We start from the raw sequence: 140,867 nt of genomic DNA, 5'->3' as shown, positions 1-140,867 counted from the left end.
TTGAGGCTGCAGTGAGCCATGACTGTGCTACTGTACTCCAGCCTGGGCCACAGACTGAGACCCTGTCTCAAACACAACAAAACAAAAAACAAAAAGAAAAGTTTTTAAGATGCCAACAGTGTACACTTTTGAGATTGTTCATAAAATACGTTTTTGTTTTTTTTTCTCGGGTCTGGGCCCTCATTTCAACACGGAAAAGTTTCCCTAAAGCCAAATAGTCGCTATTTCCTTTAGGCAGGGTCTATTCTCTTAAGTGCTAGAGTCAGTCCTTAACTTATTACACCCAATTTGCCTGGCCCTGGAGAACCTTGTTATATTTTATTTTATTTTAAAATTATTATTAGTTTTTTGAGATGGAGTCTCACTCTGTCACCCAGGCTGGAGTGCAGTGGACTGATCTCGTCTCACTGCAACCTCTGCCTCCCGGTTCAAGTGATTCTCGTGCCTCAGCCTCCCGAGTAGCTGGGATTACAGGCATGCGCCAGTACGCCCGGCTAATTTTTGTATTTTTAGTAGAGACGGGGTTTCACTATGTTGCCGGGCTGGTCTTGAACTCCTGACCTCAGGTGATCCGTCCCTCTCAGCCTACCAAAGCAGTGGGATTACAAGTGTGAGCCACTGCTCCCAGCCCCCCTTGTTATATTTTAGATGAGAGAAAGACACTCTGGAGTCAGTTGGGAGTGTTTGGGTTGGGCCCATCTCATTGTCCTTCTTCAAAGGGACTAATTCATGCATTGTGGGTAGCTGGCCCAGGCTGGATGAGATAGACATAATCTATTATTCTATAAATGCTTACTATAATGTGTTTGCACTCTCCTATCAATCCTGTGAAGTGGATTGGATGGTTACTCCCATTTTACAGGTGAGGAAACTGAGGCTCAGAGAGGTTAAGCAGCTTGCCCAGGTGGAGCATCTAGCAGGTGGTAATGTTGTGAGGGGCCCTAAGTCGTTTTGACTTAAGAAGCCACACTGGATGCTCCCTTGTCCCAGCAGAGTCACTTATTATTACTTTCCTTGCACAAAGAGGTCTTTCCCAGTTTCCCCCATCTAAATTGACATCCTGCACTCTGTTATATCACTCTGTTTATTTTCTCCACAGCTCTTCCATGGTCAGAAATTACCTTGTGGCTGGGCGCAGTGGCTCACGCCTGCAATCCCAGCACTTTGGGAGGCTGAGGCGGGCAGATCACTTGAGGTCAGGAGTTCGAGACCAGCCTGGCCAACATGGCGAAACCCTGTCTCTACTAAAAATACAAAAATTAGCCGGGCATGGTGGCGCATGCCTGTAAGTCCAGCTACTCAGGAGGCTGAGGCAGGAGAATCGCTTGAACCTGGGAGGCGGAGGTTGCAGTGAGCCAAGGTCGCGCCATTGCACTACAGCCTGGGCAACAAGAACAAGACTCTGCCTCAAAAAAAAAAAAAAGAAATTACCTTAGTTTGTTTTGTACTGTATGTTTCTTTTTTATCCTTTCCCCTCCCCAGCACTAGGCTGGCTATAAGCAGCTTCTCTGTTTAGTTCATTGCTGGACCCCAGTCGTTAGCACAGTTCTTGACACATGCAAGTGTTCATAGTACATGTTTGTTGAATGAATGCATTTAACCCGGTGTCTGCATTGCAGGACACAGAGGTAAGAAGGCAAAGACAGGGAAGGTGCTTCTTCGTCCAGTGGCCACTAAAAGGACATAAGTCCCTCAGGTCAGCAGCTTCCACTGCTTTCAAGTTCTTCCACCTCACTCTCCTGAGCACACGGTTGGGTACACAGTGGGTCTCAAATACTGGGTGCACTGTCTTGGCATGCCGACGTCTGGACATCAGCAAGACAATGTCTTCTGTGTCCCCATCTCCTTATGGACACGATTCATGTTACTGCACCTTCTGTGTGCATCGCTCATGCCTCCAGTCTCTCTCGCGGTCCTTGCAGGAGCTATGTGACCTGAGCAGGGCTGGTACCACCCTCAGACAGGGTGACTGGCCCCACATCATCCAGCTGGCAGGGCCTGGTCTGTCTGACTCTGAAGCTGAAGCTCCTCCTGCTCCCATGGCCCCCCAGCCTCTTGGGGTGGAGCCAAGTCAAGGCTTGTGCTTCCCACAGGGTCAGGAGGTGAAGGCACAGCCTGGCCTTGGAACCCTGCGGAATGGGAAGGTTTTGTGAAACAAACAGAGAGACCACCAGGAGGGTGCCCTCCCCTCCCACCCCGGAAGCTTCTCAGAGATTCCCACAGCCCAGCCAGCTGCCTCTGCCTCCCACCTTCCCACTTCCCCTCCACGGGGAGTCACTGGTGCTGAAGTTGAGCTGGAGTTTGATGACCTAACTCTGAGCCTGGGGGTGGGAGAAAGGCTCTGAGAGAGAGAGAGGAGAGAGAGAGAGGGAGAGAGAGAGAAGCCATGAATAAGAATCAGAACTGGCCGGGTGCGGTGGCTCATGCCTATAATCCCAGCACTTTGGGAGGCCAAGGCAGGCGGATCACCTGAGATCAGGAGTTCAAGACCAGCCTGACTAACATGTTGAAACCCCTCCTTTACAAACAATACAAAAATTAGCTGGGCCTAGTGGCACACGCTTGTAATCCCAGCTGCTAGGGAGGCTGAGGCAGGAGAATCGCTTGAACCTGGGAAGCGGAGGTTGCAGTGAGCCGAGATTGTGCCACTGCACTCCAGCCTGGGCAACAAGAGCGAAACTCCTCTCAATAATAATAATAATAATAATAATAATAATATAAAAATAAAAATAAGCTGGGCGCAGTGGCTCACGCCTGTAATCCTAGCACTTTGGGAGGCTGAGGTGGGTGGATCATGAGGTCAGGAGATCGAGACCATCCTGGCTGACACGATGCAACCCCGTCTCTACTAAAAATACAAAAATTAGCTGGGCGTGGTGGCCGGTGCCTGTAGTCCCAGCTACTCAGGAGGCTGAGGCAGGAGAATCGCGTGAACCCAGAAGGCGGAGCTTGCAGTGAGCTGAGATTGCGCCACTGCACTCCAGCCTGGGCGACAGAGCGAGACTCCGTCTCAAAAAAAAAAAAAAAAAATCAGAACTAAGGGCCGCGCACAGTGGCTCACGCCTGTAATCCCAGCACTCTGGGAGGCTGAGGCAGGCAGATCATCTGAGATCAGGAGTTCAAGACCAGCCCGGCCAAGGGGGTGAAACCCCATCTGTACAAAAAATACAAAAATTAGCCAGGCATGATGGTGGGTGCCTGTAATTCCAGCTACTCAGGAGGCTGAGGCAGAAGAATTGCTTGAACCCAGGAGGCAGAGATTGCAGTGAGCCAAGACTGTGCCATTGCACTCCAGCCTGGGCAACATAGTGAGACTATGTCTCAAGAAGAAACGAGGCTGGGCACGGTGGCTCACGCCTCTAATCCCAGCACTTTGGGAGGCTGAGGCGGGTGGATCACCTGGGGTCAGGAGTTTGAGACCAACCTGGCCAACATGGTGAAACCTTGTCTATACTAAAAATATAAAAATTAGCTGGGCATGATGGCAGGCACCTGTAATCCCAGCTACTCTGAAGGCTGAGTCAGGAGAATCGCTTGAACCTGGGAGGCAGTGGTTGCAGTGAGCCGAGGTCACTCCAGCCTAGGCGACAGAGAGAGATTCTGTCTCAAAAAAAAAAAAAGGCCGGGTGTGGTGGCTCATGCCTGTAATCCCAACACTTTGGGAGGCTGAAGCGGGCGGATCATGAGGTCAGGAGATCGAGACCATCTTGGCTAACACGGTGAAACCCCATCTCCACTAAAAACACAAAAAAATTAGCCGGGTGTGGTGGCGGGCGCCTATAGTCCCAGCTACTCGGGAGGCTGAGGCAGGAGAATGGCATGAACCCAGGAGGCAGAGCTTGCAGTGAGCCAAGATCCCGCCACTGCACTCCAGCCTGGGAGACAGAGCAAGACTCCGTCTCAAAAAAAAAAAAAAAAAAAAAAGAATCAGAACTAAGAATAAACACTGAACAAACTAAGAATAACACTACGCACTTAGAGAGTGCTTACTGTGTGCCGGGCACTGACTGTGCCAAAGAAATTTATATGTGCAGTTAGCTCAGTGTCTCCCAAAATTGCTTGATGACAGTAATCACTAGGAGCAATTATTAATAATAAAAAGAGCTCTAAAAGTCCTAGTGCACTATTTTAGTCATATTTCATCTTTAATAACTTCAAAATTATAAATGATAGAAATTTACAAAACCAGCTTCTGATAATTTATTGAAATTTCTTTTATACTTGTTTGGTTTTGTGATCTTTGAGTAATATATTTTAAATGTTATTGTTTTGTTTCCGTCAACATGTGCTATCTTCAAAAAGCATTTATATTAAAAACATATTATTCAAAATTCAAAACCATCCAAAAGACCATGGATAATTCAAGTTCAAAGCTGAATAGATAACGACCAGGCATGGTGGCTGTGATCTCAGTGCTTTGGGAGGCCAAGGCAGGAGGATCACTTGAGCCCAAGAGTTCAAGCCTGCAGTGAAATATGATTGCGCCACTGTACTCCAGCCTGGGTGACAGAGTGAGATCCTGTCTCTTAAAAAAAAAAAAAAGTGAATGAGTAAACAAATTGTGGTATATCCATATATTGAAATACTATCTGACAATAAAAAGGAATGAGCTATTGATACACATGAAGGGGATGAATCTCAAAACAATGATACAACAATGATGTTGTGTGAAAGAAGCCCAACAAAAAGTAGTATGTGCTGGATGATTCCATTTCTATAAAATTCTAGAAATTGCAGACTAATGTATAGTGACAGAAAGCAGATCAATGGGTTGCCTAGGGATGGGGGAGAGGGAGGGACAACAAAGGGCAGAAGGAAAGTTTTGGGAGTGATAAATATGTTCATTTCCTTTTCTTTTTTTGAGACAGAGTCTCACTGTGTCACCCAGGCTGGAGTGCAGTGGTGCAATCTCTGTTCACTGCAAACTCCACCTCTGGGGTTCAAGCGATTCTTGTGCCTTAACCTCTGGAGTAGCTGAGGTCACAGGCGTGCGCCACCATGACTGGGTAATTTTTGTATTTTTAGTAGAGACGGGTTTTCCCATGTTGGGCAGGCTGGTCTCAAACTCCTGACCTCAGGTGATCTGCCCGCCTTGGCCTCCCAAAGTGCTGGGATTACAGGCATGAGCCACTGTGCCTGGCCTATTCATTTTCTTAATTGTGGTGATGGTTGTATATATATCAAAGCTTATCAAAATGCACACTTTCAATATTTGCAGTTGTAGCCTAGTCAACATGGTGAAACCCCGTCTCTGCAAAAAATATAAAAATTAGTCAGGCATGGTGGTGCATGCCTGTAGTCCCAGCAACTCCAGGGGCTGAGGCAGAAGGATCGCTTGAGCCTAGGAGGTAGAGGTTGCAGTGAGCTGAGATCATGTCACTGCACTCCAGCCTGGGTGACAGAGTGAGACCCTGCCTCAAAAAAAGAAAAAAAAAAGAAAATATTCACAGTTGTGTGTCGATTATACCTTACTAAAGCTGTAAAAATGAAATTAAATGTAATAAACTTTAGAACTATAAAACTTGGCTAGGCACAGTGGCTCATGCCTGTAATCCCAGCACTTTGGGAGGGTGAGGCAGGAGAATTGCTTGAGCCCAGGACTTCGAGACCAGCCTGGGCAACATGGTGATACTGCGTCTCCACAAAAACTACAAAAATTAGCCAAGTGTGGAGGCAAGCACCTGTAGTTTCAGCTACTCAGGAGGCTGAAGTGGGAGGATAGCTTGGACCCAAGAGATTAAGGCTACAATGAGCCGTGATTGTGCCATTGCACTCCAGCCTGGGTGACAGAGTGAGACTTTGTCTCAAAAAAATTATATATATCTATAGATATCTTATTTGAAATTCATAAAACTAATGTGTAAAAAATTTAAATAAACTTTGATGTTCTTTGTAAGTTTGTAGCATTTATACTTCTGAAATAGAAGTATACTTAATAGTACATACCTCTATTAGAGCTTAAAAGTGCTCTAAAACTTTTAAGGATATCATTCTTGTAGGTCTATAGCCTCAGGGGCCCTGGGGTGGGACCCGGGAATCCCTGCTCTTTCAAAGAGTCTTAGGTAAGATGGGAAACAGAGCATAATCTCTTCTCTCTCTTCGTCTCTCTCTCTCTGTCTTTCTCTCTCCCTCTCTTTAGCTCTCTGGCTTTTCACAAACCCATGAGATAGGTATTTCTAAAGATGAGGGATCGGAGGCTCAGAGAGGCTCCGTGACTTGCCCCAGGTCACACAGCTCATTAACAGTGGTGCTGGAATTGGAGCCCAGGCCGTCTGACTCCAAAGCCCACACAGGCAGGGGTTGGGGGCACTTACATCATCTCAAACTCCCCAGTCCCTGTTCCTTGTTGGCCACTGACCGCAGAGCTCTCAAGAGCCCCAGGCTGGTGCATTCCCCACTAACATCAAAGGGCCCCAGGCTTCAAAGGCAGGTGAGGAAGATGCACATACCCCATACCTGGCTGGGTATGCAGGGAAGCCTGGGAGAGCTAATACGATTAAGCAGAGACCCAGTGGGGCCGGAAGTAGCTTCCCTGAGTAGATCATTCACTGGAAGTGGCTTGCATACATTCTCACCCACCAACCACCCTCAGAGTCTTTCATTCTAGGGCTACTAGCAAAACCTCTGGACACTTGGGAATTAGGACAGCAGTGGGGGCTGTGCCAAGTGTGTGTCCATGTCATAGATGGACAAACTTGTTTGAAGCCAATTGTTACCAAATTTGTGCCAGGCATGGTGCTGAGTGCTTCAGACTTGTCTCATTTTTATTCTGAAATTAGGTACAGGGTAACTATGTTAAATGCACGACTCCAAGGAGCTCCTTTGATGTTGCATTCTGTAGGTATAATTATTCCCATTTTACTGATGAGAAAATGAAGGCTTGGAATACCTGCCCAAGGTCAAGTTGGTACTAAGTGGTTAGAATTGGAACTCAGGACTATTTTGATTCTAACCTCCATTCCCTGCCTTGGCCATCAGGAGGGACAAACAGCTAAGACACCAGCATGTTCTCCTGGCCCTTTCCCTTCACTCTGGGTGTCAGGAGTGTCAGGTGTGGCCGGAGTGATTTGTGCCTGTTTGCCTACAGATCACCCTACATATCTTTAGAGAATGGGAAATGGGCCATCTAAAGCTGAGATCATCTCCTCATGATTCGAGATGTTACAAAACTACAAGGCCTCCCCGACCTTCTCCCATTGCTCCCACGTTCATGCCCCCATCCCCCAATCATTCTCCCACCAAACTGCGCTGCAAACACTCCCTGACCAAGGCTCCTATTTCAGAGCCAGAAAGCGCTGGGGTTATGAGGAGTTGGGGAGGCTCCAAGCGCAGGGCCACTTCCCCCCAGCTCCTATCTTGGCCACACCAGCCTCCCTCCCAAGGAAGCTTCCAGCCCAACCTTCCCAGCCTATTCTTGCCTACTCCTGCCCTCCCACCCCACCCCTCAGCTCCGTTTTTCTGTCCTCTCTGTCCCTGTCCAACCTTTCCTTCCCCACTGGAAGATCTAAGGTCACATACCCTTTCTCTGCCTGTACCTGCCTCAGGTCCTGAGCTGCCCCAGCAGGGATGGTGGGGTCAGTAACAAAAATTTGGAGGGATCCGCCCTGCTGGGAAAATCGTCCTTGCTGGGAAAGTGCAGCCAAGGAAACTCCCTGAGGGCAGAGGTGGGGGAGTGGGAGGGTTGTTTAAATCAGTACCAGTTAGGCTGAGGTATGGGGGGCAGCACACCTAGGTCCTGCTCCCAGCTCAACCCTGACCAGCACATGACCTTATTGAGCCTCAGTTTCCACATCTAGGACGATTCCTAGCCCTGTCTGCGCACTTGATTGTCCTGTGCTTGGTGGAGCTCTGAGACCAGCGGGTGGAAGTGTCTCCTAACATTCAGGGCCTGCACAGTTTCTTCTCCCTCTCCTCTACCCAATCTTTGATGAAATGCAGCCGATTCCCACACCCCCCCCACCCCCCTTCCCCGCTTGCTTAGTTCTTATGTATTGTGCTATTGTGCTTTTTTTGTTTTGTTTTGTTTTGAGATGGAGTTTCACTCTTGTTGCCCAGGCTGGAGTGCGATGACGCGGTCTCGGCTCACTGCAAACTCCACTTTCTGAGTTCAATCGATTCTCCTGCCTCAGCCTCCCAAGTAGCTGGGATTACAGGCGCCTGCCACCACACCCGGCTAATTTTTGTATTTTTAGTAGAGACAGGGTTTTACCATGTCGGCCAGGCTGGTCTGGTCTCGAACTCCTGATCTCAGGTGATCCACCTGCCTTGGCCTCCCAAACTGCTGGGATTATAGGTGTGAGCCACCACACCTGGCCATATTGTGCTTGTTTTTTTTTTTTTTTTGAGACAGAGTTTCGCTCTTGTTGCCCAGGCTGGAGTGCAATGGCATGATCTCTGCTCACTGCAACCTCCGCCAGTTTCAAGTGATTCTCCTGCCTCATTGAGTAGCCGGGATTACAGGCATGTGCCACCATGCCCGGCTGATTTTCGTATTTTTAGTAGAGATGGGGTTTCACCATGTTGGTCAGGCTGGTCTTGAACTCCTGATCTCAGGTGATCCACCCGCCTCGGCCTCCCAAAGTGCTGGGATTACAGGTGTGAGCCACCGTGCCCATCCCGTATTGCGCTTTTTAAACACAAAATGAATGCCTATTCGCTGTAGAAAATTTGCAGACTATATAACGGTATATACAGGAAGAGAAAAATCCCCTGTAACCCCATGATCTAGACATAACCATGGTTAATATTTTGGGGGTATATTCTTCCTGCCCCCGCACTTAGGTATTTATGTGCACATGCATTTATGTGCACTTAGAAGAATCACACCATGTGAACTGTTCTGTAAACTTCTTTTATGAAACCGGAACATCTTTCCAGGCCATAAAGCATCGTCTCCACTACCATTTAAAAATAAACGTTGGCTGGGTGTGGTGGCTCATGACTGTAATCCCAGCACTTTGGGAGGCCAAGGCAGGCAGATCGTTTGAGCCCAGGAGTTCGAGTCCAGCCTGGACAACATGGTGAAACCTCATCTCTACTAACAATACAGTAATTAGCCAAGTGTGGTAGCAGACGCCTGTAATCCCAGCTACTCAGAAGACTGAGGCAGGAGAATCGCTTGAACCCGGGAGGCAGAGGTTGCAGTGAGCCGAGATCTCGCCACTGCTCTCCAGCGTGGGCGACAGAGGGAGACTCCGTCTAAAAAAAAAAAAAAAGTTGCTTAATTCTTTAGGCCTCCTCCTCCAGGACGCCAGCCTGGAGGATTTCTCCAGCCCAGTCAGCCTCTCTCAGGGTCCTTACACCATGTTCCCTGTTATCCACCTTCTCTTAGACTGTGAGCTTCCAGGGGACAGAAGCCCCCTCTGGACCCTTTCACTCAGTGCCCGGTGTACGTAATAGGTGCTTAATAAATGAGGCTGGAAAGGGTACTTTTCTTGATTGCTGTCAGCAGGAGGAGGCTGAGGCAGAGGAAAAGAGCACTGGACTTGGAGTCGGCGTGCCTGCCTGCCTCCAGCTTCGCATTCTTGTTTGCAGCGAAGGGGCATAGTGGTCTGTGCGGCGCGGTGCCCAGCCCCTCCCGCCCCGCCGCGCCTGGCCGGGCGCCTGGCACAGCCCAGGCGCTCAGCGGAGGCCCCAGGCATGGCAGGACCTACGGAGCCCGGTGAGGTGAGCGCGCCAGGCCGGCCCACTGGGCTGGAGGCAGAGGCCCAGGCGCCCGCCCCCGTGGAAAAGCGCGCGGAGGGCGACCCGGGTGAGTCAGCCGAAGAGCAGACGGGCTGCGGCGCAAGAGGACCGAGGCTGGAGGCGGCAGTGAGTGTTCCCGCCGGGCGGGTGGCGTTGTCGCCGCCAAGGGGGACCCGCCCCTCTCCCCTGTTCCCCGCACTGCGGGTCCCGCCGCCGGGGCCGGGACAAGAGCCTAGCGAGACAGAGACGCTCCGGCGCGAGCTCCTGCCCGGGCCTGTGGTCGGGCGGGGTGGGGGTTACCCAGGGCTCTGCCCTCAGCGGGATGTGTCCCCTCCCATCTGTCCCGTCCCCTCTCTGCGCTTCTGTCCAGTGGCCTCATTCTCTTGCTGCTGGTGGGAAGGGTGGGATGTGCCTGCTTGGTAAATTGTGGGGCGCCACCAAACGCGGGGGGCCCCCATTTGGTGCCAGGCGAGGCCTGGTGAGTGGGCAGGAGAAGCAGGATGGGCCCCGCACACCATCACCGCCTTACCACGGTGCTGCACTGCTAAACCAAGGGATTACTGCTGTTCCTGGGCTCAGGGAGAGGGCGGTTCCCCTACCTTTATCCCCCGCTATCCGCCTACCCACTGCTTCACCCTTCCCCCATCCCACCCCACCCCACTCCAAGCTCCAGGGAGCCCAGTTTATAAGAGCCACTGCCACCGTTTGTCCAACGCTCACTGGGACGCTGCTTTGTGATAAACATTTTGCACAGTTACCTCAGTTAGCCCTCCCGCTGGCACTATACTGACGGCTCCCTTTTCAGATGAGGAACCGGGGCTCGGAGAGGTGAAGTCACTTCTTCAAGGTCACTGCAGTCAGAGGCGGAGCTGCCCTGAGGCTAATTGAAGCTTAAGTTTCAGACCCTTGCAAGGCCCGGACCTAATTTTTGCATTTGTATTTTTGAGTTCTTTTCCTTTAAAAGCCCCCTCCCCCGACAGTAGGAGGGTCAAGCCCCTTCAAAATCGATCTCTCTGGCCGTGCCTGGTCTGTCTGCTGTCCTCTGTGGCACTGCCTCGGATGGGTGGGAATGGGGGGTTGCTGGGGCTGGGCAGTGCCAACCTGGCATGGAGGGAAGGACGTCCAGATTTAGTCAAGGGGCCCACATGACCTTTGCATGAGTCTTGGCAGACTCCAAACAGCCTGCTGTGCGCGGAGCCAGCTTAGGCAGAGCCCCCCCTTGTGACGTTGGGATCTTCTCTGGGACTCAGCTGTCCTCATCTGAGTCAGGGGTGGTTATTATGGGGTAACTGCAGACACGAGGTGAAAGTGGAAGGAACAGAGGCTGGAAAGCTCGGAGCCCTGCCTGTCCTCCGTTCCCCCACGTACTCCCCCTCAGCCATCCCATAGGTGAACGCCACTTTGCCCTGTGCCCTCATCTTCACAGCCAGCCCTCTCCCCTCCAGCTGCCGCGCCTTCTCCACAGCAGTTGTCCGTGGTGCAGTCTCCCTACACTCCCCACTTCACGGTCATCCTTCACCCCGTTCCATTGTGTGCCTCCACCCACCATGGCGTCTGCCCTGGCTTGGGTTGTATAGGAGAGACTCCGTGTTACCAAATTGGCTCCAGCCCTGCCTGGCCGCACAGCGGCCTTTTACACAGTTGAAATGCTCCCCACCTCTTAGCTTTTGTGCGGCTAAGCTTCCCTTCGCCGTCTGGGCCCCTGCTCAGTTCTCTTTGTCTTCTGAGCCTCTTCCCCCTGCCCCAGGCCTCCCCTCCCCTCGGCCCGCCCTCCAAGGCTGTGCTTCGGCTTCTCTTCTCCCCTACCGTTACCTGCCTCTCCTGGAGGGTCTCACCCATCCTGGGGCTTAAAAGCCACCAATGCCCATGGTGCCCGGCCTTTGCCTACCCCAGACCAGTCCTCAGAGATCTGGACCCCTGCACCCACCGGTCCACCCGTGCGACTCCCGTGGGCTGCCTCACAGTCATCTCCAGCTCCACTCATCAAGACTGAACTCCTCTGCGCCTTCTCCAGCGTTCTGTCTGCAGCCAAGCCCCTGATTCCTGATTCCTTCCTCCCTGAACACCACAACATCCAACCTCATACCAGCCCTGTGGATCCCGCTTCCAAAATGGCTCTCTAGAATCCACCTGCTCCTCCCCATCTCCTCTGTCACCACCTGGTCCCAGCCACCATCATCTCTCTCCTGGACAACTGCGGGGGCCTCCCTGCCTCCACCCTGGCCCCCCAGAATCCACTCCTCTCAGGAGCTACTGTGCTAGATGGGATGGCGTCACTCCCCTCACTGAAACCCTTCAGTGCCTCCCATTGCCTTGCCTGTAGGATAAAATGCAAGCTCCAGGCCGGGCCAGGTGGCTCACGCCTGTAATCCCAGCACTTTGGGAGGCTGAGGCGGGCAGATCACCTGAGGTCAGGAGTTCAAGACCAGCCTAGCCAACATGGAGAATCCCATCTCTCCTAAAAATATAAAAATTAGCCGGGCGTGATGGCGTGCGCCTGTAATCCCAGCTACTGGGGAGGCTGAGGCAGGAGAATCGCTTGAACCCAGGAGGCAGAGGTTGCGGTGAGCTGAGATTGCGCCATTGCACTCCAGCCTGAGCAACAAGAGCAAAACTTTGTCTCAAAAAAAAAAGAAAAGAAAATACAAGCTCCAGAACCCCAGCCTGCGGGCCTCAGCCCTCTGGCTCATTGCTGTGCAGCTGCAGCAGCCTTCTTTCCGCTTCTGGAGTGTGATGTGAGTGTTCCCATTGCAGGGCCTTTCCCCCTGCTGTCCCCTCTGGCTGGAAGGCCCTTTCTCCCACTCTTTGCCTGGCATACAACTAATTAGCCTTCAAGTCTTAGCTTAAGGATGACCTCCTTGGAGAGGTCTTCCCCACGACCCCCTGTCACATTCCCTAAGAGTACCCCGAGTACTTACTGTCAGCTGGAATTATGTCTTTATTTCTGGGGCTATGGGTTAATGTCTGCCACCCCCACCAGACTGCAAGCTCCACGGGGCTGTCTGGTTTACTGTCTGTGTTGCTCTGCCTCTCCCCTGCCTAGCATGGTGCCAGGTACACAGTGGGCACCCAGGAAACACGTGTGAAGGAGAGGCGTGGAGGCCCAGCTGCCAAGGTTGTCCTGCTGCCATCTGTCCAGCAGGTGGCCTCCCAGACCAGAGCTTCACCTCTGTAAATGGGTACCCATAGCAGTCCTCAGATTCTGGAACAGCTCCTATGCAAATCCCGGGGCCCCCACTTGAGATCCACATGGCAGATGCGGGAGCCAGGCCATGCCCTCTTTTGTCTTCAGTCCCAGAAAGCCCTTGGCACTTGCTTTTTTGAGATTTACGACTTGGCATTGTGATTTTTTTGTTTTTTGTTTTTATTTTTGAGGCAAGGTCTTGCTCTGTCACCCAGGCTGGAGTGCAATGGCACAATCATGACTAATTGCAGCCTCAACCTCCCTGGCTCAAGCCATCCTCCCACCTCAGCCTCCTGAGTAGCTGGGACTACAGGCATGTGCCATCACGCCCGGCATATTTTTGTATTATTTGTAGAGATGGAGTTTCACCATGTTGCCCAGGCTGGTCTTGAACTCCTGACCTTGAGCGATCTGCCCACCTCAGCTTCCCATAGTGCTGGGACTACAGGTGTGAGCCACCACCCTCGGCTTGGCATCATGATTATCTACCTGCATGTCCTGCAAGGGGACTAGGGGCAACTCAAGCCAGAGACCTGATTTAACTTGTCTCTTTTTCCTTGCTTGTGTAGAGTTCAGAAAACAAATGACTAGTAGGGAAACTGAGTGACTCAGTCAGTGGAGAGACTGCTCCTGGAAGTTAACATTAAGGCTTTGGAGCCCCATTCCTGGGTTCTAATCCCAGCTCTGGGGTTTCCTAGTTGTGAGGCTTAGGCGAGTTACTTAACTAATCTATGCCTCCCCTGTAAAGTGGGAATACTACGCGCCTCATAGGATTGTTGTGAGACTTGAATGAGGAAATACATGAAAAGTCTTTTTTTTCTGGTGCCTGGCATGTAATCAATGCTCAGTAAATGGGAGCGTTTATCATTGAACAATTCTTTACCCCCTACTGGAAGTCCAGTCTCAGCTGGGGAGAGGCTGCCTACTGTTGCACTGGGCACAATTGTGCATGCTTGTGCAGGGCATGCACACACATATGCAGGAACAACACACAATTCTCCCAGCTGCGGCGTGAGCTGGCCAAGGTGCCTCCCTTGCCAGAACAGGGGAGCCTGGCAGATGCCTTGTGCCCCCCTGGCACTGTGCCTCCTGTGCCCAGTGCCATTGGCTTGGCAAGACAGGTTGCCATGGCGGCAGGTGATTGGGCCTGCAGGCAGGGACAGTGGGTAGCCTTAGCTGAGCTCTCTGGCTTTTTAGAAGGGGGTGGCTTGCTGCCAAGGCACAGGCTTTCCTGTTACTTGGCTGCATCCATGGCCACACCCAGGAGCCCCTGTGGGCTCCCAGCCCTGGGAACTGGGAGACTGAGCCAGCCACTCACTCTGGGCATTCCCCCAGGCCTGGGGACATGCCCCATTGTCCATCACTCACATTCCACTGGAAAGATCTGGCGTGGGTCTTTTTCCTCTACCCCGTGGTGAACTCCTGGAGAGTTCAGATTGCACCCAGCACATCGTAGGTCTCTCTCGAATGTTTGTGAGGTGAATCAAAAAACAAAAAATGCACCAGGCACAGTGGCTCATGCCTGTAATCCCAGCACTTTGGGAGGCCAAGGCGGGTGGATCACAAGGTCAGGAGATCAAGACCATCCTGGCTAACACGGTGAGAACCCATCTCTACTAAAAATATAAAAAATTAGCCGGGCATGGTGGCAGGCGCCTGTAGTCCCAGCTACCAGCTACGGGGAGGCTGAGGCAGGAGAATAGCGTGAACCTGGGAGGCAGGAGCCAAGATCGTGCCACTGCACTCTAGCCTGGGCGACAGAGTGAGACTCCGTCTCAAAAAAAAAAAAAAAGAAAAAGAAAAAAGAACAGGTAAAGCAGGTAGAATTAATTATGACTTTACTCTCCTCTCACCACCTAGAGGAGAAAAGGTGGTGAGAGGAGCGTAAAGTCTCCAGACATAATTCTACCTGCTCTAGAGATTAATATCTAATTAATAATATTACTTTAGTACCCACTGTGTGCCAGACATTGCTCTAGGTGAAGCCAAGATTTGAACCCAGATGGATACATTCCTGCTGTCATGGAGCTAATATCCTAGTGGAGGGAGACAGACAATAAACAAACAGGCAAACAAAACCAGGAAAACATCAGATAAGGACTACAGGTGCTATGCTGAGAATTACAATACGGGGATGCAGTAGGGAGGAACTGAGTGGCCACTTCAGATGTGGGGACAGGGAAGGCCTCTCCAAGGAGGCAACATTTAAGCAAAGACCTGACTGGAAGAAAGGAAGATCTGGATGAGGAGCCTTCTAGGAATATGGACAAGCTAGTTCAGAGGACCTGAGGACAGACCACACTTGACCAGTGTGGAAAGAAGTGAGGTTGAGCTTAGTAGGTGAAGGGGATGACGAAGATACACATACAGTAAAATGTACTAATCCTAAAGTTACAACTTGATGAGTTTTCACACATGCATTTGTCCGTGTAACCCCTATCCAGATCAAACTATAGCACCCCAGAAAGTTCCCTGGGGCCCCTCCCAGTCAGTGTTGCCCCTCACCATGGGCTGCTCTTCTGGCCTTGATGATTGTCATAGGCTAATTTTGCCTGTCCCTGGACTTCATGTAAGTGATGAGATCTTATTCTGTATTCTTGTTTGTATCTGGCTTTTTTTTTTTTTTTGAGACAGAGTTTCACTCTTGTTGCCTAGGCTGGAGTACAGTGGCACAATCTTGGCTCACTGCAACCTCTACCTCCCGGGTTCAAGCAATTCTTCCACCTCAGCCTCCTGAGTAGCTGGGATTACAGGCATGTGCCACCATGCCCAGCTAATTTTTTTGTATTTTTAGTTGAGATGGGGTTTCACCATGTTGGCCAGGCTGGTCTCGAACTCCTGACCTCAGGTGATCCATCCACTTCGGCCTCCCAAAGTACTGGGATTACAAGCGTGAGCCACCGCACCCGGCCTGGCTTCTTTCACTCATCATTAGGTCTGTGATGTTCATCCATGATGTTGTTTTGTATGGATAGTTCACTCATTTCAGTTGCTGGGGTATTCCAGGCTAAAACTGTACCTCTTTTTTTTTTTTTTTGAGATGGAGTCTTGCTCTGTCGCCCAGGCTGGATTGCAGTGGTGCAGTCTCTGCTCATTGCAGTCTCTGCCTCCCAGGTTCAAGCTATTCTCCTGCTTCAGCCTCCTGAGCAGCTGGGATTACAGGCACATACCACCACGCCCGGCTAATTTTTTTGTAATTTTAGTAGAGATGGGGTTTCACCATGTTGGCCAGGCTGGTCTCGAACTCCTGGCCTCAGGAGATCCACCCATTTTGGCCTTCCAAAGTGCTGGGATTACAGGAGTGAGCCGCCATGCCTGGCCTCTACATACACTTTTATTTATTTATTTATTTATTTATGTTTGAGATGGAGTCTCGCTCTGTTGCCCAGGCTGGAGTGCAGTGGCGTGATCTCGGCTCACTGCAAGCTCCACCTCCCGGGTTCACGCCATTCTCCTGCCTCAGCCTCCCGAGTAGCTAGGACTATAGACGCCCACCACCATGCCCAGCTAATTTTTTGTATTTTTAGTAGAGGCAGGGTTTCACCATGTTAGCCAGGATGGTCTCAATCTCCTGACCTCATGATCCGCCCGCCTCTGCCTCCCAAAGTGTTGGGATTACAGGCGTGAGCCACCGCGCCCGGCCTCTACATACACTTTTAAGTAGCTTATATATGCTGGTGAAAGGTCCCCTGGTTCTCTTCCATTTTACAGGTGGGGAAACTGAGGCTCAGAGAAGGGAATAGACTTATCCCTGGTTACTCAGGCAGTTAGTGGCTGACAGTGGTACTGTTGACTCTGTAGAAGGCAGAGGCCCTGGCTTCCAGGGAGGGAGGAGGAGAGAATGAGTATTTACTGAGCACCTACTATATATCAGGTCCTCCATAGGTATTATGTCATTTGCCGTCATCCTCAAAATAACCCTGCCAATTAGGCGTGATTATGTTAGTTTTACAGGTGAGGGGCCTGAGTCTAAGAAACATATTTACAGAGTGGAGTCAGGACTCAGGCGGGCCAATCTGACTCCAAAGCCTGACACCCTCCAAGACATCACGCTGCCACTCAGGGAGGGGTGAAGCCTCCATACGCCAAGGCTGCACAGGCTGAATGCAGAACTCACAGGTGAATGAAGAGCTTGAGAGGGCTTGTTGGATTAGGCTGGTCCCTCCTCAGGATGGAGGACAGCAGGGAGAAAGGTCCTGGTCTTCTGCTTTGAACCCCTGCCAGGGTCCCACAGACATTTACCCTCTGACATTTGTGGTAAACGTCTGTGGTAAATGTCCCACAGACATTTACCCTCGTGGTTAACTTGCTGTTAACCTTGGGCCAGGTACTCCCTCTCTGGCTCCTTTTAGCTCTGCTCTTCTGAGTGGGGTTTGGACTGGGAGTCTCTTGGCCTTCACTGTTCTGATCCTGCCTCATGCCCCAGGGCTGTCACCGGGGAGGCTGGAGGGGGAGAGGGGCTTTGGGACCTCCAGGGTCTCTACCTCCTCCACATGCTGGTCTTCCTGATTCAGAGCTGGACCTCATGCCCCCTTGGGACTTTGTGGGGAGGCCTTTTGTTGGAGGAGGGCAATTATTTTCTCACATTCAGTGGGTTGTCTTTTAAAAAAAATTGTGGTAAAATATACATAACATAAAGTTTGCCATTTTAACCTTTTTTTTGTCTTTTTGAGACAGAGTCTCACTCTGTCGCTCAGGCTGGAGTGTAGTGGTGCGATCTCGGCTCACTGCAACCTCTGCCTCCTGGGTCCAAGCGATTCTCCTTTCTCAGGCTCTGAGTAGTTGGGACTATAGGTGCCCGCCACCATGCCTGGCTAATTTTTGTCTTTTTAGTAGAGAAGGGGTTTCATCATGTTGGCTAGGCTGGTCTCGAACTCCTGACTTCGTGATCTGCCCACCTTGGCTTCCCAAAGTGTCAGGATTACAGGTGTGAGCCACCGTGCCCAGCCATTTTAATGATTTTTAATTAAACACTACAGTGGCATTAAGTACATTCTTGTAACTGTGCAACCATCAGCACCATCTGTCTCCAGAAGCTTTGCATCTTCTCAGGCTGGAACTCCTTACCCATTAAACAATCACTGAGGCTTTTAAAATAGTGGTTTTTGGAGATGGCAGGCAGCCCTCCTTGAGAAGCATGGGGGAAGTTGTAAGAGAACGTGAGAGAACGTGGAACACTCTAGGGAGAAGGGGCAGGAATTTGAGGGGAGAAAGCAAGGGCCCCGGGGCAGGCAGGCTTAGCAAGCTTACCTCCGGGATGCTGCCAGGGCTCCGAGAGTCCCCTGCATGGGCTCTTTCCTTCCTTCCACAGCCACCCCAGCCCCACCATCCTGGCCTCACCCTCTCTCCCTGTAAGGAAACGGTGGGCATTTTAATGATTTCACTGCCTCCTGCCAGCAGCAGCCCACTCCTGCACCCTCTTCAGAGACTTGAAGTGGGTAACAATTCCTGACGGGCGGGCCTCGGGGTGCAGAAAGGGACTTGTCCACGGGTCTCTAAGTGTCAAATGTCAGGTAGGTGTGAAGTCAGAGCCAGGAGACCAGCTTCTGGGGGGTATGGGAGGTGTTGAGTGTTGAGAGAAAGCAGGGTTTCATTCTCTTCTTGACCCCCTTGGGAAAGAGGCCCCCTGGGGAGCTGGAGGTAGAATCACAGTTAAGGCCTCTTCTGGTCCTAGAGGTTCCCACCAGCCTTTGAAAGTCCTGGAATGTTTAGCTGGAGAAGCCTGGGGGTGGGGGTATGAGATGGTGTTTCTCAAATATTTGAGAGGCAGCCCCCTGGGAGGAGGTACCTGTGCTCTGGTGGTCCCAGTAGTGGAGGTGGGGGGTGGGAGGTGAGGGGAAGTAAAAGAATAGCTGGAGAGTGAGGGGAGCCACTGAGAAGTGGATGTCGGGTTCATGTGTGGAGAAGGGTGAAGGATGTCCTAACACCCTGCACAGTTCGCGGGGAAGCGAATGGCCTCTGAAGGAGTGAAATCCCCGTCCCTGGGAGGATTCAAGTCAGGCAGCAGTTTAGTAGCCGAATACAAGAGCTCTGGAGTCAGAGAGGGCTGGGGGACATTGGGCAAGTTCCTCAATTGCTGTGTGCCTCAATTTCTTCATTTGTAAAATGAGGATAGCAATGGAACCTGCTCTAAGGGTTTTGTGAGGAGTGAGATCATGATTCTGACACAGTAGCCGGCACTTAGAACACACCCAGGATAGGACAGGAGTGCATGGAGGGGATTCTTGGATGAGGTGGGGAGTTAGATTAACTCCTCACTACGAGCCCCCCAGCCCTGATTTTCACGGAAGGAGTGCCCTGGGGCTTAGTGTGACAATGCCCCTGAGTTATCTGAAGTTTGCCACCTGCCACCAAATGGGCAGTTTACCCACTCACCCCCCACCGATGGGTCTGAGGACAGTACCTTGTGATTACGCACAAGGCAGGGGTTATTTATCCCATTTTACAGATGAAGAGACTGAGGCTGAGAGGCTCCTTGGCTTTCCCAGTGCAGACATTGGAAGGCAGGAATGAGATGAGGATTCAGGTTTCCAGAAGCCTGGTCAGGTGCCTTGACCTGTTGTGATGGCCCTTATGGAGCCTGGCCCCTGGGCTTCCCTCTGTCAGAGTAGTTACCTGTCTTACTGGGAAGAAGGCAGGTGTGGTCCACCAGGTAAGGTTTTTTTTTGAGATGTAGTTTTGCTCTTGTCGCCCAGGCTGGAGTGCAGTGGCGCAATCTCGGTTCACTGCAACCTTCACCTCCCGGGTTCAAGCGATTCTCCTGCCTCAGCTTCCTGGGTAGCTGAGATTATAGGTGCCCGCCACCATGCCCAGCTAATTTTTGTATTTTTAGTAGAGACGAGGTTTCACCACATTGGCCAGGCTGGTCTTGAACTCCTGACCTCAGGTGATCCACCCAGCTCGGCCTCCCAAAGTGCTGGGATTACAGGCTTGAGCTACTGTGCCTGGTCACCAGGCAAGGTTTTTAAGGAAACTTTCTTTCCCTAGAGCCCAAATGTGGAGCCCCCCTTCCCTGCCTTTGCCCACAAGGAACCCCTGCCCAGGACTTCTTATGGATGGGGAGTAGTGGGCAGAGCACAGCAGCCTCACCCTAGCCCATGAGGCAGGACTCTGTGTGTGTGTGTGTGTGTGTGTGTGTGTGTGTGTGTGTGTGTTTTGAGATGGAGTCTTGCTCTGTTGCCCAGGCTGGAGTGCAGTGGTGTGATCTTGGCTCACAGCAACCTCTGCCCCCCAGGTTCAAGCGATTCTCCTGAGGCAGGACTCTTATTATGGTCCTATAGTAGATGAAGAGACTGAGACTCGGGGCACACAGCTGGTAAGGGACAGAGCTGGGATTTAAATCTGGCAGCCTGGCTTTAAAGCTTGCCTTTATCTACCCACAGTGGAGGGGGCACGGAACCGTCTCTGAATCCATTATCTCTAGCTGCGGAAGGCACCTTGGATTTAGAGGCTGCATGTGTTCCTTCTGAGCCTTGGCCAGCACACTCTTAAGAGGAGCTGGCATTGCTGGGGCCTCTGCCAGCTGGAGTTGGGAACATCTCACCCCAGGCTGGCAGGCGGCTAAGGGTCAGATTGGCCTATCAGCCAGAGGAATACCTCGGAGTCCCTTGGAACATGGATTCCCAAATGTGAAACATTCCACCGTGGCCTTAAACCCTCCTAGGGGGCTTTCCCAAACTCAGCCCTGGAGATTCTGGCTGAGGAGGGCTGGGCGGAGCCTGGGAGTCTGTCGTGTAACCCCTCCACCAGTGATTCAAATGCACACACAGGCAGGCTGGGGAACAACTGTTTACTCCTAACTGCTGGACCGTGAATGCTTGTCTCAGATTGTCTGGGGGTGTCTGGAGGGGCTTTCCAAGCCAGCGGAGCTCCAGCGGCTGCTAGTTGAAGTGAATGTGCGTTGAATGCATTATGCTTCTGAGTTTGCTGTAGAGGTGAGCGGGCTGATAAGCTGGGGTGGGTTCCCCTGGGCCACCCCTGTCTGCTGCTTGGTGCCTACACGATGCAAAGGGTGAGTGGGCTGGCTGGTGTCTGTGCCTTCTGAGAAGCCTAGACCTCAGCTAGCACCACAAGAAAGGAGACTGAGTCAGGTCATGAGTTCCTCATTGCCAGGAATAGTCAAGCAGAGGCAAGGGGGTTTAGTATAGGGCTGCTCCAGGTCTGGCAGGGTGCACTGACTGGCTTCTCAGACTCTGTTTCTTTTTTCTTTTTTTTGAGATGGAGTCTCGCTCTGTTGCCCAGGCTAGAGTGCAGTGGCGCAATCTCAGCTCACTGCAACCTCTGCCTCCTGGGTTCAAGTGATTCTCCTGCCTCAGCCTCCCGAGTAGCTGGGACTACAGGCGCCCACCACCACGCCTGGTTAATTTTTGTATTTTTAGTAGGAACAGGGTTTCACCGTGTTGGCCAGGCTGGTCTCAAACTCCTGACCTCAGGTGATCTGCCCGCCTCAGCACCCCAAGGGGATTGCAGGCATGAACCACCATGCCCGGCCCTGACTCTGTTTCTTTAAATTGCATTTATTATGTCCGTCGTATTCTGATGGTGGGAGGGGTGAATGGTGTGATATTTGGGGGCTGCTTTAAAACACTCCAACAAGGAAAATGAAAACAGTAGATGAAGCAAGTGTGGCAAAATCTTGATAACTGTCATATCTGGACAATGGGTGTATAGAATCGATTATACTATTCTCTACATTTGTGCATATGTAAGAACGTTCCAAATTAAAATGACAAATGACTTAATTATTAGAATGTCAGAAATGCATGGTGTAAAAAACTCAGTAGGATAGTGGGAGATCAGTCTGCTCCCCTCTCCCAGACCCCAGTCCCCTCTTAGGACTAAGTCTTCTTTCAAGCCTCTTCTACAGCCTTCCAGAGGTTGACTGTGTGTATACAAGCCTATGAGTATAAGTGTGATTTATTATTTTATTTTATTTTTTGACACAGGATCTTACTCTGTCACCCAGGCTGGAGTGCAGTGGCGTGATCTTGGCTCACTGCAACTTCTGCCTCCTGGGTTCAAGCGATTCTCTTGCCTCAGCCTCCCAAGTAGCTGGAACTACAGGCACGCACCACCACGCCCAGGACATTTTTGTATTTTTATTTTTATTTTATTTATGTATTTATTTTTTGAGATGGAGTTTCACTCTTATTGCCCAGGCTGGAGTGCAATGACAAGATCTCAGCTCACCGCAACCTCTGCCTCCCGGGTTCAAGTGATTCTCCTGCCTCAGCGCCCTGAGTGGCTGGGATTACAGGCATGCGCCACCACACCTGACTAATTTAGTTTTTTGTTTGTTTGTTTGTTTGTTTTTTGGTACTTTTAGTAGAGATGGGGTTTCACCGTGTTGGCCAGGCTGGCTTCAAACTCCTGACCTCCCTCATGATCTGTCCGCCTCGGCCTCCCAAAGTGTTGGGATTACAGGTGTGAGCCACCGCGTCCGGCCTGAATTTTTGTATTTTTAGTAGAGACGAGGTTTCTCCATGTTAGCCAGGCTGGCCTTGAACTCCTGACCTCAGGTGATCCATTGGCCTTGGCCTCCCAAAGTGCTTGGATTATAGGCATGAGCCAACGCACTCAGCCTCGACAGTATTATACATTTATTACTCTTATCCCTGGATACTGGGTTTCCAAGCTCGCTACACATTTCTGTGTGTGCATCTGGGTGGGTGTAACTGTCGGACAGGATTCTGTGGTTGGAATCCATGTGACTTATTCATCACCTTAGAAACAGATACTGAGGCTGCCTCTGGCATCCCACTGTCATGGTCAACACCACTGTGGTCACCCTTGTCCACCTCTGAACCTTGCCTCTTACTCTAGCAAGCATTTTTTCTCAGCCCACATACATACATCTGCCTTGGGTTTTAAAATAGCTGCATGGTGTTCCTAGTTTTGGATGTTCCATAGTTTAGCCAATCACCTCTCTATTGACAGACCTTTCAATTTTCTCTTTCATCATCTCACTCAAACTATGAATAGCCTTGTTCAGTTATCAATTTGCACACATGCAAGCACATTTCTAGGCGAAAGTCCTAGTGATGGAATTGCTGAGGCAAAGGGTCTGTGCCTTTGTCATTTGCATGGATACTGCCAGAAGAGTGTGAGAATGTCTGTTCCCCACCGAACAGCAAAGCTGTCTTCTAGCACTCAGGTTCTTTGAGGCTCAGAGAGTGGTGGCCTGGCTGGGATAACACAGCCAGTGAGGGTTGGCACTGAACCTGGCATGCAGGAAACTGAACCCTGGCCAGTGACCTTCCCAAGGCACTGCTTCGGCTTCTTCGTGCCTGAAGCTTCACAGAGTCTGGGACCTTCCTAGCAAGTCTGGGGGCCTCAGCCTTTGGAATGCGCCTGGTAAGCAACCCCTCCAAGTGCCCACTAGCCCAGAGCAGTGTCAGCCTTGGAGCTTGTCACATGAAAGCCCCTGGGAGGTTGTGTCAGGCCTGGCCTCTGTAGATCCCTGACCCCTTCCCCGCCCCCACCTCCCTGCAGCATCTTCATAAACGGCCCTGTCGGAGTGAGACATCCTTGGGAGCCTGGAGTGGTGTTGCCTGGAGACAACTGGGCAACAGATCTGAGTTATTTATTTATTTATTTATTGAGACGGAGTTTTGCTCTTGTTGCCTGGGCTGGAGTGCAATGACGCGATCTTGGCTCACTGCAACCTCCACCTCCCAGGTTCAAGCGATTCTCCTGCCTCAGCCTCCCCAGTAGCTGGGATTATAGGTGCCTGCCACCATGCCTGGCTAATTTTTGTATTTTTAGTAGAGATGGGGTTTCAGCACGTTGGCCGGGTTGGTCTCAAACTCCTGACCTCAGGTGATTTGCCTGCCTCAGCCTCCCAAAGTGCTGGGATTACAGGTGTGAGCCACTGCACCTGGCCAGATCTGAGTTATTTAAAGGAGGGAGAGGGTGGGATGGAAGGGGTGACAGCCTGTTTATTCAGGAGTGGATGGTCCTGCTGCTGCAGGGTTTGGCAGCCCCCTCCCACCCCTCATCTTTCCCAGTGTCCAGAGCCTGGGACTCTGCAGCGAGACCCAGTAGAAGGCCACTTGGAGCACCTTTCTGATGGCAATAGTAGTAGGGGACTCTCTGCATGCCCCAGGGGGCTCTGTACAAGTGCTGGCTCGGGGAGCGAGGAGGTGTGGGCAGAAGGACCGAGCATTGGAGAGGAATCTTCTGATGTTGATAACCACAACACCTATTATGAGCTCCCTCTCAGACAGCTAATTGCTAAGAATTTTAATTTATTAGTTCATTTGATCTCAAAACTCATCAAGGTAGGTATGACTATCCCCATTTTACATATGTGGAAACTGAGGCTCAGAGACATTAAGTGACTTGCCTGAGGTCACACAGCTAAGTGGCAGAAACCAAATGAAAACTCAGGTCTTGTCTGATGCAGAAGCCAGAACAAACCTCCATACATTGCTAGAGATGGCAGGGCCCTTGAATGCACCCACGTCTCCCCACCCCCAGCTGACCTGGAAGGTCCTGCATCCTGCCCTGCTGGGTGCCACCAATTGTGCTTCCCCAGCACCCTGGCCCCACCCCGACCCTGCAGGAAACACAGGGCTCTGAAATGATCCGTGACTTGTCTGCCTCTCCCACAGGTCTGTGAGCACCTCGAGGGCAGGGCAGGGTCTTATTCATCTCTGTGTCCTGAGCCCAGAGTCAGGCACATAGTGGGCACTTAAAGAGCATTTCCACATGGAGCTTGGATGCTTGAGCAGCTCTCCCTCAGACAGGGGCCAGCTGTCTATCTATGGACCCTCACTCTCTCCCCGACAGCCCCGCAGGGACCAGAAGAAATGATCCTTCTTTTTTTGTTGTGTACTTGTTTACTGTCCTCCCAGCCCACTAAAATGTCAGTTCCATGAAGGCAGGAACGTGTCTGCCTCATTCACTTCTCAGGGGATAGAACAGTCTTGGAATACAGAAGGGGCTCCATAAATGTTTGTTGACAGACTGACTAATTTTTTTTTTTTTTTTTAATTGAGATGGAGTCTGTTGCCCAGGCTGGAGTGCAGTGGTGTGATCTCAGCTCACTGCAACCTCTGCCTCCCAGTTTCAAGCGATGCTCGTGCCTCAGCCTCCCAAGTAGCTGGGATTACAGGCGCACGCCACTATGCCTGGCTAATTTTTTTGTATTTTTAGTAGAGACGGGGTTTCGCCATGTTGGCCAGGCTGGTCTTGAACTCCTGACCTCAGGTGATCCACGCCCATCAGCCTCCCAAAGTGTTGGGATGACTGGTGTAAGCCACAGTACCCGGCCTGACTGACTAAATAAATGAATGAAATATTTGTGGAATGAATGAGCCAGGATTCCTCCCTGCTTTTCTCTTCTGATCTGATGGAGCATCTCCCTGTAGAACCTGAAGAATGTTCTGGAGCTAGAATCATGCTCCTGCCACATGTCCTGGGTGCTCTTCAGTCAGGCCCTTAAGGGGTCCTGTGGGGAGGGACAGAAGCAAGATCTGGTCCCTGCTCTTAGGAACCTCATTGTTCTGTGCAGCATGTTCAAACTGCAGGTCACGGGCAAAATCAGTGTAGTGCCCTGCAGTCAGCAATAACAAAAAGAAATAGGATAAGATAGATTAGAGGGCCGGGCGTGGTGGCTCACACCTGTAATCCCAGCACTTTGGGCGGCCGAGGCAGGTGGATCACCTGAGGTCAGGAGTTTGAGACTAGCCTGGCCAACATGGTGAAACTCTGTCTCTACTAAAAATACAAAAATTAGCTGGGCGTGGTGGTGGGCGCCTGTAATTCTAGCTACTCGGGAGTCTGAGGCAGGAGAATTGCTTGAATCCAGGAGGTGGAGGCAGCAGTGAGCCGAGATTGTGTCGCCGCCACTGAACTCCAGCCTGAGACTCTGTCCAAGGAAGGAAGGAAGGAAGCAGGATGCATCCAATGCAGTAAGGCTAAGCATTTTTTTGTGAATAACACACATTCACATATCTGTGTAGCTGGCCCAGGTGCAAAATGTATTTCTTACTTTGGGTCTTGATAAAAAAAGGTTTGAACCTTGTGTGTGAATTTGGGAGTCGGGGGATGTAATCCTTAGGCTTAGACCCAAAGAAGGATATAACCAATAAAATGAATAATCCTGCCCATAATATGATGCTGATAACTGAACACGTATCCTGTGCCAGATGGGGATGCTCGGGTCCCAGGGCCTGGCAGGGAAGGGAGGGGAAGGATTCCAGAGTGGACCGAGATCCCACGGGCAGATAGGGGAGGAGTCTAAGGCAAATTGCCTGGAGGAGGAACCTGAACTCAGCCTCTGAACACCCCTCTGCCCTGGCAGGTTCAGGGCTAGGTCATGGTGTGAGCTTGGGTGGCAACAGTAATGACAGGAACAGCTGTCTGTCATCAGTAAGTACTGGCTGAGTGCCAAGCACCTTTTATCCTCCAGACTTTCCCAGGAAGCAAGAACTGCTCCTCACATCATTTTACAAATGAGGAGACTTGGAGCAATGTGGCAACTTGTAGCGTAGGGGTCACATGGTGGTAAATTTGCTGTGGCTAGATCCAAGCACAGGTCTGCCCTGCTTAAAGCCCTTGTCTTTAGGATTGCACACAGAAGGGGGCTGAGAAAGTGGGAGTGCTGGATGCTGGAGATGGGGCAGTGGGCCTGGAAGGGCTGATGGCCAGGGCAGACAGGGGATCCATCTGTGTTGGGATTCAGGCGTCAGGGATGAGTTTGCCTGAGGCTCAGAGACCACTGGGCTCAGGGCGAAATGGCAGGCCCCAAGACTCCCACCCTGAAGGGTGCACATGATCCCTGTTCTTGGCAGTAAGGTGGTCACAAGGAGCAAGGCCAGGCCAGCCCGTGTCCTGATGTTGTCCACTCCTCAGTTCCAGTGTCCCTCAGCTGTGGCAGATGTCAGGGGAGTGGGGAGTAGAGAAGAGTGGCCAGGGCCTGTTTCCTGTCTTTGATCAAGATTCATCTTTGCTGGTTTGAACCCAGCTCCTCTGCTTTCCAGCGAGTCATTTGTGCCTGTCAGGAAATCATTTTTGGCTTGAGTGTTCCCTCGAGGGAATCTGGGGTTCCCACAGCTCATGTTTCTGCCCAGGGACTGAACTTGGGAGCTCTCTCCCAAGAGCACCAGCACCTTGCTTGGGCTGATGGGGCAGTGGATGGCCACAGGCGAGTCTGTCAGGGCGTGAGTAACAGTTACTCATATTCTTTGCAGCAGCAGCTTGTCTGGTTTTGGACTGTGGCAGGTGCTTTGTGTGTGTGCTACATGTACACACACATACATACATGCTCACTCATAAAGCATGTAGTGGGAGCACACTTGCTCCCACTAGACACTTGCACAAACATGGATCCCTGCAAATATGAGTTCACGCATGAGCAATACAAGCATGATAATATGGTGTCTTGGACGCTTGTGTATGGGGGATGTGGGTGCTGGCAGTGCCGGTTGAGTGCTGGGTGAGTGGGGGTCAGTCCCGACCTCTCTCCTTCCTGAGATCCTGTTCTGGGACCCATGAATCTTTTCTCAGGGGATTTTGGGCTTCTGCTCTGAGCTTCCAGATTTCTCAGGAATCTTCTGCTGCAGTTTGAGAGGCTCAAATGGGCTCAACTGAGAGCTGGCTCGACTGATTCTTTTGTTCTGCCTGGGGCTAGGGAGAGAGCAGGATGCCTTCTCTTGGGTGTACCCAGGGCTGCTCTGTGGCCTTCTCTCCTTCAACATTCAGTCCTTGTTCCCCTCCCAGGCCCAGGGCGGGGCAGATCTGACTGTGAATCTTTCTTGTGGTTGGTACTCTCCCAGCCCCATGGCCAGCAGACAGCCAGGGCTGCAGGACTTGCTATTCTGAGTAGGGACTTGGCAGGCCCTCTGGGGGGCTGGTGGTGGGCTGGTGAGGCTGGGCACTGTGGTTTGGATGCAGTCTGTGGCCTGACCCTGAGGAACCTCCAAGCCCTCAGCCCCCTACCTACCAGCTGAACCCTGAGGCTGATCGTTAGAGCCAGAAGGGTTGTGACTGCAGGCTCTCCTGAGAACATCTTTGTCCTGGGCTTTTCTGCTTGGTTCAACAAGAACACTTACTGTGTGTGGTGAGTACAAATGAACGTATGGAGACGTGCCAGGCACTGTGCTGTGGACCAAAAGACAGGTCAGGCACAGGTAGGACATAGCTTTTGTTCTCTGGGAGCTACAGAGGCACACAGCCATGGATCCCAGCATCTGCTGGGCAGGGAGGGTGATGGGGAGCAAAGTGTGTGTATTTGTATGTGTGTATGTGCATATCTGTATGTGCTATGTTTATGTATGTATATATGTGCGCATGCATACCTATAGGTATGCATGTTTATGTATGTATATATTTGTATACATATATGTGCATGTATGTGTATACATGTGTGCATACGCATGCACATGTATGTAAATGTGTATTTTGCACCTGCTCACACACATGCTGCCCCTACCTGAGTCCTGGCCTAGAGGAGGGCATTATCCTGGAATGCATCCTCAGGATGGCAGGCTTCAGTTGGTGAGTCTGACAGCTGGTGGGATGGGATATGGGGCTGTGGCAAGAGGAAGAAGGAAGGAAACTGTGGCCCAGGATGGAGTCCTACAGTGTGCCACACACGATGCCTGGACATTACTTGCCCAGCTCACTGGCTTCTCAAACACCTCTTTGAAGGAGGATGAAGCCATCTTATGGATGTAGAAGTTGGAAATCTGAGAACTTAAGTCACTGTTCCCAGACCACACAGCCAGTAAATTGTGAGCCACTTTGAGCCTAGCTCTGCTGAACTCTGAAGGTCAGGTCTGTTTCCCAAGGCCACTATGGGATTTTCTCTGCTGCTGTCCTTTTCACACACCTTGGGTGGCGCAGGAGCAGGTATGGAGCTGAGGACAAGTCTTCCCTGGGCCTGTTTCCTCATTTGTTAAAATAGGGATCAGAAAAGTATTGACCTTATAACATCCCGAAGCACTTAAGAGCTAGGTGCTAGGGTCATGGTGAGACCACTACAATGAGTCATTTCTCTTGTCTTCAGTTATTCTTAGGGGTCATGGGGAATGCGTTCCCTCTCCCAGCCCAGCACTCTCCAGCCTGACAGAGGTGGGGCCTACACTGCCTGCATCCTGGGGCAACACCAGCTCGCCCAAATCCCGCTCCAGTCCTGAATGGGGGGTAAGGCAGGTGGTAACAGGTGAGAAAAAAGGATTTCCCGAGTGTGGAGCAGCGAGAGGGAGAAAGTGACTCACCAACCACAACAAAGCCCATCTCTCCGCGAGGAAGCGCCAGCGAGGAGTGAACGCACGCACGTGGGTACGTTCACCCACATGCTCGCCGGGGCGTGCGGGGCCGTCGGAGAGGGCTGGCCTAGTGGGCTGGCTGCCGCCTAGTGCTAGTCTGCGCGTGTAGGGTGAGGGGTGGTGGTGGGGGGCAGGCCTATGGTGCGGGTCACTGCCAGGAGTCACATGATGGGTGGGGGCGGAGGGACCCCTCTCCATCCAAAGCTCTGCTCTGCCGTTCCCCTCTCGCCTCTGGGGGCCGAGGGGCGCGTTTCCTTAGGACCCCGGGGCGTGGGAGAAGCCCCTGCTTGGGGGGACAGTTTGCTGTTTAGGGGTTCCCCTTCGACACGTGGGAGGCAAAAGTGCAGAGCGCACGATCGTCCAGCTCCGGCTGCACTGCACAGCGAGGCCGGCCCGGATCCCGGATGCTGGGCTCGGTCCCGCCAAGGCTCGGCCTGGCTGTAAAACAGAGAGGGGCGAGGGAAGCCGGGCCAGCGGGTGTCGCGGGTAGCCGGCGTCCGGGACGGGGTGTGGCGCCCAGAGCGCTGCTGCCTCTCCCAGCCAGGAGGCTGGATGTCGGGTTTGGGTGTCTTCCAGAAGGAACCGTACTAGCGACGAAGGAAGAGGAACTGGCTTCCCGGGCAGTCTCCCCCGCCCCAAACTTTTCCTCCTCGCGGAGGGTGGGCGGGCGGGCGGAGGGAGGAAGCGCGGCCGGGGAACGTGGGGCCCGCGTTCCGCCCGCCCGGGGGCCGCGGCTGGGGTGAGTGTGTCTTTAAATCTGAGCCCCCCGCCCCTCGCGGTGGGGCTGGGGCTCGCGGTCCGGGATGGGGCGGGCGCGGTGATTGGCGGCCGGGCCGGGTCCGCCCCTCGGCGTTGGGGACGCGGGGCGCGGGGGAGCAGCGCGGCGCTCACGGGCCGGGGCGCGCAGCTGCGGTCGCCGGTGAGCGCGGGCTCCCTCTCGCGTGGCCTCGCCGGGTGCGCCTGGCCTGCCCACCTCCGGAGCCGCCTCTGCCCCCGTATGGGCTGGGGAAGTTGGGAGGAGGGAGCCGGAGCCGGAGCCCGAGCCCGCGCCGGGCGCGCTCGGTCGCTGCCTGACTCGGCGCCCGCAGTTCGGGCGCAGCGCGCCAGCCGCAGGAGCACGGATGTCCCCCGGAGCCGCGGGCTGGCAGGTACCGAAGTGTCCTGCCCTGGGGCTGGTGAGGGGAGGGCAAATCTGGAATCCCCCGGGCACCCCCCAGCCCGAGGCTGCTCCAGACACCAACTCCCCATCCTTTGGAGAGGTGAGGTCCTGGGCCTTTACCCCACACCCGCTCAGGATTGGTCGCTGGAAGGCAGGAGGGACTCACAGGGAGCAGTTGCTGGGTGGTTGCCTGTGTTGGACCCTGGGCTACTCCCTCTCCCGAGTTCCTTGGGTTTGGTGTAGGCATGAGCTGGCGACAGTTCCACTTTTCATTGCCAGACCTGGGAGCACGGCCAGGAGCTAGGGTTCCCCGCGAAGTTAGGGGGAGATTGGGGAGAGGGAAGCCGCTTCATGACCGAGATGGGGTCCTGGGACTCATCTCTAGGGGGCGTGAGGCCCGCAGACCCAGGACGAGTCCAGAAGTCTCAGCGGGCACAGGCTTTGATTCTTGTCCCAGTCTGGCCCTCTTCCTCTGTAGGCCCAGGTCTCCGAGGAGAGTACATTTTTCAGTTTCAGAGGGTTTTCCTGAAGGGGCAGTAACCTGTCAGAGAGAGAGTGGCCTATGGGAGACCGGGCTCCTGAAGGTGGCCGGGATGGTTGGAGCCCTTTCATGTCTCTTGGGTTGTCAGAGATGGGAGTAAAGCTTCATGGCCCAGGGAATCTTCTGGGCATCTCTGCTCTCCCAGCCAGAGGCCCAGGAACCAACTCCTTGGCTTCTGGGTAGAGTAACCTGAACCCAGTGGCTGAGCACCTCTTAAATGCCAGGGAGGGCACTGGGCCGTGCCCCTGGAATGTGTGGGTGGGGGAGGATTTGGAGGATTCTGTCCTCAGGAGGCTTAGCCCCTGGGGGCAAGACAGGACATAAACACACAAAGTTCCCTGATACAGGGTTTCAATACCAGTCCTGGACTGGTGATATTGGAAAGCCAAGAGGCTAAACACCATTAATTGCTACGTGAGTAATACAGGCTGCGAGACTGCCAGGGCAGCAGAGATCCAGTTCCAAGCAAGCAAGCAAATGTGCTGAAATGTTCCAGCTCCATGCCCGCCCTTCCTTATTACCCTGCTCCAAGGGCAGGGAGCAGCAGGGGCGCTGAGGAGGTTCTCCTGCATTCATCCCCACCCACTCCCAGGTTTGTTTGCTTCTTGCTGGTGGATTTCTCAAGTAACCCATTTGCTTTCTTGGCTTGGGCTGAGCACAGGACTCTCCTAGTTGCCCTGTGGCTCCTGGGGTTTGGGGTCTAGAGCCAGCCTTGTAGGAGGTTCAGAGGCAAGCAGGAGGAAGTCCTCACTTCCTTTCTGAAGAACCTCCATCGCTGGGGGTTGGGGGTAGGTTGGGAGGCTGGCAGGCACTGGGCCAGTTTCCTATGAGTGCAGACAGACCCCAGGTGGTGCATGCATCCCCCTCCCTTCCCTGGCCAGTGGTGGGGGTGGGCACAGTAGGGCCCAGGTGGCTTGAGGTGGGTGGTTCCTGGCACAGCTCTGACCTCACTTCTGTGAGGCTCTGCTGTATCTGGGGCCCTGCCCCCTCCCTCATTGTCCCTGGCAGGTTTCTGTTTTTCTGGAACACTTTGCGGAGGTGGCAGTGTGCTCATGCTTGTGGCCTTGGGTGCAGTTCTGGTAGTGGGAGTTGCTGAGCTCACCCTGAAGCCCTTGGCTGGCACTGTGAGAACTTGTGTGAGCACACTTGCCTGCCTCCAAACAGGTGGTGCACAGACCTGGGTTACCCAGGCACCTGTGGGGGGATGCCCGTGTGGGCAGAGACGTGAGTACATGTGTGTGCTCAGGTTTACAGCTGTGTGGGCAGAGACATAGAGGAACTGGATACATACGTACATGAGGACAGACACAGGAGGATGGTGGGGGTTAGCAGACAACCCGGGGACACAGACGTGCGGGGACAGACATACATGAACGCATCAGCGTGGGCCACGTATGGGCTGCAGACACGTACATAGAAATACACCATCGCTGGGATCTGAATCTCCCCACATGGGAGGCAGACATGTAAGTGGACAGACATATAGGTAGACCCACCAGAGCACAGACGGGGATGGGAACCGACATTCCCAGACACAAGACTCAGAGCCACAGGGAAGCTGCTCAAGTACCTGGGCAAAATGGAGTTGGCTGTGAGCTCCTGGGGGGCACAGACACATATGCTTGCCAGAGCCAGCTGACAGCAGAGGCCAGGAACCAGACACAGATGGGTTCTGAGAGGTAGGCTGAGGCGCGCATTGCCAGGTTATCAGTTTCCCTGCATGGCATAGTGCCCGGAAGTTGTCCTGTTTGGGGTGGTGATGGTACAGGTGCTCTGTGGTGGAGCTTATTTCTAGACTCTCACTTTGGGGTTTGAGGACCCCAAAAAGCTCAGTCTCCTGTGTTTTACTCTGAGAGTCATTTGGCCTCTCCACCTCTGCATTACAAGGCTGTGTTTGTGCCTTAAGTGCCAGCAGGTGCTCTTTGAATTTTGATTCTCATCTTCCCTGGGTCTCCAGAGGCTTCCTGAAGTGAGGCTGTGTGGCCTGGGTGGGGTGCTCCAACTGTTCTTTTCCTACCAGAATAGGGGAGGAACTGCCTGGGGATTCTCCTTCTGAACCCAAGCCTGCGGGTCTTTGTCAGGGATGGGGTGATCCCCCAGGGGAGAGAGCGAGCACACATGTAGCTTCGTCTGTGATGAGAGCCACTGCCCTCTGGGGCGGGCTCCTTCTCTGCTAAGCCCCGGGCTTGCACAGGGAAGCGGTCCCCCACCTGGCTATGCTCAGGTCTCCTCTGCCTAACCTGGCACCTGAGAGACAGGCCAGATTCTAGATATGCTTTGATACTAGTGCACCATGCAACCTCCAGCAAGTCAATTAATGTATTGGTTTCCTCATCTTTAGAGTGGGGTCAGTAACCTCTACCTCCTTGTGGGTTCAGTGGGAGAAAATCAGTGCAAAGCATGTGGCCCAGTGCATGGCATGGAGTGAGTGCTCAGTTGATGTGGGGGTGGGGGCCTTTGATGATGAGCCGTCCCCTGTGGCCAGGACTCTGCAGGGCTTCCTCAGCAGCCAGGTGCATGGCCCTGGGCCTCTGGGTGAGGCCTGGAGCAGGCTGGGTGGGCAAGGCACCTCTCATGTGAAAGCTGGAGGGCTTTGTCCTCAGTCTGTGCCCACTAGTCCCTCCTTAGCCCTGTGGGACCTCCATACACGGAGTCAGGAAATGGCAGGCTGGGCGGGCGTATGGAAGCTTGGGCCTGCCGCCTGCTGGGCCTCTCTCTGGGAGGGGAGCCAGTGGTTTGCTAAGAATAGTCCCAAATCATGGCTCTCGCCTCCCAGAGGGCAGCCCAGCCGTGTGCCGCCCCTGTCTCGGGCCAAGGCACTTGCAGATGGGCTTTTTATGTTTCCTGTAACTGGTGCTCAGCACAGGATTGAGCCTGGGAGCAGCAGGCTTAGTCTGGGAGGAGGCTCTGTTTGCCTTCCAAGGCCTTTGGCTGAGACCCGGGGAAAGAGAAGGTCTGGAAGCACTGGCCTTTATAATCCCTGAGTTCCTTTTCCACTCAGGGCTTTTCCTGACACATCTGCCTTGATCATCTTCCTACCTGCAAATAGACCTGTTGTGATTAAGAACACTGGCTCTGGAAAGAAACCACCAGGGTCTGAATTTCTGCTCCCTCCCTCATTAGCCGTGTGACCCAGGGCAAGAAACTTAACCTCTCTATGCCTCAAGTCCCTTGTGTAACAGGGTTAAGGATAGCAACTCCCTTATGAGAATGTCACAAGGATGACAGGAGGTAATCGCAGAGAGCCTCCGAGGCTGTCTGGCTCCTAGGAAGTACTCAGTAAACATTAGGTGCTTATGTTATTACCATGATGTTATTCTCTCAGCAGAGGCCAGGATGCTTGCACAGGACCAGATGTTGGGAAGGGACCAGAGTGGCATCTTGATGTGGGATCCTGAGGTTTCTTGGCCCTGGGTTCAGTATGAGGTGCAGGGGCTCCGAAGGTAGATTAAACTCTGTCCCCGCCAGTAGGTGAGTGAGGTACATGCAGACACCATGTCTGGTTCTGTGATGGGGTCTGTGCTAGTTATGGTTGGAGCTGGAGGGAGGGAATGGCTGGCCTGGGGTGTGTGTGATACTTCATGTGGGCTTTGAGGGATGGCCAGGAGTTTGCAAAGGAGGAGGGCAAGGCTTCCCCAGCAGAAAGAGCTGCATGGCAGAGGTGTGACAGCCCTTGGGAAGTGTTTTGTATATTTCCCATAACTGGCATGTGGGCTGACTTTGGCTTTAAGGGGTGCCCCTGCCTGGACTGAAGCTGGGGCACTGATGAGAGAGGCAGGTGGGGTGTCTGGGTCATCTGCACACCCATGGAAGGCAGTAGGGAACATCTTTGGGAACTGAGTGTGTCACTGCCAATGCTTTGGGCTCCCAGGGAGCTGGGGCTTTCAGAAATTCCCCAAGGAGGGAGGATGTGGTGCTTCGAGGGCTGTGGGTACCCTGGGAAACGGCCAACAGGCCGGGCTGGGGCCCATGGGAGGGGAGAGGGGTGGGTGCCCTGAGATGACCTGGGACCCTGCCAGCTTCTGCATCCTGCTGAGCCCCAGGCCCTTCCTGTCTGTGGGCTGTGCCGGCCTCTGTCTGGCCTTCCCAGAGTGGAGGCCTGGGACGCTGGGACATTTTTTGAAGATTCTGTTTAGAAAGCACACAGGGGACTTCTCCTCCCCTTTTCCTTTTCCTGGAATGGAGAATCTCCTGAAGGAGTTAACCCCTTTCCTGCTGGTCACAGAGTGGCCCATGGATGTGTCCTCGCCTTTTTTTAGGATCACCATTTTATTGTTGCCCTTTCTGTTACACGGGATGTATACATCAGGTGCTGAAAGGTACAACACATTCTGCAACTGAGTGCCACCTTCCATGACTGAACAGGCAAAGAAAGTCCACTGAACATCAGCATCTGGCAATATATTTTTTGTTTGTTTGTTGTTTTGAGATGGACTCTCACTCTGTTGCCCAGGCTGGAGTGCAGTGGCACGTTCTTAGCTCACTGCAACCTCTGCGTCCCAGGTTCAAGCAATTCTCGTGCCTCAGCCTCCTGAGTAGCTGGGATTACAGGTGCCCACCACCATGCCCAGCTAACTTTTGTATTTTTAATAGAGATGGGGTTTCACCGCATCGGCCAGGCTGGTCTCAAACTCCTGACCTCAGGTGATCTGCCTGCCTTGGCCTCCCAAAGTGTTGGGATTACAGGCATGAGCCACTGCGCTTGACCCCAATATTTTTCTAAAAAAAAGACTAAAATGGATTTAAATTGATTAACACTGTTAAGTCACATCTAATATTTGATACTACGTGATTCAATATAGCTGAATGATGCAATGATAGAAAATGTGTTTACGTGAAAGAATACAACCAAAATTAAGACAGCAAACAAAACCCATATACTTTTTTTAAACAGGAAAATACTTTTGAAGTGTACATGTAACTGCCCATTCTTTTATTTTATTTTATTGGTTTTTTTCTTTGAGACGGAGTCTCGGTCTGTCACCCAGGCTGGAGTGCAGTGGCGTGATCTCAGCTTACTGCAAGCTCCGCCTCCTGGGTTCAAGCGATTCTCCTGCCTCAGTCTCCCAAGTAGCTGGGACTACAGGTGTGTGCCACCATGCCTGGCTAATTTTTGTGTTTTTAGTATAGACGGGGTTTTGCCATTTTGATCAGGTTGATTTCGAACTCCTGACCTCAGGTGATCTGCCCGCCTCGGCCTCCCAAAGTGCTGGGATTTACAGGCATGAGCCACTGCGCTCAGCTGAAACTGCCCATTCTTTTAAAGAAAATTTACTGCAAGCAAAGTTATCAACCTTCAGAAAATGCACACATAGTATTGCTAAGCATCCCCCATTCCAATATGCACACTTGGAAAATACAAAGTTAAACAAATTGTAAACAATAGGTGAGCTTCATTTTGTAAGACTATGGAAAGAAATCCCATTTTTAGCAGTGTTGTATAAAGAACTGTCTTTTCATGTGAAACTCATGAATTGTCCTTCTGTTGGGATCATACTTCACAAAACCACCATGTTTTTGAAACAAGGTTACAGAGTAAGATAGAACATCTTAACAATGTTATCTTATTATTAAAGTTACATTTTTTTTAACTATTTTTCAAAACATCTCCCTTAAGTATATAGGATTCATCTTTAAAATTCTTCCTAGAAATAATATACAAAGGAGAGGTATGTTTATTCCCTGTTATACTTCTGGAAGGCGCTTCCATGGTGGAGAAGGGGCTTCTTTCTCTTCTGTTCACTGATTGTTTTTGTCCTTGGTGTGTGTTAAGATGTAAGATTTCAGGTTAGTTGTCTGAGCAAACTTCTTTTTTTTTCTTTTCTTGTTTTTGAGACAGAGTTTTGCTCTTGTCGCCCAGGCTGGAGTACAATGGTGTGATCTCAGCTCACTGCAACCTCTGCCTCCTGGGTTCAAGCGATTCTCCTGCCTCAGCCTCCCAAGTAGCTGGGACTACAAGTATGCACCACCACACCCGGCTGATTTTTGCATTTTTAGTAGAGACGGGGTTTCACCATGGTGGCCAGGCGGGTCTTGAACTCCTGACCTCAAGTGATTCACCTGCCCCGGCCCCCCAAAGTGCTGGGATTACAGACGTGAGCCACTGTGCCCAGCCACAAACTTCTTTTATTACAACCACGGAAGGGGCACACATGGGTCCTGTCTCTGGTATGGATTCACACATGTGTGCACAAATTGAAGTCCAATAAAAAGCGTTTCCCGCAGACCCACCATGTGACATGAAAGAGCTTCTCTCCAGCACGGACTGGTTGGTGTTGTTCTGGTCTTGAGCTCTCAGCAAGAGCTTTGCCATGTTCTTCACAAACGAGGACTCTGGGACTGTGGCTGTATAGATGTTTTCTCATGGCAGAGTTATCCAAGAACATCTTTGTGCTCCCTTTATGAGGGCAAGCTGTTGTTCTTGGAGCATCACCTTATTTAATTTTTCTTGGCTTCATTCTAGCAAGTTATGCCCATTGTTTAGGATTTGAGAGGTTACTGCCAGGTATTCCTCCAGGAGGAAGTTTCTTTCCTGTCATATACTCTGAAAATCAGGAGGCAGGTTCTCTTCAATGGCCAGTTCTTCAACTACTGTTGAAGTATCAAAGTCAATATCTTTTTTTTTTTTTTCCTCTGAGGACCACATGGTGACCAAAAACTTGCCCTCCAGGTTCTTGATCTGCACCTGCTTCTGCTCCCACTTCTTGTTGTCTGGGTTGGCACCATCACCACCCACCATATTTCTGCTTTGACGTCTGCCCTATAGTGACTGAGCCCTTCATCCTGGGACCCCTGAGGTTGGTGCCAACCCCTGCACTTCCCAGGGACAGCCCTCTATCAGGGCCCCGGGACCCTGGTTGGCAGGGCCTAGAAGACTTCATTAGCCAGTTGGGCACTGTGGCTCACACCTGTAATCCCAGCACTTTGGGAGGCCGGGGCGGGCGGATCACTTGAGGTCAGGAGTTCAAGACCAGCCTGGCCAACATGGTGAAACCCCATCTCTACTAATAATACAAAAATTAGCCAGGTGTGGTGGTGGGTGCCTGTAGTCCCAGCTACTCAGGAGGCTGGGACTGGAGAATAGCTTGAACCCAGGAGGCGGAGGTTGCAGTGAGCCGAGGTCACGCCACTGCACCCCAGCCTGGGCAACAGAGTGAGATTCTATCTCAAAAAACAAAACAAAACAAAACAAAACAAAAAAACCTCATCAGCCTGATATGAGTGATGGTTTAGCTTTTCCTTGACCATCATCTTCAGGTGTGCTCCCTCCCTTCCTCCCGAGGCAGCCCTGTCTGCTGGAGCCCAAGGACTTCTGGAGTCTCCTGCAAGTGTTGCCCTGCTGGCTCAGCCCAAGGCCTGGTGGGAAGCTGATTTCTGAATGCCTCAGAGAGAAGGGGCCTCCCTAGAGACGAGCCCCAGAGTTGCCCTTTGGGGAGCCCTTTGGGGAGGTGTGGAGTAGTCTCTGCTCCAGGGGGCTCTGAGCTGAGCCCTAAGGCATCAGGTAAATAAGCCCTGGCCTGGCATTTGACTGTCCCTCTGAGCCCAATTTTCTTTTTTTCTTTTTTCTTCTTTTTTTTTTTTTTGAGACAGAGTCTCGCTCTGTCGCCCAGGCTGGAGTGCAGTGGCGTAATCTTGGCTCATTGCAAGCTCCGCCTCTCAGGTTCATGTCACTCTCCTGCCTCATCCTCCCGAGTAGGTGGGACTACAGGCACCCTCCACCACGCCCGGCTAATTTTTGGTGTTTTTAGTAGAGATGGGGTTTCACCGTGTTAGCCGGGATGGTCTCGATCTCCTGACCTTGTGATCTGCCCGTCTTGGCCTCCCAAAAGTGCTGGGATTACAGGCGTGAGCCACCGCACCCGGCTGTGCCCAATTTTCTCACTTGCAGAATGGGCGTGAACATTTTCCCCTGCCTATCTTTAATTTTTTTTTTAAACTGAGGTGAAATCCATTTAAATAAAATAAACCATTTTAAAGCCCACAATTTAGAGGCATTTAGTATAGTCACAATCTTGTACAACCACCGCTTCTATCACATTCTAAAACATTTTATCGCCCTAAAGGAAAACTCCGTACCTATTAAGCAGTTACTCACCATTCCCTTCTCTACCACAGTACGTTTTTTCTTTAAAAAAAAAAAAAAAAACAGTTTTGTTGAGATATGTACACCATAAAATTCACCTGCGTGAAGTGTGCACTTTGGTGAGTATCGGTAAAAGTCATGGGCATGCAGCCACTCCTAGACAAGTCTGACAACATTTTCCATCACCTAGAAGGGCCTTATGCTCCCTTGAAGCTGGTCACCACTCCCACCTTGGGCCCAGGCCCAGTCATCTACCTTCTGTCACTATGATTTTATTTTTTCTGGATTTTTCACATGCATGGACTCATATAACAGGTAGCTTTTAGTGACTGGCTTCTTTACTCAACATGATTTTTTTTTTTTTTTTTTTTTTTTGGAGACAGAGTCTCGCTCTGTTGCCCAGACTGGAGTGCAGTGGTGCGATCTCGGCTCACTGCAAACTCCGCCTCCCGGGTTCACGCCCTTCTCCTGCTTCAGCCTCCTGAGTAGCTGGGACTACAGGCACCCGCCACTGCTCCCGGCTAATTTTTTGTATTTTTAGTAGAGACAGGGTTTCACTGTGTTAGCCAGGATGGTCTTGATCTCCTGACCTCGTGATCCGCCCGCCTCGGCCTCCCAGATTGCTGGGATTACAGGCGTGAGCCACCGCGCCCAGCCAACATGATGTTTTTTGAGATTCATCTCTGTTATTGGATGATTTAATCAGTTCCATTCCTTTTTTATTGATGAGTAGTATTCCAATGTGTGGGATATGTTGAAAATAGTTTAAAATTTCTTTCTTTTTTTTTTTTTTTTTAAGAAGGGCCTCATTCCTGTTGCCCAGGCTGCAGTGAAGTGGCTCAGGGTCGGCTCACTGCAGCCTTAACTTCTGGCCTCAAATCATCCTCCCAACTCAGCCTTCTGAGTAGCTGGGACTACAGGTATGCACCACCATGCCTGGCTAATTTTTGTATTTTTAGTAGAGACGGGGTTTTGCCCTGTTGCCCAGGCTGGTCTTGAACTCCTGGACTGAAGTGATCTGCCTGCCTCAGCCTCCTAAAGTGCTGGGATTACAGGCGTAAGCCACCATGCCCAGCATAAAATAATCTTCACAAAAGATTCAAGTAGTAGCTTCATAGAAAGTAAAATGTCAAAGTCCCCTTTCCCCTCCTTCCCCTCTCTCTGGTCCCCGTAGGTAACACTGTCAGCAGTGTGCTGAGTATCCTTTGGTCTTTTTTCTGTACCTCTACATGAATTTGTGTGGTTTTTGATTTTTGGGATGTAAATGAGCTAAACTCGGTCCATGGCTGTGGGGCCTGCTTTCATCCGGCCATGTATCATGCAGAGGGACCCTGGCACTGCCATGGGAGTTCTGAGCCATGCCCTGAGCTGGGGCCTGGCGGGGCTTTGGGAGAGGTGGGAAGAAGTCTTCCTGGAGGTGGTTAATTTAGAGCAGGTTCTGGAGAAGGGTAGCATTGGATCAAAGGGGATCAGTCTGTCCAAAACAGCCTCTGTGGTGACCCATCCCTGGGGTCTGGGTGGATGTATCCTCCTGCTGCTGGGGGTCTGGGTGGATGTATCCTCCTGCTGCTTGGGGGTCTGGGTGGATGTATCCTCCTGCTGCTGGGGATCTGGGTGGATGTATCCTCCTGCTGCTGGGGGTTCTGGATGGATGTGTCCTGCCGCTTCACCACTGACCCCGACTTGGCTGCTGCTGGTGGGGGCTTCTTCCCGTCTCTCTGAAGTGTCACTGGAAGGAATAGGCCCAGGAGAGGGCAATTCGTTGGGTTGACAGAAGAGGTACCCTTGGGGAGTTGCCCCTTGCCAAAGTCTCTTTAGGCAGCCTGTAGGGGCCTCCCAGTAGCCATCTTGCCCAGCCAGCGTGGGTGGAGGATGGGATGCCTGTGGCCTCTGAGGAAGGGGCTGCCTGGGCTCTGATTTTCACCCTCCTGGCTCCACCCCAACCCCAACCCCAACCAAGGAGACTCCAGCCAGTGGGGTCCCAGGGGCTCCGAGTCTTATGTCATGCTGTTTTCCTTGACGCTGCCGTCGATGTATAGATGAACCCCATCCCCTGCATTCTAAAGTTGGTTGTTTTCATTGTTTTTAAATTTTCTCTAACTTAACAGTACAAAGTAGTGCCTTAATTGTAAGACATGGGTTCCAGGAGATAGGAATCCTGTGTGGTGGTTCCAGGGCAGCCACCTGCTTACCCAGGATGGGGTTGTCTTGTGACTTGGGGTCTCATCCTGGGCTCAGGAGTCCTGTAGGGGGAGGGGAGGGCCTGGCGGGGAGCTCTGCATAGGTGGGTTTGTGGATGTCTCCCTTTCTCCAGCTCAGTGCTGCTCAAATGTGGGTAATACGTGGACTCCCAATTCACAGCCCTATTGAGATCTAATTCACGTGCTGTACAATTCACTCATTTAGTAGCTTTTAGTACATTCAAAGAGTTGTCGTCTTACCACAGTCTAATTTTACAACATTTTCATCAGCCTCAAAAGATACTCTGTACCCATTGGTAGTCACTCCCCACCCCCAGCCCACTAGCATGCTCTCTATCTCTATAGATTTGCTAATTCTAGACATTTCATATAAATGAAATCGTACAACATATGGTTTTTTTTGTAGACTCTCTCTCTCTCTCTCTATTTTTTTTTTTGAGATGGAGTCTCGCTCTGTTGCCCAGTCTGGAGTATAGCGGTGTGATCTCGGCTCATGGCAACCTCCGCCTCCCAGGTTCAAGCGATTCTCCTGCCTAAGCTTCCCGAGTAGCTGGGATCACAGGCACCTGCCATCATGCCCAGCTAACTTTTATATTTTTAGTAGAGATGAGGTTTCACCATGTTGACCAGGCTGGTCTTGAACTCCTGACCTCAGGTGATCCATCTGCCTCGGCCTCCCATAATGCTGGGATTACAGGCATGAGCCACCATGCCTGGCCCTCTCTCTCTCTCTTTTTTAAAGGTCTCACTCTGTTGCTCAGGCTGGGGTGCAGTGGCGCAATCACGGCTCACTGCAGCTTCAACCTCCTGGGCTCTGGGCTCAGGTGATCCTCCGTCCTCAGTCTCCTGAGTAGCTAGGACCACAGGCGTGTGCCACCACACCCGGCTAATTTAAAAATTTTTTAAATAGAGACGAGGTCTTGTGTTGCCCAGATCTTCAACTCCTGAGCTCAGGACTCCCTTTTGAACAACAACAACAAACCCGTCACTTGCTGATTGGCATTATTCTTACTGTAATATAACTGAAATGTGTATAAGACCAGGCATAAGTACCTTAGACTTAAAGTTTTTACAAAACTATTAAAAAAACAGGAAATAGTAGTAAAACCAGAAAGCCAACTCATTTCCAATGAACAATGTTACTTTAATTGGAAGGATGTTAACTGCACCTACATTGCCAACCTTGCGTTGATGGTAGAGAGCTGTGCCCTTGGGCTTCTCCTATGTCCCCTGCCTCTGTTTCTTGGGCCTGTTGTATAGGGAAGTACTAATAATGTTGGGCTGATGGGACGGATTGGGGTAATCAGACCTCACATTTAAGCCTAGACGACATGTGAGCAATCCCTGAATGTCTGTTTTAATAGGGTATCGCCTGATACTTGGAAAGCTGGCTTGTTTGATTGAAGATAAGCATGGAATAGTGGCATTATTGAAATCTGCTTGTAGTGGCTCTTAAACCCACTTCTTTTTTTTTTTGGAGACGGAGTCTCGCTCTGTCGCCCAGGCATGGCCCGATCTCGGCTCACTGCAAGCTCCGCCTCCTGGGTTCACGCCATTTTCCTGCCTCAGCCTCCGGAGTAGCTGGGACTACAGGCACCTGCCACCACGCCTGGCTAATTTTTTGTATTTTTAGTAGAGACGGGGTTTCACCGTGTTAGCCAGGATGGTCTCGATCTCCTGACCTCGTGATCCACCTGCTTCGGCCTCCCAAAGTGCTGGGATTACAGGCGTGAGCCGCTGTGCCCAGCCTAAACCCACTTCTTGTAGGAATCAGGAATTTGGCACAGAGATGGGCTTTGCTTATTTCACGCAGATGCTCTCAACATGCACATGGTCCTGACTGCTAAGAGGCTGGGCCTTTGAATTGGGCACCTCCAGTCTGCCTTGGGCTATGGGGGTGGCTCTGTTCTCCCTCCCCACCCCCTTTTTTTTCCTATTTGAATCACAACCTTTCTTTGTGCTGTGTGTGATAATATCATTTGGCCTTCATGGAGAAGGAACTAGATTGTAAACACAGGAGCAAACTTGAGGCTCAAATTGTAGGGCACTGCTTGCTTATGAGATGGTTATTCAGATGACCAGGGGATGCTCTCATTACTTTTTGAAATTAACATTAAAAATAACCCATTTAAAGTGTACAGTTCAGTGGCATTTAGTACATTCGCAATGTTGTGCAACCATCACCACAAACATTTTCAGTTCCAAAAGATTTTCATCACCCCAAAAGGAAAACTCCATCCATCCATTAAGTAATCCCTCCCAGTTTCCCCTCCCCCAGCCTTGGCAACCATGGATCTGCATTCTGTCTCTGGATTTGCCTATTTTGGATAGTTCATATAAAGGGAATCATGTAATATGTGACCTTCTGTGTCTGGCTTTTTTCACTTAGCATAGTGTTCAGGGCTTATCTGTGTTGTAGCAAGTATCAGTACTCCATTCCTTTTTATGGCTGAGTAACTTTCCATGGTATGGATAGGCCACACTTTGTTTATTCATTTATTATATGATGGGCATTTGGGTTGTTTCCACCTTTTGGCTATTGTGAATAGCTGTTTGGCTGCTATGAATGTTCATGTACAAGTATTTGTTTGGATACTTGTTTTTTATTCTCTTGGGTATATACTTAGCAGTGGGATTGCTTGGTTATATGGTAAGTCTTTGTTTAACTTTTTGAGTTTGATGTTCTGGAATTAGACAGTCGTGGTGGTTGCACAACTTTGTGAATATACTAAAAAAAATTAAGTCATATACAGATGGTGCCTGACTTACGATGGTTCCACTTATGCTTTTTCAACTTTACGATGGGTTTATCTGGATATAACTCTGTGGTAAGTCAAGGACCCCCTTACATCCTGCGATTCGTATCACTCTACCATTGTAAAGTTGAAAAAGTGTAAGTGGAACCATCGTTAAGTCAGGGGCTGTCTGCTGCGTTACCAGAATTAAATACATTTTTGACTTTTTTTTTTTTTGAGACATAGTCTTGCTCTGTCACCCAGGCTGGAGTGCAGTGGCGCGATCTTGGCTCACTGAGGTCTCTGCCTCCTCGATTCAAACAATTCTCCTGCCTCAGCTTCCTGAGTAGCTGGGATTACAGGTACCTGCCACCATGCCCGGCTAATTTTTGTGAATTTAGTAGAGATGGCGTTTCACCATGTTGGCTGGGCTGGTGTAGAACTCCTGACCTCAGGTGATCCACCTGCCTTGGCCTCCCAAACTGCTGGGATTACAGGTGTGAGCCACCGCACCCGGCCTTGAGTTACGATATGTATAATTTATGGTGGGTTTGTCAGAACGTAACCCCATGGTTACATCAAGGAGCATCTGTACTTTAAAGGGTGAATTTTATGGTATGTGAATTATATCTCAATTTAAAAATTTCACAGATCCCTAAGCAGGCATTCATGGAGTCTGGATTGAGTCATGTTCTCAGTTTTGGCGACCCAGGGTCCTGCATCACCTCTTGGGAATCCTGGGGCTCCTTTCGTGGGGGAGGACACTGCGTCTCACTCCATAGTCCCATTTTTGGGGGTAGTCGGTGCGAGCTATAGGAAACAAATGGGCTCACTGGCTGCCTGCTTCCCTACCTTGGCTCATTCTGGCCCTTTCCAGCTGCCACTGCTGCTTCCTTTTTTTGAGTCAGGGCCTTGCTCTGTTGCCCAGGTTGGAGTGCAGTGGCATGATTGCAGTTCACTGCAACCTTGAACTCCTGGGCTCAAGTGATCTTCCCGCCTCAGCCTCTCAAAATGTTGGAATTACAGGCATGAGTCACCACTTATAGCCTGTTTCTGGCGCCTGAACAAGAGGGGCTTACTGTAGAACTGTTCCTTAGTTTCCTCACCCTTGAAGCGGGTTTGTGAGCAGCCCAGCCATGGCCACAGCCTGGGCTCTGTGGACAGTGATGTCTGCAGTGGGTCAGACATGCCGCGCTGACTTCCTCTCCAGATCCTCTTTTCCTCTGTCTTTCTTTTGTGTTGCTTTCCACAATGGCCTGTGTGAGCCTCAGGACCAGTTCCTCTTTTGGGATGCTGCCTCCTTCTAAGATTGCAGCTGAGGGCGGCGTTGGCCCACTTGTCTGTCTGTTCAGTCCTCACTGCACGCCCACTTCCCCCCAGTCTGGCCCGTCTCAGTTGGTGGCAACCCCATGCTTCTAGGTGTTCAGGCCAAACACTGCAAAGCTGTCCGTGGTTTCTCTCTTTCTCTTACACTTCAGAAAAGATGTGCCAGGAGGTTCACTGGCCTCACCTTCAGCATGGATGCAGGACGAGCCATGTCCTCACCTGTCGTCTGCCGCTGGCCCCGCCTCCGGCATCACCTGCTCTGTTGCAGTAGCCACGTGATGTTTCTGCTGGTTTCTGCCCTTGTCCCAAACCAACTCTTCTAACACAGCAGCTAGCAGACCTTGTCAGAACTTAAAACTCAGGTCAGAGCACTTCTCTGTCCCAAGCTCCCTAGGGGCTCCCTGTATCCTCACAGTAAAAGCCAGCGTCCTTACTGTGGCTTCCAGGACACCATCATCCAATACCCAGCCTCATGCTCACCTTGTCGCAGCCCCACTGGCTAGCTCATGGCTCTTTCAATACCCTAGGAACATCCCCCCACAGGACATTTGCATAGGCTAGCCCCGCGACCGGAGGTCCTGTTTCTCCAGAGAGCCACAGGGCTGCCGCGTCACTGCCTTCAGTCTTTACTCTCATGGGAGGCCTCTCCTGCATACCTTGTTTAAAGTTTCACCTCTTCCCTGCATCTCCTTTTATTACTGCATCTCCTTTTATTACTAAAACAGTAATAAAATTACTGTTTTAGTAATTTATATAGTTTATTTCTGTGTCTCTTGCTAGCGTGCATGAGGCAGGGATTTTTGCTCTGTATTTCTGGCTCCTAGAACAGTGCCTCACAATAGGTGGTGTCCCAGAAACGTTTGTAGGATAGCTACAGGAAGAGAGAATGCATGAGCCCATTTTATAGATGAGAAAATGATCCTCAGAAAGGTGGACTGGAACCTGGTCTCTCCACTCCCTGCCCAGGGCTCTCTGGCTGAACCACAGTTGCCACCTCCTCTTCCCCATATCCCTGACTCCAGAACAGCCAGGTGAACCTTGTGGGTTTGAGCGTTCAGAGCTCCCTTAGAAGCTCCCCTTGTCAGCGGAGTGATTATGGAACTGGCAGCTACCTCCGGGCATTTGCATGGAAAGGATGGTAAGAGTCTGCTCCCGTGGGTGGGGGCTTGCTCTGTTTGCATGGAAAGGATGGTAAGAGTCTGCTCCCGTGGGTGGGGGCTTGCTCTGTGTGAGGCACTGGGTTTGGCAAGTTAGAGGGATTTCTCAGTTAAACCTCACAGTGTCCTGTGGAAGGGGACTGGTCATATCCCCCATTCTGCAGACAATGAAGTAGGGAGCTTTTATATGGGCAGAAATGAAAAAGATTGGTAACGTGTTGAACTAGGCAGGATGTGGGGAAACTGGCTTTCTTAAGCATGAAGCAGCATTGGTTGCTGTATAAAATGCAACAACCTTTTGGAAAGGTAATTTGGCAGTATCTCTGAAAGCTGTTTAAGTGCACATCTTTATCTCACCCTCCTGAATTCTGGTAACCTGTCCTAAAGAAGTAAACTATCAGGATGCAAGGCTGTGTGCACAAGGATTTTGCGGCAGTGAACTGGAGACTGGCTGTCTCCTTTCAGTTTTGTGTTCTTCCCACTGCAGGGCATCTGCATGGGCCGTTCCCTCTGCTGCCGGGCATGTGTCTTCACATGGCCGGGGCCTGCCTGTCTTTATACGTTGGCATAGGCCTTCCATGACTGTCATATCTAAAATATGTTCCTTCCCTGTCTTTCTGATCTTCTAGCTCAGCCTCTTAGCCCCTGGTAGCCCACATCACAATGTATACAGTGTATCATAATCGTGTTCCCTGGTGGCCTCCCTCCCTCCCTCCCTCTCCTTCTCTTGTTGGAAGATCTGCTCCATGAGGGTCCGGGTCTGTGCCTGTCTGGTTGACAGGGTCAGTACTTCGCAGCTGTTTGTTGAATGAGTAGTGATGCAATGAAATGGCTTTTGCCACCATTAAGCAGACAGGGTTGGAATTACCTGTACTGGCTGGGAGGGGTGTTTGTATTAAGCAGACGGGGTTGGAATTACCTGTATTGGCTGGGAGGGGTGTTTGTGTTGTCCTGTTAAGGGCAAAAGCTTGTTGCACAAGGAAGCTTAAGAGGTGGGCTTGGATGGGGATGGGAAGGGCATAAGCGTTTTCTCTATAGACCTTTGACTTGTGAAAATAAGTACAAGTTACTTTTGTAATAAAAAACATCTGGCAGGCTGGGTGTGGTGGCTCACACCTGTAATCCCAGCACTGTGGGAGGCTGAGGCAGGAGGATCACTGAGGCCAAGGAGTTTGAGTGGAGCCTGGGCAGCATAGTGAGATTCTTGTCTCTACAAAAAAAAAAAAAAAAATTAGCCAGATGCGGTAGTGTGTGCCTGTAGCTCCCCAGATACTTGGGAGGTTGAGGTGGGAGGATTGCTTGAGTCTGGGAGGTCGAGGCTGCAGTGAGTCATGATCGTACCACTGCACTCCAGCCTGGGCAACAGAGGGAGACTCTATCTCAAACAACAACAACAACAACAACAACAAAACCTGGTTAACCAACAAAGAAAATTTAAAAAAAGGGAAAGAAAATATCCCATTAGGGAGTATCAGGACTTGAACTCTGGTCTTTCGGACTCCCAGCCCATGTTCTTACCCATAACCCAACCCTTGCCATGTTTCCACACACAGCCTCTTAGTATAGCCTCACTGCAGTCCTCAGGGGAGGGCAGAGTATGAGTTATTAGCTATATCTGTTTTATTTTATCAATTGAGATCTAATTTCCAGATAGTGAATCAAGGCATAGCTTGATGAATTGCTATGGTTGTATCACCTGTGTCTCCCTACCCAGATCAAGGTGTAGAACATTTCCAGTGCCCCAGAGGTTCCCTGGTACCCCTTCCCGGTTCTTTCGCCCACCCTCCCACCCCTGTAGGTGGTCACTCTCCTGACCGCCTTCCCAAGGATCAGTCCTGCCTGTTCTTGAACTTTGTACAAGTGGACTAACACAGTATAAGCTGTTTTTATCTGGTGTCTTTCATTCCACATCAGCCCTGAGGGAGTCACCCATGTCGCTGCAGGTATCAGTGTCGTTCATTTCATTGCTGAGTAGGGTTCCATGGTAGGCACAATTTGTTGATTCTTTTTCTTATTGTTGGGACTTTGCCATGTTTCCTTTTTTGGTGCTTGTGGATAAAGCTACTGTGAACATTTTTGTGTCTTTTGATGAACATGAACACCCGCTTCTCTAGGATGTAGAGCCAGGTGTGAACTGCTGGGTGCTGGGGTAGAATCCGCCTTTCACCAAGAGGGAGATGGAGGAGGTTCCAGAGGGTCTGAGAGAGGAAGAGCCTTGCCCAGGGTCACATGGTAACACGATTAGCCTGTCTAACCCTCTTCCTCCCTTCACGTTCCAGTCTTAACAACCTCCCACTCCCAGCTGCAGCCTTGTGGGAGAGTGGTCAGGCTGGAGTTGGGGGTGGGGGGGGCTTCTGGAGGGCCATATTTCCAAGTCTCGTTTTACTGGGTTTGCCCACGAAGCAGCAGTCTTCTCTGCCTTCCTCGCCCACCTCCTTCCCCATCCCTGGCTCCAGAGAGAGTGGCCAGACTGCAGTTTGCCCTGTGTGGTGGTTGGTGCTGGGAGAGATGAGGAGGGCTTGCTGTTTGTTGGATGTTGGTGCTGGCCAGGCATAGACCCCAATCAGCACATAGGGGCTGTACTGGGATCTTGAGCCTGGGACGGTGCACATACGTGGATGAAGATCTGAGCAGGGCCCTGCACACACCTTCCACTCACGCATGCTCCTGGCGGGTGCGGGTGTGCACAGCTGCCTCGCTCAGACCCAGCCTGTCTGGGGCTGGTGCATGCCTGGCCACGAGGCCGCCAACTCCCTGACCCGAGGTAGCGCTTGGGTCATTCCTCAGCGCCCGTCGCACAGCTCTCCTGACTGTGCCAGCTCTCTGGGTGGCGGTGCCTTTAGCTCTTTCCATATCTGCTCCATCTCTCCATCCTGAGCTCTGCAGGGCTGGAGACAGAAATGAATATAGGCATTAAAAACTTTTTTTTTTTTTTTTTTGAGACAAAGTCTCGCTCTGTCACCCTGGCTGGAGTGCAGTAGTAGCGCGATCTCGGCCCACTGCAACCTCCACCTCCCAAGTTCAAGCGATTCTCCTGCCTCAGCCTCCCGAGTAGCTGGGACTACAGGCGTGTGCCACCATGCCTGGCTAATTTTTTTTTTTGTGTGTGTATTTTTAGTAGAAACAGGGTTTCACCATGTTAACCAGGATGGTCTTGATCTCCTGACCTCGTGATCCACCCGCCTTGGCCTCCCAAAGTGCTGGGATTACAGGCGGGAGCCATGTGCCTGGCCTATTAAAAACATTTTTTAATGAGGCCTTAATTTTCTTTTACCGTGGTAAAATATACGTAACATAAAATTTACCATTTTGGTGATTTAAAATTGTATAATTTAATGTCATTAAGAGCATCCATATTGTTGTGCACCCATCACCACCATCCAGCCCCAGAACTTTTCCTTCTTTCCAAACTGAAACTCTGCACCCATTAAACACTAGCTCCCCACTCCCTCTCCTCCAGGCCCTGGCACCCGCAGTTCTACTTCCTGTCTCTGAATTGTACCAAGGTATCTCATATTATTGGAATCGTACCATATTTCTTCTTCTGTGTCTGGCTTATTTAAACATATAACATAATGTCCTCAAGGCTCATCCATATTGTAGCATGTGTCAGAATTCATTTCTTTTAAAAAATGTTAACATTTATTTTACTTTTCTTTAGAGATGGGGTCTTGCTCTATCACCAGAGCTAGAGTGAGCACAGTGGCATGGTCCTAGCTCACTGCAACCTCAAGTTCCTGGGCTCAAGCAATCCTCCTGTTTCAGCCTCCCGAGTAGCTGGGACCACAGGAGCGTGCGCCACACCCAGCTAATCTTTAAAATTATTTTTTATAGAGATGAGATCTTGTGTTGCCCAGGCTGGTATCAAACTCCTGACTTCAAGCAGTCCTCTTGCCTTAGCCTCCCAAAGTGTTGAGATAACAAGCATGAGCCATGATGCCTGTCCTGTTTTGTTTTTTTTTTGAGGCTGTAATTGTTCTTTTGAGCATATTTGAAAGGTATCGCACAGATTGGGCGCGGTGGCTCACGCCTGTAATCCCAGCACTTTGGGAGGCTGAGGTGGGTAGATCACCTGAGGTCAGGAGTTTGAGACCAGCCTGGCTAACACGGTAAAACCCTGTTTCTACTAAAAATACAAAAAATTAGCCAGACGTGGTAGCGCATGCCTGTAAACCCAGCTACTTGGGAGGCTGAGGCTGGAGAATTGCTTGAACCTGGGAGGCAGAGGTTACAGTGAGCCAAGATCGCCCCATTGCAACAAGAGCAAAACTTTGTCTCAAAAAAAAAGGTATCGTACGTCTTTGGGATTGAGTGAGGGGGTCAGCTTGGTGGTGAGAGTGGCAATAAATAGCATTTGTTATGTTTACCAGGTGCTAGCACTTTCCTTACATTGTCTCAGGTAATCCTTACCATATCCCTATGAAGTAGGTATTAACATTATCCTATTTTACACATAAGGGAACTAGGCTCAGATAAGTTTGGTAACTTAGCCAAGGTCACACAGTAAGTGTGGGTAAGCTAGGTTTGGATGCCAGTTCTGCCTGGCTCTACAGCCAGTGCTGTGTGTTCCTGACCCCAGCTCTGGCTCTGGCCCTTCCTTCTTCAATACCAGTCTTAGAGTTATTTCTTCAAATCCTTCTTGTCACCTCTCTAGCCTGAGTGTGGAGCTGATTGGTGCCATGGTATGGGCCCCTTCTCCCAGCCCCAGGTCCCCTTCCTGGGCCCCAGCTTCTTCTGAAAGCCTCTTTATGCAGTAGCCTCTGGGCCAGGCGGGAGTGTCTTCAGGGAGGTGGGCCTCAGAGCCCGCAGTGCGAGGCTGGCAGGGGCGGCTTGGCCTGGGGTGGCCACATGGCAGGATGTCCCTCTTGGCAGGACTTTCCCTGAAAAAACAGCTACCAGGACTTCAGGATGGAAGGGACAGATAAACAGGAAGAGGGAGAAACTGAAAAATATTTTTCTTCCTCTCCCGTGGCCTGGCATTTTCTCCCTGCCCCTCCCTCTGCCACTGGAGGTTTGAGGTGGTGGAGCGCTTGCTCACCTACTTGAAGCTGCCCGGGGGCCTGGAGATGCACAGCTGGCAGGTGCAGGTTTCATTCTTGTGGGTTTTGTTTTCCCTGATGGGCCAGTGTGAGCCTAGGCATTCGGGGCCAGATGGCCTGAGTTTGAATCTTTGCTCCACTGTTTCTTTGCCGTGGGTTCTAGGCCAAGTCACTCAGCCTCCTGATGCATCAGAATGGCCACAATCTGTAGCCGCAGGGCTATTTGAAGAAATGATATGGCAGTGACTCTTTGTCACGCCCCAGCTGTGGCCCTCAGGTGGATCTGTACAGGGGTTTTCCCAGTTAGTCCTCATGGCCTCAGAGGTGGGTGTGGGCATGGACTTCACTGACAGGTGTTGAAGCATAGAGAGGTGGAGCTTCAGTCAGGGGCATCAGGCTGGTCGTGGCAGAGCTGAGGCTCGAGCCCAGGCAGTCTGTATTCAACGCCCTGCTTGCTCATTGGTCTGGCCTGTGGTACCTTGGCACATGGTACTGTTGGTACTGTGAACTTCTTTCTTAATTTGGTTGGGGTTGGTGGGGTGAGCTTTGTACCCCAGATGTCCCAGAGCAGTGCCCACCCTGTTGCTCAGGTGCCTCCTCCCTGCAGCCCCACTAGGTGAACACAGGCCGTGGTTGTGCTTCTCTCCCATTGCCACAGCTGGGCAGCACATCACACCCCACAGAGCAACACCTAAGATCCTGGCATGGTCCCCAGGGACTGGGGTTCGGCCTACCCCACTTCATCCTATATTCTGGCCTCACAAGCACCTTAATTCTTCCCACAATACTATACAGGAAGCACCTCTCTCTCTATGCTGCTCCCTCTGCGCAGAGTGCGCTTCCTCCCCCTTCCGGTCTATCAAATGTTGCTCATCCTTTAAGGCCCAGCTCTGTTCCTCTTTCAGGAAGCCTTCCCAGAGTTGCCGACCATTAGTTAACACCTTCCTCCACTGTGCAGCTCGGTATAATGGGAAAGGTGCTGGAGTCCCTGTGCTTCTGTCAGCCTCTCTGTGCCTCAGTTTCCTTATCTGTGGATTGGGGATTATAGGGGTGGGGGAAGGAGAAAGCTTGGACTCTCTTGCTCTGGTCCGCGTGGAGTTGGCTGGAGCCGGTGCAATATGGCCCTCTTAGGGTTAAGTTCCTCCCATGCCAGGGGCGGAAGTGAAGAGGACAATGTGTGAAATGAAGTCACTTCCCTGCCGGGGGTCTGCCGTGTGCCTGGCCTTCCGCAGTAAATCCTGTTTCCTCCTTGGCCTCTGTATGCTCACCCATTCCCGGCTCCCATGACCCCACAGGCCACCAGCAGGTGGGAGCTCCTGATGGAATGTTGGCCTGTCATTCATCCGGCAAGGTCACTTCCTGTCTGGATAAGCCATCCCACCTTTCCTGCCACTGAGGGAGGCTACATGAGGTCAAGTGCAATGCCCAGCCTGCTCCTTTTACTCCTGGGGATGCTGAGGCCCAGGGAGGGGAGAGAACTTCCTGGGGTCGGCCTCCGGACCACACTCCAATTGTGGGGAGGACTGTGTGGGCCAGGGTGCCTCCTGTGGTTGTTTCTGGGGAAAACCAGGCCTCACAGGGCTGCTGCATGAGGTGAGGAAGTTTCTCGGCCTCCCTGGGCCTCCGTGGAACCTGGGGGAACCTGGGTGTGAGAGCCATCCTGAGAACTAACCTGGTCTGGCCAGGACATCATGGCCTTATTTAACCTTCACTGCTCTGCAGGAGAGCGAGGCTCAGAGAGGCCAAGCCATGGGCCTCTGGTGAGGGACGGCGCTGGGGTCTACGCAGCTCCTTCCTACCCCACTGGCCAGTTTTCCCATGGGAAGGTGTTGAGCGTTCCAGCAGTGGCACCTCGGGAGCATCCTCACCCCGTGGGGTCAGGGTCTCTTGGGCTGTGAAGCTGTTGCAGAACCATGGTTGCTGGTGTCAGTGGCCACTGTGTAGTTCTTTTTGGTCTTTCTTTTTTCTCTAAATAGTGTATGTTTACTGTAGGGAAATGAGAGAAAATAAAGATATCCAGGAAGATGAGAAAAATCATCTGAGATCCCATTTTCTAGAGATAACCACGGTTCACCATGGATGTTTTGAGATTGTCCTTCCAGACATTTTTCCTCTGTGTGTGTGTGTGTGTGAGTGTGTGCATGCACGCGCGCATGCGTACGTATGTTCATGCACATTTGTATACAAGAGGCCTCCCCCTTTTTAATGGAACAAAACTCTAAAATACTGTGGTGTCTTTTTTTTTAAAAAAATTAGACATATAGTACATATTTTTCTATATCAGTAAATAAGCTGCTACTTCATTCGAAGTTTAACATCCATAAAAGAGCCAAGGACAGTGGCTCATGCCTGTAATCCCAGTGCCCTGGGAGACTGAGGCAGGAGCATTAGTTGAGGCCAGGAGCTCGAGACCAACCTGGGCAACATAATGAGACCCTCATCTCTACAAAAAATACAGACTCCTGTATCCCATCACCACACCCTCTTCCTGCTCTCAACAGGACTTCTTGCCTGACTTTCAACATCATAGACTAGTTTTGCCTGTTTTTGAGTTTTAGATAAATGGAATCATGTACTATTTGCTTATGTTGGCTTTTTTCGCTCCATGTCCTGTTAAGGGTGTTCATTTGCTGCTCCATCCATTTTCATGGCCTTAATGACATCCATGATACATTCAGCTTCAAGCACCGTTGATGTGAAAGACATTTCTAATCTTTCACTAATATCAACAAAACTGTTCTGGATACCTTTGTGGCCCTGTCTTTCCCTGTTTCCTTTGGATACATTGATAGAAGGATTGCAGGGTCAAAGGGTCTGCAGGACAGTTTCGTTGATATTAGTGAAAGACTAGAAATATCTTTCACATTCATAGTGGTTGAAGTCAAATGTATCATGGACGTCATTGTGTAGTCATGAAAATGGATGGAGCGGTGGTGGATGAATATCCCTAACAGGATATGGGGCAAAAGAAGCCAATGTAAGCAAATACTACATGGTTCCATTCATCTAAAAAGGCCATTTTAAAGATATTTTAGAATTATTACCGGTTTACATCCTGCCAGGTGCTCAGAGAGAGCCCGTCCCCAGTGCCCATGCCCACATGGGCGTTTCCACCCTGGTTCACCTCCGATGTGATGATGGACACTGCATGGTTCTCATTGTTTCTGAGTTCTCGTCTCTTCTCTTCTTTTTTCTCTTCTCTCTTCTCTCTTCTCTTTTCTTTTCTTTTGGAGTTTCGCTCTTGTTGCCCAGGCTGGAGTGCAGTGGCATGATCTCAGCTCACTGCAACCTCTACCTCTTGGGTTCAAGCGATTCTCCAGCCTCAGCCTCCTGAGTAGCTGGGATTACAGGCATGCACCACCATGCCCAGCTAATTTTGTATTTTTAGTAGAGACGGGGTTTCTCCATGTTGGTCAGGCTGGTCTCAAACTCCCAACCTCAGGTGATCTGCCTGCCTCGGCCTCCCAAAGTGCTGGGATTGCAGGGGTGAACCACCACGCCCAGCCGATTTCTGGGTTTTCCATTACAAGTTAGGTTGGATATTGTGTCTCATGTTCATTGGCCATTTGTATTTCTTCTCTTTCTATTTTGCTTGTTATTTTTGGTCTGTTTTACTTTCAAGATGTACTTGTTTTCCCATTTGTTTGAAAAATAATCCGTATGTTGAATGACAGATAATAGGCCGGGCACAATGGCTTATGCCTGTAATCCCAGCACTTAGGGAGGCCAAGGCGGGTGGATCACCTGAGGTCAGGAGTTCGAGAACAGCCTGGCCAACATGGCGAAACCCCGTCTCTACTAAAAATAGAAAAATTAGCCGGGCGTGGTGGTGTGTGCCAGTAATCCTAGCTACTCAGGAGGCTGAGGCATGAATTGCTTGAACCTGGGAGGCGGAGGCTGTGGTGAGCCTATATCACGCCACTGCATTCCATCCTGAATGACAGAGCGAGACTCTGTCTCAGAAGAAAAAAAAGAGAATGACAAATAATAAAAATATGTTGAAAATATTTTTATCCAGTTTGTCATTTGCCTTGTAACTTTGTGTTTTGTTTTGTTCTGATTGGTCAAAAGCTGATTATTTTTTATGCAGTCTGATCTATCCATCTTTAACTTTTATGTGTTCTGCCTCCAGAATTTTGTGTAGAAAGTTCTTTTCTGTCCCAATATTATACAAATATTTACTTACATTCTTTTCTTTCATGTCTGTGGCTTCTCTTGTATCACATCTTCTTTTATTCTTCCGCCCTTCCTTTGGGAGCGTAATGTAAGATGAGGGGCAGCTATAAAGAGCATGCCTGGGAAACCTGGCTGCCTGGCTTTGAGCCCTGCTCAGCCACCTGCACACCCTTGGGGCAAGTTAACCCGGACCATCTGGGCCTCAGTGTCTGCACCTGCAAAAATGGGAGTAAGGCAAGGGTTATGAACGTAAAATTAAACTGTAAACTTATTCTCAGGGCTCCTTTACACTTAAAAATTGACGACTCTAAGAGCTTTTGTGTGGCTTATATACATATATCAATAACTACCGCACTGGAAATTGAAATAGTATATTTAAAAACACATATTTTGGCTGGGCATGGTGGCTTACGCCTGTAATCCCAGCACTTTGGGGGGGCCGAGGTGGGCAGATCACCTGAGGTCAGGAGTTTGAGACCAGCCTGGCCAACATGGTGAAACCCCATCTCTACTAAAAATACAAAAATTAGGCATGGTGGCGCATGCCTGTGATCTCAGCTACTCGGGAAGCTGAGGCAGGAGAATCACTTGAACCTGGGAGGCGGAGGTTGCAGTGAGCCGAGATTGTGCCACTGCACTCCAGCCTGTGTGACAGATCAAGACTCCATCTCAGAAAACTAACAAACAAAAACACGTATTTATAAATTCATTTATAACAAACCTATTATATGGCAACATAAATAAATCTATTATTTTTCCTGGAAAATAACTGTATGTTCCAAAACAAAAAAATTGAATGGGAAGAGTGGCATTGCCTTACAGATTTGCAAGCCTCTTTCGTGTCTGGCTTAACAGAAGACAGCTGGATTCTCATGCCTCGCATTCAATCTATTGTGATACATTGTTTTGACTGAAGTACAGTAAAGAAAATTGGCTTCACCACAGATATGTATTGTGAAAAGGGAGGAATATTTTATTAGCTTCTAGATATTTTCCTTTGATCCTATGTAAAAATTTGACAGGTGGTTGATTCTTAAAGCTAGTTGAAATGTGGAATCTGAAAGCACATTAATGAACATTTTGTACCTCGTCACGTTAAGATCCACTGGACTGTGTTGCAGTGCGAATGGCTCCGTTATGGAATTTTATAATATCAGGCATCTGTCTTTGGGAAACTATTGTCCCCGTGTGTTACACAGATCTTCCAAATGTGGATACATTTCATGTCAACATTTTAAAAAATTCACATCTGTTACTATCGTCACACCTATTATCAGAAAAATCTGTTTTCAGCAGCTTTTGAACTCACAGTGGGTGACACACGCTTTCCAAAATTCTTATTTTCCCTTGAAAGCTCCAAGCTCCAGCTTTATTATTGGCAACAAATTCAGTCAGTTGTTTTCTTTGAAGGGACAGGCTCACTTTACTCATTTTGTGAAAATATCTGCCATGGCCGGGTATGGTGGTTCATGCCTGTAATCCCAGCACCTTGGGAGGCCGAGGGAGGCGGATCACCTGAGGTCGGGGGTTCGAGACTAGCCTGTTCGAGACCAACATGGAGAAACCCCATCTCTACTAAAAAAAATACAAAATTAGCCGGGCGTGGTGGTGCATGCCTGTAATTTCAGCTACTCGAAAGGCTGAGGCAGGAGAATTGCTTCAACCCGGGAGGCGGAGGTTGCGGTGAGCCAAGATCGTGCCATTGTACTCCAGCCTTGGCAACAAGAGAGAAACTCTGTCTCAAAAAAAAAAAAAAAAAAAAAAGAAAAGAAAAAACAAACTGTCTGCCAAATACTCATATCTGAAAACCCACTGTTTGTCTGTTGGTCATTCTGTCAAGTAAAAATGTTGTTCCTGGCCAGGTGCAGTGGCTCACGTCTGTAGTCCCAGCATTTTGGGAGGCTGAGGTGGGTGGGTCACTTGAGCCCAGGAGTTGGAGACCATCCTGGACAACTGGCCAAACCCCATATCTAGCCAAAATACAAAAGTTAGCCATGCATGGTGGCACACACCTGTAGTCCCAGCTATTTGGGAGGCTGAGGTGGTGGGAGGATGGCTTGAGCCCGGGTTGAGGATGTGGTGAACCATGATCATGCCACTGCACTCCAGCCTGGGTGACAAAGCAAGACCCCATCTCAAAAAAAAAAAAAATTAGTATTCTTTGGACCAGAGGCTGGGTCAGCTCCAACTCTGACGAACTCTGTGTCATTCTTGGGCCTTACGTGCACTTCCCATTTTATCACACAGAATGTCAAATGGACGTGTACCCAAAGGCTAAGATTCAGTGAAACTAATCATTTTTACTGCCTCATCATGGACCCTTACGTGACATTGGTGAATTTTGTCACTGCGAGTGCATAGCTCTGGGAACACAGTGAGACCGGCCCATTTTGGGGCTGCTGCCTTGTTTCTACTGAGACTCTAGCAGTTTCACCCCCCATGGCTTTTGAGCCACCAAATATCATTCCAGTGAAAGGCAGTGACGTCTTAGTGCTGCTGTGAGAATCCTGTTGACCTCTGGACCCCTGGAAGGAAGGCACTGGGCCCTGGGGTCTGTGGAGCCTGCTTTCAGAACTGTAGGATTAGATGACAGATGCATGGCTGAGCACAGTGCCTGGTGCACTCTTGGAGTCCAGCACATGTTACCTGCTGCCATTATTATCCTTTCCCCCAACGAACCTGAATGACACAGCCCGGGGGAGTGGAGGTGGAAGCCATTGGGTTAAGAATTCAGTGTTTGTGATTTCAAATCCTGCTCAAGTTGCTAACATGTTTGGTCCTCAGGAGTGAGTGAAGGGCCCAGGGGACTTGGTAGGTGCACCATTTTACTTGCCCCTCTGAGCAGCAGGGAGGGCACGACTCATTGAGAGATCCAGGGGTCTCAGCCAGGCAACTCTCCCTCATGGGTGGGATCTGCCTCTCAGAGAGGAGCCCCCTTGGAGTCACTCTGTCTTTCTTCTGACCTGAAAGGGCTTCCTGGGCCTCTGGCCTCCATGTGTCCTCCTCCTTAGCCTTCTCACCTGGGGGTGGGGGCGGTCAGAGGTCAGTGCCTTCTGCCCAGCATTTTCTTTCAGGCAGTCGACACATGGTGGCCACTTATAGATTGTATGTTGTATTCTGGGACCTGGACTAAAACCCCATCTGTGCTGTCTGGTTTATTCTCACAATACAGACACCTGCAAAGTTGATCCTTTAAAAAAATTATCTTTTTATTAAAAAAATGTTTTTTAGGCCAGGCACGGTGGCTCATGCCTGTAATCCTAGCACTTTGGGAGGTCGAGGTAGATGGATCACCTGAGATCAGGAGTTCAAGACCAGCCTGGCCAACATGGTGAAACCCTGTCTCTACTAAAAATACCAAAAAAAAAAAAAAAAAAAAATTAGCCGGGCATGGTGGCGGGTGCCTGTAATCCCAGCTACTTGGGAGGCTGAGGCAGGAGAATCGCTTGAACACAGGAGGAGGAGGTTGCAGTGAGCCGAGATCGCGCCATTGCACTCCAGCCTGGGCTACAAGAGCGAAACTCTGTCTCAAACAAACAAAAATTTTTAGAGAGGGTCTTGCTCTGTCACCCAGGCTGGAGTGCAGTGGTGCGATCACAGCTCACTGCAGCCTTGACCTGGGCTCAAGTGATCTTCCCACCTTAGCCTCCCAAGTAGCTGGGACCGAAGTTGTGTGCCACCGTGCCTGGCTAATTTTTGTACTTTTAGTAGAGATGGGGTTTCGCCATGTTGCCCAGGCTGGTCTCGAACTCTTGGCCTCAAGCTATCTGCCAGCCTTGGCCTCCCAAAGTGCTGGGACCACAGGTGCATACCACCACACTGGCTAATTGTTACATTTGTATGTTTTGTGTGTGTGTGTGTGTGTGTGTGTGTGTGTGTGTGTGTGGTGTATGTATGTGTTTGTAGAGATGAGGTCTCACCATCTTGCCCAGGCTAGCTTTTTATTGTTTTTAAAAAATTTTCCCAGTTTTATTTATCCAAGTGGCTCCTTTGTGCGAAGCACAGGCCAGGCCCTGAGGATGCCATTGAAGGCCAGCACCAGCTCCTGCCTGGTGGGTCCCCAGGGAGACCCCTGTGGTAGGAGGGCACGGAGGGGAGGGTAAGGAAGTCTCCTGATGCAGGGAGTGGGCTGGACAAGAAGGTTGAGCCAGTCAGGAAGATGTGGAATGAGTGAGTGGGGGGCTGGTGTGTGGCCCTCAAACTTCCGCTGCTCCACAGAAGAAACAGCAGCATCTTTTCTGTTGCTGGAGGAAAACTGGCTGGGCCAGACCATTTGAGAGACGGCCCAGCCTTGTTGTTTATGGAATATGTCAAGGATCTTCAAAGGCAACATTTCTGCCATAAACAGACTGCAGAACACCCTGCTTCCACCCCCGGTCCAGTAAGAAGCTCCTCGGCTTTCTTATTATTTTTGTTATGGATGTTGATTATTTGCCAAGGCCTGTTGATGGTGCCCATTCTGGGGACTGTGAGGAGGTGCACTGGCTGGAGTTTAGGGCATGGGAGTTGGGGAGCAGCAGGTTGGAGAAGGGCTGGGCCAGCCCAGCATGCTCCTGGACTGCCACGTGCTGCGCCCTGAGTCCAACTGATATGCTTAAGGTGGAATCTGCCTCCTCCGAAGCAGGGTCACTGGCCCCAGCTGGACATGCCCAGTGATGCTCATGAGCAGGGGGTGCCATAGAGAGTGAGGAGCAGGAGACCCCTGTCCCAATGCCACCACCCACTGTTCTTGTGACTGTGGGCAGGTCTCTGGCCACCCAGTTTCCTCCTTTGTAAAATGAAAGGGTCAGACTTGGGTCTCAAAGGTACTTCTGGCTCTCAACTCTAAGACACACGTGGGTGCCCAAGGTGGGTTTCGACTCTGGCGTGTGTGTGTGTGTGTGTGTGCAGGCCTGTGGGAACTTCAAAATGTGTGTGTGTGTGTGTGTGTATATGTATAGGCCTGTGTGTGTGTTGCAGGACCAGGCCCAGGGCTGGTGAGGGGCTGGTCTGAGCCCCTGCCCTGGGTACAGACCTGGACGTTTTATGTGCCCTGCACCCACAGTAGGGGAACCCTGCAGCAGGGCAGCTTCCTCTGTGTTTGTTCTCGAGCTGAGGCAGATGTTTCCTCCAGCTGGCCACTCAGCCCCCTGCCATCCCCCAGAGTCGGGCCCTATTTTTAGCTCCATTGTTACTCACCCTGGGCATCTGGCTGCCAGGGGCGTGTGAGAGGCCATGGCTCTGAAAGGGGTACTCTCCCTCTGGGTTCCACGTGTTCTTTGCCCCCTGCCGGTCCCTGCTCTAAGCTTCCTAGTGTCCGTTGGGAAAGCTGGGGTGGCTTCAGTGGAGGAATGAGGGAGTGGCAGGTGGAGTGCAGGAAGAGCCAGCTGCGGAAACGGAGGCTGGGCTCTGTCTTGTCTTGTATAGAACTCTCTGGCCTGTTTTTTCACCTGCTTGATGGGACAGTTGCCCTGTGCTTCTCCCTTCCTCATAAGGTTGTCCTGAAGTTCCAGTGAGATAGCCAATGTGAAATGCACTTGGTAAAGTGGCATTTGGAATCTACAACTATTGTGGGCTGAACCCTGTTAGTGGGGCTGCCCCACAGAAGGAACATCAGACCTGGAATGGGGAGGTGAGGCATGTACTTAGGAAACACCAGGCCACTGGGATGAGGACCAGGCTGAGTGGAGCACAGGCTGAGTGCTGCTTGGCTTGGAGTAGGAGGCCCATTCGTTTCCACTGGATGTTGGTGGATGTACTGAAGCGGGTGAGGGTGGGCTGGCATGCCTGGTTGTGGGACCCACAGGGGTGAGGGCAGGGAAAGGCCTTAGGTCCTGGGAGGGCCTTGAGGGCCTTGAGCAGCTCTGTGGTACAGCTCTGGAACTTCTTCTCTCTAGGAGGGCACAGGGTGGGTCTGGGGGCAGGAAGCGCTGCAGCTTCTTCTGAGCGTGCAGCCAGTACACCAGCTCTGCTCCTGGCTGTTTGACACACAGGGCTTTCAGGAAACATTGATTTTGCACAAAGAATTCAGCTGCTGAAATGTCTGAAAACCACCCATCTATCTCGTCCAGATGGAAATAAGCATGGGCTGTGCTGAACTCTTGGAAAGTCAGGGCTGGAGGAAAACTTCTAGTGGGGCTTTTTTTTCTGTTCAACACTACAGGGCAGCTGGGATCTGGATTTGCCTAAAATATTGGGGATGTGTGGGGCAAATTCGTGGTGTTGAGATGAGGGTGCCTAAGGGGGTTCTTGAGTGCTGGGCGAAGGAGTTTGTTTAGACTGGAGGCCACAGTGGTGAGTGGGATGGAGACAGATGCACAGAATCCAGGTCATGGTTCTCCCCAGCTCCTTGAAATGATGCTTTAGGTCCCTGTGAGATTGCTGGAGGTTGGAAGTGGGGCTGAAGTGTGCTTTCCCACTGTCACTCTGGGTCTAGTCCCTGGTAGCAGCCAGGAGAGTGTCAGCAGGGCAGAGCACTGGGTGAGGTCTCAGGACACCCTCAGTTTCTGCTGACCTTGAAATGTCCAAATTCCCGACTTCCTGGAAGTGAGCACATGAGCATTCTAGATACTTTTAACCCTATTCTCCCTGGGCCCCCCTCCCTAAGGCATTTGCCCCCAACACCTGGCTGCATGGAACCTAGAGATGGACAGGAGCTCAGGCTCTTTCAGAAGAAGGCATTGCCTTTCCCTGAGTTGACCAGCTCCTTCCTAATTGTTACATTCCCCTCCCTCTGCTCCTTCCTGAAAGAACCAACAGGGCAGGGTCCCTCCCATCCAGGTAACACCTTCTTGCTTCCCAGGGACTTCCTTGGCTCAGAAGGCTCCCTAGAGGGAAAAGGAGAGACTGCCCTCCAGATGCAGAGAGCCTTGTGGTCTTTCTCTGCCATTTTGGAGCAGTAGAGGCCAGGTCTCTATCTATAAGGTGGAACAAACGTTTAGTGGCTTGGGACTTTCGAAATCTCTGCAGCTGACTCAGGGAAAGCTGCTTCACTATGCTGTCTCGCAGTTAGTTGATGGTGCTCTAACGGGGTGCATCTCGTGTGTATATCCTCAGCTGTCCTGCAGGCCCTGGTGGGCAGGGATTATGTCTTCTGTGTTCTGTGAACCACACACTTGGATCCTGGGCTTCTAGGATCCTGGAGTCACTCTGCCCAAACATGGAGCTGCCAGCCCACAGCGTAGCCTGGCTTTCACCGGTAGGGAAACTTGACATTCTCCTGCGAGAGGAGAAAGAAATAAATTCTCTCCCGTTCCCATGTGGCGTGTGATCACTGAGGGTCAAACCTAAAAATAATGGAGTGCATTAATCAGGGTTAGATTTGGCTGCAAGTAATAGGAAAAGCCAAATAACAGTGGTTTACACAACTTGGAATTTTATTTCTTCGTCCTGTCTAAGCCCAGAGTTTTGCAGACCAGGTCTGGTATAGTAGCTCTACCCTATAGTTTCCTTGGGGAACTTGATGTCCACCGCACTGTTTCCAGGCTGTGGCTTCAAGGGCTCATGGTTCAAGATGGCTGTGGAACTTTAGTCATCACATCTGTGTCCAGGCAGTAGGATCGAGACAGGGAGGAAAGGGGTCTTGTAAGGAAGGATTCCAGAACTTGACATCTTATACTGACCCTTATGTCCCTGTCTTAGTCCATTTTCTGTTGCTATCACAGAATATCATGGACTGGGTAATTTATAATGAACAGAAATTTATTTGACTGACAATTCTGGAGGCTGGGAGGTCTAAGAGCACAGCACTGACATCTGCTTGGCATCTGGCGCAGGCCTTCTTGCTGTGTCTTCTTATGGCAGAAGGCAGAAGGGCAGGTGAGCATGCGAAACAGATAAAACTCACTCCCCAAATCCCCCTTTTAAAAGGCATCGAGGGCGGGGTGTGGTGGCTCACGCCTGTAATCCCAGCACTTTGGGAGGCTGAGGCAGGTGGATCATGGGGTCAGGAGTTCGAGACTAGCCTGGCCAACATGGTGAAACCCCATCTCTACTAAAAATACAAAAATTAGCTGGGCGTGATGGCAGGTGCCTGTAATCCCAGCTACTCGGGAGGCTGAGGCAGAAGAATCACTTGAACCTGGGAGGTGGAGATTGCAGTGAGCTGAGATCCTGCCACTGCACTCCAGCCTGGAGACAGAGCGAGACTACGTCTCAAAAAAAAAAAAAAAGGCATTGAATCCACCATGAGGACAGAGCCCTCGTGGCCTAATCACACCTCTTGAAGGCCTCTTAATACTATTACAATGGCAATTAAATTCCAACATGAGTTTTGGAGGGGCCATTCAAACCATAGCAGTACTGTTAGCCTGTTAGTCACATGGCCCCAGGTCGCTGCAAGGGAGGTGGGGAATGCAGTCTTGGCTCTGGGCAGCTGTGTGCTCCGCCGGCTGTCCCTGCTTCTGGGGGATGAAGGCATTGTGAGCTTTTTGATTAAATCTGGGCCGTTCCCAGGCTGAAAAGCTGGACCAGAGCTTCAGGGCCTGAGTCTCTCACAGAGAGATTTCCCAATGGGGACATCAGTCCTGCCTTGGGACCAGAAAGTCACATGCTGTAGGCTAGGAAGGGGGAAGCGGGCTGAGCCCAAGGGAGAAAGGCTTTAGAGGTGTTAGCAGACAGCTCAGTGGCAGTGGTTAGAATTAGGGAGGCAGCGACCTCTTCTTAGTGTGGTCAGAGCATGCCAAGAAAGTGTGGTCTGTGTCTGGGCTGCTGAGGCCCGAGAGCAGGGGCCAAGCTCATTCATGGGACAGTGGCCAAGAAGCCGGGGACTGAAAGGCTTGGGAAAAGTAAGGAAGCTCTGCAGGTTCTGGGACACAAGTGAACACGGTAAGCAGTGGAAGGCCACCCCAGGACAGGGTTAGACTGGGAGCACTGTCCCCTTCTAGCCCACAAGAGGCCAGGGCAGGGCCCAAGTACAGTGTGGAAGTCCAGCCTGGTGGATTGCAGGGATCCCTGCCCAAGCCCACCCCCTGCTCACCTCCTCCAGTGGTACCTTGTTGTTGCACATTTTTTAATTCATCAAGATAAGCCAGAGATCTAGATTTTTATTTGAAATTCATTGATTTCAAACTATGGGTGGCTAATTAGTGTGGAAAATACAAAACTATGAGGATCATACAGATTGCTCCTGAGACCGACCCCTTTTGGCCTGTGGGCCACAAGCTGTCTCCCTCCAGTGAGGATGCATCCTCTGGGGCGGAACCAGGAGGAATCCATGGAGCACTTCTCATAAGACAGCTTAACACTTTTTTCAGTTTTATTTTTGAAATTTTTTAACCCCCATTTTTTTTATTTGGAAAAATTTTAAATCTACAGACAAATTGAAAGAGTTCGTCGGGTGCGGTGGCTGATGCCTGTAATCTCACCACTTTGGGAGGCTGAGGTGGGTGCATCATTTGAGGTTAGGAGTTTGAGAACAGCCTGGCCAACATGGTGAAACCCCATCTCTGCAAAAAAAAAAAAACAAAAAAAAAAAACAAAAATTAGCCAGGAGTGGTGGCACATGCCTGTAGTCCCAGCTACTTGGGAGGCTGAGGCAGGAATTGCTTGAATCCGGGAGGCGGAGTTTGCAGTGAGCTGAGATTGCGCCACTGCCCTCCAGCCTGAGCGACACAGTGAGACTCCGTCTCAAAAAATAAAAAAAAGGAAGAGTGCAGTAAGTAAACTCCTGTCTGCCAACACCAGGTAAGATTTGTTCCATTTACTTCTGTCTCTAAATCATGAACATCAGACATCAAGAGGCGTTACCCCTAAACGCTTCAGCCTGTATTTCCTAAGAACAAGGGCATTCTCCTTTTAGCCACAATCCGAGGATGTTAACTTATTTATCCAGCACATACTCCATCCTCAAATTTTCCCAGTTGTCCTCAAAATGCTCATTATAGCCTTTCCCCGCTCCCCAATCTGAGATCCCATAGACAGAGTGGCAGAGCAGACCCACTTGGAGGCAGGCAACTAGGGGTGCTGGAAAAGGTCCTGAATTCCAGGAACCTGCAGGCCCGTGATGGCTGGCCCACACCCGGTGACCCGGGGACCGCTGCTGGCTGCGGGGCAGGCTTTGTCATCCCGAGAACCCGCCTGTCAGGTGAGCTGAGAGGGAGGCTTCCCCCTGCTCTCTGAGGGTGGGCAGGGACTTCCCCATCCCTCCACAGCTTCTCTCTGCTCAGTGGGCCGGCCTGATTTGCATTCCTGCACTCTGCTGGCCCTGGGTGCTGGCCTCCATGTGCCACAGTGCCTCTGCAGGCCGTCCGGTCATTCTGTCCACCTTTGCCCACTTCCTGCTGCATGCCCAACCTTGACTTGTCATCTCAGTGTGTGGCAGCCATGAGGCCTCCTTCCTGCCAGGACTTGGCGCTTGCTTCAAAGGCTCCCCAGGGATTGCAGGCTGAAGCCTGGATGTCAGGGCTGCCCCCCGCAGTGGCAGCCCCGCCTGCAGAGCAAAGGACTGCATTTCCACACGTCCTCTAATTTCTGTTTTTAACTTTTAAACTATTTTTTTTCTAGTTTAGAAAAATATAAAAACACTTGAGAAACACATAATTTAGCAGGTGAAGGGTTCCTGTGATCCCAGCCCCCAGACAGCTTTATTTTAACATTTAGATTGGACTCTTCCTAGTTTTAAAGAGAAAGAGGCTGAGGGGCAGAGGTCATGAAGGATGGGTCTGTGGGACCCCCAAGAGATGAAGGAGTCAGGGCCAGGAGCCTCTGCCTCCATGAAGCCTGTCACCTGGGAGGTTCATGTCTTTGACTTAGCCGTCACTTCTGTAAAGTGGGGATCCTAATTCTTGGCTCTTTTGAGGGCTGTAGCAAAGACACAAAAATCCTACCAGGCTGTACCAGTGGAATTATTGTCAGGGGAACATGCGCTGCAGTGGGCAGAGTGCGCCTGGGCGGAGGGCCAGGGTTAAGGACACAGGGCTGGAGGAGCATGGGGTGCTTTGAGGTGGGTGGAGTGAGGGTTCTTTGGGTGAAGAGTTGTGACCTTTGCCCAACTTGGAAACTTATACAAATAACTAAACTTAAAATGTTCCTAGGGTAATCGTGTTCACTGTAAGATATTTAGAAGCGATGGATGGCAAAACAGAAGAAAATAAATGCCGCCCTGCAGCTCACTACTCAGGAATAAGTACCATTGCTGTTGAAGTAGGTGGCCCCCAGTCTTTGGTGCCTACTTGTTGAGAACCAGCCTTGGCCCATCATCGGTAATCAGACAGGGTGGGGAGGTAAAGTGATGGAGAGACTGTGCCCTGCCCTCTTGGATCAGATTCGAAAGTGAAGGAGATAGGTCAGTCAGGTGCTAGTGGCCCAAAGCTGGTGGCGGCAGAGGGTTGGAGAGAACTGGGCTGACTCAGGCTGGGCAGCTGTTCTTCCAGGGGTGGAGGACTTGCCCGAGGGCCTAGAGCAGAGCTGGGGCCTCGTGCTTCTTGAGGAAGGCCAGGAGCAGATGGAAACCTCCCCCGAATGGCTTACCAGACAAAGCGGAATGAGGAGAGTGATGTGATGATCGTGGCTGTTAAGGAAGCGTGGCTGCTGTGGCCCATCCCAGCCTGGCTCTGCCCTGCTGGCTGCCTGGGTTGAGAGCCAGGGACTGCTGGACATTCACAGATGGCGCCTGGGCAAGGCCCTTGGTTCTAGTCCTGGTCCTGAAGGTTCACATCTGTGGCAGCTGGCGGTTGCTGGGAGTTCAGTGCAGGGTCTGCCGTGGTGTGGGGGGATGAGGTCAGGGCAGCTGGGGAGTTGGAGCCCTCACTGTGCTGTGCGTCAGGCCATCCAGGTGTTGCTCTGCACACATTCACTGATTTCATCTTCATACGGTCCAGCAGGGGAGGTACCGGTGGTCCCCAGTTTACAGTTGGGGAAACAGTTTGGGGAAATCAAGCCATGAACCCAAGATAATGTGACTAATGCATGATAGAAATGGGGCTCAGCTGGTGTCCTGCCCAGAGCCCACGATTCTTAGAGCCTAAGCCCTGTGTCCCCAGCCAGGGGTCAGGATGTGAAGAGTTGCCACTCCTGCAAGCCCTTGCTTTTCTTTTTGTTCGATGGGAATGAAAACACCAACTTTCTGGGGCTTTTGCATGCCTCTAACAGATATTTATTAAACTCTTACCTGCAACAGGCACTGGGCTCAGCCCTGAGTACCCTGAGCTGAGCAAGAGGTGTCCTCAGGGTCACAGAGGACTTAAGACTCAAAGCAGTGCCACCCAGTAGCAATCTCACAGGAGCCACGTGTGGCACTTTATTTTTATTTTTTTGAGATGGAGTCTCGTTCTGTTGCCCAGGCTGGAGGGCAGTGGTGCGATCTCAGCTCATTGCAACCTCTGCCTTCTGAGTTCAAGTGATCCTGCCTCAGCCTCTCGAGTAGCTGGGACTACAGGCATGCGCCACCACGCCTGGCTAATTTTTTATTTTTAAAAAAGGCACAGTTTTTCCATGTTGGTCAGGCTGGTCTTGAATTCCTGACCTCAAGTGATCTGCCCACCTCAGCCTGTTACAGGTGTGAGCTATCGAGCCCAGCCTTGTGTGGCACTTTAAATAGCTGCCTTCAAATACAGACGAATGAGTGAACTTAGTTTTAATAACATATATTATTTAACTCAGTATATCAAAAGATTATCATTTTGAGATGTAATCAACATAAACTATGTTTTGGTTCTTGGTTTTTTATTTTTTGAGACAGAGTCTCACTCTTGCCCAGGCTGGAGTGCAGTAGTTTGATCACGGCTCACTGCAGCCTTGACCTCCTGGGCTCAAGCAATCCTCCTGTCTCAGTCTTCTGAGTTGCTGGTACTACAGGCATGCACCACCACACCTGGCCATTTTTTTTTTCTTTCTATTTTTGGTAGAGACAGCATTTCTATGTTGCCCAGGCTGGTCTCCAATTCCTGGGCTCAAGCAATCCTCCTGACTCGACCTCTCAATGTGCTATTATAGACATAAGCCACTGTGCCCGGTCCCAATATACATTGTTAATGAGATATTTTACTGTTATTTTTTTGTAGCTAGTCTTCAGAATCCGGTATGTATGTTACACTTGCAGCATGTCCTAGTGTGGACCAGCCACATTTCCAGGGCTCAGTGATCACAAGGCACAGCCCAGCTTCAGAGGCCAATGGGCCAGTGATCACAAGGCACAGCCCAGCTTCAGATGCCAATGGGCCAGTGTCCCCCAAACACCTAGAATCACCTTACCTTTATTGGCCAGGCCCTTTTCTGAGGTCTTTACCCACAAGATATTATTTAACCTTCGCAACTACCCCATGAAGGAGGTGCTACTATTGTTCCCATTTCACAGAAGTAGCAACAGAGGTCCAGAGAGGTTATGGGGCCAAAGTTGCACAGCTGAGGAATTACGGAGCTGAATGGGAAGGTGTCATGAGAGGAGAACATTATGGGACAAAGGACAGGGACACCTCTTGTTTTTAACAGATTTATTGAGGTAGAGTTCATACAATGAAATTACCCCTTTTAAGTGTTCATTTTTTTTTTTTTTTTTTTTTTTGAGATGGAGTCTTGTCTGTCACCCAGGCTGGAGTGCAGTGGTGCAATCTCAGCTCACTGCAACCTCCATCTCCTGGGTTCAAGCGATCCTCCTGCCTCAGCCTCCTGAGTAGCCAGGACTACAGGCACGTGCCACTACGCCTGGCAAATTTTTGTGTATTTAGTGGAGATGGGGTTTTACCATGTTGACCAGGCTGGTCTCGAACTCCTGACCTCAGGTGGTCCGCTTGCCTTGGCTTTCCAAAGTTCTGGGATTACAGGCGTGAGCCACTGCGCCTGCCCTAAGTGTTCAGTTTGATCAACATTGGCAAATGTACGCTGTTGTGTGGCCACCACATTCAGTATTCCCAGCAGTTCCATCCCCCAAAATGTGCCCTCGTGCAGTTGAGTCCCTCCTCCACCGACCTGCTCTCTGCCCCTGCAGTTTTCATGGGGTTATACAGTGTAAGTGTCTGGGGCTTGGCTTGTTTCTCTCGGTGATAGTTTTGAGGTTCACCCATATTGTTGTGTCTATCTGTAGTCTGCTCCTTTTTGTTGCGGGTTTTTTTTCTTTTGAGATGGAGTTTCACTCTTGTTGCCCAGGCTGGAGTGCAATGGCGCAATCTCGGCTCACTGCAACCTCTGCCTCCCGGGTTCAAGCGATTCTCCTGCCTCAGCTTCCCGAGTAAGTGGGATTACAGGCATGCGCCACCACGCCTGGCTAATTTTGTATTTTTAGTAGAGATGGGGTTTCTCTATGTTGGTCAGGCTGGTCTCAAACCCCCAACCTCAGGTGATCCGCCCGCCTCGGCCTCCAGAGTGCTGGGATTGCAGGCGCGAGCCACCACTCCCGGCCGCTGTATAGTATTTTATGGTGTGGATCTATCACATTGCGTTCATCTGTTCACCAGTTGATGGACATTGAGTTGGGCTCAATGTTTGCTGTTATGAATATGCTGCTGTGTACGTCTTTTTCTGCACATATTTGCATTTCTCCTGGATGGTTACCTAAGAGTGGAATTACCGGGTCATATGAGAAGGGTATGTCTCCATTTGTAAGAAATTACAAAACTGTCTTCCAGGTGGCTGTATGCTCTCACTGCTCACCAGCAGCGTATGTGAGTTCCAGTTACTCCTATCCTCCTCAGAGCTTGCTATTGTCAGTCTTTTAAACTTGTCATTCTAGTGCATGACCCTGATGACGAATGATCCTGAACATCTTTTTAATGTGCTTATTTGGCATCTGTATGTATCTTCAAATCTTTTGCCCATCTTTACATTGTAAAAAAATTGACTGGATATTGACTTGTTAAGAGTTGTCACCTCTTTTTTGGGTCAGGATTAAATGAGATAATATATGTCACACGCCTTGCAGTCAGAGATTCACCCATTGGCCCTCCTGGTGTCCCCCTTCTCTGCGCTCAGGGTCTCTGGCTCTCTCAGGTGGCTGTTCAAACCCCACCTCACCCCCAGTGAGTCCCCGACTCCTGCCCCCTGGCAGGCACATGAGTCACACACTCGACCAACACAATGACTGACTAGCATAATTCCATACTGACACATCTCTGTGTGTTCACAACACAGTCTTCCCGTTTGCCTCAGGCCAGAGGCAGTGCAGCCCAGCCAGGGAGCCTTGGGTCTGGAGAAAGCAGACCTGAGTCCCAGTTCTGTCCTTGTGGCCATTTGCTGTGTGAACCTCCTGTTCTGTGCCTCAGTTGTCTCATCTGTGGAAAGAGAGCATTTTACTATTTTTTTTATTTTTTATTTTTTGTAAATGAGACAGGGTCTTGCTATGTTGCCCAGGCTAGTCTTGAACTCTTGGGCTCAAGCAATCTGCCCACCTCAGCCTCCCAAAGTACTGGGATTACAGGTGTGAGCCACTGTGCCTGGCCTCTAATATTTTAGTCCATTCAGGCTGCTATGACAAAACGCCATGAACTGGGTAGCTTAAAAATGACGGAAATTTATGTTTCATGGTTCTAGAGGCTGAGAAGTCCAGGACTAAGGCATTGATTCGGTATCTGATGAGGGCCCACTTTTTCACTGATCTTGCCTTATTGCCATATCCTCAGACGGTGTGATAAGACAGCTCTCTGGGGTCCCTATTATAAGGGCACTGATCCCATTCCTGAGGGTTCTGCCCTCATGAATTAATTACCCCCCTCCCCCAAAGCCTCCACCTCCTAATACCATGACCTTGGGGATTAGGATTTCTTTCTTTTTTTTTTTTTTTTTGTGAGACAGAGTCTGGCTCTGTCTCCCAGGCTGGAGTGCAGTGGTGCAATCTCAGCTCACTGCAACCTCTGCCTCCCAGATTCAAGCGATTCTCCTACCTCAGCCTCCCGAGTCGCTGGGATTACAGGTGTGTGCCACCATGCTGGGCTAATTTTTTAATTTTTAGTAGAGACGGGGTTTTGCCATGTTGGCCAGGCTGGTCTCGAACTCCTGATTTCAGATGATCTGCCCACCTCAGCCTCCTGAAGTGCTGGGATTATAGGTGTAAGCCACTGTGCCCAGCCTGGGATTAGGATTTTAACATATGAGTTTTTAGGGGCAAAACATTCAGACCACAACAGCTAGATGACCTTCAGGGATGTCGCCAGCTCTGAATCTGCTTTTTGGGGGATACAGGGCAGGGGGTCTTGAGTGGTTAGACCTCAGCAGCGATAGGGTCTTGCAGCGACAGCCATTTGTGGAGGTTGCTGTGGTCTCAGCATCTCTAAGGTGGGACTTGGGATTGTGCCAGAGGGTCTGGGATTCCGGCGGGTGGGGAGGGCAGGAAAAAGGGATGGGGCCGGTGTGGTGGCTGGGGTCAGTGGCAGACAGCCACCTTTCTGCTGCAGTCTGAGAAGCCAGACTCTACTTTGGAAAAGCTACCAGTCATCTTTTTCAAGCCCACTGGGCTTGACATGCTGGGAGGTTGTGGCTGCTGCACCCTGGCAAGGACAAAGAAGGTGGGGGGTTTGTAAGCTTTGGATTTGAGGTGGGGAAACCAAGATTGGAATGGTGATGGTTCATTTCCCCCAGAACCGTACACAAAGCAATGGACTTCTACTCCCAAGATATTTAGGAATCAACTCTTGAACCTCTTGCCTGTTGTTCCTACCCCAGGGCCCAGAATGGGCATCTCTAGCTTCCCCTGGGCTTGAATACTGCCATTGACAAAAGGCTCACCACTCTGGCAGGTTGGGTAAGTATGTTGGAGCATCAGGCAGCTAATGGGTGAGTTGGAGCTAATGTCCCACCTTCTGAAGCTTGAGTCCTCTTAAGGAAATGAGGTGACCTCTCTGCCAAGGACTCCATAGGTCAGTTTCTTTTCTTTTCTTTCTTTCTTTCTTTTTTTTTTTTTTTTTTTTTTTTGGTGGTGGAGTTTTGCTCTTGTCGCTTAGGCTAGAGTGCAATGGTGTGATCTCGGCTCACTGCAATCTCTGCCTTCTGGGTTTAAGTGACTCTCCTGCCTCAGCCTTCCAAGTAGCTGGGATTACAGGCGCCTGCCAGCACACCCGCCTCATTTTTGTATTTTTAGTAGAGATACGGTTTCGCCACGGTGGCCAAGCTGGTCTCGAATTCCTGACCTTAGATGATCTGCCCACCTCAGCCTCCCAAAATGCTGGGATTACAGGCATGAGCCACCGCGCCCGGCCAGTTTCTTTTCTGACTGCCATGAGAGGCAGGAGAATGGCATGTCTGTGTGCCAGACTTTCTCAAATGCCATTAGAGCTGCAGCCTGGATGATTCTGTGGCTTTTTAGCTGGATACTGAGGGCTTCCATGGGTGAGATGGGTCCTGGAGTCCCTGACCGTCTATTGGAAGCTGTGTATCTCTCTAGGAGGCCTCGTCAGGGTGTTCCCGCAGAGAGTGGAGTGGATGGGGTTGGGAGTTGTTCAGATCCAAGAGGGAAGGGGACAGTGTGAGGTGCTTTTGCTGCTAGGGTCAGCTCTAAAGAGGCAAGGAGGAAGCTGAGGGGCAGTTGTCAACTGCTGCCCCTTCCCAAAGACCAGCTGTCCTCATCTGAAAGTGGACACAATGAGGCCTCATCCTTACAGGGTTCTGGGGATCGATATGACATAAAGCATCCAGCAAGGCGCCCAGCGCTTCATGAGGGCTTTGGAATATTAATAACAGAAGCAGAGAAGATGGAAGAGGGCCTGTGTTTGTGGGTGGGGAATGTTCTTCCCTTAAAGCAAGGTTTCCTCTTTTTTCTTTTTTTTTGAGATGGAGTCTTGCTCTCGCCCAGGCTAAAGTGCAGTGGTGCGATCTCGGCTTACTGCAACCTCTGCCTCCTGGGTTCAAGGATTCTCCTGCCTCAGCCTCCTGAGTAGCTGGGATTCCAGGAGCCCGCCACCATGCCCGGCTAATTTTTATTTTTAGTAGAGACGGGGTTTCACCATGTTGGCCAGGCTGATCTTGAACTCCTAACCTCAAGTGATCCGCCCGCTTCGGCCTTCCAAAGTGCTAGGATTACAGGCATGAAGCAAGCGTGCCTGGTTTCCTCTTTTTTTTTGTGCCAAGGACCCCCAAGCAGAAGCCCATGGACTCCTTCTCAGAATGCTTTTAAATACATAAAATAGGTGGGGTTACAAAGGAAATATGTTTCATTGAGAGAACTGTCAAAATACTTAAACACATTGCGTTTAAATAATAAACAGTAAACAAACGGTAATATTTGTCCTTAGGTATTATTGCACTAATAAGATAACCCATTAGGCAAATTAAGGTTACATTTTACTTTTGAAGAGACTCATCAGTGACAAGGCTGCAGTGGCTCAGCTTCAATGGGGGTGTCACACTGGGGAGTGTCTTTGAGGGAAAGGCCTGTGCCCTGCATGGTGGACACCCAGGCCGTTGTGATATTTTTGTTTTGAGGTTTCCCAAGTATTGCAAATCCCACTTTGCAAATGTAATTGCAGCTTCTTTGTAGCTAGTTTTATAAGGCAAGGTCAGGCTTCTGTCTAGGATTGCTAGGATTCTCCAAGCTTGTTGAGTTCACCTGAATCGTGAGGACCCATAGCAGGAGTGGGGAGTGGTTTAAGAGCACCAGGTGCAGAATTGCCTGAAGCTGGCCAGGTGCGTCAGCCCAGCGTCTGTAGGCAGGGGACCGGGGGCTCACGTGGTCCCTGGTGGGTCTGATAATGACTGTTGTTTAGAAAAGTGGTATCGTAAGCGACATTTCCAGATCCCACTGCGATGTGACGTGAAAATGGCTGTGAGCTCCGTGGGCACTGCCTCACACTCCGTTGTCACTGCAGGGGCAGCCCTCACTCATGACCAAAGGAGAGTTAGAAGATAGGAAATAAAGGCATAAACCATTCACCAACTATGCAGGGACATCTCATCCCAACCCACTTCCCCCTGTCTTTCCCTAGCAGAGGTTTGAGCACTAGGCACCCCACCTGCACCCCCACCTTTGCTGACCCCTGTCCCTGGCAGGCGACAGCCATGCTGTGACCACTAGGACCACTGATCTGAGGCGCCAGATCCCCCTGAAGCTGGAAGGGGCTTTCAGACCATCCCACCCCTCACTATCATTTTACACTGGTTGTGGACACTGAGGCCCAGAGAGGGGAAGGAAGTGGTCCAAGGCCCTTCAGTGTGTGGCCAGCAGGAGGAAGGCCCCACGCTGGTGATGTTCTTTCTGGCAGAGTTGAGAGAGATTTCAGGGTGACAGCCACAGTGTGACAAGCCTGGGGTTGCACCCCGCTCTAGATATTTTGGAGGTGGGCTTGATTTTCAAAGGACATTGCTCTCCCACCCCAACTGCCTGTTCTACCCCTGCGGCTTGCAGCTGTGAACATCTGTGTCGTCTCTGGGCCACCCTTGCAGGGCACCAGCTGTAGCCTGTCATTGCCTCTGGAGCCCATGAGAGGTGAGGGTGGCTGGAACTGGAGCTGGGGCAGGCAGGGGAGGAGAGGCGGAGGTGTCAGGCCGAGCCCAGCCCTGTGGGGACGGGCCCTGATGCCTGGTCTTGGCCTGAAGCTGTGGCCAGCTGTTGCCTTCTGCAGACCCTTCTGTGTCCTGCCCGTCCTCCCTTGGGAGAGCTGCCCTGAGCCCTTGTTCTCCAGGCTGTTCCCACACATGTCTTTTTGGCCCAGGCTGCTGGGAGGGGGTCTGGGAAAGTTTGATGAGGGCCGTTTGGGGCCTGCCAGGGCTGGTGAGGTGGAGAGAAGGTTCCGCTCTGCCCTTGGCCAGTGAGGGGTCCACTGCGGAGCTCCCTCCCCTCTCTGAGCTGCCTATTTTTCTGTTTGGGAACATAGAGGCTCATTCCCTCCACCTTTGCCAAAAAGAGAGAGAAAGAGAGAGAGAAATTAGGGTGTGGAGCACCATGGAGATGGGGCTCTTATATACACAAGGTGTGTGTGTTAACGAAGCTGTCACGAGGCTCCTGGGAGTTTTCAAGGGTGACAGGCGTGAGTGGGGGTGGGGGGATCTTTCCAGACTGGAGAGGGTTGGGTGGCTGTTTGAGAAGGTTCTGGGAGGGCCGATGAGTCTGGAGTTGTTCTCTCTGAGAGTCCCTGAATGGGAGGTGGCTCTAGGGTAGGAGCCTGAGTGCATGGTCCAGAGGAGGCCTGGGGAGCACCCACCTGGGGACCAGTGCTCTGGTTCAGGACCTGGGGAAGAAAGGACAGTGAGCTCAGCCTTCAGACTGACCTGACCTCAGCTTCATGCTGACCCCATGACCCTACCTTCCACTTGTTGAGGTGATGCTGCTGCTTATGGGAGGGCCAGGGGGAGTGTGGATGGTTGGGAGCAGACAGTCCCTACTGATGTGGAGCAGCTTGTGCCTGGTTGAGGGCAGCTGGGAAGGTTGCCGTGCTCTAAGGATGCTTATTGTCCTTGTGCTTCTGCAGAGTCAAGGGGTGGAGGGCTGGCAGGGCAGCTTGCCCCAATCCCCAGTCCTGGACCATCAGTATGTGGGGCCAGTGGCCACTGAGCTCCCAGAAAGTTCCCTGAGCCTCTGTCCCTCCTGTCTGTCGCCCTCTGTCCATGTGGAATTCCCAGCCCCCTCCCTTCTCTGCAGCTCTGGCTCTCGGACCCCTGAGCCACTCCTTCCCCATCCCTTGACCAGCCCTTAAAAGATGTCCCAGCCATCTTCCCTAGCCATTCCTTTATTCTTTAAATAAGTTTTAACCATATTACCCAGTGTTTGGAGGAGAAAAATTAGAAAATACAGATAAGCAAAAAAGAGAAAATAAAAATCGTCCATAATCTCATCACTTGCAGATAACTCATGCTAGCATCCTGGTGTCTGTCCCTTGGACTCATCCTGATGCCCTTTCGTGAGTTAAGGTGGGGCTGTGGCCTGCACTTCCTATGCAACCTGCTCTGTCCTAGATGTCTTTTCATGTCAGCCAATATGATATTTTTAATGGCTGTTTAACATTCTACCCTATAGATGTCTCATTATTTATTCAGCAAATCCCCTGCTGTGGGCTGGAGGTTGTTTCCAATGTTGTGTGATTATAAACAACACCCCAGTCAACAAAACATCGTGTTATACCACTTTGTGTACACATCCTCAAGTATTTCCTTAGGAGGGAGCCTTGCAGGAGGATTGCTGAATCCCCGAGGGTGCCCGGCGTTCTTCAAGTGGGGTGGGAGTTGTGCCTGTTGAGGATAGTGATATTAATTCAGATTTTTTTTATTTTTTATTTTTTTGAGATAGAGTCTCACTCTGTCATCTAGGCTGGAGTGGAGTGGCTCGATCTCTGTTCACTGCAACCTTTACTTCCCGGGTTCAAGCGATTCTCGTGCCTCAGCCTCCTGAGTAGCTGGGATTATAGGTGCGTGCTACCATGCCTGGCTAATTTTGTATTTTTTTTTTTTTTTTTTTTTTTTTTAGTAGAGATGGGGTTTCACCATGTTGGCCAGGATGGTCTCGAACTCCTGGTCTCAAGCGATCTGCCTGCCTCGGCCTCCCAAAGTGCTGGGGTTATAGGCGTGAGCCACTGCACCCGGCCACCAATTTGGATATTGATGTTGATGTTGAGTTTGGGGCCTGGTATTTTCTTTGAACACTTGATCTGCTGATAGCTCACCTAATCTGGACTTCCCTGGCCTTATTTTATGACATTCGTGGCTATATGTCCTTCTGCATCCGTTCCCATCCAAAGCCTTCAAATCCAAGTCTGACTTCCTTCTTTGCATCTATCTGCCCCTGGTTCTCTCTCGGTGACATTTCCTGCTTTTCCTAGCCTGAAAGGTCTGGCCTTTGTCTATACCACCTGAAATAGTCACTTTGAACTCTAGGCCCTGACCTGCTGTGGATGATTCACCTCTTTGTCTCATTTTCACAAGAGGAGTGTAAACTAAAGGGGTTGGGGGCTGCATCTTTATGTCTGTCTATGTCCGTGACTCCCCCAAAGCATCGGTAAAGGGCCGGGCATAGAGCAGACACTCAGTGAGCATGTGATCTTCTGGGCCCCAGGGTGTAGGTGGCAAGCCTGCCTCCGTCTCCAGCTGCAGAGTGAGCTACCTTTCTCTGTATGGTGGAGGGCGAGAGGTGGGTCAGGTCTCCTGCTGTGGCTTTTCCCATCCCCTCCTTCACTGCATACCCTCTTATCCCACAGGTCTGGGGTCCTGAGGCTGCCGGCAGACTATGGGTACAACGGCCAGCACAGCCCAGCAGACGGTCTCGGCAGGCACCCCTTTTGAGGGCCTCCAGGGCAGCGGCACGATGGACAGTCAGCACTCGGTCAGCGTCCACTCCTTCCAGACCACTAGCTTGCATAACAGCAAGGCCAAGTCCATCATCCCCAACAAGGTGGCCCCTGTTGTGATCACGTGAGTGGCAAGGGGAGTGTGCCCATGTCCCTGGGAGACATGATGGGTGGGGGGACCTGCTTGGGGGTGCAGTGGCATACGGCACTTAATGCTTGCAGACTGGATTCGGGTTCATAGATGATGACACTGAGGCCCAGGGAGATGAAGCAGTTCATCGGGAGTCACACTGCGTGCACCTGGCAGAGCTGGTCTCTGTCATGGGTCTCTGAGCCCATGCTACTCACCACGTCCACAGTGTGAGGGAATGCGGAGGAGGAGGCATGGCTGGGGGACCCCCTTTTGAAATAATTTTTGACTTAACATTTTCAAAAGAAGTTTATGTACTTGATGGATGAAATTGAGATTTCTTTTTCACAGACAGTAATTATGGCTCAAAACTGAGGCTAACACCAGGCTGTTGAAGGGCCTTGGGCTGAAGGAGCTGGAAGCTGCTAGTCAGCTCTCCTAATGATGCCCCTCAGGGCTTGTTCTGGCAGCATGTTCTGGTGTTCTGAGATCTGGACATACTGTGTGCATCCAGAGGAAGAGGGTTATGATGGGTCCCTGAAACCCTGTCTGCCCTGTGGGGCTTGGAGGAAGGGGTGGGTGCTGGAGAGCCATGCTGGGGAGGACAGGAAGATGGAGGGGATGTTGGATCCATCTCCTGGTGCGTTGAGAAGCCTCGTACTTTCCACACCTCTGCCCACTGTGCTCCCCTCCTCTGGGTCTTCCAGGATGCAGAAAGCAGGAGATGACTAGCTAGGAATTAAATGTGTTCCGCACATCAAAGTTTGGCAAAGACTTAGCAGATGGGTCCTTCTGTATAAGGAAACCTGAGGGGTGGGAATGATAAACCCTGCCTGCCAGCTCTGGGGCCTGCCAGGAAAACTGTCATCATAATCAATTCTTGGGCTTCTGATAAGGGGAGGAAAGGGGATGTCATATAAAAGAGACTTGATATGTAGTCTCTGTACTGACAAATGACAAAGGTGGGTTTGGGGCCTGAAGGTAGCACGAAGACTCGTGCCCCAAGCCTGGTTCTGCCCTTGCTTTGTTCTGTGACCTTGCACGAGTTCCTTTCCCTCTCTGGGCCTCAGTTTCCTTATCAACATAAGCAGAGATGACATTGAGAATATTTAACCAAGTGGTGTGTCTCAGAACAGTTGCTGACCAGCCATAAAAATCCTGTACACAGGGCTGTGCTTAGGGCCTGGAGCCAGCCATGAGCGCAGCACTTTTTGGGGGTGTAGAATGTTTGAAGTGGAAGGGACCTCTAGAGATCATCCAATAGAGGGGTCAGCAAACTACATCCTGCGGGCCCAATGTGGCCTGTTTTTTTCAAATAAAGTTTTATTGGAATGTTGACACTTCCTTTCACTTACATAGTATCTGTGGATGCTTAGGGCCTCAATGGCAGAATTGAGTAGTTGCAACAGGCGCTGTATGGCCCACAAAGCCTCAAGTATTTACTGTGTGGCCCTTTCCAGAAAAGGAATGGCAACCCGTGATCTAATGCATTTTAGCTTAGATGTGAAAACTGGGTTTCAGGGAGGTAGAGAGATTTGCTCCCCATGGGTCAGGTGGTAACAAGGAGGCAGAGCTGGAGTGGGAACCCAGGCCTCTTCTAGTGCTCCTCTGCCCTACCCATTCCACCCCCTGCCTTTCCAAAAGGCACTTCTTTTTTTTTTAATTATATTTTAAGTTCCAGGGTACATGTGCACAACGTGCATGTCCGTCACATATGCACACATGTGCCATGTTGGTGTGCCGCACCCACCAACCCGCCATCCACGTCAGGCATATCTCCCAATGCCATCCCTCCCCCCTCCCCCCACCCCACAACAGGCCCTGGTGTGTGATGCTTCCCTTCCCGTGTCCAGGTGTTCTCATTGTTCAATTCCCACCTATGAGTGAGAACATGCGGTGTTTGGTTTTTTGTCCTTGCGATAGTTTGCTGAGAATGATGGTTTCCACCTTCATCCATGTCCCTACAAAGGACATGAATTCATCATTTTTTATGGCTGAATAGTATTCCATGGTGTATATGAAGGCACTTCTTTTGTCAAGAGGACCTAACATCAGATCATTAACTCTGGGAGGCTCTGTCATATTCATTGTTATCATCAGCACCGGAGCTGTTGTGTCTTGAGGGCACAGTAAATCTTGTTTGAGTGTTTGGACTTTTACCTGGTTTAGCATCTACAGAAATCTTGATTTTTATCTGTGGGTTTTGTTTGAAATAGCCGTGTGTGGAGGTAGAACTACAATTGTATTAATAAATGCTTACTGTGCCCCAGGCACTGGGCTAAGCACTTACAATCATTAGCACATTTAATTCTCAGGACAGTCTTGGGGGTAGGAATTCCTGGAAATGAGCTCCTTGTCCAAAGCTATAGAGTTACCAAGCGGTGGGTGGAGTTGGGCTTCATGCCCCAAGCCTGTGTTCTAAACCACCTCACTGTGTGTGGAGTTAGCAGTGTAGGGACTGTCCCTCCAACACAATCTGATGGAGGGACCATCCGGTGATGTTGTCTTCTTCAGGGTACAGGCTAGGCCACTGTCACAAAGTAACCCAGATAGGATGCCTTCCTCAGGACGAAGCTCATCCCTTACATGCAAGTCCATGAGGACATCCAGGCTGGGATGGCTGCTCCGTGATCATCCAGGCCCCTTCTCCCTCGTTGCTCCAACATCATCAACATGTGGCTTCCGTCTTATGATCTAAGATGTTCTACCTCTGCCATCACTTCTGGATTTTAGCCAGGAAGAAGGGGAGAAGACAAAATAGAAGGCACCTCTTCTCTTTGGGAATGGCCTGGAATTTGCACACACATCACTTTTCCTCACATAATTGGCCAGAACTTAATCATGTGACCACAATGAGTTGCGAGGGAGGCTGGGAAATGTAGTCTTCAGCTGGGTGGCTCAGTCCCCAGTCACAGCCCTGGGGCTCTCTTGTTGAGGAAGAAGGGAAGAGTGGATATTGAGGGACAATGGGCAGTCTCTGCCACAAATCATAGCCACAGGGGTTTCCCTGAAGTGGGCTCTGTGAGGGTGGAGCTGGCCTTGACCAAGGAGGTTGCTTGACTCAGTTTCCATTCTGCCCCCCACAGGTACAACTGCAAGGAGGAGTTCCAGATCCATGATGAGCTGCTCAAGGCTCATTACACGTTGGGCCGGCTCTTGGACACCACCCCTGAGCACTACCTGGTGCAAGTGAGCTCAGGCCTTACTCTGCCAGCCCGCCTGCCGCCTCCTACCCCTATCTCTCATGAATTCCCTCCCTCACCTCCCTCTGGCCCTCCCCAACTTTCCCCTGTCTCTCTGCCCATTTTCAGAACTGGCAGGGCCCTAGGATGGAGCTAGCACCGTGGTCCTCTGGTTGATTCCTGGTGCCCCAGCTCTGCCTTCCTACAAAAGCCCCTTTCAGGGGAGCTCCTACCCTAGAGCCAGCTTTGCCTCTGGAGAGCCTCTCCCTGCTCTTTCCTCCAGGCCTGGCTCAGACGTCACCTCCCACATGAAGCCCTCTCTGATGTCCCCTCTGGAGGAGTTGTCTTTCCTTTTCCTACACTTTATGATACCCTTCCCCAGATCACAGAGAGTTATATATTTTGTCTGTTTTTTCCATGAACTGCAGGCAACTTGAGGGCAGGACCATGTTCTTCTTGCCCCTATTTCCCCCCTCCCTGTCCCCTGGAGCCCAGGACAGAGTTCCATCTGCAGAAAATACCCCTGAGCCATCTGAGTGACCTTCCTGTGGCTCTCCCCTGCCAGGGCCGCTACTTCCTGGTGCGGGATGTCACTGAGAAGATGGATGTGCTGGGCACCGTGGGAAGCTGTGGGGCCCCCAACTTCCGGCAGGTGCAGGGTGGGCTCACTGTGTTCGGCATGGGACAGCCCAGCCTCTCAGGGTTCAGGCGGGTCCTCCAGAAACTCCAGAAGGACGGACATAGGGTAAGCATGCCACTTCCCAGGCAGAAGCCAGGTCCCCAAAGCCAGGGAGAGGGGTACCTTGGAGGGGCAGCTTTGGAGGCGCTGGAGGGGCCTGCAGCATGCTGGAGAGGTGGGGTGGTGGCCTGGACCAGGCCCTGCCTGCCAGGACCATCACTGCGGTTGGTCTGGTTGGGAAATTCTGGTGAATGTTGATTGCACGTCCTGAGTGGATGGCGGGGCACAAGGTCAGAAGCCTTCATAGACGGTACTTGGGAGCCTCAGAGGAAGCAGGGGGCATGACCGGGTGATAGGAGGAGCCAGCTCATAATTTGACAGCTAGCTGAATGGTGATCACAGCTAACACTTAAGTCCTGATGTTAGCCCTGTGATGGAGTGGCAGTTTGTCTCCCATTTTGCAGAGGAGGAAACAGGCCCAGAGAGGCTAAGTGACTTGCTCAAGGTCACACAGCTCATGAGTGGTACCCCAAGACCCAAACCCAGGCAGCTGAACTCCCAAGTGCCTGCTTTCAAGGACGGTTCTTACCCGTTGGATGTTGAGGCAGGGTTTTGTGTGTCCCTAGGACACAGGCTGAGGGTCTGCTGCGATTGTAGGCTTCTTGAGTGCAGCTGCATCTGAATTGACCCCGGAGTTAAGCTGGAAAGGCTTTGAGTGAGACAGAATGGGGTGGGGGTGTGGGCTGTGCGCAGGTCCCATCTTCCCATCTTGATGATAAGTTCCTCAAGGGGACCATCTGCCCACACATTTCCCTCTGCCTGTATGGTGCTCAGTGAATGAATGATTACATGGTCATGGGGCATTCATTTCTTCAGCTGACGTTCATCAAACACCTGATTTATTCAGGATACCATGCTAGGAATTATGGGTACATGAAAATGACCAGGACATGATTTTGCCTACGAGGAACTTGTGGTCCGTTAAGGGGGAAAAGATGCATTCATTGATAATACAAAGCAGGAATCAACGCTAGGAGATTCATATGAAGGACTCTTGACCCTGACAGGAGGCAGGGGTCACCGCTGACTGGGAGGGTCATGAGGAGGTAGCATTTGGACTGAGTTTTGTTTCTTGGGTAGGATTCAGGTTGCAGGGATGGCGTGGGGTGCAGGAGGAAGGAACAGCTTGGGCAGAGGCCCTGAGGTGGGGCAGTGGTGCAGGTGTCTGTGCAGGATCATGGTGATGGCTTCCTTCCCCCTCGGGCTCCCGGTAGGAGTGTGTCATCTTCTGTGTGCGAGAGGAACCTGTGCTGTTCCTGCGTGCAGATGAGGACTTTGTGTCCTACACACCTCGAGACAAGCAGAACCTTCATGAGAACCTCCAGGGCCTTGGACCCGGGGTCCGGGTGGAGAGCCTGGAGCTGGCCATCCGGAAAGAGGTGAGGACTAGTGCGGTGTGCGGGAGACCCCAGCCCACAGCCCAGCTTTGCAGATGCTCTTTCTGGGGCCAGGTCACCTGCTCTTACTGGCCCATGTTCCCCCACTGTTGTACCCTGCTTGGGTGAGTGGCTGGCTGCAAGGCTGACTCACGGGCAGCCAGAGGAAGGACTTCCTATTCTAGCTCTCTTTGCCTCTGCCCCTTTCCCACCCTGCTTGTCTCCTTGATGCTCAACGTCCTTATTTAGAAAGGGGTCCGGTGAGCTGGGTGCAGTGGCTCATACCTGTAATTCCAGCACTTTGGGAGGCTGAGGTGGGCAGGAGTTCAAGGCCAGCCTGACCAACATGGTGAAACCTTGTCTCTACTAAAACTACAAAAAATTAGCTGGGTGTGGTGGCGCATGCCTGTAATCATAGCCACTCGGGAGGCTGAGGCAGGAGAATTGCTTGAACCTGGGAGGCGGAGGTTGCAGTGAGCTGAGATCATACTACTGCACTCCAGCCTGGGCTGCAGAGTGAAACTCTTTCTAAAAAAAAAAGAAAGGGTTCTAGGCGAGTGAAAAGAGCGCTAGACCAGAAGGACCAAGGCTGCAGTTCAACTCTTTGAGAGCCACGAGCCTCTGAGTCAGTTCCCTTGGTGGGTCTGTGGGCCTGTTTGACGATCCTCTGTCCTCCTCCTCTTCCATAACACAGAGGCTTGTGGAGGCCTCTGAGGCAGCTGACACACCACAGAGGTGTGTGAATAGAGTGTGGGGTCCCAGTGTCCCCAGAAACTTCCAGGTCAGGAACCGAGGCCATGCTGGCGCCCAGCTCTCTGCCTCTCCCATCCCCTCCAGGCCTCTTGTGTGCTCTGCTCCCCTCGGCTCCAGCTCCCAGCTGACCACACCTCCCCTGTCCTGGCACTGGTGGCTTTGTGAATTCCTTCACCCACTGGGCAGAGCCCTCCTGCCTCCCCCCTGTGTGGGTACCCCGATTCCTTCAGAACTCCCAGGAAGGGCATAGAGAGCACCTCTGGCCGTGTAGTTCCCTCATGGGGGGCAGAAGCCTGCCTGTGGCCTCTACATGGCCTGGTCACTCCAGAGCTCAGCCAGGACACTCAGGGAGGGTCCTGAAGTTCAGGCCATGGCCCTCTGACCCCCACACCTCCCTCTAGATCCACGACTTTGCCCAGCTGAGCGAGAACACATACCATGTGTACCATAACACCGAGGACCTGCGGGGGGAGCCCCATGCCGTGGCCATCCGTGGTGAGGACGACTTGCATGTGACGGAGGAGGTGTACAAGCGGCCCCTCTTCCTGCAGCCTACCTACAGGTACCACAGGGCCACCCCCAGCCCTGGCCATGGGTGCTCCAGGTCCTGCTCTCCAGCTGCAGCCTCAGTTTCACCGTCTGCAGGTTGGGCTGAGTTCCCCACACCCATGTCTCCCACGGTGGGGCCCATTTCCAAACAGTGCCTGAGAATAGGGGGTGAGGGGGATTCCCAGAGTGGGTGCCTGCCTGATGGCTGCTCTCCCTCACCTGGCAGGTACCACCGCCTGCCCCTGCCCGAGCAAGGGAGTCCCCTGGAGGCCCAGTTAGACGCCTTTGTCAGTGTTCTCCGGGTAAGTGGGGCACGGGCGGGCATGGAGAGGAGTCTTGAGAGTCATCCCCATGGAGGTGCTCAGGGTGGGCACAGCCTCGCCTTCCTCAGAGGAAGGCTTCGTTCTGTGTTGTGTATGTGAGCGTGTTAGGGTGGACGTGTGGTGGTGTCTGTCTCTGTGTATATGTCTGTGTGTGTCAGCGCCTTTGTGTGTGTCTGTGGGGAGTGTGTGTACATGTTTATGTGTCTCTCTGTGTGTCTGTGTGTTCCTGTCTGTGTGTCTCTGTGTGGGGATACATGTGTCTCTGTGTGTGTGTGTGTGTCTGTGTGTCTGTGTATATGTACCTGTATGTAGGTGTGTGTTTGTGCATTCTCTTATGGCAGAGTCCATCACTGACCGTTGGCCTAGCTGCTGGCCGTGGCCGGGCTGCCAACTTGCTGTGTGGTCCCGGACTAATCACCTCACCTCTCTAGACCTCAGTTCCTCATTTCTTTAGTGGAGCTAACGACTCTTGCCCTATGGACTCTTCAGCTGAAATTTCCTGAGTCTTGGTGGAGTTTCTGTCCAGCCCCCTTCAGGGCATTATCTTATTTCACTGGCATCTTGCAGGAGGTGTTAATACTGGCCTGGTGCCCTCTGAGTCGCTCTCACTTCCAGTTCTTTGAGCTCCTCCAAGGCCTGGGGAGGGAGCAGGTGGAGCTGATCAGGCTGATCAGCTGATCAGAAGAGGCCAAGACACCTGTTGGAGCCCACTTTGCTGCAGACCATGGGGCAGGGTGGGCTGATGTCATGCTTTTCCTCCTGCTCAGGCCTCAGCCCAGGGTTTCCTGGTCTCACTGGGGCCTGATCCTCATGGTCTTTCCCAGGAGACCCCCGGCCTGCTGCAGCTCCGCGATGCCCACGGGCCTCCCCCAGCCCTCGTCTTCAGCTGTCAGATGGGCGTGGGCAGGACCAACCTGGGCATGGTCCTGGGCACCCTCATCCTGCTTCACCGCAGTGGGACTACCTCCCAGCCAGAGTGAGTGGCCCGGGGCCCAGCGTCCTGAAGGGCTGTGGGGCCGAGGAGGGGACAGGCTGCCCCACAGTGTGGGGACATGTCTAGGAGCCCAGAGCCAGAGCTGGAAATTTGGCATCTGGGGTTCATTTCCTGGTTTGCAACGAGACTTGCTGGAAGACCTGGAGAAAGTCACCTGACCTTTCTGGGCCTCAGTTTCCCTAGTTGGGGAAATGTCCCCTGCTTCCCACAATGTGATTCAGAAGGAACCTGTAGTCTGGTGTCCCCCAGCGGCCATATGAACGGAGACAGCAGGCAGGTGGCTGTGTGAGACCTTTGGAAGAGCCTGCTAATGTACTGACCCTGCCTCGACAGGGCTGCCCCCACGCAGGCCAAGCCCCTGCCCATGGAGCAGTTCCAGGTGATCCAGAGCTTTCTCCGCATGGTGCCCCAGGGAAGGAGGATGGTGGAAGAGGTGAGCGAGGGACAGCAAAGGGCTGGGGCAGGGGTGGTGGAGGGGACGGTCACTCCTCTCACTGGTCAGGGCTCTCTTCCTCCCCGATACCCTCCCCTACCTCTCTGCCAATCTTTTTCTTTCCCTCTCTTTTCTCTTTTCTCCTGCCATTCTGCCTGGACCCTGCTCCCCACCCCCCACCTCCCTCTTCCTTGCCCTGGTCCCTGGCACCAGGTGGACAGAGCCATCACTGCCTGTGCTGAGTTGCATGACCTGAAAGAAGTGGTCTTGGAAAACCAGAAGAAGTTAGAAGGTATCCGACCGGACAGCCCAGCCCAGGTGAGGCATGGAAGGACGTGTGAGCACCCTGCTTCTCTGTGAGCCCTGCAGCCTGATTTCATTAGGCATGTTGACTGGTTTCTTTCAGACTGACTTTTTCTGGCTGCTGCGTCTCCCATGAGAAGAGCAGTTTTCAGAGGAAGGGGAGATAGGGGCACTGGGCCCGCAGGAAGGACAAGGAAGAGGGGAAGTTTACTTTTCCTGACCAGGTCCCTTCAGCTGCAGAATAAACAGGACAGAGGAAGGGGCTGCTTGCCAGGGCTGCAGGGGCCCCTGAACTCAGATACTCCCCAGGCCACTCATGGCCTCCCACTAGTAAAACTCCTGGTGTTTCTTTGGGAAGATTGGGGTTTGGTCCAGCTGGCTGCTTCTGAAAGACTTATGGGCTCTAGGCTGTCTCAGCAGACCCTGTCCCCATGCCTTAGCGAAAGGAGGTGGGCTTGATAGTGTTTATATCATACTGTGCATGGAAAGAATCTAAAGCCACAGAGGCAGCTTCTTCTTCTTTTTTCTTGTTTCTTCTTCTCTTCTTCCTACTCCTTCTCCTCCCCCCTCTTTCTCCTCCCCCTCTTCCTCTTCCCCCCGCTTCCTCCTCCCCCCCTCTTCCTCTTCCCCACTCTTCCTCCTCCCCCACTTCCTTCTCCCTCCTCCTCCTCTTTCTCCTCCCCTTCCTCCTTCCTCCTCTTCCTTCCTCCTCCTTCCTCCTTCCTCCTCTTCCTCCTTCCTCCTCCTTCCCTTCCTTCCTCCTCCTTCTTCCTCCTTCCTTCTCCTTCCTCTTTCTCCTTCTCCTCCTTCTTCTCGTCTTCCTCCTCCCTCCCTCCTCCCTTCTCCTCCTCCTTCTCCTTTCTTCTCCTCCTACTTGTCTTCCTCCTCCCTCTCCTCCCCCCCTTCTCCTCCTCCTCCTCCTCCTTCTCCTTTCTTCTCCTCCTACTTGTCTTCCTCCTCCCTCTCCTCCCCCCCTTCTCCTCCTCCTCCTCCTCCTCCTTTCTTGTCCTTTTTCTCCTCCTCCTCCTCCTTCTTCTCATCTTCCTCCCCCCTTCTCCTCCTCCTCCTCCTCCTTTCTTCTCCTTTTTCTCCTCCTCCTCCTCCTTCTTCTCATCTTCCTCCTCCCTCTCTCCTCCCCCCCTTCTCCTCCTCCTCCTCCTTCTCCTTTCTTCTCCTTTTTCTTCTCTTCCTCCTCCTCCTGCTTCTCCTTCAATAGGGTCTTGCTCTGTTGCCCAGGCTGGAGCGCAGTGGTGCAGTCATAGCTCACTGCAACCTCGAACTCCTAGGCTCAAGGGATTCCTCCACCTCAACCTCCTGAGTACCTGGGACTACAGGTGCATGTCACCACACCTTACTTTTTTAGAGATGGGGTCTTGCTATGTTGCCCAGGCTGGTCTTCAACTCCTGGCCTCAAGCAGTCCTCCCGCCTTGGCCTCCCAAAACACTGGGTCTTTTTCTTTTTAAAAATGTTTTTAAAAGGCTGGGCACGGTGGCTCACACCTGTAATCCCAGCACTTTGGGAGGCTGAGGCAGATGGATCACTTGAAATCAGGAGTTTGAGACCAGACTGGCCAACATGGTGAAATCCTGTCTCCACAGAAAACACAGAAATTAGCTGGATGTGGTGGCACCCGTAGTACCAACTACCAGGGAGCTGGTGTGTGCCCAGCAGTACCAGCTATCAGGGAGGCTGAGGCAGGAGGATTCCATGAGCCCGGGAGTTCGAGGCTGCAGTGGGCTATGATCGCACCACTGCACTCTAGGCTGAGCAACAGAGCAAGACCCTGTCTCAAAAAACAAAACAAAACAAAACAAAAGAACCCAAACCAAAAAAAATCCCATACAGTACTTAGAGCCTGCCACAGAGTCCCTGGAATGTCACCCCTGCTGTGATATACTAAACAGTCCCCCTCTTCTTGGACAATTGAGTTGCTCTAGTTCCCCATCAGTGTAAATACTTCTTTGTTGAGCAGCTTCATGAAAATGAAGGCTATTGTGTATTTAGGATTCTTAGTCTAGATTAGGCATCAGCAAACTACGGCTCTTAGACCAAATCCAGCTTGCCGCCTGTCTTTGTAAATGTGTTACTGGAACACAGTCTTGCTGTTCTCTTCTCTCCTGGCCCACGACTGCTCTTATGCTGGGATGGCGGAGTTCAGTAGCTGCAGCAGGGACCCTGAAGCCTGAAAGTCTAGAGTATTTACCATCTGGCCCTTTATGGAAAAAGTTTGCTGACACCTGGTGGAGATTCCCAAAGATGGGATTAAATTTCACCAAAGGGTGTGGCCCTTCTTTAGGGCCTCTATGAATCTCACTTGAATCTCACTTGCCCTCCAAAGGGTACTGACCCAGCAGGAGAACCTGGAGATCCGAGGGCCCTTGGGGTTCTCTCGGACAACCCACCATGCAGAGGAAGCTGGGCTGGGGTCAGGAGACTTGGGGAATCTAGCTCTGTTTGCTGTCAGCTGTGTGACTTTAAGGAAGTTACCTCATTTCTCTGAATCTCCGTTTCCCTCTGTAAATTAGGAGTAATTAGGATGGCTCCCCTGGAGCACTGCTGTGAGGGTCTTTGTATTTTCTTGTGGAGAGGCTCCAGTTCTTTTTTTTTTTTTCTTTTTTTTTTTTTTTTGAGACAGGGTCTCACATTGTCATCTGGGCTGGAGTGCAACGGTGAGATCATAGCTCACTGGAGCCCCAACCTCCCAGGTTCAAGCAATTCTCCCTCCTCAGTCTCACAAGTGGCTGGGACTACAGGCATGTGCCACCATGCCTGACTAATTTTTGTATTTTTTCATAGAGATGGGGTTTTGCCATGTTGCCCAGCTTGTTTTGCACTCCTGGGCTGAAGTGATCTGGCTGTCTCAGCCTCCCAATATGCTGGGACCACAGGCATGAGCCACCGCACCCAGCCAGGTTCCAGTTCTTAAGGGAGGGACTCTGGCTTGGGGGTGTTCACACACTTGGCTTCCTCAACACAGAAGGTGCACAACCCTGACCTGTTGGGTGTTGCTGGAGCTAAGTGAGGGAGCCCCTGCCTGTCTTGGGACTGGGAGCCTGCTTGGGAGACCAGCCCTGCACCTAGAACCGCAGTGCCCGGTGTGGTCACCCACATATCTCCCCAGACTGCAGATAACCACAGCAACTGGGATAGGGTGAGACACTTAGAAGAACTTACAGCCTGGCAGAACTGTCATGAAGGAAGGGGAAGACTGTCTTCTGGGGAGTTCCAAGGCTTAACTCCTGCCTTTGCAGGGATGGGGACAGGGACAAGACTGCCTGAGGCGCCTGTCCTTAACACCCTGTCCTCCCTCTCAGGGAAGTGGCAGCCGACACAGCATCTGGCAGAGGGCGTTGCGGAGCCTGGAGCGATACTTCTACCTGATCCTGTTTAACTACTACCTTCATGAGCAGGTGGGGCCCGGGAGGAGCAGACCCACGTCCCCTCCTCTTGGGCCTCTCCCAGCCTCCCCACCGCAGTGACTGGCTTGCTGTGGAGGGAGACTCCCCAAGGAACCGGGGAGGGAAGGGAAGCCAGGAGAGACCCAGATTCGGGAGTAGTCCCTGAGCAGCTGGGCACAGGGAGGCCCCACCTCTCTCCTCTGGGCCCTCGTCTCTGTCCTTAACCAGGACACCAGACGTCCAGGTCTTCTCTCAGCCACTCCCTTGTCCCTGCTCTGGGCCATGTTGGATATCTTTTGGGGCTTCCCCTGCCATGGTGTAGGCAGGGAGGGTTCAGGATGGCCCTGTGCCCCTGAATTCCTCGTCTCTCTGCCTCGGGCTGCAGTACCCGCTGGCCTTTGCCCTCAGTTTCAGCCGCTGGCTGTGTGCCCACCCTGAGCTGTACCGCCTGCCTGTGACGCTGAGCTCAGCAGGCCCTGTGGTTCCGAGGGACCTCATCGCCAGGGGCTCCCTGGTGAGTGTGACTGGCAGTCGGAGAAGTGGGCATGGCTGTGTACTGGCCCTGGCCCCTAAACACTGGATTCCTGTAGGGTTGGGGTAAGCATTGCCCTTGCAGGAGGTGAAGAAGAGAGGCTGTGGGTGTTGGGATCCTCTTGTGAGCAGAATGGGGTCATGCTCAGGCCCCAGCAAGCATTTGCAGCTTTGGCAGCTGTTCTGGTACCTTCTCCTCAGTCTCAAACCCAAGAGCTCTGGGCAGGGTTCTAGGATCTTTGCCTCCAGCTTCTTCTCTTTGAGCCTCAGCTTCCTGGTCCAGAGAGTGGGCACCATTGCGCTTCTTCTTGCCAGGGCCGGGGGGAAGCTCCAAGTGTGCAGGAGTGCTTTGTAAACTGTGAAGCTCGGGTTCCACCCCACCCCCCGCCTGCCTTGGGCCAGGTCCTGACCCTTTCTGCGGCTGCAGTCGGCTGCTGTGGGTCCCAGGCTCGGTGCTCTCCCCACAGCGGGAGGACGATCTGGTCTCCCCGGACGCACTCAGCACTGTCAGAGAGATGGATGTGGCCAACTTCCGGCGGGTGCCCCGCATGCCCATCTACGGCACGGCCCAGCCCAGCGCCAAGGTGACCCCCTCTCGGGGCCTGGGTCCCCCAGTGGGGTCAGGGAGGGAGGGCTGAGCGCTCACTGCCGGCCCTCCCGTGTCCAGGCCCTGGGGAGCATCCTGGCCTACCTGACGGACGCCAAGAGGAGGCTGCAGAAGGTTGTTTGGGTGAGCCTTCGGGAGGAGGCCGTGTTGGAGTGTGACGGGCACACCCACAGCCTGCGGTGGCCTGGGCTCCCTGTGGCTCCTGACCAGCTGGAGGTGAGGCTCCCTGCCCTCTAGGCACCCCTGCCTCCGAGGCTTCTAGGGCGTGGCCTGGGAGGGTCTTCAGAAGGCCTCACGCTCCCGCATACAGATGGAGAATCTGAGGCCCCGGGAGGAGCAGTGTCAGGGAGTGGCCAACTCAGGATTCCCACTAAAGTGCTCTGGTAACCTGCCTGGCTTTGGGGGGTGGTTGTGATCCCTGAGGCTTGGGGGGGGTCAGGGATGGGACTGGAAGCCAGGGCCAGGCCTGGCCATGGCAGGCTCTGGCCTTTCAGGGCTAGCCTAGAGCCTGTCCCACAGCCAGTGGCCTGTGTCCTCCCTCCTGCCCTTCCCCAGACCCTGGAGGCCCAGCTGAAGGCCCATCTAAGCGAGCCTCCCCCAGGCAAGGAGGGCCCCCCGACCTACAGGTTCCAGACCTGCCTCACCATGCAGGAGGTCTTCAGCCAGCAGTGCAGGGCCTGCCCTGGCCTCACCTACCACCGCATCCCCATGCCGGACTTCTGTGCCCCCCGAGAGGAGGTGAGGGTGCTGCTCAGGCTGAGGCCTCTGGGGAGGGACAGGAGGCCTCCCTGTCTCCTCTCTGGTCTGGGATCTGGGAGAATGAAACGACCCCACCTTCTCTACGGGGCCCGGGAATGGTCTCACGAAGTTTTCCAATTTGGCCCAAGTGGTTTATTCACATGTCTTCCAAGCTTTGTGTGTGTGTACATGTGTTTATTATGTGTTATAGGGTATATGTGTGTGTATTATGTTATAGGTGTGTGTGTGTTATCGGAGTGTGTATTCTGTTATGTGTGTGCATATGTGTTATGTGTGTACATGTGTTTATTATGTTGTAGGGTGTATGTGTGTGTATTGTGTTATGGGTGTGTGTTATAGGTGTGTGTGTGTTATCGGGGTGTGTGTAGTCTGTTACAGGTGTGTGTGTGTATTTGTTATAAGGTGTGTGTGTGTGTTGAGGGTGAACATGTCCATGGTGTCCGTGGTGTGTGTGTCTCAGCTGGAGGACTGTGTATGGAGTGTGTGGGTGGCATGTGGAATGTGTGTACGTGTGCATGTCTTTTTATGGAGTTTGTGATGTCTCCCTTGTCTGTATTGGGGGCTGTGTGTGGAAAACCATCTTTAGGGGAGTGGTGTGGTGTGTGGTAGGGTTTGTGGAGGGGTCGTTAGGAATGCGTGTGTGTGGCATCTGTAGGTCTGTGACTGTGGGTGTCTGTATAGTGTGTGTGTTTACTGCACGTGGATCCCTGTGTGGTGCGTGTGTCTGGCGTGTGTTGTAGATGAACCACTGTGTGCGTGGTGCGTGTGTTGTAGATGGGTCGCTGTGTGCTGTGTAACTGGCAATGGGGTCTGTTTCCTGCCTGAGCCCCTCCTGGCACATTTCTCTGCGGCTGTCACTGCCTGCGGTGGGCTGCCCCCTGGTGGCCTTGTGCTGCAGGGCTCTTCTGAGGTCAGGCCCCAGTCCATGGTGGGACCAGGGCTGGGTCCAGCTCAGGTGGGTGGCAGGGCCAGCGGTCTATGTGCAGCCCAGGGGCGCAGTACACAGGGGTGACATACAGGTGCATGTCCTGCCTGGTGGAGGGTGGGCACCTTGAGCCCCAGATGCATGCTGTGTTGGCTCACACATCCTGTCCAGGTGCTTGGTGTGAGGGTGATTACGACTGCACAGGTGCAGCTGTTTACACACATATGGGCTCATGCACCCCGGTGAGTTTTGTTTGTGTGTGCAAGCTTGGGAGCCTGAAAATTTCTGGCCCGAGGACAGTGGCTGGGGCTGCCATGTGGATGGGGGCCCTGTTGGGGTCTGTGCATCCAGGAGGCACCCGCTGACCCAGACCTTGCTTTTCCCGCCCAGGACTTTGACCAGCTGCTGGAGGCCCTGCGGGCCGCCCTCTCCAAGGACCCAGGCACTGGCTTTGTGTTCAGCTGCCTCAGCGGCCAGGGCCGTACCACGACTGCGATGGTGGTGGCTGTCCTGGCCTTCTGGCACATCCAAGTAGGTGTGGCCTCTCAAGTGAGATTAGAGATTTGCCTGGAGGAGGGTGGACACTCAGATCCCAGGCACACTGGCTCCACAGGAGGGTGTGAGGGGCAGAGACAGCCTGGTGTGGTCCCAGAGCCCCTTCCATCAGTCTTGGGCAGCCCCCCAGTCCTCCCCAGCAAGGGGCTCCTGGCGTTGGGAGGGGGCTTCTGTCTCAGTAGCTGTCTTCCCTCAGGGCTTCCCCGAGGTGGGTGAGGAGGAGCTTGTGAGTGTGCCTGATGCCAAGTTCACTAAGGGTGAATTTCAGGTGAGCATGCCCTGCGGGGTCGCTGGGGCACCTTGGGATGGGAGGAGGAGGAGGACTCCTGCTTGCTGGTCTAGGGGTCCTCAAAGCACGTCCCAATGCAGTCACCTCTGCCACCTCATCAGATCAGTGCTTCCCTGTTCCCATTTTATAGATGAGCCCAGCAAGGCGTGGGACAGCTTGGCTCTGAGGCCCAGGCAGACGGCCAGCTATGGAGATGTGGGCTGGACCCCTCCCTGCCCGGCCTTGCTGCTGGGCTGCTGTGTGCCTTGGGGAGGTCACTGGCCACTGTCTTGTCTGGGTAATGTTGATAACAACCTCCCAGCACCTTCAAACCAGCTGTGGTTGGTGACCTTGTGTGGGTCCCCAGCCTACTTTGCCCTGCCTGTTCCTCTATTTCAGATTAGGGCACTGGATGGCCAGCCACAGACATTCCAGATTTAGTCATCCATGTATTGTGCACCTGCCACACACCACAGGCCATCTTCTCAGGCATCCCGAGAGTCGTGGCAACGTCCCTCAGAGTTGGCTCATGGCTGACCCGCAGTCAGCAGCACAGTTGGCTCCTGTCTCACTGGCTAACTTCGCCACTTGCCCCTCCCCTGCCCTCGCCGCAGTCCTGAGGCCCTGACCGCCATGCAGCACCTCACACTTGCTAAGCTCTTGCAGCCTCTGGGCCTTTGCACATGCTGTGCCTTCTCCCTTCCTTCTTCTGGCTGATTCTCTGATTCTTTCCTTTTTCCTTTTCTTTTTGTGGTAAAATATGCATAACATAAAATGTACCATTTCAACCATTTTTAAATGTACAGTTCAGTGGTGTTAAGTACATTCACGTTGTTGTGCAACTGTTGCCACAACCCATCTAACTCCTTCATCTTGCAAAACAGAACTCTGCTGTCCTATTCAGTAATTATTCCCCATCCTCCCTCCCAGCAGCCCCTGTTCTACTTTCTGTCTCAATGGATGTGACTACTCTAGGAATCTTCTATGAGTGGAATCGTACAGTATTTGTGTTTTATGACTAGTTTATTTCACTGAGCATAATGTTCTCAAGGTTTACCCACATTGTAATATGTGTCAGAATTTCTTTCCTTTTAGAGGCTGAATAATATCCCATTGTATGGATACACCACATTTTGTTTCTCCATTCCTCCATCAAGGGACACTATTTGCTTCCACCTTTTGGCTGTCATGAATAATGCTGCTATGAAATGCATAGTGCACGTAGCTGAGTCCCTGCTTTCAGTTCTTTTGGGCATATACTCAGGAATGGAATTGCTGGATCCTATGGTAATTCTGTTTACTTTTTTGAGGAACTACCATGCTGTTTGCCGCAAGATATGCACCATTTTACATTCCCACCAGCAACACACAAAGGTTCTGATGTTTCCACATCCTCACCAACACTCGATTTCTTTTTTCTTTTTTCTTTTTTTTTTTTAGAGATGGGAGATCACCATGTTGGCCAGGCTGGTCTCGAACTCCTGACCTCAGATGATCCACCCGCCTTGGCCTCCCAAAGTGCTGGGATTACAGGTGTGAGCCATTGTGCCCAGCCAGTTTTTTTTTCTTTTTTTTTTGATAATAGCCATCCTGCTGGGTATGAATTGGTATATTGTGGCTTTGATTTGCATTTCTCTAATGATTAGTGATGTTCAGTATCTTTTTATGTGTTTATTGGCCACTTGTATATCTTCTTTGGAGAAATGTCTGTTCAAGTCCTTTGTCCATTTTTGAATTGGATTGTTGTTGAGTTTTGGTTCTTTATATATTCTGGAAACTAATCACTTATAAGAGAGGTGATATGTAAATATGTTCCCTATTCTGTGGGCTGACTTTTTACTCATTGATAGTGTCATTTGATGCACAAAAGTTTTTAATTTTGATGAAGTCATTTGTCTTTTTTCTTTTGTTGCCTGTGCCCTTGGTGCCATATCCAAGAAATCATTGCCAATTCCAATGTCATGAAGCTTCTCCCCTGTGTTTTATCCTAAGACTGTTATAGTTTTAACGCTTAGGTTTAGGTCTTTGATCCATTTTGAGTTAGTTTTTTTATATGGTGTGAGGTAAGGGTTATCTAAGTTTCTTCTTTTGCATGTGGATATCTGTTTTTTCCAGCACCATTAGTTCAAGAGTCTGTCTTTCCCCACTGAAGGGTCTTGGCACCCTTGTTGAAAGCCACTTGACCATATGTATGAGGGTTTTATTTTCCAGCTGAGTTTAGTCTTTGTATCAGTCCCTTGAATGTGATGGTCAGGCCTCTCCTTCTTCACACCAGGCCTTGTGCTGGGAGCTGTGTGTACTCCCTCTGTCCCCTTTCTCAGCTTCCAGGAGGTAGGTGCTTTTACTGCTCCCAGTTTATAGATGAGAAAATGAGGCCTGGGGAGACAAGTTTATTACCCTAGGGCCACATCAGAGAGGTGGGGCTGGGGTATAAGCCAGGCTGTAGACCTCAGAGCCTGTGTTCCAAAGTTACATCATGTGACCTGAAGACACCCCTGTATACCCTATCCTCACCCACCCCCAGATAATCTAGACCAGCTTCCTTTGCAATTAGTTCAGCATTTGTTGAGCCCACAGTCTGTTGGGGAGAAACGATCAATAGAGCGTGAAGAGGCCCAGAGCAGACACTGGTTCTAAGGGCCAAGAGTGCAGCTGAGGGAGCCTGAGAGGGCTTCATAGAGGAGGCAGCATTTGAGTGCCTTTGGGGAAGATGAGTGAGTATCCTTGGCGAGGAGGGGAGTGTCTAGAGGGATCACGTGTGCAAAGGAGGGATTCTGGAAAGGGCAGGAACTATGTAAGGCTGTGATTTGTCAGAAGGGAAGCAAGCAGGACTGAGGGGTGGGGGCCCATATTGTGAAGGCCCTGGAGGGTTGCACTATGTGTTTGACCTTGACCGTGAGGCCAGGAGGGAAGCAGAGGAGGTTGTGATCAGACTCTCAGTCTGGGGGCCCCAGCAGGCAGTTGTGTGGATTGGGGAGTGGAGGGAGAGGCAGGAGCTGAGTGAGGAGGGGCTGCAGGGTGAGCAGGAGCAGCCCAGTCCTCATTGGTAGGTCTTGAGGGCTCCTGGATGTGGGGTGAGGAGGGCACCTAGGATGACCTCGAGTTTCTGGCTTTGCAGTAGTGACAGCTGTCAATGTGGAATTCAGGGGACGAACAGCTGCAGCAGAGGCCAGGAGTTGGGTTCCCTGTGAAAAGCTGCAGCCCTCTGTCTGAGTTGGCCTCCAGGACGCAGTTCCCTGCACCCTCCTGGGGACCTGCCTAGAGCTTGGGATTGGGGATGTGGACTGGGCAGCTCCCTCCTGCTCCCCTGAGCACAGCCTGAGCCAGATCTGCCACTAGTTCCTTCCAGACTATTCCTTATTCTCCTGCCACTTGGCTGCAACTCCATGCCTGCTGGGGTGCCCAGCCCCAGGCCAGGACTCTCTGAGAAACGCAGGAGTTGGGGAAAGGCCATTCCCTGTTCTTAAGTGGCAGCCAGAGAGAGAAGAGGGCGAGTTAGGTGTTCATTCATTCACTGGGCAGCTGTTGCTGGGGCACCAGGCAGGTGCCAGGCACCACTCCAGGTGCCAGCAGAAAGCCCCTCACTTAGTGGGGAGCGGGCATGAAAGCGGAGGCAGATGAGCAGGTGGCTGCTGACCATGGGACAGGGCTCTGCGGGGACCTTGCAGTGTGGTGGGGGTGGGTGGAGGGAGGGGTTATGGGTGAGGCTGGAGAGGTAGGCTGGACCTGGTGGCACGGAGAGCCTTGTAGGCCCCAGTTTCTGTGCCGAGTGCAAGAGAGCCATGAAGAGATCAAAGCCCAGGAATTATACAAACATGGGTTCACATTGATGCTTTCATAAGACCTCTCTGGCCACCAGGGAGAGGGAGGGCGGGGAGGAGGGTGGGGAGGAGGCGCTGGTCAGAGGGGTACTGCTGTGGAGGCAAAGGGGGATGGGGGTCTGGATCAAGTGCCAGCTGTAGAGAGGTGCAGTGTAGACAGATTTGGAGGGGAACTCCGCACAGGTTGGCAGGGAGGGCCTGTGGGGGAAGAGCCATAGAGTGACCTAAACAGGCTTCAGTTTCCCAGCAGTAAGGGGCAGATTATATCATTTTTTTTCTTTTTTTCTTTTTCTTATTACTCAGAGATGGGGTCTCACTATGTTGGCCAGGTTGGTCTTGAACTTCTGGCCTCAAGCGATCTCCCCACCTCAGCCTCCCAAAGTGTGGGATTACAGGTATGAGCCACTGCACCTGGCTGGGGTGGGGGATTATATCAGATGAGTAGTGTCCAACTCTGAGTGTCTGCGCAGTGCCTGGGGGCTGCTGCAGGTTAGGAAGAGGCTTCTTACACCCCCTCCTCACCCCTCCAGCCCTAGTATGTGACAGCTGTCTGTTTTATAGATCAAAGTTCTGCATGAGGCCTCGTTTGAAGCAGGATTTCTACTGCTTAAAAAATAAGCACCTCGACTAGGCTTGGTGGCTCATGCCTGTAATCCCAGCACTTTGGGAGGCCTAGGCGGATGGATCACCTGAGGCCAGGAGTTCAAGACCAGCCTGGCCAACATGGCGAAACCCTGTCTCTACTAAAAATACAAAAATTAGCTGGGTGCGGTGGCAGGTGCCTGTAATCCCAGCTACTCGGGAGGCTGAGGCGGGAGAATTGCTTGAACCCAAGAGGCAGAGGTTGCGGGGAGCCGAGATCTCACCACTGTACTCCAGACTGGGTGACAGGGCGAGACTCCATCTCAAACAAAGCAAAACAAAAATAAGTACCTTAGATCAGCTTAACATTCCATGGGTGCATTGGGGTGGTTTTTGTATCATATAATACAAAGCATATAAAATGGCAATTTGGAGTCACAGTCATGCATTTAATATGTCTTGAACATCTTAAATGACTTATATTCCCATTTTTTTTTTGTAGAATTATTTCCTAATGTAAACCACTTCTTGATTGTGGCTCTCTTGTGAGAACTGTGTGCACTCTGTGATGTCTTTGGCTGTGGCAGTCCCGTTTTCCTAGTAACTCTGTTGATGTGCTTGGACACTGAAAATCTGTAGTGTGCAAGACATTAAGTTGTGGATTGGTGGGGTTTATGCCACAGTTTATCAACACTTGAAAATACTGGTACTTAATATCCTCTTAAAGAACAATTTGCCTCCAAATTTTAAGCTGGAAAGTTAATGGAATAACTTTCCAGCACTTTGGGAGGCCAAGGGCGTGGATTGCTTTAGCCCGGGAGTTCGAGATTAGCCTGGGCAACATGTCAAAACCCCGTTTCTACTAAAAGTACAAGATATTAGCCAGGCGTGGTGGCATGGGCCTTTAGTCCCAGCTACTCAGGAGGCTGGGGTAGGAGGATCACCTGAATCCAGGAAGTTGAGGCTTCAGTAAGCCCTGATCACCCCACTGCACTCCTGCCTGGACGACAGAGTGAGACTCTGTTTCCAGACAACAACGACAACAACAACAATAAATGTCAATGGAATAACTAAAAAGGAATCATAATCCATGCCTTTTTTAGATTTTCGGTACAGATTGCAATGTCTGTGTACTGATCCTCAACACAACCAATAAATCCCAATTGTGGAGGAAAAAGAAAAGCACCTGGGTAGCCTGGCCCTGGAGATGTTCAGGATCCCCCTGTCCTCCCTCAGTCTGAGAACTGAGGAGCAGGCAGGGCTCTGTGGTCAGCGCCTGGGCCTTAGGCCTGGTGTGGCCTTTTGGCGAGGGTGCAAGCCTGGTGCTGGGGCTGTGGGCTCTCACCAGCTTTCTGTCTGCTCACCCCCCTTCTCTGGCCCCAGGTAGTAATGAAGGTGGTGCAGCTGCTGCCCGATGGGCACCGTGTGAAGAAGGAGGTGGACGCGGCACTGGACACTGTCAGTGAGACCATGACGCCCATGCACTACCACCTGCGGGAGATCATCATCTGCACCTACCGCCAGGTGAGCCCCCGCCCCGCCCCAGCCACCCTTCCAGGTGTGCACAGCTAGGGAGTGGCTCATGTGGCTTTGGGGTTGCTAGGGGTCCTAGGGGCCCCTCCTTGGCTCGTGGTCACTTTTCCACCTTCTGGAAGTGGAAGTGATCCATGAAATGGACACATCCCCAGCCCCGACACACTGGTATGGGTACCAGATTCTGGAGTGGTAGGGGAGATGTGTGCAGGGGCCATGTTCAAAGCATTCAACAACTGCTACGGCCCTGGGACCAATCAAGGATGTGGCCAATCAGAGTGAACACCCAGGAGCCCTGTGGTGCCAGGCGTTAACCCTCTCATTTCTGGGTCCTGGCGGGGGGACCAGAGATCCCGGACAGGAGTCAGGTAGTGGGTGGGTGGAGACCCTCAGGGCCTTGGGGTGGCTGTTTCACAACTAGCACGGAGGCTGTCATCTCAGGATGTGGGTATGTCTGTGCTGCCCTGGGGCTGGGGCTGGCTCCCAGATGGGGTGTTTTTTGTCTGTAAAAATTGTTTTTAAATAAATCATTACATTATAAAAATAAAGTTTTGGCCAGGCGCGGTGGCTCACCCCTGTAATCCTAGCACTTTAGGAGGCCGAGGCAGGCAGATCACCTGAGGTCAGGAGTCGGAGACCAGACTGGCCAACATAGTGAAACTCCATCTCTACTGAAATACAAAAATTAGCCGGGCATTGTGGCAGGCGCTTGTAGTCCCAGCTACTCGGGAGGCTGAGACAGAAGAATTGCTTGAACCCGGGAGGCGGAGGTTGCGGTGAGCCAAGATCATGCCATTGCACTCCAGCCTGGGCGATAGTGAGACTCCTCAAAAAAAAAAAAAGTTTCATAATAGTCCAGATTTCATGTAACAATCTGGATTTTCAGCCTATCTGGAAAGAATGTGCCCTCAAGCCTGCCTGGGTCCCCAATACTCCCTGCTCTGTCACACTCGGTCCTGCTGGACCAGTCCCATGACCACAAGCTAGTGTGGGCTCTAGAGTTTTTGGCCTGGGTCTCTGTGTGGAGTGCTCACTTCTGTTCCTCTCTGGCCCATTGAATCTGATCGGCTTCTGGAACAGAGGCCGGTGCTGAGTGGGAGGGGCAGTGGTAGGAGCTGGTGGGTAGGGGGTGAGGACTCCATGGTGCTGAGAGAGGGCTATATGTACCAGCCATGTGTTCCCCACTGCTGGCCAGCAATTCTCAGAAACAGTTCTTGCCTGTGGCCCCTGCAGAGGGGGCCTGCCCCAAGCCAACCCTATGCTCGGCTGCAGCTGTGCACACATTGGGGAAATGACTGATTGGGCCCAGCTTTTGCTCAGAGTCATGGATCAGGCCCTGATTGGGGCAAAGGGTGGATGCCTAGCTGGAAGGCAGGGCAAGGCATCTGGGGTCAATCTGGGTCCAAGATCAGAGGTCATTTGGGAGGGGAGTTTGGAGAGATAAAGAGGCTGCCAGGCCAGGGGAAGAGTGGCTCACACCTGTGATCCCAGCACTTTGGGAGACTCAGGCAGGAGGATCACTTGAGGCTAGGAGTTTGAGACCTGCCTGGGCAACATAGTAAGACCTTGTCTCTACCAAAAAAAAAAAAAAAAAAAAAATTAGCTCGGCATCATGGTCTGTGGTCCTGGCTACTTGGGAGGCTGAGGTGGGAGGACTGCTTGAGGCTGGGAAGTCGAGGCTTCGGTGAGCTCTGGTCACGCCACTGCACTCCAGCCTGGGTGATGGAGAGAATGTCTCAAAAAAAAAAAAAAAGAAGGGCTGTTAAATGTGGGGAGGGGAGGCCGGGCGCGGTGGCTCAAGCCTGTAATCCCAGCACTTTGGGAGGCCGAGGCGGGTGGATCACAAGGTCAGGCGATCAAGACCATCCTGGCTAACATGGTGAAACCCCGTCTCTACTAAAAATATAAAAAATTAGCTGGGCGTGGTGGCGGGCGCCTGTAGTCCCAGCTGCTCGCGAGGCTGAGGCAGGAGGATGGCATGAACCTGGGAGGCGGAGCTTGCAGTGAGCCGAGATCGCGCCACTGCACTCTAGCCTGGGTGACAGAACAAGACTCTGTGTCAAAAAAAGGAAGGGGAAGGTGGTTAAGGAGTTTTGGAAGATGGACTTTGGTGAATTTAGGAAGAACTGTTTTCTTCAGGGCCACAGTTAAATTGGATCCTGAGTCTCCTTTTGAGTTACCTTTGGGTCCCACTCACAGTGGTCTTTTGGCAGCAATGAGCTAAGAAGCTGAGCTCCTCCCACTTTCAGAGGATGCTGAGAGGGCTGAGAATGGAAGCTTCCAGTTCAATCTGAAAGCTGGAGGCCCAATAGTTGAAAAAGGATGCCTGCTTCAGAGCATCTTAGACTTTCCATCCCATGCTGGCCAGGCTGTGTTAGAGAGCCCCTACCTCCCTGACTCCTGAAGCTGATAGGCCCCCCTTCCTCTGAGCTCTGCAGTCCTGGATGTCCATTGCGAGGCACCCAGAGGGTGGAGCAGGGAGCGTGACAGGGCCTGAGCCGTGGGGAGAGAGGGGGGCTCCCCCAGAGCTGGCCTGGAGCAGTGTCCTCAGAGACAGCCTGGGAAGGTGCATCAGGTGGGAGGGGATGCATGGCAAAGGCCAGGGGGCTGAAACGAGTTTAGAGGCAGCAAAGGTGGTTTGGTGCCTGCATCTGATGACACAGAAGTTGTTGGAGATGAGTTGGTATGGGTGAGTTGGCGCTCCTTCTTGGACATTGGAGAGGGAAGGGTGGTTGGGGCTGCTAGCGGTGATTGCTTGACTCTGTTGGCATTGGAGAAGGAAGGTGGCTGGGGCTGTTAGAGGTGGTCACTCTGGCTGCCTTCTGGATGTGAAGTGTTTTTTAATGAGGAGAGAGGAAGCAGAGCCAGCTGAGGATTCTTACCCACTCCCACCAGGTCACCCACCCCTTTCCAAAGGCCAGGTTGGTCATGACCTCTGCAGTGGGAGGACGGAGATCCCTGAGCCCCAGGGCCCCTTGGAGGGCCCAGAGGCAAGATGTAGAGTCATTCCGGGATATGGCCACCAGGTGGCACCAGTGACCTACCTGGCCAAATTTCTTAGAGGCACTGAAGAGCAGAGGGACTGAGACACCCTCTAGTTCAGGGGCTTGCACCCCACATGTCCAAGAGATCTGAGAGCTTTAAACCATGCTGTGGCAGAGCTCCATCCCTAGAGAGTCTGATTTAGTTGGTAGGGGTGTCTTGGCCAGGGCATGGGTCTTGTTTTTGAAGTCTCCCAGGTGATTCCAACACATAGCCAAGGCTGAGAGCCACATATTCTAAGCAGCGGCCCCCAGCTTTAGTGGGCTTCAGAATCACGTTAGACTTGTTAAAATGCAGACTGCTGGGCTCCACTCTGGAGCTTCTGATTTTGTAGGTCTGGAGGTCTAACACTCCCAGATGATACTGATGCTGGCGAGGACCACACTGGGGGACCTGCCATCCCCCCACAATCCCCGTTACAACAGCTTTATTAACACACAATTCACGATGTATACAATTCTCGTGCCGTGCAATTCACTTATTTATGGTGCACGAGTCCGTGGTTTTTAGTACATTCACAGAGTTGTGCATCCAGCACCACATCAAGTTTAGAACATTTTTCATCACCCTAAAAAGAAACCTCACACCCGGAGCAATCGCTTCCCCTCCCCCACCCTCTGGCAGCCACTGATCTTTCTGCCTCTATGGATTTGCATGGTCTGGCCATTTCATATAAGTGGAATCATACACTATGTGGTCCTTTGTGTCTGGCTTCTTTCACTTAGCATAATGTTTGAAGGTTTATCCGTGTTGTAGCATGTATTATTACTTCATTTTTATGGCTGAATAATATTCCACTCTATAGACATATCCCATTATGTCTATCTGTTTATCAGCTGATGGACATTTGGTTTGTTGTAGAACTTTTTGGCTATTATGAATAATGTTGCTGTGAAAATTCATGTACAAGTTTTTGTGTGAACGTATGTTTTCACTTCTCTTGGTTATATACCTAGGAGTGGAATTGCTGGATCATATGGTAATTCTGTGTTTAACCTTTTCAGGTTAACCACCGTGAGTTGGTGGCTGAGTGGGGGGATGAGAGGCAACGATCTTCACTCCCAGCCCATGCTCCTCCCCAGACCATGTTGTCCTTGACCCAAGGATCTTGTCCATGTTGCCCCAGTGGGCTGCAGGGAGGTGTGCAGAGTCTCTAGAAAGGCAGTGGCCCCTACCGCCCCTTCCCTCTAATGGTGACTTCTGGAAATTGGCAGCTGGGTCTCACCTGTGGTATCGCTGTTTATTTAAACTTCTGCCCTCTGGTTTCAAACCAGAAGTCCCCAGGTGGCCTCCAGCAGGGTCTGTGGTTCTCTGCTCGGAGCCGGGTGCTGTGCGTGCAGAGGGTGCCATCAGCCTGGTCAGATCCCCCACAGCCTCTGGATGTAAATGGACCTGAGCTCAGGCTTGGGCAGGGCTTTATCCCCTCCATCAGCTTAATTTGCCTGGGAATCTTCTAGGACCTGTCCACATTTGGCCCATCTGAAGTTTTCCAAAATCCCAAGAGTCCACTTGGGATCCTGAAATTCAACAGCATGTGTCTACTTGGCTTCCTGCCCCTCATTCCCCAGAGCCCCCAAATGGTGAATTTCCTTTTCCTGGCCCCCTGCCGGCTTCAGCAGTCAACTTACACTTTAGTAATAAGCAGTTAAGAACACAGCTCCTGTGTTATGGCATTTGTGCTTCTTCAGCAATAAAGCTATTCCAGGGCCCTCAGTTGGGAACAGTGGAAGAATTTGGAGGTCAATTTCCTGTTGTGGATCAGAGAGGAGGGCTCAGAATGTGCATGAATCTTCATCTGCACCCTGAGGTTGCACAGCAAGAATAAGGACAGTAAGTACCAAAAGCTTAGGTGGCCTAGGGAGAGCAAAGAGTCTCCCAGAATCCTGCCAACTCAGCGATGATTTTACTTTTGCTCGTTTCCTTCTGGGCTTCCTGCACTTGCATGCAGCTCTCTGGAAGCTGTGATTGCGGCAGGCCCATGGGATGTCTCTCGCCGCTCACCTAGGCTGTGTTTGTGCATTTCAACATGTGCCCAGCCAGCATGTGCTGCCTCAGTGCTGGGCCCTGTGCGGACGCTGAGTAGGGACTGGTGACGAAAGGTGCGCAGAGCTGACGTTCTCGTAGGGCAGAGAGAGGCAAAATTAAGCAACAGCTCCAGCTTCTGGGCATTTTGTCGTGTTTGCCGAGGAGCCCTTACATTATCGCATTCCGTGTTCACATTCCACGCAGTGAGTGGAAGTGCTGTTTCTCATGCTGTTCCTGTGTGTAGCACGTGCAGCTCTTCACATTCTTTCCTGTCATCTTCTGGGATGGGGGTGATGTGGACCTCGTAGCGCATGTGGCTCTTCCGTCGTGTGGATTATTTCTGTAAAGCTGATACTTAGAAGTAGAATTACTGAATGAGTCAAAACATAGGAACTTATATTTTTAAGTATTTTGGAATGTTTCAAACAGAAAATTTCAAAGCAGAGAGCATAATTTCCTCAGCCCTCGTGTGCCCACCTCCCAGCTGCAGTAAGTACCGATCTCAGCCAGTCTTATTTCATCTCAAGCCCTCCGAGCTCTGCACTGAATTATTTTAAAGCACATCCCAGTCCTCACGTTACTTCTTCTGTGCATATTTCAGTACATACCTCTAAAGAAGGGGGATCTTTTAAAGAAGGCAATCAGACTGCCATTATTGCCTCTTAAACAATGGACAGTCGCTACTTACCAGCAAACATCTGGTCAATGTTTAGATGTTTCCACTAATCTCACAGGCTTTTTGTAGCTGGATAAGGATCCAAACAAGATCCACATGTTGCATTTGGTTGACGTGGCCCTAAGTCTCTTTTAATCTCAAACAGTTCTTCTTTTCCCCCCTGAAATATATTTGTGAGGTAAACTGGTTGTCTTCCTGGGCTTCCTGGAGCTAATTTTCCTAGTTGCACCCCTAGGTTTAAGTTGGCCTGTGCTTCCTGGAAATGGTTCGCATCCAAGGCTTCATGAGATTCCAGCTCAGTGTGGCCGGAATGGTTACTGGGGGTGCCGTATGCTGCTGTTGGGGCTGGAAGGTCCTGTCGTCTCTCCTGTTATGACTGGCTTCCAGCAGTGTGCATCGCCAGCTTGCAGAATGGTGATCTGCTGGCTCTCTCATTCCATCTACGTTAATTAACTGCAGTACTTCCAGAACGAGAGACTTCCCCTCAGGTGTGTTGGGGACAGACAGGCAGGTTCCGTGCTTGCTGTTTCCTTTGATTTCCCTGTCTCCAGTGGATGGGTTGGTTTGGGAGATGCTTGTCTAAAAATGAGGGAAAGATGTTGGCTTCAGCAAGGCCTAATATTCCTCCAGATTTGGATGTGGTTGGGGTCTGTGAGGAGAGTCTGGGTGACTCCCTGAGAGCCAGCAGGGAGTGGGATGGGGTATAGGCTCATGCGGAGGGACAGGGAGTCACTAGAGACCCAGTGCCGGCCACACATGTCCTGATATCTCCTTAGCCAACTTGGAAGTAGTCCGAGAGGTGCCCATGCTGGGCTGATAGACATTTTTACGACCACCATCCTCACTTTGCCTGTGTGTGATAAAGGGTGTGCTAATGTTGGTTCCAGTTTTACATTTGAGGAGGGAGGCACTGAGCTTGCCCAAGAACACACAGCTGGCAGATTTAGGAGGGGGGCAAGACCCGGCCCCTGACTCCCAGATTGAGCCTCTCCGTCATGCCACATGGCCTCCCAAGCAGGAGGAGGCACCATTTCACCTCTCCCTGCCCACCTGGAGCCCTGCTGCAGGGAAACGGAACTGGAAGCCATGGTCCTTGCCTTTGAGGAAGTCGCAGACTGAGCAGGAGAAGGACAAGGACAAGAACACATCCCAGACACAGGTTGTGGGTGCAGCTGGGAGGTAGTGGAGCCGAGCCTGGGCACATATTTTCCACTGGGACAGACCTTCCCTGAGGGAACAGCCTCGACCCTTCTCTCTATGCCTGTCTCAAGCAGCCCGACTTCACGGAGCTGCAGCCCACGGCGGTACCCCTCTGTTCTCCAGTGTCTGCAAGGTTGAGTCAAGGCTTGGATGCCTCGTGCATGTGAAGGGGCCAGATGCTCGGGGCATTTTAAGAACTGCTTCAAGGCCATGCGCTCTGGCTCATGCCTGTAATCCCAGCACTTTGGGAGGCCAAGGCGGGAGGATCACCTGAGGTTGGCAGTTCAAGACCAGCCTGGCCAACATGGTGAAACCCTGTCTCTACAAAAAATACAAAAATTAGCCGAGGGTGGTGGCGCACACCTGTAATCCCAGCTACTTGGGAGGCTGAGGCAGGAGAATCACTTGAACCCTGGAGGCAGAGGTTGCAGTGAGCCGAGATCATGCTGCTGTACTCTAGCCTGGGTGACAGAGTGAGACTCCATCTCAAAACAAACAAACAAACAAACTGCTTCAAAAGGAAAAAAGAAAGAAAACCCATTGAACTAAGCCACTGCCGGCACTTTGGACCAAAGTGAGAATGCCGGGCCCTGGCTGAGGAGAATCCAACATGGCCGCCAGCCCAGGGCGGGACACCCGCGGCAGACTTCGTTGTTTCCTTTTGGGCTTGGAAAGGGAAAGTATTTATGACAAAAACCAAAGTCAGGGCACCTGGAGGAAGCCCTGCTAGAATCATTAATGCCAGCAGCACTTTTCCTGGGCTTTGGCTGGTGACGTTAATTCTTAGTGTTTGGTGTTTAAAACAGCCTGTGTCTCCCGTTTTCCTTTTAGAAGAGTTTGAAGAACAGCTGAGGTGAAGGGAGCCACACAGGGAGAAGGAAACATCCTCTGGTCTCAAAGCGAGATTTATTGTATAAAGACTGTAGTGCTTTAACTTTGAGCAGTGCTTTTTGAGCCTCCCCTCCCTCCCCTCCCCCCTTCCCCCCTCCCTCCCTCCCCCCCCTCCCTCCCTCCCCCCCTCCCTCCCCCCCTCCCTCCCCCCCCCTCCCTCCCCCCCTCCCCCCCTCCCTCCCTCCCCCCTCCCCCCTCCCTCCCCCCTCCCCCCTCCCTCCCCCCTCCCCCCTCCCCTCCCCCCTCCCCTCCCCCCCTCCCTCCCCCCTCCCCCCTCCCCTCCCCCCTCCCTCCCTCCCCCCTCCCTCCCTCCCCCCTCCCTCCCCCCTCCCCCCTCCCTCCCCCCTCCCCCCTCCCCCTCCCTCCCCCTCCCTCCCCCCTCCCCCCTCCCCCTCCCTCCCCCTCCCTCCCCCCTCCCTCCCCCCTCCCTCCCCCTCCCTCCCCCCTCCCCTCCCTCCCCCCTCCCCTCCGCCTCCCCTCCCCTCCTCTCCCCTCCCCTCCCCCTCCCCTCCCCTCCCCTTCCCTTTCTTTGAGACGGACGCCCAGGCTGGAATGCAGTGGCACAACCTTGGCTCACTGCAATTTCTGCCTCCCAGGTTCAAGTGATTTTCCTGCCTCAGCCTCCCAAGTATCTGGGATTACAGGCGCCTGCCACCACCACTCCTGGCTAATTTTTGTATTTTTACTAGAGCTGGGGTTTTGCCATGTTTCCCAGGCTGGTCTCAAACTCCTGGACTCAAGTGATCCACGAACCTCGGCCTCCCACAGTGCTGGGATTACAGGTGTGAGCCAGTGTACCTGGTTGCTATTTGCTGTTTTCTAAGAACTCACCTTTTGTCTTCTGTGGTCCTCAGACAGATGGTGAGAACAGGACAAATTTTATTAGACCCATTTGACTGAGAAGAAACTGAGGCCTAATGAAGTTTTGTGATTGGCTGGAGGCTGGACCAGAAGCTGGCTCCCAACTCCTCGACTTGCATCCCTTTTCCTCCACTGTGGCAGCCACGACCCAGGGGCAATCTTGTGGTGGCAGAGAAGGGAAGGGTTGCCAGGGAAGCTGCCAGCCACTACTGTGTGACTGCCTGGGTTGGTGCAGAGTTGGTCCTGCGATCAAAGGAGCTTCCAGGAGGTCAGAGAGACCAGCTCCATGCCCCAAGGGCTGAGGTCATTTCTTAAGAAAAAAGGCCAGAGAGTTCTGGCCCTGAGCCCCAGGCAGGGTCTTTCTCAGCCTCTTGAAAACTCTGGCTGTTGGCCGGGCGCAATGGCTCCCGCCTGTAATCCCAGCACCTTGGGAGGCCGAGGCGGGCGGATCACGAGGTCAGGAGATCGAGACCATCCTTGCTAACACGGTGAAACCCCGTCTATACTAAAAATACAAAAAATTAGCCGGGCGAGGTGGCGGGCGCCTGTAGTCCCAGCTACTCGGGAGGCTGAGGCAGGAGAATGGCGTGAACACAGGAGGTGGAGCTTGCAGTGAGTTGCGATCGCACCACTGCACTCCAGCCTGGGTGACAGAGCGAGACTCCATCTCAAAACAAAACAAAACAAAAACCCTGGCTGCCAAAGTTGTTCCCCAGAGACATGGTTCCAATAAGTAATGTGTCTTGGGAGCAGGGCCAGAGCAATTAGGGCAGCCCTGCAGTGCTGTGAGCTGTCACATAAAATAGAACCCAAGCAAAGGCTGCTTACTAGGCTCTTTCACGTGAACCCAGCCTAGAATGGCTTCCAGAACGGAGTGTGTGTGTGAGTGTGCATGTGAGTACCCGTGTGCTCTCGTGTGTGTATGCGTGTGTGTAGGGCACATGTTCTCAGTAGCTGAGACCTCTCTCTCTCTCTCTCTCTCTCTCTTTTTGAGACAGGGTCTTGCTCTGTTGCCCAGGCTGGAGTGCAGTGGTGCAATCATAGCTCACTGTAGCCTCAACCTCCTGGGTTCAGGTGATTCTCCTGCCTCGGCCTCCTGAGTAGGCGGCACTACAGAGATGCACCACCACGCCTGGCTAGTTTTTTTATTTTTCTGTAGAGACAGGGTCTTTGCTGTGGTGCCCAGGCTGGCCTCAAAGTACTGGGCTCAAGTCATCCTCTCGCCTCAGCCTCCCAAAGTGCTGGGATTACAGGTGTGAGCCACCATACCGGGCTGCTGAGACGGCTCATCTCTCTTCCTTCCCATTGTAGGGCAAGCTGGTATTTCCATTCTCTAGGAGGACTTTCCTGCTTTATTCAACAACAAACATCCATTGAGCATCTATGGTTTCTAAGTGTGCACCATTGGGCTTAGAATTGTTGATGGGCATGAGGGGTTTAATTTCAACTCTAGCACCACCGCCTCCTTCACCCCCTGGGTAATCCCCAGAGACCCTGCCTTGGTGCCTGCTGCTCTCATTGTCTCGATTGTGGTTGTTACCAGAGGTCCTTGTTTCTGCTGCAAGGTCCGCCTCTGAAACCCTGACTCCAGGACCCTGCCTGGCACAAGTAGGGGCTCCACAAATGTCTTTCTAGTGAGTGGATGGAGGGAAGGTTGAGTAAATCATTGCATAAATAAATAGGAAAGCCTGACTGTATCTTCATTATTAACTGTTAGTCTTCCAGGACAGGGCGTTCTTCTGCAGCAAGCAAAAGAGCCATGGGTCAGGGGTTGGAAGCCCTGGCTGCAGCCCTGGCTCTGCCAGTAACTCCCTGTGGAACCTTGGGCAAGTCACTTTGGCCTGCCTGGACCCCTGTTTTTCCATCTGTCACCTGGAGTTGTTACCCTTGCTCTGCGTGCTTTGAGGGGTGGTGGTGAGGACCAGTCTGGGGTCCATGGGAGGTGGGATGGGGTGTGGGGTGTGCAGGGTGGCTGGGCTGCCAGGCAGGCTCTATGGGCTACATGCGGCACAGTGGGCCTCTTGAGGAATGAGACTGTGTCCTCTCAGCATTGAATCTCTGTGCCTGGCCTAGAGGTGCTGCTGAACAGCGTCTGTTGAACTCATGGCATGCAGAGTGGCCCACGGCACCAGGTCAAGTCCCTTCACACTTTGAAATTACTTAACAAAATATGATGTCACCTTTGGAAAATGGGTTACCGGTATGGATTGAGGGCAATTTTCTCCTTCCAGGGGTTAGGTACAGAAAAGCGTCCTGTACTGGGGCCCCACCGCTGGGCTGGCCTGAGGATGCAGTTTGCAGGGACTCGGTGGAGACCCACCACACACAGCGGCTGGTGCTGCACGTGGGAAGAGGGTGGGCTGCCAGCCCTGGAACCTGCCCTTCAGCCACTGGCTGTCTTTGGGGACTGTCACTTGCCTCACCACCTCAGCTGGAGGCAGAGGTCACCAGGCCAGGTTTCTTTCTGTTGAGTGGGTGAGCGAGGGGATACTAAGGGGGCTTCAGTAATGGCAGGGGGTGGCAGGGTGGGGAGAGTTGCTGTCTGACTTGGCTTGATGAAGACCCTGAGCCTGGCCTTGTTGGCTCTTCTTTTTTTTTTTTTTTTTTTTTTTTTTTTTTAAGAGACGGAGTCTTGCTCTGTCACCCAGGCTGCAGTGCAGTGGCGCAGTCATGGCTCACTGACTGTAACCTCCGCCTGTTGGGCTCAAGTCATCCTCCCGCCTCAGCCCCCAGGCCTGAGTGGCTGGGGCTATAGGGGTGTGCTACCACACCTGCCTCTTTTTTGTTGTTCTTTTGGTAGAGACAGGGTCTTGCTCTGTTGCCTGGGTTGCTGGCTCTTCTTATTTCTCCTCTGGGGCTGTCTTCTCCTGAGCCTCAGCTGCGTCCAGGTCTTCAAGCATGTGGCCTCCTCAGTGGACAGGAGGCCTGGGTTCCTGCTTGGGCTCTGTTGCCTACTCTCCATGTGACCCTGGCAGGTCATTTCACCTCTTTGACCTCAGCCTCCCTTTCTGGAAGGCAAAGGAGTTGGCACAAGCAACCGAGGTGTCCTGTGAAGCTGGAATGAATGAAAATGCAAGGTGCACATGTTTGTCATTCATTGATTTGACAAACGGTTGTTACATACCTACTAAGTGCACTGCACTAGGTGCTGGAGATGCCCCACAAAGGGCAAAAGCCCCCGTCCTCATGGAGTCTGTACTCTAGTGACGGAGATCTGTGGCAGGCAGCACACACATCAGGGCCGTGGTCTGTTGGACAGAGGGGTGTCTGTTGGGAGAAGTGGAGCCTCTAAGTGTCACAGGTTGCAACTATCTGAGGCTGGTATTAATTGGGAGTAAGAAGAATTTTAGCAAATTCTTTAGTAAGAATTTGCTAAAATTCTTCTTACTAAAGAAGGTACAGAAAGGCACGTTTTAAGAGAAAGTATGTACAAGGTAAAGAAAGGCAGATTTTTAGAAAAAGTATGAAAATACATTGCGAGGATGCAGTGGGCAAGTTAGCAAGAGAAGAACTGGTTGCAAGGAGACAAAGGCTGGCTGGGGATTTTTTAGGACAGTGCTTGTGCTGTTTGCTGAAGAGGGCTTTGTGCAGTACTGATAATGCCGAGGTTGCAGTGAGCTAAGTTGAATTTTTCTATCAGCCGAGGGTCTGGTGATAGCTGGGCACTGGAAGATTGTGTCATTTGTGTAGGAGGGCCATGTCCTGGACCATGAAGAAAGGCAGACTTGGAGCTTATCTGCTTTTTCTCTTTGCTTTCTCCTGGTCCCGCCAGCCTTACCCCTTTCCCTAATGAGGACTCCACAGTTGTGAGGTGCCGACGGGGCGGTATGAGGGCTTGCAGTTAGGGTTGGTTAGGCAGGGACTCCATGAGAAGGTGACGTTGAACAGACCTGAAGGAGGAGCTGTGCTGGCATCCGGGGGAAGAATGGTTCAGACAGAGGGTATGGCTTGCGTGCAGTCCCCAAGGTGGGAGCTGTCTGTGTGTTTGAGGAGCAGAGCGAGGGAACCGGAGGGCAGGAGAGGAGGGCAGAGGTTATGGGGACAGGAGACAGACTATGGGGCCTTTCTGGGATTGCTGGGACTTTGGCTTATATTCAGAGTGCAAAGAAAGAAATTGCAGGGTTTTGGGCAGACACTGTTTGTACAGTCATTTAGGTGCTGTGTTGAGAATAGACAGCAGGGGGCAGGAGAGGTGGCAGGGGGCCAGCCAGGGGCTATCGCTGAGTCGAGGGTGTCTGGGACCAGGGTGGTGAGAGGCGGTCAGCCTCTGGAGGTGTTTCGAAGTGGAGCCAGTGAGGTTTCCTGATTGACTGGCCGTGGGGCTGAGAAGGGTGAAGTGAAGGAGGAGTCCTGGGTTCTGGCCTGTGTACCTGGGAGGTTGGAGTTGCCACTGAGATGGGCAGGCTTATGGATGCAGCAGGTTTGGGGTGCGCTCAGGAGGTTCACTGGGACATGCTTTGTGGGCTTGGGCTGCCTGACCCTTATCCATGTGGAGCACTTGAGCCGCTGGCATGTCCCAGTCTGCAATCCTCAGAGTCTGTCTAGGATCTGGATTCAAGATGATACTAGAAGCCGTGAGCCAAGAAAAGAGGGCCTGGGGAGGAGTGCTCACTGAGCGCCTGCCACATACCAAGTTCTCTGCAGACCCCCAGGGCGGTGGGGAGAAGGGGGAGGTGTAAACCTGGTTATTGGCTGGTGCCCGCCCCTGGGTTTATGGTTGTTTTGAGACAGCCCCTGCCTTGATGAAGCAATTAGAATCTGTTAAGATGGAATTTAGTGCAATGTTTAATTGAAAGATTCAGCCTGAGGGCAGAGGAGGCTGAGAAGGGCAGGGCTGTCGGGCAGGAGCAGGCTTGCGCTTTGGGAGAGTGGGGGCTTGTCATAGGCCTGGAGGGAACCCGACCAGGCAGGAGGAACAGCGTGGGTGAAGGTACAGAGACAAGGGTGAGCAGGGAGTGGTGGGCTTGACTGTGGCCAAGTCGGGGAGGGTGGTAGGAAGAGCTGGGGTCTTGGGGTTCATCTCCCAGCTCAGAACTCTGAGTTTGGGCAGGATGCCTACTGTTTGAAGGGTTAACTAAGCATGTGCTAAACAAACAAACAAACAAAAAACAATCTTGCTGAGCCTCATCTGCAAAGTGGGATGGTCCCGCCTCCTTCACGGGGTTGCTAGCAGAATGTGTTAGGGTCTAATCCTCAGGTCAGGATGTGATGCGCTCGGCCTGCAGGTGGCACTCAGTAGACCCTGACGCACGTGCTCTGCTTGTGTGGTAGCCTGGGGAGGTTCCCCAGCCCTGCCTCAGTGGGCCTTTCCCTGGTGGCCCGGCAAAGAGCAGAGCTTCATGAGAGCCCCTGCTGGCAATGCTGGGCTGCCTCGATGCCAGCCAGGCCAGAGGTTTGAGAAGCCTGAAGTACCCAGTGCCCCGGCCACCTCTCCTGGCCCTCTTCTATTTTAGGGCTCAGTCCAATGGATGAGGAAGCCTTGTACGGCTCCGCCACAGCTAATGACAGCCTGGCCTGCCAGGCCGTATATAAACAGCTCCACTATTTTTATCGACAGGAGGTGGCTGACCCGTCCTCCCCAGGCAGTGGTGCTAACATGGGACGGTGTTAAGGAAACCAGGGCCTTGATAGGAAGATGGGTAATTGTCTCAAATCATAGACCTGTAATCCAGCAAGATGTGCCCTCGGAACCTTCTGGGGGCGGGAGTCAGGTGTCACCTCTACACAGTGGTCGGAATTTGGAGATAATTCTACCTTTGCCAGTAGAGCTCAGAAGGAGCCACTCCACCTCTTACCCCAGAGAATCTTCCTCAGACCTAATCCTTGCCTGTGTCTCTTGCAACAGGCAGCCTCCATCCCCACGGCTGTGGGAGAGGATGGTGCTGGTGCGGTCGAGTCCATGGCACAGAGCCAGAGCTGAGGGCGTTTCACACCCATAGCACATTGCCTCTGAGCTCTTTAATTGAAAGCAGTTTAGAATGGCTCTTGCCCAGTGGAACTGTGGGTGATTTCCTTTTCTTCCTTCTAAGAAAATGTTTTGAAATAGGCTCCAGACTTTTGGATGGAGCTTGGGGAAGGATAGAAGCAGCCTAAGGGGTGGGGTGGAGAGCGGCCAGTTGCATTATGGCGCAGACCATCCATCCTTGCAGATAGGCAGGGTTGCGTTGTATTGGCTGCGGTTTATATTTAGGTAAAATCTTTTTGGTTGTTGTTTACTCCCCAGTCTCTAAGCAAATCTTGCCCCCAGCGGCCCCATCACTTCTGCGGCAGCCATGGGCCATTCCCGCCCTCAAATCCCCTGAAGCCCTCACTGGCCTCTGTCTGCAGGGCCAGGCCTTGGCTTGGCCTCCATACCCACTCCAGGCCTGGCCTCTCAACTTCACCCTTCCCGTACCGCCATGAGCTCCTCCCCTTCTGCCTACCCTGGGAGGGGGTACCCTGGGGACTCACCTCATTCTTGAGCCCCCTTCCTGCCTTTCATGCCCTCCCCCACTCAAGGCACCATTCCGCCTCCTCTCTGTAGACCTCACCCACCTTAGATGTCCCCTCTTCCTTGAGCCTGCAGCTGCTGTGGCTGCTTTGGAATTATTTCCATCCCCCTCCAGGCACGGAGGGCAGGGCCTATGAGTAGTTCATCTTTGCATCCCCAGTTTGTGGCTTGGGTGATGGGCACGGTGTAGTGGCCCCTCCCTGCTGGATGGATGAGTGGATTAGTGAGCTTTGTGTGGTGCACAGGTGCCTTCTCATCCCTCCCTTTGCTGAGAAATCCTACTTCCATAAACCTGGGGCCTGTGAGTTTAAATGGCAGCACCAGGACCTGAACCCAGCTCGTGGGACTCATGTCTCCCAGGGAGTCACAGTGCTGGCTCTGGTCCCCTTGCCCCTCTTGGGCACAGCCCACTGTCCACCTTTCACCCCTGCCCCCATCTTCAGGGCCCCAGAGCTCCTTCTGGGTGGACGGGTGGGCAGGCTTTGCAAGTTACCATCTACTCTGCGTCCCTGGAGGCAAAGGCAGCAAAGACCACGAAGGTAGAAGTAGGGGGTTGGGGACCACAGGCCCTGCTCAGGCTCCTCCAGCTCTGATTCTTGGGACTGTGGGCTGTGCCACGTCTGAGGCCGCAGAGCCCACCCTGGGGCTAAGGAGGAGATGCATGTAGGCTGACGTCGTGTTCCTGTGCGGAAGGGCTTCCAGCTGCAGCCCAGCTGTGAGGAGAGCAGCCCTTTCCGGCTCCCAGAGGCTGGGGCTTGCTGTGCCCTTGCACAGATGTTCCTGGTGCCCGAGGGATGACCCCTGTGCCACGTCCTCTTCCTGGAGCAGGGAGAGCTGCTGTGGGTTTGGGGGATGGGGTGAGAAGGGGGTGGGTGTGAGGCGAGGTGTGGCCTTCGCTTTCCAAACTCCCCTTCCATAGTGTGCAGGGCGGGGTGCTGGGTGGGTGACATGTCAGGGGAGGGTGCTGGGTGGGTGACATGTCAGGGGAGGGTGCTGGGTGGGTGACATGTCAGGGGAGGGTGCTGGGTGGGTGACATGTCAGGGGAGGGTGCTGGGTGGGTGACATGTCAGGGGAGGGTGCTGGGTGGGTGACATGTCAGGGGAGGGTGCTGGGTGGGTGACATGTCAGGGGAGGGTGCTGGGTGGGTGACATGTCAGGGGAGGGTGCTGGGTGGGTGACATGTCTGTGAGGGGTGGAAGGCACAGGGTGGGCAGGGTGCCCTGTAGGAGAGCCTGGCTGTGCATGTCCTGGGCCTTATCCCTTGGCCTGTGGCCTGTCCCCTGAGCCCCCACATCGTGGAGAACCTAGAAGGGACCGTCTTTAAGTTCCCTTCCTCCTGAGCACAAATCTCCCATACATCTTCTGTTAACAAGTCACTCATACTCTCAAACCCTCAGTGGCTCCCCAGTACTGAAGCCATAATGTGCAACCTTGGCTACAGAGAGTCACCCAGAGGGATTTTGACAATCTCGATGCCCAGGCTACACCCTGCTGAGATTCTCATTGGATTTTTCTAGGTGGGGCCCAGGCATCTGCATTTTAAAGTTCCTCGTGTTTCTCATGGACAGCAAGGTTGTGAACCGCTGACCTGGGATAAACTTTCTAGCTGACAGGTGGCTTCCATAATAGATCCAGCCCAGCTCCCCCTCTTGTCCCTCCTCACCCTCCCTCCAGCCAGGCCAGCCCCTCTCAGCCCCCACACTCCAGGCAGCAGCCTCACCTCTGTGTTTTCCCCCATCTGGTCCACATTCTGTCTGTGCAAATCCACCAGGCCTCCATGGCCCAGTGGCACTCCCACACTCTCTGGGAAACCTCTCTTTAATTGGCTTTGCTGTCCCTCTCCGCCCCAGCACGTGGCCTGGTGCCATTTCCCATAAAGATGCTCAGGCTTGCTTGCTTAAAAGATCGATGCCCCACAGCCTCCCCTGCACCCACACATCCTCTCCCAACCCCTCTCCTGAGCCACTTCCTCTCTTGCTACTCCTTGGCCAGGTGGCCTTTCTCTGTTACCTGTCCCCAGCCTTGGAGAGGGTGAGGGCTGGGGGTTCTGAGGGCTGTATGCGTACCCCTTTCACTCTTGGAAGTCACTTAGGGACCTTTGGGCTCAGAGGCCAAGATGGGGTTTCTCCCCTTCAAGGCTGGAGGATGAACTCACCCACCCAGTAGGCCCAGCGCGGGGGCGGGTTGCGGGGAGGAGATTGATGTGCGTCCACACGGCAGAGCCTTGAGAACGTAGCCTTGATGACCCCTGCCATCGGTGCCTCCCAGGCCACTGGTCAGAGCCCTGGTACCCTCGCTGAGGGAGGCCTGAGGGGCAGCAGAGAGAGGAGTGAAGCCTTTCCTCTGATCCTTGGAGGATTGGGGGTTGGCAGGAAGTGGCAGTAAGGGTCCTCCCACCCTGGGCATCGGTCCTGCCATGTGGGAGGGCCTCAGCACACCTCAGGCGCCATGCAGGGTATCTACAATAAGCTCTCCTGCTGTCCCCGTTCACCCCTCAGAACAGGACAGTGATTATGATTCCATGGCGAGGAGAGGGAAGCTCAGGGAGGCCAGGAGGCCTGCCGTGCCTCTCAGGTAGGAAGTGGGCTCCTGACCTGCAGCCCCGGCTTGCTCCATTGCTCGTCCTGTAACCCAGGTGGAGGCAACGCCCTCAGCTGTGAGGCTGGATCACCCTGCCCTGGCACTCAGGGCAGCAGGGTGGCATGTTTGTGTGTTGGGGGCACGGATCCCCCCACACTGACCCCACCCTGTCCTGTCCTCCAGGCAAAGGCAGCGAAAGAGGCGCAGGAAATGCGGAGGCTGCAGCTGCGGAGCCTGCAGTACTTGGAGCGCTATGTCTGCCTGATTCTCTTCAACGCGTACCTCCACCTGGAGAAGGCTGACTCCTGGCAGAGGCCCTTCAGCACCTGGATGCAGGAGGTGAGGGGAGGCTGAGGCCGAGAGGGGCCGGGGCGATGGCTCCTGCAGATGGAGCTGGGTCACAGCCATGCAGTGCCTGTACATGGCCTGCGGGGACCCCGTGACAGGTGGGAAGAGCCCCCATCCCCCTTTCTGCAGGAGGCTTCTGTTTGGCCAAGAGTTTGTCTAATCTGACTTTGGGTCCCAAGCAGTTTGTCTGTGCCTGGCAGGCAGTTGATGAGTTTGATGAATGAACAAATGAATGAGGAGGAGGGAGGGGACAGAGGGTGGGGGACAGAGCAGGGGAGCCTCTGGGGCTGGGACCCTGTCACCACAGCCACCCTTGTGTGCATGACAGCTCTGGGCCCACCTGGGCACTTCATGCCCGCAATTGTGGTCAGCCCTCACCTGTGCTCTGCGAGGGCCTAGGGTGAGGCTGTAGTGGCCCTGCCCCTTTCTCCCTCCAGCGATGACCTTGGACCAATGAGCCAACTCCTCCACAGCTGCTGGCCTTAGCACTAACATGGAGGTGATGTGGATCCTGTGGGTGCCAGCCCTGAAGGCTGCGTTGGGGACTCGGGGAGACATACAGTGCCATCTGCTGGAGCCTATACTAGGCAGGTCTAGCATGGTGTGATTGTCACTTTCCCATTTTACAGAGGCAGAGACTGAGCACAGAGAGGGTGGGTGACTTGTTCAAGGTTGGCATTAGGGCTGATTGATTGGCTCCAGAGCCCACCGTATCCTGACCTAAGACACCACCCTTGCTGTCTGGCCTCCTGGATCCTCTCTGTTTGGCCTCCTGGCTCTTCTTCCACTCAGCTGTTTTAGAGGCAGAGCTGCCACCTTGGCACCTCTAGGTCAGAAGAGAGGCCTCCTTCCCTCCTTGGCAAAGCAGCCTGTAATTACTCCTCTGCCAGGAAGCTGGCCCCTCCAGACCTCACCAGCATATCCTGGCAGTTCTAGTCTGGACTGGAGGCTGGAATTAGCTCCTGGGAAGTGGGTGGGTGGAGAGCAGGAGCCGGTGACCTGGCCAGAGTGGGCACAGGAAGGGTATGGGGGCTGAGGCAGGTGTGAAGTGGACTCAGGGCTATGAAGGAGTGGAGGCAGAGTGGCAGGCTTTGAGGGTGGGCCTTGGGACGTCAGGTGGAGAAGCATTTGAAATGCCCCCAGTGCATGTGATATGTGTTGAGTCAGGAGACCTGATGGGGTCGCACCAAGGCCATGTTGGGGCGCCTTCTTGAGCAGGCCTGGGCTCAGCTTCCTCTGTGAGCCCCTGGGGAGGGGTGGAGGTGGAAGGGGATGAGGACATTTCCTGCTTGGGTTCTGCTTGGAGAGCCGAAGTTGGGGGAGCCTGGGACCGAGAGGAAGCTTGATCCCCTCCCCAGCTGAATCCCCGACTGGGGGAGGTCAAGGAAGGAGGGCTGCCAGTCCAGGCAGAAGTGTGGGTTCCAGCCTCAGGGGACCTCAGCCCCTCTCTCCTGCGGATGAGTGGAGGATGGCAGTGAGGGCAGCCCCAGAGCCAGAGCGGGACGGACCCATTCCTTTGTTCTAAGTGGAGGCTGCACCCTCCTCATCCCCAGGATGGTGGAGAGAGAAGGGGACTGGTTGTGGATGGTTTGAGTCTGGTGCCAGGGTCTGGGCTGCTGGGCGGCAGGGCTGCGTGTCTAGGGGTGCCTCCAGCCAGCCCACCTGGGGCAGAGGCCATAGCCTTACCTGACCCTGCATCCACGTTCCTTCTCCAGCCCTCCCTTCAGGCCCTGCTCCTGGGCGTCCACGCGGGAGCATCGAGCTGCACAGGGCCCAGTGTGTGCCTGGCCTCCCTCACTGCTCTCTGCATGGAGCACTCACTGTCTACCCAGTACTTTCTGTATGTGTAGAGTCCTCCTTGAGACAGTCCTGTGAGGTAGAGCCTTTTCCTTGCTATGAGGAAACTGACGCTCAGATAAGTTAACAGAAATCAAGGTGCAAACTTGTTCAGGTCACCACGTTCACGGGCCACAGACTCATCTTCAGAACTCAGTGGCCTTAGTGGCACCCTCCCTCCCCTGAAACACTGCTCCTGCCTCTGTTCTCCTCCCAGGTGGCATCGAAGGCTGGCATCTACGAGATCCTCAACGAGCTGGGCTTCCCCGAGCTGGAGAGCGGGGAGGACCAGCCCTTCTCCAGGCTGCGCTACCGGTGGCAGGAGCAGAGCTGCAGCCTCGAGCCCTCCGCCCCCGGGGACTTGCTGTAGGGGGCCTTACTCCCTGTCCCCCCACCCACAGGGCCCCACGCAGGCCTGGGGTGTCTGAGGTGCTTTTGGCTGGGAGCGGCCCTGAGGGGTGCTGGCCTTGAAATGATTCCCCCGCTTCCTGGAGAGACTGGGCGGAGTTGGGAGCCTTTTTAGAAAGAACTTTTTATAGGACAGGGAGACAGCACAGCCATCCTTGGCAAACCACCAAGATGTGTGGCTGACCTCCAGGGAGGAGCACTCACTGGAGTGCTCACAAGGTGCACACTGCTGTGTGCACCTTGCAGACAGGCTGGCGTTCAGCCTCCAAGGGGCTCACTCCCCCAGTTGCCAAACACTGTGGATCTCTCTGTCCTCTTCTCCCCGCTCTCAGATTGGCCTGGCAGCCCCTGGCACAGAGCAGACCCAGCCACTGGTAGCTCCCCACTTCCTTACTTCTGCTGCTCTGCCATTGCCGCTCCCCTTCTTGCTGCCCAAGCACTGCCCTCGGGCGTCTGGCAGCCTGAGGTGGGTGGAGGGGACAGTGTTCTGGATAGATCTATTATGTGAAAGGCAGCTTCACCCAGTTTTCGGGACTCTCATGCCCCCATCTCCAACCTGGGAGACTTCAGGAAGGACAACCTACCTGGCCTGGTGGGGCTGGCAGGATGGTGGAAGTTTCTCAAGGAGCTGGAGACCTCAGGGAGCCCCTCTCATGGGGAGGAAAGAGCTTCCAGGAGGTGAACGCAGCACAGAGGAAGAGGCCTGCTCCACTTGCCTGGGAACCTGGGCAGGAGGCACAGAGGAAGCCAAGGCCTGGGGCTGCAGGTTTCCCGGCACCTCTCTCTGTCCCAGCAGCCCAGGATGGCCTGGTGCCCCCACCTGCTGCAGCAGGAGCCCCAGGGAGTGCTGGCCGAGGGCAGTTGCTGGGGTGGTCCTCATGGACAGTGAGGTGTGCAAGGGTGCACTGAGGGTGGTGGGAGGGGTCACCTGGGTTCCAGGCCATCCTTGCTGAGCATCTTTGAGCCTGCCTTCCGGTGGGAGCAGCAAAGGCCAGACCCTGCTGAGTTAGAGGCTGCTGGGATCCACTCTTTCCACACAGCGGGAAGGCTGCTGGGAACAGGGGGCAGAGAAGTGCCATGTTTGAGTTGAGCCTTGCAGCTCTTCCAGCTGGGGACTGGTGCTTGCTGAAACCCAGGAACTGAACAGTGAGGAGGCTGTCCACCTTGCTTGGCTTACTTAGGACCAGGAGAGCCTGTCTTTGGTTAGGCTCATGTACTTCTGCAGGAAAAAAAAAAAAAAAAAAAAAGGATGTGTCATTGGTCATGATATTTGAAAAGGGGAGGAGGCCGAAGTTGTTCCCATTTACCCAGTATTGGAAAATATTTGACCCCCTTGGCTGAATTCTTTTGCAGAACTACTGTATGTCTGTTCACTACCTTTTCAGGTTTATTGTTTTTATTTTTGCATGAATTAAGACGTTTTAATTTCTTTGCAGACAAGGTCTAGATGCGGAGTCAGAGATGGGACTGAGTCGGGAGGGATCCTTTGTGTTCTCATGGTTGGCTCTGACTTTCAGCTGTGTTGGGACCACTGGCTGATCACATCACCTCTCTGCCTCAGTTTCCCCATCTGTAAAATGGGAGAATAATACTTGCCTACCTACCTCACAGGGGTGTTGTGAGGATTCATTTGTGTTTTTTTTTTTTTGTACAGAGCTTTTAAGCATTAAAAACAGCGGGCCTTGGCTGGGTCCACCTGGGACATGCACCCCTGAATGTGGTGATGAGTGCCCTTAGTGTTCTGTGTATAAGGGGACATGTGCAAGGGGGAGGTCTGTGCATGTCGGGTGTGGGCAGTGATGCAGCAGATCACTGCAAAGTTGGGCATCTACACAGACCAGGCACCATGCCAGGCACCAGGGAGCTGTGGACGGGGACAGCCTGCCTTCCAGGAGCTGGTGGCACTGCAGGGACGAGAGAATGAACAAATCATTTTCTCTAGGTGTCGTGAGAGCTAGGGCGGGGTGGGGTTTGGAGAACAGTGGTGGTGTGATAGGCCAGAACCAGCCAGGACCCCACTTCCCTCTCTTCTGGAGCTTCTAGAACAAGGAGCCAGCGATGTTGTGGACCCAGGGGGAGCCAGGGGGCCTGTGGTGTTGGATGGGACCACCGCACCCCGGAAACCATATAGCACTGATGGTCTGAGCTTTTCTTAATCTCTGCACCCTCTCGCCCATCCTTTAGCCAGACTTCAGATCTGGCCAGACCCTGAAAAGGGCCCATCCACAAAGGGTCTTTGGTTTCTCTACTTGTCACAAGAACTGGTTTTGGATGAACAGGAAGAATGAAGCCGCCCGCCGGCCATCGCCTGCCTGGTCCTTTCTTGTGGTGTTCAGTGCGGAAACCTCAAACTGTATCTGCAGAATTGGCATGCATGTATGTAACTGGTTTTCTCTTACAAAAAGCTGTTCATCTTTTATTCACACAAGTACAGTGTAACCATCCACTAGTTGTGAAAATTCAACCAGTGTCTTCATCTCCCTCCCTGTTCTCACTCCTACTCCCTGGGCTCTGGTTTTTAAAGGTATCATTGTGGCCCATGCAGCCCCGTGGGTGGTCGGGCCTTTCTCCTCTCTGTGCTGTCCCCTGCCTGCTTCTGTGGCCACCTAATACTGTGTGCTGCACACACCCCTTTCTGCTCAGCCAGCAAGCGTGGTTTCAGCATCCATTCATACAGTGAAGCAGTTCAAAAGAGCTTGGGTAAATCACACAGCCTCTCTGAGACACAATGTCCTCAACTGTAAGTGGGATTAAAATGCTTATTTTGGGCTGGACGTGGTGGCTCATGCCTGTAATCCCAGCACTTTGGGAGGCCGAGGTGAGTGAATCACCTGAGGTCAAGAGTTCGAGACCAGCCTGGATAACATGGTGAAACCCCATCTCTACTAAAACTACAAAAATTAACTGGGCATGGTGGTGGGTGCCTGTAATCCCTGCTACTCGGGAGGTTGAGGCAGGAGAATCACTTGAACCTGGGAGGCGGAGGTTGCAGTGAGCCGAGATCACGCCACTGCACTCCAGCCTGGGAGACAGAGTGAGACTCCATCTCAAAAAAAAAAAAAAAAAAAAAAAAAAAAAAATGCTTATTTTGTAGGGTAAGTGGAAGGATCAGAGTTAATGGCCATGAAGTTCCTATTGCTGGGCCTTACACACAGCAGGTACTCACTGCAGGAATTGTCTTGTTCTGTAGAGTATGTTATTAGGGCCCTGGAGCAGAAGAGTCCATCTGAGGAGTATCTGAGTTAGTGGTATAGAAGTGACATTACTCATGAGTGATGGCAGGGGGTCAGGGGCAGAGGGCACCACTGGCTTTCGCAATGCAGCACCTCAGCTCAGGTGTCCTCTGGCACTAGAGGAGCCAGTAAGAGGGATGAAGGCATTTCTTAGTATTTCTTGGGGGAAGCCATGCAGAATTCTCTAATGATGAGAGCAGAGGTGGGGTTGGTGGGCCAGGGAGAGTCGTTGGGAAGGACTAACTTGGTGGTTTCCCAGAGGAAGCCAACAGCGGGAGAACCCTTGGCACATCGGCCCTGGGAGAGTGTAGCAGGAATTTCCATAAATGTGTTCAGTTGGGTTAGGGCAGACAGCCTGGCTTCCAGAAAACCTGCCTCCTTTGCATTGCCCAGGACAGCAGGTTTCGGACAGGAACCTCCAGAGTGACTTTAATTCTAGAGCTTGCTGGGGACCTTGGCCAATTACTGCCTTCTCTGGGTGGCATCCCTTCCTTGGCAATAGCAGACTGATCCTTCCCCCTCTTGCCTCTACGTAGCCTGAGGGAAAAGGAGAAAAAGCACTTCTCCCTCTTGGCCTAAAGGAGGGCAGGGCAGATGCCAGGGTCTGTTGGGGACTGACTGTGTGCTGAGGCCTGCACTAAGTTCTTTACACACAACATTGAAAACGGGCTAATTCCATCAGGTCTACCTGCCCTGCTTGCTTTGGGTTGTTTTTTTAATTCTCCCCCTCCCAAGCTTTTTCTATGAAGCTGAAGGCCGTGGTAGCTGAAGGCCTCACTGCCGAACACTGGAACTTAACCTTCACTGGCTACTTTATAGATAACATTCATAGGTCACCATGGTAATGTTCACTTCAGTTGTTTTTCAGGAACTTGGCCAGCACCTGTCTAGTTCAAACTAGCTGAGACCCCGATCCTTCACCCTAGACTGCCCAGGTGCCCAAGGGGTGGTCTTTTGAAGTCAGAGGGCCGACAACTCCACCCTCAGATCATGCAAATGCCACCATTTTTGTTACATGCGCCCTGTGAAGTGCTGTGAAGCCTGACTACCCTTGGCTCAGGAGGAACCTGTCACTTCATTTTTTTCCCACTGCCAATCACCTTTCCCCATGATTTAGATCATCCCACTTCCCTTACCTGTAAATATCCTTAAGCCTTATCCTCAAGGGTCGGGTGGGGGTGGTTTTGAGAGCTGTTCTCCCACCTCCTCATGTACTGCCAAATAAATCCTTCTCTTTTGCAAAACCCATGTCATCATGATTTATTCACTGTGCAGAGGCAGAATGAACCTGGACCTGGCCAATCTTACTTAACAATTTTTGTATTTTTAGTAGAGGCGGGTTTTTAGTTTAGTTTTCACCGTGTTGGCCAGGCTGGTCTTGAACTCCGGACCTCAAATAATCCATCCAGCTCAGCCTCCCAAAGTGCTGGGATTACAGGCATATGCCACTGCGCCCAGCCCATTTGATGAGTTTTTACAAATGCATACACCTGTGTAATTCAAACCTCTAACAAGATATATAGACTTGCATTGGGGTTTTTAATGTTAAAACTTATAACAATACTTCAAATAATGTCTTCAAACACAAATATTTGTGCAGGTAATAATTAGACCCCTTTGGGTGACATGTTTCAGAAAACAGCCCCAGCTAGCTTAAGCAAAGAGGGAGAGTGTAAAAAATATGATTCCATGGCACGGTGGCTCACACCTGTAATCCTAGTGGCTGAGGTGGGTGGATCATGAGGTCAAGAGTTCAAGACCAACCTGGCCAAGATGGTAAAACCCTGACTCTACTAAAAATATAAAAATTAGTGCCAAGCACCTGTAATCCCAGCTACTCGGGAGGCTGGGAGGCTGAGGCAGCAGAGGTTGCAGTGAGCCAAGATCGCGCCACTGCACTCCAGCCTGGGTGAAAGAGAGAGACTCTATCTCAAAAAAAAAAAAAAAAAAAAAAAAAAAAAAATATATATATATATATATATATATATATATAACCAGTAGAGGACCATGGCAGGAATACAGCAGGGACTGGGACTAGGAGGCTGCCCGGGGAGTCCTGGAAACTCCCTCTGTGTCCTCCATAGGGGTGCACCACTCACTTTTCCCCTCAGGACAACCTGCTGCTGCTGCAGAGAGAACAGTTGGACCACCTTCCAGCAATTGCACCTCTGGATCCAATACAGTGTTCGTGCCAAGGCCTTGCTCCTCCATCCAGCACACTCCACCCACAGGCTGCTGACTGAGCAGGGCAGGGATATAGAGCTGGCTGTGTCTGACCCTCCATCCTGCAGCCTGGCTGGGAGCCTCCCCATTGGTCTGACCAAGAGTTGCCCAGAGCTACCCTGCAGTGTCAGGCTTGTTGTGTCTACTGAGGAAGGATGAGGTTCATACACATTTGGAAAGGAGAGCTTTATTTCTCATAAAGGGTTGCAATCTGCTGGGTGGTCATTCTGACAGGCTGAGAAACGTAGCCTCTGGCCAGAAGCCAGAAACAGACACTTCGAAGGTGGGGAGAATAAGACAGGGATTTATGCTGAACAGGGTGTCCAGATATACATACTCAACAGGTTATAGGAGCAGCAATGAATATTCACAAAGGGGAGGCAAGGGCATTCGTAGTAGGGTAACATGTATGTAACCCGTGTCCCAGATTCACTTTGGGGTGGAGACTTAACATTTAAATGTATTACAGTTAGGCCTCTACATTAAAACGGGAAGCAGAGGACATGAAGGCCCTCTGGGTGCAGCTTCTCTAGACTGGCCAGAACCACTCTGCTCTGTGTACAGGGGCTTTTTTTTTTTTTTTTTTTAAATCAGGAGGGAATACTTAGCGGTTGCTGTGTCAAGCTGCAAAAGGGGAGGGGCTGTGTTAGGCAGTTGGTTGGTACCCACGTGAAGCAGTGGTTTCTGTTTAACCCTTAGAGAAGAAAGCCTAATGGTTAGCGAAGGAGGGGGCATAACGAGGCCTGTCCAACCTCCTGTTCCATCATGTCCAGGAACTCCATTTTTAAGGTTTCTTGGGGGTCCCCTAGGCCAAGAGGTGGTCCATTTGGTCAGCTGAGGGGCTTAGGATTTTATTTCTCTGGCTCTTTCCCTCTCTCTTTTTGTGGATATTAGAGCCATACTGTGGTTTGAAGGCCCTTCCTACTGCCTTCTGTTTCCTCCTTTGTTCTTCACAGGTGTTTCGCCAAATAGCTTTCTTGCACAGACCTGAACAACCCACCCTCCGCCTTGTCTCAGCCTCTCTGGGCACCTGCTTTGTCTCTGAAGGCCAGCACTGCTTTGGCACTGCTTTGTGAAAATGACCACCCTGGTTTCCAGCTCCACATGGTACAGTTCCAGCAGACTAAGAGCTGGTTCTTGCCCTGCCCTGCGCTGCCATCTCAAGAGAGGGGGCAGGTCCTGTCCACGATGGTGGTCATGGGTCAGGGAGCTGTTGCTTAATCTTCCCTGTGGATGGAGGAGGCTATAGCCATCTGGGTTGGTGCCTCCAAATCTGTGGATGGAAGTGCAAACCTCTGGTTATCTCCTAAACCAAGGGAAGCTTCATTTTGAAGGCTTTCCATATGTACCTTCAGTTAGTCCTTTAGAAATGCCCTGTTTCAGAGTCTCAGATAGCAGTGAGTGGTCATGCTCTTTCCCAGCCTTGCTAGCACTGCCCACAGTTTTATGACTCAGAATGGAATCTCGTATTTGCTCAATTTTGTTTCTTTTTAACTAATAGTGAAGTTGGATTTTTTTCATGTGTTTTGGCCATTTTTTTTTTCTTTTATGAATTGTTTATGTCCTTTGCTGACTTTTTTGTTTAGGCGTTTGTCTTCCTTCCTTTCCTTCCTTCCTTCCTTTCTTCCTTCCTCCTCTTTCTTTTCTTTCTTTCTCTCTTTCTCTCCTTCCTTCCTCTCTCTCTCTTTCTTTCTCTTTCATTCATTCTTTCTTTCTTTTTGTTCTTTCTTCTTTCTTCCTTTCTTTCTTTTCTCTTTCTTTCCTTCCTTCCTTCCTTCTTTCATTGTTTCCTTCCTTCTTTCCTCTTTTTCTTTCTTTCTTTCGTTCTTTCTCTTCCTTTTTCTCTTTTTGTTCTTTCTTCTTTCTTCCTTTCCTTTCTTTCTTTCCTTCCTTCCTCTACTCTTTCTTTCTCCTTCTCTTTCCCTCCCTCCCTTCCTCCCTTCCTTCCTTCCTCCCTCCCTCCCTCTCTCTCTTTCTTTCCTTTCTTTCTGCCTTTCTCCTTTTCTTCTCCCTTTCTCCCTTTCTCTTTCTTTTCTTTTTCTTTTTTAAATTCTGTGCTGCTTCTGGGACAGGGTCTTACTTTATCACCCAGGCTAGAGTGCAGTGGTGCAATCATAACTCACTGCACCCTCGACCTCCTAGGCTCAAGTGATTCTCCCACCTCAGCCTCCAGAGTAGCTGGAACTATAGGCATATGCCACTACGCTCGGCCAATTTTTGAATTTTTTTTTTTGTAAAGATGGGGTCTCACTATGTTGGCCAGGCTTGTCTTGAACTGGGCTCAAGTGATTCTCCCACCTCAGTCTCCCAAAGTGTTGGGATTACAGGGTGAGCCACCACACTTGACCCCTTTCCTACTGATTTATTAAGATGATAACTTTATCATATATGTTGTATTTATTTTTTAGCTTTAAAATACCATTAGATACACATGCTGTCTTAGCGCCTGTCCTCTCCATTCCTGTGTGTCTCAGTCTATGCTGGAGCTGACCTAGTTTCAGATCAATAACGTTTGCTTATTTTAGGATGTCCTTTATTAGATTACTTACTTTGTCAAGCATTATATCTGGTTTCTTTTACAGTCATCATCTCGTTCAACCCTCTAAAAATACCACAAGGTGTTATTTTACAGCTAGAGATACCTGTGTCTGATGCCAAACCCTTGCTCATTTCAGGGCTGGATATGGGAATCCTCTCTGCCATTTTCGATGACAGATTGAGGGGAGAGAAAGGTGGATCCTGGAAGAGTGCCCAGGGTGGGGTGACTCGGGGAGGAGACTGAGGGGAAAGCATGATGACTTTGAAAGCCCTCCGTCAAATTCTTGTGGTTCTCTGACTTGATGTTATTTAAACCCCTGTGTACTTTCAAGAGGTTCCCCTCTACAGCCACAAGAGTGGGAAATGGCTTGTGTTCTCTGAGTCACACTGGTAGATTATCTATGGGCCTTCTGAGTTTCACTTTGCACCCCCTCTTGGCTATTCTTTCCTTTTCCCACATCTGCCCACCTCACCGTCAACAAACCTGCACAGTGTCTTTGCCTTTCAAAAGTAATTGTTATTCTTTCTTTGAACTAAATGACGGCATCTAAGCTGAATTAAACACTCATAGCCTTTCACAGTTTATGAAAGTATCCATTTCCCCATTCCTGCCTTAATATTTGAGGTCGCCAATCTTTTTAATTTTTGCCAATCTGATAAGAAAAAAAGTCTTTTATTTTTATCTTAACTTGACTTTTCCAGATTAGTAATGAGGTTGGAACATCGTTTCATATGTTTACTGGCCATTTGAATTTATTCTGTTATGTGTATGCCCATTTTTCTACTAGATTGTCTTTTTTTAATTAACAGGCATAAAATTTTAATATAATTTGTTTTGTGGGTAGGTAGATAGATATACAGTCAGTTCTTTCTCCCAGTTTGTCTCAGGTCTTGTAACGTTTTTAGTGTATTTTGTCATAGAGAAGTTGTTAAATTTATACATGGTGTATTTTGTGACTTGTGTAAGTAAGCCTTCCCTACCCAAGGTTGTAGATCTCTTTCCTATGTTTTCTTTGAATATTTCTACAGTGTTGTCTTTTATGTTTAATGCTTTAATTCATCTGGAATAAATTTTTGTGAATGACATGAGATAGTTAATTTTTTTTTTCCAAAATGGATATCTAGTTGGCCCACATTTATTATTATTTGTTATTATTATTTTAGAGATGGGATCTTGCTATGTTGCTCAGGCTGGTGTTGACCTCTTGGCTTCAAGCAATCCTTCTGCCTCAGCCTCCCAAGTAGCTGGGACCACAGGCATGTGCCACTGCACCAGGCTGGCCTACATTATTTATGGAGTAGCCACATTTTCCCACTACTGGAACTATGGTTTTCATCATATGTGAAGTAAGCACCTATACCTGAGTCCATAGAGTAGACACGGGGTTGTTGTTGCTCCTGGCCTCCATTCATCCTTCTGGTAACCATGTCTGATTTTCCCCATCCCCAGGAGGAACAAGAACCAAGGCTTCAGCCAATTTGTGCATCTCATTGTCCTGGCACTGCCATTGGCCCAGGGCTGGCCATATGACTCAGCCGGCCAATTACACCCAATCAGATCTTATCCCTGGCATTTGTCTGAGTGACGGGAAGAGTCTTAACTATTCTTGTGGAACTTAAAAGGGAAAGACCAGACGTGGCTACAGTTGTCACACAGCCACAAGGTGAAAACAAACATGAAAATGAAACCAACACACCAAGGCCAGTGGAATTGAGCTGAGGCAACTGCTGTTGCCCTTAAGCTGCTGTACCCCATCATGTCTAGAGCCAGGTTACCCCTATGCCCACAAAACTTTTAATTGACAACCCAGATCCTTTTGTGCTTAAGTGAGCTGGGTTGGGTTTTCTGTCATTGCAAGGGAGACATATTCTATATCTGTACTCTATTCTCTCCATTGATTTTTTTTGGAGGTCTTTTCAAGTTCTTGTTCTTTCTCCCTTCCTCCTTCTGTCTCCCATCCTCATTCTCTCCTTCTTTCATTCTTTCTTTCTTTTTCATTCTTCTATACTTCTGGAGTGTTCCAGTGTACTTTCATTTCCAAGTGGATTTTAGAACCAGCATATGGACTTCTATTTAAAAATCTCATTGGTATTTTGATTGAAATTACATTTAATTTATTGACTAATTTAGGGAGAATGGGCACTTTTATAATATTGTGTGTTCCCATTAAGGAATATGTTTTTTCCCTATGTTTCTTAAGGTTTCTTTTGTGTCTTTTAATAATAAAAGTTATTAACACTCCTGTTTTAAGTCATACCTACTTCTCATGAAATTTATTCGTGGTTTATTTTTTGAAATTATGTTTTTTTTTTCTATTACAGTTTCTGATTGACTAATTAATGCTCATGTGGGAAAAAATAAATATTTCTTTTTGTTTGAATTTGGCCATATTCTTGAACTCACTTAATAACTAAGTTTTCTGATTGATTAATGCTCATGTAGGAAAAAATAAATATCTTCTTTTGTTTGAATTTGGTCATATTCTTGAACCCACTTAATAACTAAGTTTTTAAAAACTTGTCTTGGATTTTGGAGATAGATGATGATATTATCTGCAAATAATAACTATTTAATTTCTTTCTAATATTTATAATTAGTATTTCTTTTTCTTGTCTTTTGTTATAAAGGCTAGACCTTCCTGTACAATATTTGGAATAGTGACCATTCTTATACTTTCTAAGTCTAATGGGAATATTTCACCACTAACTGTAATTTTTGATCTAGGTTTCAAGTAGGCATATTTGTCAAATTAAAGAAATTTTCTTATATTCCTGGTTTGCAGATTTTAAAAAATTATAAATGGATTTTTAATTTTAAAAATGTTTTCTTGACATCTATTGAGGTGGTCATATGTTTTCTCCTTTAATATGTTAATTTTAAAAAGTACATTAGCAGATTTTTCAGTGTTGACTAATCCTTTGCATTCTTTTTTTTTTTTTGAGATGGAGTCTCACTTTGTCACCCAGGCTGGAGTACAGTGGTGTGATCTTGACTCACTGCAACCTCCGCCTCCTGGGTTAAAGCTATTCTCCTGCCTCAGCCTCCCTAGTAGCTGGGACTACAGGTGTCTGCCACCACGCCTGGTTCATTTTTGTATTTTTAGTAGAAACAGGGTTTCACCATGTTAGCCAGACTGGTCTCGAACTCCTGACCTCTGGTGATCTGCCCACCTTAGCCTCCCAAAGTGCTGGGATTATAGGTGTGAGCCACTGCGCCCGGCCTACATACTTGAATGTTTATTACTTGGTCATGGTGTTTTCTTCTTTTATCATATTGCTGAAACTGAATTTCTAATATTTTATTTAGGATATTTGTGACTATGTTTATGAGTGTTTTTTTCCCACCATGTTATCCTTTTTAATTTTGTTGTCAGGGTTATGATAGCTTTATACATGTGTTAGGTAGTTTTGTCTTTTTCAACATTTTGGAATAGTTCACATAACTTGTGGATCATCTGTGGCTTGAAGTTTTCATAGAACCCTTAATATTGGACTGGTCTTTTTTTAGGTGTGAATTTTTCATAAAGTTTTTTTCTTCTATGTTTATTAGTCTTTTTGGGCTTCTTACTTTCCCTTGGGTCAGTTTTGGTAAAATGGCAACATTTTCTTAGAGTAACACATAGATAGCAATCTTTTTCAAGATTTTTGAGCTAGGAGTGGTGGCTCACACTTGTAATCCCAGCATTTTGGGAGGCTGAGGGAGGAGGATCACTTGAGGTCAGGAGTTCAAAACCAGCCTGGCCAACATGGTGAAACCCCATCTCTACTAAAAATACAAAAATTAGCCAGTCATAGTGGTGCATACCTGTAGTTCCAGCTACTTAGGAGGCTGAGGCAGGAGAATCGCTTGAACTCAGGAGGCAGAAGTTGCAGTGAGCCGAGATCGCGCCACTGCACTCCAGCCTGGGCGATGGAGCGAGACTCTGTGTCAAAAAAAAAAAAAAAAAAAAAGGTTTTCAGAGAGGTGTGGGGGCTCATGCCTGTAATCCCAGCACTTTGGGATGCCAAGGTGGGAGGAGTGCTTGAGACTACGAGCTCAAGACCAGCCTGAGCAACATAGCCAACACTCCCTCCCCTTCTACACCCCAACCCCCCGAGTGGTGGTTCTCACCTGTAGTCTTAGCTACTCAAGGGGCTGAGGTGGGAGGATCACTTGAGCCCAGGAGTTCAAGGCTACAGTGAGCTAGGATTGCATCCCTGCACTCCAGCCTGGGCAACAGAGTGAGACCCTGTCTCCAGAAAAAAAAAAAAAAAAAAAAAAAAAGCCTCCTCTGCATCTGTATTTTTGTCCCCATTCTCAATTTTAATGTTTATGAATATTTTACATATTTTTTTCTTGGTCACCTTTGCCTATTTTATTGTCTGTTTATTATTATTATTATTATTTAAATTTTTAGATGAAGTAGCTTTAAGACACTACACTGTCCTTATTTTGCTCACTTTGCCCATGACTGGCGACAAGTCACTGTGCCCAGCATTTGGAAGCCTTGCTTGACACTGAGAACTAGCTGCTTAGGTTTGTGTCCTGGCAGCTCTGGTGAGTTCTCCCCAAAAAGACATGTCCCGGGACTGCCTGGGCGTGGGTTCTGTTGGATCCCTGGGTGGCATTTCCATTGAGGTGGCTGCGTATGGCGGTTTTCTGGGCTTGCGAGACGGGAGTGAACTTGGGTGTGTTTGTACTTCCCATGGGGAGGTTATGTCATTGCTCTTTCGGCTAAATTTATAAGGGTTTTGAGAAAGAATTCAAAGCACACAGGCTCTGAGTGACCAAAGCATCCTGCTGCTTCCAACCCCTTGGGAGGGAAGCCCTGGGTGGTGGGGGATTAGGGGAGGCGTGGAAGCCCTGGGTAGGTGGGCACATCTAAGTCCTAGGTGCTGCAGGGGTCCATGGAACTCCTGTGTGGGGAGGGTGCCGTGGAGTTCCTGGGGGGAAGGCTGTGGCCATGCCAGATGACACTACCCCCTTGGGGTTGCCTAGGTCCCTCCCTCCCTCCCTGCCTGCCTTCGGTACCAGGCCGTTGCAGTGGGACCAGGCCCTTGGACTGCCCTCTGCCCCCACCTCCTTCCTGGGTGGCCGACGTTCTCCCACTGTCTCCTTCACTGAGGACAGGCAAGGTCATAGCTTCATAAAGAGATTTTCCAGGGAAGATTTTCGGCAGGGGAAAGTTGGCCCCTGCTGGAGCAGGTCTCTTGGCGAGAGGTGAGAACAGCCCACACGCACAGAAGCCATTTGCAGATGGACGGGTGTGTCTCTGTGTCCCCGTGGCACCGTACACAGGAGAGTCTGTGAGTGTTTCCTGAGTGAATCATTCCACTCTCCTGGCCTCAATCCCTTCACCTCTAGGATAGAATTGATAATGCTTTCCCCCCAGACACCCCTCAGCACGGGCAGGATTTCCCAGCCGTCAGAGGAGCTGGGGCACGACAGGCGTCAACTCAGAAGCAGAGGCCTTTCTGGTGTGGCTCTGAGAAAGCCTGGAGCTGCTTGTACATTAGGGCCTCCTACATGTGAGCACGTGTGATCTCAAACCCTGCTTTCACTGGTAATGTGCCCAGGCTGCACACAAGGAGCTGGGGACTTGGAGGGGAAGCCACTTGCTGAAGGACACACAGCATAAGGGGCACAGCCCACCCCCCACTTCTGGTCTGGGAAGGCTTTGAGAATGCTGTCCACTCCAGATGGTATCAGTAAGGACCCTTTTGCCTAGTTCCGTTGAACAAAGAACAACAAAGACAACCAATAAACAAATGCTTTTAGGAAATAGCTGGGAGACATAATTAGGGGAGAAAGTCTAAATCATGAAGCCTTTTCGAGAAAGTCCTAGTATTATTAGAGGAACCCCTGCTTATTAGGCCTCTGGTTTAACAAAACATGACTAGAGTGACTCCATCTTAAAGTGAATAGCTGGGCACTCACAGGGCACCTATAAGGTTAATGCTTATGTTCCGAAAATAGCCATATTCTAAGCTGACTACCAATTATAACTCCAAAATATTTATGGCCATACAGGACATCTCCCACCAAGCCTGCAGAATGTCCAAATGTTCTAAAAATACAGCCCTCTTTACACATTTTTTTTGAGACAGTCTCACTCTGTTGCCCAGGCTGGAGTGCAGTTTGGAGTGTAGTGGCACCATCACAGCTCACTGCAACCTTGACTTCCTCGGGCTCTGGCGATCCTTCAACTTCCGCCTCCTGAGTAGCTGCGACTATAGCCGCTCGCCACCAAGCCAGGCTGATTTTTTGTATTTTTTGTAGAAACAGGTCTTCCCCATGTTGCCCAGGCTGGTCTTGAACTCTTGGGCTCAAGCAATCCACCCATCTTGGCTACCCAAAGCAGATGTGAGCCACCACACCCAACCTGTTTCTTATAAGTGGAAACACTAACAAAGGAGGGTGGCGCCTGTTTCTTATAAGTGGAAACACTAACAAAAGAGGGTGCATTCCTCCTCCTGCTTTCTGAGGATGCCCTACTCTGTAACAAAGGAGTTTTCAATGCATTTACTTCTTTCAGTGTGCTCTGTGACTTGCTCCCAGTTCTTTCCTGCACAAGATCCAGGAACTGTCCCTGGGGGTCTGGATCTGTACCCCTCTTTTTCTGGCAACAGTTTTATTTTCAAATACACTACAGATAATAAGCAAGAATGAGCTACTGCATCACCCCATGGGGGTCCCTGCAGTACCAACTTCCAGGAGCATGTCAGAGTCACGAGGTACTGCTTACTCAGGGTTTGTAAACTGATCTGCATGGTTTGCTTAATAAGCAAAACTGCATAGTCTAAATGGTCTCCAAAAAACTTGAAAGCAATTTACGTTCTTTAGAAAGTTACATAATTCCTTGCCATCTCATTTGCCCTGTCGTGGGGTCCGAAAACCGTGTTTTAGTTTTGTTTTTTAAATCATAAACGGATGTTCATGTCTAGACTGCAGGCTCCGGCTTAGACCTGGGCTCTTCATGTCTCCTGCGCCCAGCTTGCTCTGTTAGCGGTGGGGAGGGGCTTCTGGCAGACTGGAGACCTGGCCACTCCTTCAGCACTCAGCCTCCCGAGAGAGGGAGGGTGTGAGTGCTGGGGAGTGGGGCCTTCTGGCCCATCCACATATGGCCTGGAGCCAGATCTCTTCCTGTTCTGCCTGTGAGGTCCTCACTGCCAGCTGAGAGGGTTGGAGTGACAGAGAAGGGGTCCAGCGTGCCCAGCATGGTACCTGACATAGGTGTACCCAGGGCACACTCCTTACTTCTCCTTCAAGCTCCCTGTAATTCTCATTTCCAGCCTTGCCCACCTTCTTCTGCTCCCAAGAGTGGGCATGGGAGCTGGGGTCTGCTCAGTGAGTGCCCCTAGCTCTGGCCCCTGGAGAGCTGGCACTGTATGCCACCTGTGGGAATCACTTCCAAATACCCAGGAGAGTAGGGAGCAACAGCCAGAAGAGCTGAGATTAACCAGTGTGGAGGGAGGGCCCTGAGGAGTCCCCTCTGTCCTGCAGAAGGAGAAGAGTGACTTAGGGCACTTGGGCACTGCCTCAGGCACTGCAGCAGCTGAGGGGAGGACATACCCAGTGCCGTTGGCTGCAGACGCTGCTTGTCCAGATCCTACCCTTTGCAGCAATTAAGTGAGCGGGGGACTTTGGGTAAGCTATCAGACCTCTCTGAGCCTCGGCTTCCTCATGTATAAAAGAGGCCCTTAGGAAAATAAAGTGAGATCAAGCATTTATGCAGGGCCTGTCTCCAAGTAGGCACTTAGGCAGTGATAAGTAAAGGTAAACACACGAAAACCCCTGAAAGTGCTTGGCATTTATGATGAGTTTGTGCCTCTTAGACGTGTGTGCCAGGGGCAGGGAACCTTGGCTGGCTCTGGGCCAAGTCCCTTCCTCCAAAAATATTGTCTCCCTCAACTGTGAGTCTCCAACCATTTCCAGGTAAAAAGAAGAAGAGCTGGCCTTTCTGGGTGGGAGAGAAGCAGTGAGAAGGGGGCTGCTCCTCTCTGCAAGGGAGCCCTGAAGATGAGGAGGTGGGAGGGGAGGGGACAGGAACCCAGGCCACCTCTTCTTAGCTTCTTCTCAGGAGCAGGGCTTGGCATTCTTCTTTCTCCCCCACTTTCTCCCTCTCTTATTCTCCTTCCCCCACCCCTCCAACAATCTGCTCTCAGTTCGCAGTCATTTTAATTCGCTTTGGTCCAACAGACGTTTTCTTGTTTGCGAATTTCCCTTTCAGACCGGGCTTTGCGGGAATACTGGGATGAACAAGCCATGGCCCCTACCCTCCATGAGCTCACAGTCCTGTGAGGGGGTGAGGTGAAGTGGGAATACATATCAGCATTCATTCATTCATTCATTCATTCATTCATCAATATGCTGTGCCAGGCCCGTGCAGGGGCTATGGAGACAGAGAGGCATCAACAGAAGGAGGTGGTACCAGGGAGAGAAGCCCTGGACCCAGAGTAGGTGCCCACCCATGTAGCTTGCCATTCCCCCCTCCTGGCCAGGACCTCTGCTCCAGGGGAGAGCTTAAGGTAGGGCAGTGTGTGTGGTGGGGGGTTGGCTGCAAAGGCCTTCCTGAGTAGAGGGTGGACTCCCTGCTGCTGGGGAGCTGAGCTGGACCCCTGGTCAAGTCCTAATATGATGGGTGTGTTAATCCTTGGGACCCCAATTGCTTAGTGCAAATCTGCCTCCTATTCAAAGTTATCCCTCTCCTCGCTGAGATTAATGTGTATCTGATTGCCTCCTTTGGAAAGGCTAATCAGAAACTCAAAATAATGCAGCCATTTGTTTCTTATCTACTTATGACTGGGAAGTCCCCTCCCCACTTCAAGTTGTCCTGCCTTTCAGAACCGGACCAATGTTCATCTTACTTACATTGATGGATGTCTCATGTCTCCCTAAAATGTATAAAACCAAGCTGTGCCCCGACCACCTTGGGCACATGTTCCCAGGACCTCTGAGGCTGTGTCACACATGCACGCCCTTAACTTGGCAAAATAAACTTTCTACGTTGACTGAGACCTGTCTCAGATATTTGGGGTTCACAGGTGGGAAGGTAGGCTCAGGAAGGCCAAGGCAGAGGCTAGCTAAGAAGCTAGAGGCAGGCTGTGGAAAACAGTTTGGTGGCTTCTCACAAGGTTAAACATAGAACTACCATATGACCCAACAATTCCACTCCTTGGTATATATTTAAGAGAATTGAAAGCAGGGACTCAAATAGATACTTGCACGTCAGTGTTCACAGCAGTGTTATTCACAGTAGCCAAAGGTGGAAATAAGCCGAGTGTCTGTCCATTGATGAATGAATGGAGAAACAAAATGCGTTCTAGACATACAGTAGAATATATTCAGCCACAAAAGGAATAACGTTTTTCATTTTTATTATTATTTTTTAAGAAAGAGTCTCACTCTGTTGCCCAGGCTGAAGTGCAGCGGCATGATCTCAGCTCACTGCAACCTCCGCCTCTCAGGTTCAAGCAATTCTCCTGCCTCAGCCTCCTGAGTAGCTGGGATTACAGGCACCCACCACCACACCTGGCTAATTTTTGTATTTTTAGTAGAGACGGGGTTTCGCCATGTTGGCCAGGCTGGTCTCGAACTCCTGACTTCAGGTAATCTACCCATCTTAGCCTCCCAAAGTGCTACAGGGGTTACAGGTGTCAGCCACCGCGCCCAGCAGGAATAAAATTTTGATACATGCTACAACATGGATGAAGCTTGAAAACATTGTACTAACTGAAATTAGCAGAAACGAGAAATATTGCATGATTCCACTTATATGATGTACCTAGAACAGGGCAAATTCATACAGACAGAAAAAAGAACAGAGGTTACCAGAGGCTAAGGGAAAGCCATTTTTTAATGGCTGCAGAGTTTTTGTTGAGGATCCTGAAAAATTTTCGGTGTAGATAGTGGTGAATGCATTTAATATCACTGAATTGTATACTTATGAATGGTTAAAATGGTTAAAATGAAAAATACTGTGTTGTGTATATCTTATCAGATTTTTAAAAGAAACAAGTGTCAGGGTAGCATGGGGAGATGAACCCCCAAGGATATTCTCCTAAAATGAGTCCTTTCCAGCCACTGTGTTGAAGATGGCTGTGGGTACCAGGAAGGGATGGCGTTAGGGCAGTCTGCGAGGAGCACACTGTGGGCACTCAGGCGTCCTGCAGTGCAGCTGCTGGAGGAAGTTCCGGGCAAATGTGAGGGGAAAAGCCAGAGCTTTCTGAGCTACTTCATTTCTAAAATGGGGATAAGTATTAGGTTGGTGCAAAAGTAATTGTGGTTTTTGCCATTAAAAGTAAAGTAATTGTGGTTTTTGGCATTAAGAGTAATGACATTACTTTTAAAAAGTAATGCCGTTTAAAAGTAATGGCAAAAACCGCAATTACTTCTTTTGCACCAACCTTATTTGCCTTACAGCGTTGTTGGGAAGACTAAAGGAGCTAATATGTATTACATATACATGTTGTATTTACATGTCATGTAAAATAACATGTGTTACGTGTATGGTCCTTAAAACACTATAGTAAGTGCTCAAGAAATGTTATTTTTTAGTATTTTACTTCTGGTGTTTGTGAGAGAAAAATAATGGAAGTGAAGCGCAGGGAAAGGGAGTGAGGTCTTTCCATTTCTCCAACTTGAAAAAATGCTTTACGAAATGAAATCACATGAAGTCCTAGAACCCACATTACCATGGTGGAGGACAGGCGTGTGCAGTAGCTATGTCCCCTCTCAATTACTGCCTTCTGCCACTGGCGGGGCCTTGTGTGAAGGTCCTAGTGCCTGATGGTGCTGATTCCTGTGAATAAATGTAACTGCGAAAATGAACCCCAAATGTCCTGTGGGTTCATTTTGCCAGCTGCCCAGATACAGCTGATTTTCAAGACAGGGGAATTGCAATGAGGAGTTTAATTCATACAGAGCAAGCTGAATGGGAGACTGAAGGTGTATTACTCAAATCAGTACTCCCAAAAATTCAGAGGCTGGGGTTTTTCAAGGATAGTTTGGTGGCAAGGGAAGGGGGGCTGCTGATTGGCTGGGGACACAATTGTAGAGGTGTGGAAAATGGTCTTCCTGCTTGTTGAGTCTGCCTCTGGGTGGGGACCACAGGAGCAGTTGAGCCAAGAGTCATGGGTCCAGGCGGGGCCATCTGGTTGTCAGAAATGCGAGTCTAAAAGAACATCTCAAAAGGCCAATCTTAGGTGTTCCTCAGTAGTGACGTTTTTTATGCGCAGGAGTAATTGGGGAAGTTGCAAATCTCGCGTCCTTTGGAATAATGGAGGTTAATCGTTTCTGTCTACATCTTAGCAGAATTCAGGCTCCTCCCATCCTTCTAGCCTGATGGTTTTTCATTAGTTTTACAAGGCAGTTGAGTTTTGGGGAAGGGCTAGTATCAGTTAGACTGTAAACTAAATTTCTCCAAAAGTTAGCTTGGCCCAAGCCCAGGAATGACCAATGGCACTTTGGAGGTTAAAGGCAAGATGGGAGTTAGTCAGATCAGATCTCTTTCACTGTCATAATTTTCTCACTGTTATAATTTTTGCAAAGGCAGTTTCATAAAGAGGAAAGAGAGACAAGTATGTTTTCTTCAGGGTCAGCCTCTTTTTGTGATGGTTGAGTCTCACAAGGAGTTTGGGGTTCCCAGGGAAAAATCCAGTGTCCTGCCAGCAAGCTGACGTCACTGCTCTTTTAAGAGGAAACTGGGAACCAGCTGTTGTGGAGATTAACTATGAGTGCAGATGTACAGTTGGAGCCCTACAATAAACAAAAGGTTCTGATTCTGCCCCACCAAACAACAGCAGCTGCTCTTGTTCTGGTTGGGCAGGGTTGAGTATCTGAGCCTTTGGGAAGAGAAAGTTAATAGGATCAGGGCTTCTTCCAGCATGAGAAGGATGGTGCTGTTCATGAGATGTACCCATTGTGCAGACTGGCGAAGGCGGGGCTGCTGGGTCCACCTGTTACCGGACAGGGGTCCCGTTCCAGACCCCAACAGAGGGTTCTTGGATCTCGTGCAAGAAAGAATTTGAGGTGAATCCATAAAGTGAAAGCAAGCTTAGAAGTAAAGAAACAAAAGAATGGCTACTCCATAGGCAGAGCAGTCCCAAGGGCTGCTTGTTGGCTATTTTTGTGGTTATTTCTTGATTAAATGCTGAATAAGGGTGGATTATTCATGAGTTTTCTGGGAAAGGGGCAGTCAATTCCTGGATCTGAGGGTTCTTCCCCCTTTTAGACCATATAGGGTAACTTCCTGACATTGCCACGACATTTGTAAACTGTCATGGCGCTTGTGGGAGTGTCTTTTAGCATGATAATGCATTATAATTAGCATATAATGAGCAGTGAGGAAGACTAGAGGTCACTTTCATTACCATCTTGGTTTTGATGGGTTTCGGCTAGCTTCTTTACCACAACCTGTCCTATCAGCAAGGTCTTTGTGACCTGTTTCTTTTGCTGACCTCCTATCTCATCCTGTGACTTAGAATGCCTAACCTCCTACGAAAGCAGCCCAGTAGGTCTCAGCCTCATTTTACCCAGCCCCTATTCAAGATGGAGTTGCTCTGGTTCAAACACCTCTGACACACCAGGCCATGCCACTGACTGTCAGGGACTAAACAGCTTGTGGGATCAGGGCTGAGACTCTCCCTGCTGAAAGCTGCAAATAAATCACGGTTCCAGCCCCCTCATTTGCAGCTGGGGACTCAAGTCTGGAGGGGGAGTTTTATGTGCTTGCAATGTACAAGAGAACTGATTGAGGTTGGGAATCTGTCTTGGACCAAAGTCGAAATTCATATGATTGGACTGGTTTCTATGACTGGGTCTCCAGTGAGTGTGTGGCTGGGGTCTTTTCAATGTGGCTTAGGTTGGATGTCAGTCCTTGGCTCCTCTCCAGGATCCTGTCTGTGACTGAGACTATCTCTGTGCATCACTAACTCTAACCACCCCCTGAGAATCTCACCTGTCACCTTGGTCTCAACTGCACCAGTCACATCCTCCTGTCCTCAGCAGTGAAAACCTGGCAGATGCTCAGCATGTCCTCGCCCCAGGAGTGCTGTGGTCAGCTGAGCTGTGGAAGTCGAGGCTGGAAAGGACCTCATCA

The 140,867-nt window shown here is 51.3% G+C and overlaps 1 protein-coding gene and 1 pseudogene across 14 annotated transcripts; one reads left to right on the top strand and one right to left on the bottom strand.

The window, feature by feature from the left end:
- The first annotated feature begins 20,779 nt into the window (after positions 1–20,779).
- Positions 20,780–121,510, top strand: PALD1 (phosphatase domain containing paladin 1). Of its 14 annotated transcripts, XM_063669916.1 has the most exons (21): positions 30,001–30,290; positions 76,239–76,304; positions 77,585–77,798; positions 80,891–80,993; positions 81,552–81,731; positions 82,940–83,104; positions 84,256–84,416; positions 84,630–84,705; positions 85,551–85,702; positions 86,054–86,153; positions 86,367–86,471; positions 89,772–89,867; positions 90,241–90,369; positions 90,854–90,970; positions 91,054–91,209; positions 91,549–91,731; positions 93,068–93,208; positions 93,429–93,500; positions 99,287–99,427; positions 117,386–117,541; positions 119,604–121,510. In XM_063669916.1, exons 3-21 carry the CDS (start codon positions 77,614–77,616, stop codon positions 119,754–119,756), a joined length of 2,571 nt encoding a protein of 856 aa, XP_063525986.1. In that variant the 5' UTR covers positions 30,001–30,290; positions 76,239–76,304; positions 77,585–77,613; the 3' UTR covers positions 119,757–121,510. The 14 variants fall into 14 exon arrangements, with proteins under 14 accessions (XP_063525989.1, XP_054291266.1, XP_063525992.1 ...); XM_063669919.1 differs by lacking the exons at positions 30,001–30,290; positions 76,239–76,304 and adding an exon at positions 20,780–20,802; XM_054435291.2 differs by lacking the exons at positions 30,001–30,290; positions 76,239–76,304 and adding an exon at positions 29,817–29,881.
- On the bottom strand, positions 33,275–37,581 carry LOC129045049 (transcriptional repressor protein YY1-like; annotated as a pseudogene).
- Positions 121,511–140,867: the final 19,357 nt, after the last annotated feature.

The sequence above is a fragment of the Pongo pygmaeus genome, chromosome 8, assembly GCF_028885625.2.
Source record: "Pongo pygmaeus isolate AG05252 chromosome 8, NHGRI_mPonPyg2-v2.0_pri, whole genome shotgun sequence".
Classification (NCBI taxonomy): domain Eukaryota; kingdom Metazoa; phylum Chordata; class Mammalia; order Primates; family Hominidae; genus Pongo; species Pongo pygmaeus.
This window is presented reverse-complemented; position numbering and strand designations above follow the sequence as displayed.

Excerpts from the sequence above, each read along its gene's own strand:
- PALD1 (XM_063669919.1), top strand. The coding sequence starts at position 77,614 with ATGGGTACAACGGCCAGCACAGCCCAGCAGACGGTCTCGGCAGGCACC. Across the intron at positions 80,994-81,551 it reads CTGAGCACTACCTGGTGCAA|GGCCGCTACTTCCTGGTGCG; the intron begins GTGAGCTCAGGC and ends CTCCCCTGCCAG. Across the intron at positions 89,868-90,240 it reads ACTACTACCTTCATGAGCAG|TACCCGCTGGCCTTTGCCCT; the intron begins GTGGGGCCCGGG and ends CTCGGGCTGCAG.